This window comes from Lissotriton helveticus, chromosome 10 (genome assembly GCF_964261635.1).
Source record: "Lissotriton helveticus chromosome 10, aLisHel1.1, whole genome shotgun sequence".
NCBI lineage: Eukaryota > Metazoa > Chordata > Amphibia > Caudata > Salamandridae > Lissotriton > Lissotriton helveticus.
The window spans coordinates 6,689,927-6,818,796 of NC_136071.1; the positions used below are offsets into that span (position 1 = coordinate 6,689,927).

General features: G+C 51.3%; 1 protein-coding gene across 3 annotated transcripts; it reads right to left on the reverse strand.

The window, feature by feature from the left end:
- Positions 1–14,873: 14,873 nt before the first annotated feature.
- PLP2 (proteolipid protein 2) lies at positions 14,874–76,671 on the reverse strand. 3 transcript variants are annotated; one of them, XR_013602036.1, is made up of 6 exons: positions 76,335–76,492; positions 32,091–32,246; positions 25,780–25,878; positions 24,474–24,573; positions 17,341–18,297; positions 14,874–17,218 (listed from the first exon to the last, which is right to left on the reverse strand). XR_013602036.1 is itself a non-coding variant. In XM_078664523.1 (6 exons), exons 2-6 carry the CDS (start codon positions 76,434–76,436, stop codon positions 18,281–18,283), a joined length of 474 nt encoding a protein of 157 aa, XP_078520649.1. In that variant the 5' UTR covers positions 76,437–76,553; positions 76,585–76,671; the 3' UTR covers positions 14,874–18,280. The 3 variants fall into 3 exon arrangements, 1 of the variants encoding a protein (XP_078520649.1); XR_013602035.1 differs by having other exon boundaries at positions 14,874–17,258; XM_078664523.1 differs by adding an exon at positions 76,585–76,671 and having other exon boundaries at positions 14,874–18,297; positions 76,335–76,553.
- Between the last annotated feature and the right edge of the window lie 52,199 nt (positions 76,672–128,870).

The following is a 128,870-nucleotide window of genomic DNA, read 5'->3' on the forward strand; positions in this document are numbered from 1 at the left end:
AGAAAATTGTGTAACAGACACAATAATTCTGTTAAATCGCCTTGCAGAAGAAGGACATAAAGTGTCCCCAACAAAACTACAGTTTTGCAAACAAGAAGTAAAATATCTTGGTCACAGAATTGCAAAGGGAAAAAGACAAGTAACAATAGAGAGAATAAAAATGATTCAAGCAATGTTACCACCTAGAACACAAAGGCAGGTCAGAATGTTCTTGGGAATGGTTGGTTACTGTCGACAATGGATAAGTGGATTTTCAGTAATTGCAAAACCACTACAAAGACTGACAAAGTCAGATGTAAAAGATCCAATTATTCTCAATGATGCTGAGATGGATTCTTTTGAGAACTTGAAAAAGAGCTTATGTCAAGCTCCTGCTTTAGGTATGCCAAATTATGAGAAAGATTTCGAACTGTATTGTAGTGAGAGAGAAGGATGTGCATTATCTGTGTTAATTCAGAGACATGGAAGTTTAAAGAAACCTATTGCATACTTCTCTGCAGTTCTTGATCCAATTGCAAAAGCATTACCAGGTTGCTTGAAAGCAGTTGCAGCTACAAGTATCAGCCTCGAACAAAGTGAAGGGATCATTATGGGATTTCCTGTGAAAGTTTTTGTGCCTCATTCAGTAGAAATATTACTGACAAGAGGTAAGACTCAACATTTAACAAGTAGCAGATTGACAAAGTATGAGAAAATCATACTAGGAGCAGATAATGTTTCGATTTCAAGATGTTTAAATCTGAATCCTTCTACATTACTGCCTGATTCTGAAATTGTTGATGACATTGAAACAGAACACGAATGTTTAGATGTCATGGAATTCTGCACTAAACCAAGAAAAGACATCAAAGACAGACCTTTGTCTGAATCGGATTTTGTCTACTTTGTAGATGGCTCATGTTTAAGATCCGAAGGAGGTGTCTTAAAAGCTTCATATTCAGTTTGTACAGTCACAGACGTTGAAGAAGCATCATGTCTTGAAGGAGTTCGTTCAGCACAAGTGGCTGAATTGATTGCTTTAATTCGTGCATGTGAAATATCAAAGGATATAAGAGTTACCATCATTACTGATAGTCAGTATGGGTATGGAGTTGTGCATGATTATGGACAACTCTGGTCACAGAGAGGATACATGACATCAGCAGGATCACCAATTAAAAATGCAGTTTTCATTAGGAGATTAATTGAAGCAATACAATTGCCAAAAGAAATCGCCATTGTTAAGTGTGCAGCGCACACTAGAGGAATTGATTATATTTCCAAGGGAAATGCCTTCGCAGATGAAACAGCTAAATACTGCGCAAGGAAAAATTATTCTTACAATCGGGAGAGGAGTAAAGAAACTGATTCAAATTCATTAATGCTAACAACAGTTGTAGAAACATGGCATGAGATTAGAGATTTACAAAATGAAGCAGAAGATGAAGAAAAAGACTTATGGTTAAGATCAGATTGTAGACCACGTGAAGAAGATGGAGTGTGGGTTTACAAAGATGGCAGAGTAGTTTTACCAAATTGCTTGATTGCTGACATGGCCAGATTATATCATGGTCCAGCACATCTGGGAAGAGATTCTATGGTTAGACTTTTCAGAGAAACATGGTTCAATACTAAGTTTAGAACTATTGCAGAATCTTTTTGTCAAAGGTGTTTGTCATGCCAACAAATGAATCCAAACAGAAAATCAGTGGTGGGGACAGGAATAATTGGTCGAGAGGGTGGTCCCTTTACCAGGTTACAAATGGATTTCATTGAAATGCCCTTACACAATTGTTTGAAATATGTGCTTGTAATTGTTTGCTTATTTTCAAGATGGGTAGAGGCTTTCCCTACACGACATTGTGATTCAATTACAGTAGCAAAACTAATGCTCAGAGAAATCATCCCAAGGTACGGTTTTCCAGTCACTATTGAGAGTGATGGAGGAAGCCATTTTGATAACAAACTGATGAAGTTAATTTGCGAAGCTTTGAGCATTGAGCAGAAAATACACTGTGCATACAGACCAGAGGCATCAGGAGTGGTAGAACAAATTAATGGAACAATTAAAAACAGAATTGGAAAAATGTGTCTTGAAACAGGTGTAAAGTGGACTGATGCTCTTCCACTTGTTTTGATGTCATTAAGAAGTACACCAGATAAAAAGACAGGTTTGAGTCCTCATGAAATTTTAATGGGAAGAGTTATGAGGCAAGCTTTTGTACCTGTAGGTAAACTGTTGAGCATAAATGACAGTGCTATTTTGGATTACTGTAAAAGGTTATCTGATATGGTAACTTCTGTGTCTAATCAGGTGGGAACTGAAGCACAATCAGATGAAAAGGTTTTGACACATGATCTGAGACCTGGCGATTGGGTCAGAACGAAAGTACATCGGAGAAGGAATTGTCTAGCTCCTAGATGGCAGAAACCTAGGCAGATAATTTTGATCACTACTAATGCTGTAAAGTGCAGAGGATTGAAACGCTGGATTCATCCTAGTCATACTATTCCAGTACCAACTCCTGAGAGTTCTGATGTTGAAAGTGATACCACAGATGATTCTGATTCTGAAGCAGAAGGCGAAACAGAGGGTGAAATAATTCCAGATTCTGAAGATCGACAAGAAAGTCGACATCTGGAAACTGTGCCAGTGAATGGAAATTTGACAAGAAAAGACTTAGAAATCATTGAAATAGATTCTGAAGGTGAAGAGAATCTGTTAAAAGGAAAGATAACTGAGGATTCGGTTGTCTCTATTGAAGACAAAGAAGCAGAACAAAAAGAAGTTTCAGACCAGGAGAGTATCGAAAGGCAGAGAACAAACTCTGAAGTAAGGAACAGAAATCCGAAATCTGGGAAGTTGAGGGTAATCGAAGAAGAGGAGGAAGACGAATTACCGAGTACCAGTGATGGAAGACAAAGTGAAGTTCCTGAAGGAGTGAAATTGCCGAATAGAGAAGTACCTGAGTCAATTGAAATTTCAGACTACGAAACTGAAGAAAGTGACGTGGATGGTGAAAGTGGAAAGAAAAGGACTTGGAAGTCAGAATCAAATAATTCTGAACCAAAGAAGAAGTACGTGAGAAAAGCAGACTACTGGCCTGGTGGAAGATTGAGAGTCAGATTGATCAAGAAACCAAAAGAACAAGTTGAGGAAATCAGTAGTCAAAAGAGTCCTGGAAAAGAAGTTGGAGTTGGAAGAAAAATTGAAGTAATATCGAGAAAAGGGAAGAGAGTAGTAAGACCAAACCAAAAATACAAGTCTCCTGAGTGGACTTACTTAGTAATTCCACCTGTTATTGACATATATGATAGTAGTGAAGAAGAAAACGAAATCCAAGAAATTAGTGACAATGATTGAAATACAGATATATTAAATTGGCAAAAGGCTGAAGAAAATTTGTTAGTTGACATAAGGTCGAAGAAAAACTGTTTAGTTGAAGAAAACTTATGTATGACATAAGGTCGAAGAAATCTTGTTTAGGGTTTAAAAAAAAAAAAAAAAAAAAATATTTTAAAAGGGGGGTGTAAATATAAATTTAGAATGTAAAAATTTATTTTTATTTTTTTGAGGCTAAAATTAACCAAAAATGCCTTATGTTAAGGAGAGCACTTCAAAGTGTTCTGTTTTTAAAAGATGCTGTAAGATGACTCTGGTGTGTCTGCTCATTTTGATTCTGCTCTGGTTGGTTCTAGCTGTGATTATCCCTTTGGAGATGAATAGAGAATTACACAAAGTTAACATAACAAGCAAAGCTCTGGTTAGCCAAACTAAACATAGTGCGTCTGCAAAAGTTATTGATCATCAGCCTAAAATTCATCAAGATAAATCAATTGGTGATTTTTCAAGTAATACATTCACAAAGCTATTGAGTGAATATGTTAAGGTAATGGATGCAAAAGACTGCTACGTCTGCGTTAAGTTACCTGCTTCTGTTTCTGAGGGAGTAACATATAATATGCTTCCTCTCACTTATGCTGTAACATGTAGTGTGTTAACTAGTTTATTTTATCAAACTAGACGTTTAGAATATTACTATTCAAATTATGATGACATTTTTGCAAATATTAAGATTGATAATGCTTTAAATAAGCATAAGAAAGCAAAGCAAATGAGAGAATTTTTCCTTGTTACTAACGAACTTACTTATGAGTATGCTTATAAAAATAATTTAACTTGCAAATTAAGTGCTGAAGGAAAGAAATTTTTGAATATGGTTGAGGAGAGAAGAGCAATTTATAAGAGGAATGAATTAGTCAAGCAGACTAAGTCAAGTTTCTGGCAGAAAGAGGATGAGAAGTTAAATGGCAAAATGCTTGAAAATATTGCAATTCACATAGACAAACCAGTTAGTGGAAAGCTTTGCATTAGAAGAGATAATACACTTTTTGATAATTACTTTGTAGGTGCAAGTAACTGTGAAGATACTTATCAGATTTTGGGAGGTTGGGGATTCAAAGGTGGAAAAGATCCTATCTTTCCTGGGATTTATTTTGTTTGTGGTGACAAAGCTTATTACAACCTTCCAGACCACTGGTATGGAACTTGTTATGTGGGAATTGTTTTTCCTAAAGTGTTTCATGTTGACAGAGATTCAGAAGGATTGTTTAAAATTCATAATTATGTAAATAGAGTTAAAAGAGAAACTTTTACTGAAGTTCTGGGATATATTTTTCAAGCAGTAATACCTTTTGTTGGTATAACCTTAAATGCAGGGAGAATTAGAAAATTATCCACTATAGTTGATAGATTATCAACTGACACAGCTGATGGGTTTCAATTAGTAAATGTTGAAGTTATTGCAATTAGATCCATGGTAATTCAAGATCGCCTTGCTTTAGACATACTCCTAGCAAAAGAGGGAGGAGTCTGTGGCATTTTACATGTACAACATTGTTGCACATATATACCTGACGAAAGTAAGAATATTGAAATGTATATTAAGAATATTACACAAATGCATTCAGAGATAATTCCTTTAGAAGAAGATGATTTTACAGGGAAACTTTCAAAAAGGTTTCAAGCAATTAAAAACTGGTTTCATGATATCGGAAGTTCAATTCTTGGCAAGATTTTGGCACCTTTGATTATAATAGTATTCATTTTTATTTTGACCAAAATAGGTTGTTTGTTACATAAAAGAAAGAAACAGTTGAAAGAAAAGAAAAGAATCTATAAACTTAGAAAAGAAGAAGAAAGGGAGATCGAATTACAGGAGTTACATAGAGAGCGTTATGCTAATTCCAAAGATTATGCAGAAACAGACTTTTAGGTTTACTGATACAAATGAATTTGAATCGATTTCTTAGAAATTTAAATTATCAAAATTTTGAGTACTGGTGTGGTGATTTGTTAATCACCAGATGAGGGAGTTGATGGAGCGAGATAGAAAACAAAATTTTGTTTAAACTCGTGAAGTCACATTTCCATAACATGAATAATAATATTAATGATTTGTGATTTGTCGTGCTAATACAACTTAGATTAAACTTTACACATGGGGGGGACTAACATGTGTGCTCATAAACGTGCATAATTGTTGCATCTTTTTGTTCGTGCAAAATAATAAAATAATTTATTGTTTTCGTTTTTGTCATTACTAACTGCTGCAAACTTAAAAGAAGCATGTGCTTGTTTTGCTTTTCCTTGTCTGTGTGATGTCATTTCTACTATTCTAGGTGCATATAAGTCTCATGGATTATTGAAGACTGGTAGATATAAACGCTGCTTTATTTGTTTGCATTAGCTAGGTAACATTTGATTAATCGGGTGGGTTAATTAATTAGTAAATTTTGGGGTGGATACAGAATCTACATTATTTCTTACATTAATACTTTTCTTGTGTTTGTTTTATACTAGAAAGCATAAGTTGCCTGCTTTTGGGCCTAGTCTACTCGAGCTACAAAAAGCTGAATTTTACTTCTGCAAAAGTCATGAGACGCCCATTCTGAAATAAAATGTTCGTCAAAAGCTGCGTTCACAAAGCAAAAACTGACGTGCTATCATCATTCTGTCGGACATGGCCAAGGTCGAAAAAGAACATTTTGTCAGCCCTTAACTTGGCATCCGCGGAAGTCAATTGGAAGCAATGAGACATTTGTAGCAAACCTAGGAAGCTCCTGGTTGCATACAGAAAAGACAATGGTCCTTAAGAAAAGTGACCTAATGGAACTTTTGAAATGTGGGTGACATGTCACTTGTCACTCTCAGCCAATGGGACGTCGAAGATTTCTGAAAACTTTCCTTTGCGTAGTTTAGTTAGCGTAGAAAGGTATAAAAAGTCATGCCCCTAGGGATGGGCTGGCTGCTGCTTTCTGACTTTCCGATGAGGGTGAAGTGCTGTCGGACATTGCGTGGAGCACGTAAGAATCCTCAAAGAACTTTACTTTAATTTCTATCTATTTAGCTCAGTTAGGGACTTAGGTTTTAGAAATGCTAAACTTTAATTTTGATTCACTTGCTTAAATTGTATTTTTCTCACGTTTCTTTACTATCATGCTTGCTTCAATATTAATAAAATTCATTTATAAAACTATCAACTTATATACCATAATTTAGTAAATAAAATCTTACTTTTGACAAACAAGCTGGTCTTGGTTATTCAGGAGTGTAGGTTACTATTAGCTAGATCACGTCGCCAATGGTGGTCGTTTAAATGGTTAAGTTTTATTCTAATGACAATATTCTTTCCGCAGATGTATAAAATTGTATATAGTTTGTAGATAATGTGTATATAGATTTAATCTGACCACCTGATTCAGTAGGCCCAAAATATGTCAGGTTTATAAATGGGTCCATAATTTAGTATAGAATTTTGTTTATAGGTTATGAAGTTGGGTAGCGTTGTTTATGATATATTTTCTATAGGCCGCTGGATCAAGGTGCAGGTGCTCTCTCCTAACAACATGGCTGCCACAGGCCCCTGCTACTGCGGAGTGGCCACTGAATACACACACCAGTAGTTAGGAGCTGTCAGGGACATCCTGATACTGTATCTCTGCCGTCCCGCCTTTTTGTCCCATAGACCAACATGTGGAAGCTCCTGGAGCCTTCCAGCCCAGGGAGGAACTATGCTTTGCCACCTTTTCAGGAGGGTCACCTGACCTAGGGGTATAAGAGGAAAGGAGGGAAACCTGACTGTCAGTCGGGGCACCACTGGACCTGGGGGAACCTCTGCCGGAGTATAGGCGGTTGGGCCTAGGGTGGGGAACCTACACTACTGGGACTGAATGAGCTTAGGCCCTGCTGTACCCAAGTTAGCTGAGGGACTCTGCCAGCCTGCTGATCTTTCCCAGTGAGGGGGAAACCCAGGGGACCAACTCCGGTGTGCTGCAGGGAACCATACTGCCTTTTATGCCTGCCAACTCAACCCCCTTTTTCCCCCCAAGAACCTGTAACAGAGACCTGTCATCCATCCAGGCCTCCCCCCCCCCCCGAGAGGAGCTGTGCCCACCAAGCGCTGTATTAAAGTAGTGGACTGCCTGCTGTGAGCACTGCTGATGGGGATCACGAGGTAATAAGCACTGTGCCAACCAAGCGCTTAATTGGTAGAACTGTGCCCCTTAAGCGCTAGACTGCGATAACCTACTGCTCTCCTCCTAAGCGCCGTGGGCCCGATTCACAGAACTAACTTAAGACAAAATCCTAAACTTACTACCATTTTGGTATTCACAGAAGGCACTTACGCATTTTGGTATTCACGGAAGGCACTTACTCATTTTGGTATTCACAGAAGGCACTTACTCATTTCCGTATTCACAGAAGTTAGGAGTTCTAACTTTAGGACTCATAAATGCCTTCTGTGAATACAGAAAGTCTTAAAGTTAGGATTTTTCTCAGTTTAGGAGCAGGCATCAGAAGGCCCGGAACCACCCTGGACACCGGCGAGGGGGCTTCGAGCAGAGAGGGAGCCCCCCCCTACCTCTCCCGGCTGAGTTGGAAGAAGCGTAGAGGCCCGGGGGAGTGAGGAGGCGGCCAGCGCCTGCCAAGGCAGCGCCTGCTCGCAGCTGTTCACAGACCTTGTGTTCTTGCTCTTTAGTCCCTTGCCTGCCGAGCCCTGTGGAAAGGGTGAAGCTATTGTCAGGAGTGCGTGAGGCCGTTGAAACAGGGGCCGGGACTGCGAGACCCAGGGTTCCGCGCAGGATCACCGCAGCGCACCTGGAGTCTCTTCCCGCCCCTACTCCTCCTATAAAGCCACACCCCCCCACACTAAGCGGGACGCGTGCGGGACGCCGGACGAAGCCCGGACAAAGGGCGGACAGTCTAAGACAGTCCAAGACTGGCCACGACTGGACTGGACAAAGACCTCTGACAAACGCTAACTGCGAGGTATTTATACATGTTGAAGTCTTTAAGGCTTCATCATTGTTTGCTAACTGGGAAGGTATAGTAATTCCGGGATTGTAAGCGGGCCATTCGACTTGTACACATTTTGTATGTTGTCCATGGTTTAAGATTATGTCTAAGCAAAAGTCATTCAGCGCTCCTTCCAACACCATGGATAACTACTTAGTACAGGTAGTGGCAAAGATAAACAATGAACGAAGGTCCTCTTTGGGTCTTAGTGCTTCACCAATACTGACCCAGTTGGATTCCACAATGGGAGATCTGCTGGACGTGGATCCGACTAATGCTATTGTAACATCGTCCCAGACTAACATGTGTAGCCCTCTTGTAAATGTGTCAACAAACTCCAACATAGACAAAATAGCAGAGGATGACCTAGAGGATCAACATCAAGACTTAGTTTTTGTAGAGGAAGACTCTCCCCAACCAGCACCTGTTCCCGCTCCGAGAGTAGTAAAAGGGGCCACCAGGCCCCAAACTAAGCGAGGGGGGTTGCGTTCAAGTAAAAAAAAGCCAGCAACTCCCCCGAGTAAAAGTACCTCAGAAGATACAGGGGGCGATGAAAATGCTAGCATGGGGTGGGATGAGGCCAACATTAAAAAACGTATGGGCATGTTGGACTCAAAACTAAGTTGTATAATCAAACCACTACTAGCCAAGATTGATCATCTTACAAACAAAGTCAACAAATTGGAGTCTCTATTGGAAAGCACTAATGCCAATGTGGGGGACATACCAAACCAGGTGTTAGACAAGATTGAGCAAAATCAAATTATGGGAAAAATCACAGGGGAAGGAGGAGAGATAGTGACCCCGACGTATCCACTCTTACCACAAGTAGAAGCAGGTGCAAATAATGCTATAGCTGATGATCCTAGGGTAGAGCTTCCATTGATTACTGAACCAACTTGGGGTTTGGAAGGAGGTCCAGTGGAACTAATTGTGGAAGCCTCTCCGCTAATATTGGTTCTAGCTAATGTTCCAACCTTGAAAGAAGGCCAGACTGAATCTCCCCAATCTTTATTACACAAAGCATTGCTGTGGTTGAGTAACAATATGCACATTTCTCCCTGGGGTAAACAAAAGCTGTCAGAAGACCTGTCATCAGCAAGAAGAGTAAAGTGGATAGGAAGTAGTTCTAAAAAATTCGAGGGCGACTGTGTGATACTGAATTTCAAATCTCCTGAAGTCTTACCTGAAATACTACCTAACTTATTCCCTCCGCAACGCAGAACAGCAGAAATAATTCCTCTTACGCTGGATTTCTTTTACAGCAGAAGAGAACTGGTAGCAAAACCAACTGTGCTAAGGACCAAGTGGTCAGTAGTGGGCAGTAGAAAGACAAGGGGGGGCCAAACATGTGATTGGGGGCTAATCACGGAAAATAGATATTCTGCGCTGTCCAATTTAAACAAGTGCGATTGACTCATAGGGCCAACGTACAAGCCAGGAAACCCACAGGAGAGACTAACACACTTTTCTACCTTAAATACGACCTGTAAATTGACCAATATTCAGGAAGAAAGATGTAGGGAAGCTCTAGATCCTAATGTAAGGAGGATCGGAAATGTAAAACTGGATAGAAATAACATCCTTATGCAGGAAATGTCCGGTGGCCGGGTGTCTAAACATGAGTCATCTGCTCCTCCGGATACCCTTGCGGCAATCCCAGAAAGTAGTCTACCCCTAATATCAGAATATATAGTAAATGGCAGGGGCACGCGTCTGACAGGACTAAACCAGGATAAATCAATCCTGACTTTTATGTCATGGAACGTCGCAGGTGTAGCAAATAAAATGGCAACTCCAGAATGGTGCGAGTTCATTAACCCTTTTGACATCATTATGTTACAAGAAACGTGGTCATTGAATCCAATATTCCGACAGGGGTATATAACATTTTGCATCCCTGCAACAAAAAAACGAACTGGCCGACCTTCGGGAGGCCTATTAACATGGATACGTCAGTCATTGAACTGTACAATAAAAAAAAGATCTTTACCAACAAATGATATCTTAGGACTTGACATTAGATGGGATAATGGTCAGGAGCTTGCCCTCTTTAACATATACGCCAGGGGGGTTGGTCGTGGGAAATCTTCGGATGTGGTGTCTGCCTTAGAACGTGAACTAGAGCTGTTGCCTCTGAAGCCACACATCATAGTAGGCGGAGACATTAATTCCACCTTTGAGCCCTTGGGGGAGGAGGACAGGGAATTATATCAAGAGGAAGATAGCAAATGGGATATTCCCCAGCTTGAGGTGCCTACAATCAAAAGTTGGAGTACTGTAGCTATCCAAGTGAAAAGCCTATGCCTGGCAAGAGGTTTAAGAGCGGTAAATGGGCGTACACCCTCTGATCGAAATGGAAATAACACATTTGATAATGGCCGGGCAGCTAGTAGAATAGACTATTTCTTATTAGACATAAGGGAATGGAGTAAACTGATAGATATGGTCGTGGAGCCAAGACTGGAAAGCGATCACAATCCCTTGTGTATGACCCTCCACACACACCAGGGGAGCATGGTACAAAATAGCAGGGATAAAATGGTGACTAAGGATCTAGTATGCTCAAATAACCAGCGACACCTGAAATGGGGAAAATTCTTAGAAGATGCAGGGAAGCTGGACGAGCTGAAGAGATCGGTGGTTAGCGAAATAAATAGTATTAAACTCTACATTGGGAACCCGGATTTCCAGGCCTATATGGTAGAGGCCCACAAAAAATTCTTTGGTAAATTGCAGGGCTTTTTCTTAAAAACTGTAAATCGAAGTATGAGTAAAATACAACCACCAAAACAGAGCTGGTATGATAAGAGTTGTAGATTGGCAAGACAAAACTTGAGCAGCGAATTAAGAAATGGAAAGGCTGACGCAGTCAGGAAAGCGAGGGACCTATATAGATTAACCCAAAAGCAAGCTAAGAGACAATGGGACGAGGAACACTGGCGTGAGCTGAAGCATGCATGTGCAACTAGGGACTCTAAGTTGTTTTGGTCCACGGTAAAATGGGACAGGGGAGGGGCAGATCCTCAACCCCAAAATCACGTGGAAAAAGACAAATGGATCGAGTTTTTCGAGCCACAGTATGCCCGCAGCAAAACACAATTCACTGAGTCCCCCCCCCCCCAACTGTTTATTATACACAAAAAGTATTCAATGAAAATGATGTCAACATTGCTTTGGATTGTATAACTGGGGGAAGAGCACCTGGAATGGATGGTATCCCGGCAGATCTCTTTCTAACAGATAGGAAATCATGGTGTTTGTACTTTACATGGCTGGCGAATGCAGTGGCTATGGGAGGAGATGTCCCTCCCACCTGGAAAGGAGCTGAAATAATTCCCGTCTTTAAAAAAGGCGATAAATCCCTTCCTAAAAATTATAGACCGATCAGCTTGATAGACACAGCACAGAAGCTGATGGGCCGACTAGTCCAGAATAAACTTCAGTCATGGATTGAGGAAAACAACATTCTGTCGCCATACCAAGCGGGGTTTCGCCCACTGACTAGCTCAATAGACCAGGTATTCTACTTCATCGCTATCTACTGGAGAAACGTAACCTTGAAAAACGGCACTTTATATGTCGTATTCGTGGGCTTAAAATCAGCCTTTGACCTGGTGCCACGAGAAAAGCTGTGGAAAACTTTGGTTGAAGTAGGTTTAAGTCCGGAATTGCTCACCCTTCTGGTGCGTCTCCATGAAAATAATTACGCTAAAATTCGGTGGGGAGCACAAGGAGAAGTGACCGATTCATTTCCAGTAGAACGAGGGGTACGGCAAGGGTGCGTTCTGGCCCCTACATTATTTTCCATTTATATCAATGGCATTGTGGAATATCTGAAAAAATCGCCGAACGATGCCCCAATCTTAGCTGGCTCATATGTCCCCGTCCTCATGTTTGCGGATGATACGCTTATCCTTTCCCGTACACCGAGCGGCCTTCAAAAGGCTGTTAACTTATTTGGTGATTATTGTGATAGCCGGGGCCTTGAGCTGAACACAACCAAGACAAAATTTATGTGTTTGAACCGACAGTCTACATTTAAAGGTGTGATCAAGTACAAGGGTACCCCCCTTGAGGAAGTGAAAGATTTTTCCTATTTAGGAATAATTCTCCAAAACAACATGAAATGGAAATCGCACATTAATACCGCAATACTTAAGTTCAGCCAGCTATCAGGTGTGGTGGCCATGAAACACAAAGCCTCCTTGACAAAGCCTATAAACTGTGCTCTCGAAATTTACAATATGAAGGTCTTGAGCGCATGTTTGTATGGCTCTGAACTTTGGGGCTTATCAAACCTGGAGGACTTGGTTGTAGCGGAAAATAAATTTTTGCGAGGGTTAACAATGGTACCACAAAGCACACCCATAATTCCATTGAAGTTAGACCTGGATAGGAAAAGTATTGATGATATTGCCCGATTACGGCCATTGTTGTATTGGAGACGACTGATGGTGACCCCCGAGTTGGCTCATTACGCAGATGCATTGTTAGATGTTGTTAAGTCTGATCGGTTCCACTCTATTGTTTGGCTGAAAGATCTCCGGGGCCTACTGGTAAAACTAAATTTGGACCACCTTTGGGGCAACAGGGATGTGGGCTGCTTTCCGACAAAAGCAAAACTGAAAGAAATGTATTGGGGGATGGTGTATTCCACAATTAACTGTACTGGGAAAATAGCTAAACTTTCTACCCGGTTTCTGGATATTAAAATGGTACCAGTATGTGAAACCTATTGGGACATAATCAAAAGCCCACGAAACAGGAAGTTATACTTTCAATTCCGAGTAGGAACACTGCCGGTAAATGCTTTTAAGAAGCATTGGAGTCCACCGCGGGACGAGTACTGCTATTTTTGTAAAGACCAAACGGAGCATATCTCCCACCTGCTGTTCTGTTGCCCCTTATACGCCAATCCACGGCGGAAATGGCTACGCCCAGTTTGTCTAAATATTGGCACTCGGAGCGAATCGACTGCTCTCAGAATACTAGAATCAGACTGTTCGCCGCTCTTTGCAATTGCTGTAGCAAAATTTCTTGGTTGGGCCTGGACAATTCGCACCCGCACTTTGGTAACTAATGAGATAAACTGAAATTGTTTTATTTGATTTTTATGAAATAAGCAAGTAGTTTCAATTGTATAGTGTTTTTCGACTGTCAAATGTTTAATAACGTATTTTAATCTAACTTTTTAGAAGTAGTATTTATTTGTATAGTGGATAGGGAGGAAATGCTTTTATGACAAATGTCGAATAAAGCTTTGAAAATGGAAATGGATACTACAAACAGGACCGAGCCTGCCCCCAGCGTTAACCCGGTGAGTTGTGGGTTTGGGGGGCCCCCTTTCAAGTTCGACCTAGAGGTGTCCCCAGGGGCTCCTGGAGACCCGAGAAGCTTACTAATCAGGCCCTCACAAGGACGGCTGGGAGCTGGGGCCTAGATTGAGTCCAGAACTGCCCTAACCAGCCTGAGCACTGAACTGGTATTAGCCCTAGGCCACTAGGGACAAGTTGTTAATGTTATTCCTGTATTACCCACCTGCATAGGAAGTGTTTTAACGTTACATGCATCCTCCTAAAATGTTACCTTGATGACCATGCTGACAAGAAATGTTGTTGCCTATGATGTCCCTGAATAGCAGAAGCGTTACCTATTTGAATTGATGCCTAGAGATGTTGCATACGTTAACTTAATACGTAAGGAGAGTTACCTGCTTGAACTAAAAATGACATAAAGAGTCTTGGTTTCTAAAACAACCTGGTGTGGTCTCATTCTAGTGCGTGCGAGTTACTGTCTCAGTGCGAGTGTGTGCTGCACTACTGTTTTACACATTGCCTTCGGGTGCCTTCCTGCCCCGCGCCAAGCAACCGTGTCGGAATTGGTGACCCCAGTTCTAACACACTATATCCACAAACCACTGCATGAAACATTGAACGTTGCTTCAAAGGTTTGATTGTTCCCTCTCCTTTATTCCTTCTCTGAGAGTAGCCTAGTTTGAGCAGGATGCCTGTCCTGTCTCCCTCACTTATATTGGATGTCTGCAGACTGCCCTCCACAGATCACAGCCTCACCTTCCTTCTTGCATGCACCCTCACACCTGACGTCCTGGAGCCAGTACATGCCTCCCAATCACTGCCACTGGTGAGCCATCAAACACGACTCCTATTAATGGAATCTACCACAAAGAAACGAGTGAATGCGAGGGAGGCTTCCTTGAGCACACAAGACAAACCCAACATGGTCCACTGGATTAACCACTAACCTTGGGTTCAGGGGCCGCATGCTGCTCCCCATAAAGCTCCTCGTCGCCTTGTGAGGGGTAGTAAGCACTATACAAATGCTATTTCTAAGAAACACAAAAGCAGAATTATGAACTGCGTGTGAATCTATAATAGATTCACACTGCAAAATCTGCTCTCTGGTTTCCATATCTTGATGAACCCTGCCCCACTGCCAGTATTCCTTCTGCCCCAAGGACTGGTTCCCTCCATGCCCAGGCTCCACCCACTTACCAATATTAAGGGTAGACAAGTTTTGTTTAATACAGTATTTTATTAACAACCACAAGGAGTTTCCAACAGGATATAAAAGGTGACTTGTAAAAACAATTCCCTCCCACCAGCCATCAGCTCTCCAGTGAGCACCCAGGCACTCACTAGACAGGTGATGAAAGGAGGGGTTAAGGCCACGCCCACGTCTTGTGGGAGACACACATGTATCCAACCCTGCTAGCACCCATGATTTTATTGAGACATATAGGTTCTCTGTCACACATCCAGACACTCATTGCACACACTCTGGCCTTTCCTGTCACGCCGGGCACTACCGTCACTCTCACGCACTCTCATCCCATGCTTTCCTGTCACGCCTGTCACTGCCGTCACTCTCACGCACTCCATCCCATGCTTTCCTGTCACGCCTGTCACTGCCGTCACTCTCACTCACTCCATCCCATGCTTTCCTGTCACGCCTGGCACTGCCAGCACTCTCACGCACTCCCATTCCACACTTTCCTGTCACACTTAAGCACTTTGTGGCTGACTTGGATGCGCTCTGTCACACTCGGGCACTCTCTGAGACACTGGATCGCTGTTTGTCACACGCAGGCACTGCCAAGTCCAATGTGGCACTCTCCGTCACACGTCCTATCACACGTGTGCATGACAAGTCACTTAAACTCACTGGCACTCCTGGTATGGCATATCCCCCTCTGATAATACTTTGGCACTCCCTGGCACAAACTCATGCTCTTTCAACCAGCCGGACCCTCTCAGGCACACTCAGCTGCTCTCTCAACCAATTGGGTCCACCCAGGCACACTCAGCTGCTCTCTCAACCAATTGGGTCCTCCCTGGCACACTCAGCTGCTCTCTCAACCAATTGGGTCCTCCCTGGCACACTCAGCTGCTCTCTCAACCAATTGGGTCTTCCCTGGCACACTCACCTGCTCTCTCAAGCACTTGGGTCCTCCCTGGCACACTCGCCTGCTCTCTCAAGCACTTGGGTCCTCCCTGGCAGACTCGCATGCTCTCAACCATCTGGGCACTCCGTGGCACAAACTCATGCTCTTTCAACCACCCGGGTACACTCCGATGCTCTCAACCTCCCTCGCACACTCAAGTGATCTGTGACGCGATCTGGTACTCTCTGTAATTAGGGCACATACACAAATACACCTGATCACTCCCAACACACCCTGGAACTACAGGTCCCACTCCGGCACTCCGAATTTCCTTGACACACCCTCCCTCTCCATCACACAAGCAGGCACTAACTGGTACACACTTCAGCTTCACCTGTCAGACTTGGGCACTGCCCATCACTCTAAGATACTCATGCCCCGCTTTCCTGACACGTGTGCACGTTCTGACAGACCTTCGTATTCACTCTGTCACGCAGGAAGTTTTGACGTTCGTGGGTGCTCCATGACACACTCGGCAACTCCCTCGTGATCGGGCACTCTCTGATACATGCACTCACTCCCAGGCACTCGGCACTGCCTGTCACGCTCTGGCACTTGCGGATACAATGAGCTCCCTTTTATGACACACAAGTAAATAAGGCACCAAGTAGGCCCTGGACTCATGGCACAGAGGAGACCCTGAGACCGCTTTAGCACACCATGGAGCTCCAGGTACCCGGGGCAGGAACAAACATACTGGCGGGACCTCCATGCCACCTGACCCACAGGTGCAAGTCCAACGTAAACTTCTGCCAGGCCACCCGCTGCCTATTTGTGGATAATCGCACCCGAGTCCATGGATGTGCTCCACTTCGGGTCCTGGCGTGGCCTATGACTCGTTCCTGTATGTGGCCGGAGTGTAGCCTGGGTGCACAGTTCATGGCTGCACTTCACCAGACTGTGCTTGGCCAGTGATTGGTGGTCACACGCATGTGGATTCTGGCTGCGTACTTGGTGCACGCCGTTGGGTGATGGTCTGGCCATGGTGTGTGGTTTGCTCTGCCATGGTTGTTGTCTGGGTCCATTGGCTATAGCTGCACTACGCAGGACCGTTTGTATAGTTTTGACACTTTGCTATGCTTTGCCTGGATGTAGACTTGGCCAGAGTCCTTGGCTGTTTTCTGCTGGGTGTGGGTTGCCCCAGCGACAGGTGATTGCGCTCTGCCTGCTTTCGTCTGGCCCTCAGTCCATGGCTGCACGCTGTTGTGTGATGCTTGACCAGTGGTCTGAGGTATTCTGTGCCTGGATGTTGGCAGAACCACCGTCCTTGGCTGCTCTCCTGGTGTTGGTTGTCTACTGATCAGGGACTGTGCTTTACTGTGTTTTTTGGCGGGTCCATAGTCCATGGCTGCAGTCCATTAAGTGTTGGCTTGACCTGTGGTCTGTGATATGCTCTGCCTTGTGTGTTGCTTGACCTGTGGTCTGTGATATGCTCTGCCTTGTGTGTTGCTTGACCTGTGGTCTGTGATATGCTCTGCCTGGTCTGTTGGCTTGACCTGTGGTCTGTGATATGCTCTGCCTGGTCTGTTGGCTTGACCTGTGGTCTGTGATATGCTCTGCCTTGTGTGTTGCTTGACCTGTGGTCTGTGATATGCTCTGCCTGGTCTGTTGGCTTGACCTGTGGTCTGTGATATGCTCTGCCTTGTCTGTTGGCTTGTGCAGTCCTTGGCTGTACTCCATCGGGTTGTTGGTTTACCAGCGGTCAGTAGTATGTTGTGCTATAGTTGTGGCCGCAATGTCCATGGCTGCACACTGCCAGACTGTTGGATGCCCCCGTGATTGGTGGTTTTGCTCTGCCATGGATTTTGGCTGTGCCCGGAGTCTACGGCTACACTCCATTGGGTGCTGGCTTGACCAATGAGGTGGTATGCTTTGCCATGGTTGTTGTCTGGGGCCGTAGTCTATTGCTGCACTCTGTCAGAATGTTAGCTGTCCAGTGATTGGTGGTCTTGCTCAACCATGGTTTTTGAGTGTGTCCTGAGTCTACAGCTGCACTCCGTCAGCTGCTGGTTTGGCCTGTGATGTGTGGTAGGCTCTACTGTGGTTTTTGTCTAGGCCCTTGGCTGAACTCAACAATTTGTAGACTATCCCAACGATGAACCGTCTCGGTCTGCTGTGGTTTTGGCTGGTTCTCGATCCACGGCTGCTCTCTGGTTGGGTTCTGATTGAGTTCACGATCACACCTCACTTTTTGTTGGTGGTTGGCTGGAGATCGTACCTGTGCTCTGAACATTGAGCTGGCCAAGGCCACGGTGAGCAGAGTCGGGGACGGATTAGAGGAATGTGAGGGGACGGCGTGATGGGTGGGAGGACTCATGTTGAGGGGAAGGGTGGTGGGTCAGACTGGAGGAGTCCTTATATCCAGTGGATTCGCAGCGCTATTTACAATTTACAGAGGTTACAAAATGGCGGCACTGGTGGTGCAGTCACGTGCTCGGGTCTCTTGATCTCGCCCTCTGGTCCCTGTTCACTCCTTTTTAGACGTCCGGAGAGTCTGAAAGAAAGAGCAGAAGCTGTGTGAGCTCAGGTGGCAAGGAAGGGTGCTTGGGGTGAGCGCGCTGCATGGCGATGTGGTGCTTGTGGTGTGTGGGGGGGCACCTGCAGTGACAGGTGCAGCAGTGTGGGGGCAGGTGCAGGCATGGGTTCGAGGTCTCGGTCCTTGCCTACATGACCCCTTGCTTTCGTCTTGTTTTCACATCATGCGACTACTCGTCCCTAGAATGTGACGAGCAAAGTCCACATTCCTCGTGCCCATGTACCTGCCCGATGACCCCCTACTTCCTGTACATTTCTTCCCACTGCCCCAATCCCAGCCCACTCCTTTCTTGTCATTTCTCTTCACTCAGGCCTTCACTTCACCAATCTCCCATCTGCCCCCCCCCCCCACCAAATTTTATGAAACCTACAGATTTTTTTCTCACAGCATTTAAATGTAATTGAAACAAGGTAGAAAGAAAAAGGACTTCTTGGTCCTGTGTGTGCACGTTTATGTGCACACACGGGCCCTGTCTACAGGAAGAAGGCCTTTGAAGAGGAGACTGATCGTTTAGAAGAGCCGCAAACATTTAGCTCCTCTTTTTAAGGCCCGGTGTGCACGACACCACTAGGCCTGGTGTGTTAGCACGTCGTGAGCACGTCTCTCCAGGAGGCCAGCGAGCGGTCTCGTTGAACAGGCTCCACGTGTGCCCGGGACGGCACAGCACAGCAGGTTTAGAAGCAACAAAGTGGCAGCTTTGCTAGAGCTGCACCCAGCAACAAGCTACGTTAACTTCGACTTGAGATACAAGCTGGGCTTAATGTAACATACCTTGGATGACCCACGTGAATCGTGCCGTTCAGAAGTTAGCACAGCTGAGGGGTCAGCGTGTAACGCTGCACTCGCCAATTGGGTGGCCAAGTCTTTCCACAGTAAAATGGTAGTTATGTATGTTTTACTGCCAGTTCACGTGAAGTAGATGTTGTTTCTGTGTCATATGTTGCAAACTGCCTTTAACACCTTAGCTGCTGGGGCTATTCCCCTGCTGTGCTGGGGCGCACACAGCGCCCCCATGCTCATGACTAGCTCAGCTCGTCATGAGCCACGGTGCTCCGGTGCTCATGACGAGCTGAGCTCATCACGACCACGCACGTTTAATGGAACGCTCAGCACAGCATGCGAGCGTTCCACGGGCCATGACGAGCTCAGCTCGTCATGAGCACCGCAGCACCGTGGCTCATGACGAGCTCAGCTTTGCCATCGCTTTCATTGGCAAAGTCGGGAGGGCAGTGCACGACTGCTCCGCCAGTCTGCAGTGGTGGACCTCCAGGGTGGCACAATCACTGCTGCAAGCCCTGAGGTACACCTCTAACCTGCATGCTCTGGGTTCCAGGGTACCATTTACTGAGGACTTACATGTAAGTTAGCCATTTCCAATTGGCTACAGTGAATTCGACATACACTTTAGGGTCAGGGCACTGGCACAGATCCGGCTAGCAGGCCTCAGTGCAATCAGAGTCGAAAAACCAGCAGCAGCCGTCAAAAAAATTAGATGGTGAGCATAAAAAAAGAGGCATTTCCTTACAGTTGTTCTTTATATTCTCCTGATAAGTGCAAAGGGCTCCAAGTTCCCCTTTGGGGGCTTACATGTAGCTGATGTAACCATCTTTCATCACTAGTTTGTGGGGCCAAGTTAAGGAGGTCACCATTATGATATGTCACATTGGACAACCAGTAAGAAGAGCTGTCCTTCGAAATAGGAACTAACCTGGACGTTCCGCCACACTGTGTCTTACTTCTTATAACCAGTCTCTGTAAGATCCATCTCTACAGTAACAAACTATTCGGGCGGCGCTGTGAGGTTGCGAACACATGATTAGGCCTGGGTGGAGTTCTGCAATGGAGAACTCCAAGGAGTGACCCACAAAAACTCTGCCATGCACAGTTCTGCAAGCAGCAAAGTGCATTAGGTTGTGCCGTTTGCGCTGATTTTTAGTGCTGGGTGTTTGCCCCGCGCTGTAAAATCAGTGCAAACTGCACCATGCCCAGCGCAAGAGGGCGCTGCTTCTTTCTGTCACTTAAGTAGATTTTCTACTCGAGCGGCAGCTTTCTCAACGCAAGCAGTCACGATCATCAGCGACCCTCCACGTTGATAAATCTCACTGGGAGGTGGTCTAGCGTTGGGTTTTCTTTGCTTTCACTCACCAACTTAACGTTGGCGAGCGGGGAAAAATCTCCACTTCACAGAGCAGAGTTTTTCGGAAGCGCGAAATACTCCACAAACGGAGGTCAGCGCCCAGGCCTACACATGAACGAGCAGGCCCTCACTTCTGCTAATCCTTTCCTTCCACATAAGCTAGAGTCAGCTTGAGAAAGCCTTTCACATGTCATGCTTCATACGCTGAAGAGCAGACATGTGCGGTGCTCTCCCACAGCAGACAGAGACCTACAGCAGAGCATTAAAACACTCCAAGAACCCATTCGACGTGGGATGGTACTTGGCGCTGATGCAGCAGTTACCCCTTAATGTGCCACTACTCAAGAACTGTTTTACCCAATCAGATTATCAGAAAACCTGCTTAAAAGACTCGGTTACTGACTTAGCACAATTGGACCTTGAACCCACCGCCTCTGGATGCCTGGTAGCATAGTCCACAATCACTCAAAAGCATTGTTTATCGCTGCTGGTGGCAAGATTGAAGCAGCCCACTCTTTGGAGGGACAGCTCACCTCTGGCTAGACTTCACCTGACTTGCTCGTTAGTTGGCGACTGAAGTATGATTCACTTCTTGGTCTCTGGAGATTGTAATGCAAAGGATTCTCTAAACAGGGCTGATTGCCTTCAAGATGTGTCCTGTATTCGGTTCAGGGATGTCCTCGCTTAACGCTGGGAAGTGAGATGCCTCATCAGCAGGGCTTTCAGTTAAAACTGATTCTAACTGGTAAAACACCAGTGAAGGAAATATTTGCTTCTCAGTAGAAACCAGAAAACATAAACCTTTGCTGCACTTTTGCTGCTATGGTGTCCACTGGTCTCAAAGCAGGATACGTCATCTACCGCTAAGCACTTTTCAGTGATGGATACTCCTGTTAAGACCCACTCATGGTCAGACACTTAATATGTCCATATGCAAGTTCCCTGGACCTATTTCCACTCTTATGTAGGGCGCATAGCTCACCTCATATGACTTCGGCTCACTGTCCACTGCACATTGCCGTGTGGTGGCCAGCAGGTTTGCAACTGAACTATGAGCAGGCTTTCTCTGCGATAAAATGCCCCGCTATACTTTCATCGTCTTTCAGTGACAGCGCCACAGAGCTTTGCTTTCGGAAAGCTAAGCTATCAAGATTGTGGCAACAAAGATCACTGCGCGTACTGGTGTCTCTAGAATCTATGTCCTCCCGTAATGCTCTGAACTCAACACTCCTGTACTTAGGTTTATACTGAGATCAGAGAAGCATGCCTGTAAGAGCTGTGTCTCCTCATACAGAAGGTCAAGAACCATTTCACAAAGATCTTGAGTTACCATGCGCATCCCCGAAAGAGGTCGGTGTGCCAGCGTTGATGAAACAACGCGGTCTACAGCACATCCATGAACCTAGTCTGTTTGTTAGTGCATGAGCTGTAGATAGCGCGGCTCGAAAAACACAACGAGGCAGCGAGGAGTCCGTTCCCGCACATGTGCTGCAGACCATAGTTTTATCAGAAACAGCCTGGTCACGTTATGAGGCTGCATCCCAAAGTAGAACAAGTCCATGAGGCAGCCCCAGGACCACACATCTCAACTTCCATTCCTACAGCCTCCAAGTCCAGATGAAGCTTGGAGCGCGAGAAGGCCAGAGGTCTGCCAAGTCACCTGTCCAGGTCATGATGACCGTGTATAATGGAAACCTATTGAGATGGGCCTTCTTTTCCTCAAGATGGAAAGTGCACTAGAACAGCGAACATCTGCAGAGCACAAAGTTAGCATGCCTTTGGAAACCCTCACACTCGCTTGGCAGGAACACAGGTCCTGTGCTGCTTTCAAATAAACAAAGGTCTAAATGCATGGTGAAAACCAATGCTTAGAAGTCCGAGGACTTTTAAATAAATAGAAAATCCCCTTGGCATGGCCCAGCAATGCAAACTAAGCGCCACTCACTGTGTCAACTGCACAGGCAGATGTTGCCTGGCATCCCCAGGTCCTACCTCAGCTGCCTCATTGTACAGAGGCAGAGTGTGGTGCCCCAAGGACCCGGGACTGACAATAGGAATATAAATTCCTTCAGCAGACTTCTCACCCAAGACCTGGTGAGCAGGTCATATTCTAGGGCCAAATGTATGGGGGTAAAGCTCGGTTGTTTCTCGGTATCTCGAGTCAGTGCGACACCGACATAACACCGAGCGCCACACAATACAGATCTGATGTTCAGAGAAAAATCTTCATTCAGTCGCTCTAGGTTATTTGTTGCATAATTGAGTGGGGGGGGGGGGTGTTAAACGCCCCCATCCATCGCTGCCATAGAATCTGAACGAGATGCAAACTATCACTATATGCAGATCCTGGACACGCGGCAAGGGTGGGGCTCTGGAAAGGGGAGTTTGAGAGCTGGGAAATGAAACAGGCAGCAGGGATAAAGAAATAAGTTATTTGTTAGAGCAAATGTCAAGAAAGGGGCATATAGGGAATTCGCAGCAGGAAAGAAGGAAGGAAGAATCGACTCTGGGAGTCAACGAGGGAAGGGACGAAATAAGCCATATTGGTTTTAGACCCTCAAAAACACCACCCCATGATTTTTTACAGAGCAAAGAACAGTAAGCACCGATTTTTACATTTATTGAAAACACTGGAAAAACACCACTGGAATTCACAACAAATAGAAAAGTCTACTCTACGGGGAGTGGGCGGTAGGCAAGTGTCCCGGCCTATCCAATGCCACCTAGCCCCCTAGGTAGCCATGTTTAGAGCAGGGCTGTCCGCCCCTCAGGTTTTGAAGCGTATTGTCAGAAGGCAGGTTGTGTTGCAGATTTCTCTAGGCTGCGCCCTCCCCACACTGAGCCACAGCCAGGAACGTGAACACAGGGGAAGGGTGCCCCGCCTCACATTCCCAGGCAGTGCTGGTAGGTAGAAGGGAGGGTGCCCTTGCATCCCTCGAGGTGTACCCATGCCCCTCAAGAGAGAGGGCAGCACTCTCACAGGTACGGAAGTCCTCTGGGAGCAGCCGGTCCTCCACCTCAGGATGATACTGTGGAAATCTGCCTTACCAGGTGCTCCCAGAGTTCTTTGCGTGCCCTGAGGGCCTGCTGGAATACTCTGATCCCACATCCATCCCTAACCGCTTGCCATTACGGCCACATAAGTCCCCTGATGGTCTGGGTGCATGCAGGGGGAAGTCCTAACACTATCGTCACCTGTGAAGCGTGGCAGGAAAGCACAGGTGCTGGTGGAGGTCTGATGCTGGAGTCACTGCAGGCACATGGCGCGGAAGCGTGCTGACGGAGAGGTGCGGACGTGGTCAGTGGGGGGCCTAGAATGGGGAGGAGCCTGTGCTGATGGAGGTATGATGCTGAGGTCTCAAGAGGACCTATGGCGGTGGACCATGCTGGACAGGTCAACCACGGTCACTGGTGGCGCATCTACAATGTGTGATGATGCTGACAGACTGAGTGCAATGGTCCCCCATGGACCTATCCGAGGGCTGCACGTGCCGACCGCGGTGGTGCTGTTGCCATCAGTGTACAGACTGCGGAGAGGCATGTGCTGGTGGTGAAATTTTATTTTTATTTTATTTTCAAAGGTTTTATACAGCGCCACTGGACCCAGGAGTATCAGAGCGCTTTACAAGGATGGTGAACATAACGAGATAAAATTAACAATTAAGCGAATAAGAGTTACAGTATGATAATGCATTCAACAGGGCTAAGGGGGCAAAGAAACAGAGAGATAAAATTAAGTGGAAAATGAATATTAAAAGTTAGGAGAGAGAGGGGGGTGAGAAAATGAAGGGATTGAGAGGGGGTGAAGCACTTGTGTTCGGCAGCGGTGATCCTGTGTGTACATGTAGAAGGGGCGTGTGGTGGTCACCTGTGGACACACAGCGGGGGTGCTGGTCATCGTCACCGTGAGCACTGGTCCCCTGTACAGCTTCCGCGACGCGCTGATGGGTACCCCTTGCGCAGAAAATGCAGTGCCCAGCAGGGGCATTTCACCTACCTGAGGCCGACGTGGCCGCCGGCTGGTGCGCCCTCCTCAGGGTTTGGAAGATGGTGAAGGCGTCGTACCCGAAGAGTATCCCGGCCAAGAGTCCGAAGACCTGCAGAGAGGAAGACAGGTGAGCAAGGAGAGGGAAGGAGGGGTGCAAGGTATCTGCCGGAGGTCAGCGCACCCTAAACCTGTCCTCGTAGGGGGTCTCAGCAGGGATCCACAGTACAGCCATGTCACAGGGGCTCGCAGTATCACCAGGGTACAGGCCTTTCAAGGTCCCCTATTCGACCAGTCTGGACTGGTCTCAGGTCATTGCTCTATGGCCCTACACGTCATCTGGGGAGTCTGGGCAGGAGGGCATCTGTTCTAGGCAGGTGAACGGGGTGGTGCTCCCTCGCTAACCAGGGGTCTGCGGGGGGACTAAGGAGGCTATCTATGAGAGCCCTGGGTCACTTTTGCACCTCGTAAAGTGGTACATGCGTGACGCAGGCTCTGAATCAGATTCATGGAGCCGCGCAAAGCCACCCTGCGCGGCTCCGAGTGGCGTCATAAATCTTGAGTGCGGCGACGCACCACCAATCGCTGCGTTGCCTTACTCTGCGCCCAGGAGGCATTCCATAGGTGTTGCAGTGGGTTTTCTCAACCAACACCCATGGAATTCGATGATGCCCCATTTTTACAAAATCATGTCAACTTACGAATGCTCCAAACCCCTCTGCCTCCCGAAGTGAGGTGCAACAACCAGAAATCGGTTTATTTCTCCTCTTTTTTTTTGCCTCTTTCCAAATGTGCAGCAGACATTGAAAGAGGAGAACGCCTTTTAGGATTGTTTCTGAGCAGGAAGGCGCCCCTTCCGGCACAAAACCAACCCTGCCTGCATCATAGGCGCCCTTACACCAGGGTGCAAGGGCGCCAGCGTTGGCGCTAGTCTGCCGAAATGGCTCCAGTGCAATGAGAAGGACAGGAATGAACCGTATAGCGCCTCTGTTCTGTCTCCTGGTGAGGGGAGCATACTCATTGGGGGGGCCACGTGCCTGTCTCCTGGTGACGGGGAGCACACCCATTGAGGGGAGGGCTGTTCCTGTCTCATGGTGAGGGGGGAGCACACACATGGGGGCCCTGTTCCTGTCTCATGGTGAGGGGGGGAAACACATGGGGGCCCTGTTCCTGTCTCGGGGAAGGACAGACATGGGGGGGCGTGTTCCCGTCTCCTGGGGGGGGGGGGGAGCACACACAGGGTAATGGAGAGCCACAGCGGGTGTCGCCTGCCCCTGTCTCCCGGTGACTGCCCTCTGTGGGGGTAACAGATACTCACCCCCCCTGCGATGGCTGCTCCGTCTCCATGGCTGCCAATCATGGCGATCAGCGCGGTGATGAGGAAGCACAGTGCACCAATCACAGCTCGGATGAGATCCTGTGGAAGGAAGAGGAGGCGGGGTCACTGGGAGGGTGGGGGGGCAGATACTCACATAGCACAGTTTGGTAGGACCTCTCATACTCACGGTGAGAAACAAAACCTGCCCCCAGATACTCACAGTGCAAACCTGGCTTGTCCCCACCAATGAGCAGTGAAGACTTGGGCTTGTCCCCCGATACCCACAGTGTCTTTGCGTCAGCCAGAAACAGGCCACCTCGTCCGGAGGGGCAGTGCGAAAAGCGGACAGGGTGGCACCCAAAACACCTCTTTTCCAATGGGAAGCCAGCGTTTACCATCAACGCGGACTCTACCCAATGGAAAGGAGGGGCGGGGCTTACAGTACCCTTTTTAGAACGATATCTCTCGCAGAGGCGTGGCGGCAGCTTTGCTGCTCCGCCCACGCCTCTACGAGACCTAAAAATAATGGGGCGACCCGGTGTCCCTCAGAACCTGGGTATTAGTATCAAACAAAACAATTGGTTCTGTCGGGATGTTTACAATTGCTTAGAATACTGTTTCTAAATACAGAGAGCAATGACTTGTTTCACAATGTATAGAACAATAATTCATGAAAGAAAAGGAAAGCACACACCAAAATAAGATACAGAAGTATATTCAAAATGAGTATCAAATGCTGATGGCTGTCACAATTGCAAATTCAATTGCAGCAAGGAACAATAAGTGACTGTGGTGAAAAAAGTGAAATGTAGTGATTTAGTGATATAGACAGTGCACTATATACAAGACGAATATATGTGAGATAAAAAAGGGGGGGGATTTCGAAAAAGTTTTTTGTCCTGTTTATTTTTGCACACGTGCCGCAAGATCCAATAATGAGTTAAATCGTGATCATGAGGGCTGTGCGGACATATATGGCATGTCGACGTTTCGGCCCTGAGAGTAGCGCATCAGAGCGGGTCTTCTTCAGGACTATGGAAGGATGAGTGGACAGCCAATGTGCAGAAGTCTCAGTAGAGGAAATCAGAATGCGGGGATTAAACTGCACCGATCACTAATCCTTGTCAGTTTATCAGGAATAGCAAAAAAGTCTCCACCAGCCGATTAGAGACTCATCTGTATCTTCATTTGACTTCCACCAGCCGCTTTGAGTCTTGTGAAATTGCCTTTCGATTCAGGCTGCTTAGTATTTCCAAAGCGCGTGCGTCTGGCAGCTGCTGTTCCTTGCTGCAATTGAATTGGTAATTGTGACAGCTATTAGTATTTGATACTCATTTTGAATATACTAATGTATCTTATTTTGGTGTGTGTTTTCCTTTTCTTCATGAATTATTGTTCTAAATAAGTAATTGCTCTCTGTGCTTATAAATCGTATTCTAAGCAATTGTAAACACCCCGATAGGTCCACTGAGAGCAGCAGGCCAGTACCTTCATCGATTAGCTGTAGACCCAACGCCGGTCCCCTCACCACCCTAGGCCAGTCCGTTCACGCCCTCAGGCCTGCCCCCGCACCACCCTACGCAGGTCCCTTCACGCCCTCCGGCCTGTCCCCTCAACTCCCTAGGCCGGTCCCCTCCCCACCCTAGGCCGGTCCCTTCACACCCTCAGGCCTGTCCCCTGACCACCCTAGGCCGGTCCCTTCACGCCCTCAGACCTGTCCCCTCACCACCCTAGGCCGGTCCCCTCACCACCCTAGGCCAGTCCCTTCACGCCCTCAGACCTGTCCCCTCACCACCCTAGGCCGGTCCCTTCACGCCCTCAGACCTGTCCTCTCAGCACCCTAGGCCGGTCCCTTCACGCCCTCAGACCTGTCCCCTCACCACCCTAGGCCTGTCCCCTCACCACCCTAGGCCGGTCCCTTCACGCCCTCAGGCCTGTCCCCTCACCACCCTAGGCAGGTCCCCTCACCACCCTAGGCCAGTCCCTTCACACCCTCAGGCCTGTCCCCTCACCACCCTAGGTCGGTCCCTTCACGCCCTCCGGCCTGTCCCCTCACCACCCTAGGCCGGTCCCCTCACCACCCTAGGCCAGTCCCCTCACCACCCTAGGCCAGTCCCCTCACCACCCTAGGCCGGTCCCTTCACGCCCTCAGGCCTGTCCCCTCACCACTCTAGGCCGGTCCCTTCACTCCCTCAGGCCTGTCCCCTCACCACCCTAGGCCGGTCCCTTCACGCCCTCAGGCCTGTCCCCTCACCACCCTAGGCCGGTCCCATCACACCCTCAGGCCTGTCCCCTCACCACCCTAGGCCGGTCCCATCACACCCTCAGGCCTGTCCCCTCACCACCCTAGGCCGGTCCCTTCACGCCCTCAGACCTGTCCCCTCACCACCCTAGGCCGGTCCCCTCACCACCCTAGGCCAGTCCCTTCACACCCTCAGGCCTGTCCCCTCACCACCCTAGGCCGGTCCGGTCCCTTCACGCCCTCAGGCCTGTCCCCTCACCACCCTAGGCCAGTCCGGACACGCCCTCAGGCCTGTCCCTTCACACCCTCAGGCCTGTCCCCTCACCACCCTAGGCCGGTCCTCTCACCACCCCACGCCGGTCCCTTCACGCCCTCCGGCCTGTCCCTCCAACACCCTAAGCCAGTCCCTTCACTCCCTCAGGCCTGTCCCCTCACCCCCCTAGGCCGGTCCCCTCACCACCCTAGGCCTGTCCCCTCACCACCCTAGGCCGGTCCCTTCACCACCCTAGGCCGGTCCCACTCACAGCCTTGGAATGACACAAGTACCAGTTCTGTATAATTCCCCACCACACGATACCATAGCGTGCGAACCCAGTGGCACGCCACTACTGCATGTTGGTTGCACCTTGTCACCATTTGCAGTTTGTGACCACGGCATTACTGATTCTGTTTATGTTATTCTTGTACCATCAGCCCTGAAGAGTCGTGTTGACTCAACTGTACACGACGAAACACGTGTCGGCTTTGCATTACATTACTTGAATCTGGAGAGAATAAACCAACGTTTTGCTGCATTTTGAACACACCAAAGAATCTGCTTCTGTCTCCTTGAATACTTATCAGTCAATGTACTGCTTGTGATACTTTTTGTAGTAGCGAGAGCACAATTGTATATTTCTGTTTAGTCCCTTGACTTTTTTAGACGGTTAAGGGTGTTTTTCCGCCTGCTCTTCACGCACTACATTTCTACTTGTCAATCTATACTCTGTAACGTTTAACCGAGGTAGTGCGCCTGAGTGATCTGATTTTCTAAAAACCCCACTAGAGTGTTTCCCTCACCACCCTAGGCCGGTCCCCTCACCACCCTAGGCCGGTCCCTTCACCACCCTAGGCCGGTCCCCTCACCACCCTAGGCCTGTCCCCTCACCACCCTAGGCCGGTCCCTTCACCACCCTAGGCCGGTCCCCTCACCACCCTAGGCCTGTCCCCTCACCACCCTAGGCCGGTCCCCTCACCACCCTAGGCCGGTCCCCTCACCACCCTAGGCCTGTCCCTTCATGCCCTCAGGCCTTCCCCTGTGATGCTCACAGTTCATGTTCCCCAGGCCCTCTGGCCCCGCCCACAGATACTCACAGTGTAGGGCCCTCTAGGCCCGCCCACAGATACTCACAGTGTAGGGCCCTCTGGCCCCGCCCACAGATACTCAGTGTAGGGCCCTCTAGCCCCGCCCACAGATACTCACAGTGTAGGGCCCTCTAGCCCCGCCCACAGATACTCAGTGTAGGGCCCTCTAGCCCCGCCCACAGTGGAGAAGCGTGGCTCAGGTGGAGAAGTGTGGCTCAGTGGTTAGAGGCGGCAGACCCGGAAGCTGAGATCGGCCGTGGACCAGGGTTCGATTCCCCGCCTCGGCGGGTCTCGGGCTCAAAAATTCCAAGGACTCGACAATTCTCGCTCCGGTGCCTACTCGACTCACGGGGTCACACTCTGCGACTCTGGGCAATAGCTTGCTTAATCTCCACTACGGCCCCTCGCGGCGGGATGCCTGGCTTTCACCTTTGGGATACCCTGCCGGAGTATCTCACAGGGGAATACCAGGACGGGTTCCCTAAGCAAGCGCCTTGATGCCTTCGGGTGATACGTGCGCTATATAAGTCGCAATACATTTACATTTACAGATATTCACAGTGTAGGGCCCTCTGGCCCCGCCCACAGATACTCACAGTGTAGGGCCCTCTAGCCCCGCCCACAGATACTCACAGTGTAGGGCCCTCCAGGCCCCGCCCACAGATACTCACAGTGTAGGGCCCTCTGGCCCCGCCCACAGATCTTCACAGTGTAGGGCCCTCTGGCCCCGCCCACAGATACTCACAGTGTAGGGCCCTCTGGCCCCGCCCACAGATACTCACAGTGTAGAGCCCTCTGGCCCCGCCCACAGATACTCACAGTAGAGCCCTCTGGCCCCGCCCACAGATACTCACAGTGTAGAGCCCTCTGGCCCCGCCCACAGATACTCACAGTGTAGGGCCCTCTGGCCGCGCCCACAGATACTCAGTGTAGGGCCCTCTGGCCCCGCCCACAGATACTCACAGTGTAGGGCCCTCTAGCCCCGCCCACAGATACTCACAGTGTAGGGCCCTCTGGCCGCGCCCACAGATACTCAGTGTAGGGCCCTCTGGCCCCGCCCACAGATACTCACAGTGTAGGACCCCCAGGCCCCGCCCACATATACTCAGTGTAGGGCCCTCTGGCCCCGCCCACAGATACTCACAGTGTAGGACCCCCAGGCCCCGCCCACATATACTCAGTGTAGGGCCCTCTGGCCCCGCCCACAGATACTCAGTGTAGGGCCCTCTGGCCCCGCCCACAGATACTCAGTGTAGGGCCCTCTGGCCCCGCCCACAGATACTCAGTGTAGGGCCCTCTGGCCCCGCCCACAGATACTCACAGTGTAGGGCCCTCAGGCCCCGACCACAGATACTCACAGTGTAGAGCCCTCTGGCCCCGCCCACAGATACTCACAGTGTAGGGCCCTCTGGCCCCGCCCACAGATACTCACAGTGTAGGGCCCCTAGGCCCCGCCCACAGATACTCACAGTGTAGGGCCCTCTGGCCCCGCCCACAGATACTCACAGTGTAGGGCCCTCTGGCCCCGCCCACAGATACTCACAGTGTAGGGCCCTCTAGCCCCGCCCACAGATACTCACAGTGTAGGGCCCTCTGGCCCCGCCCACAGATACTCACAGTGTAGGACCCCCAGGCCCCGCCCACATATACTCACAGTGTAGGGCCCTCTGGTACCGCCCACAGATACTCACAGTGTAGAGCCCTCTGGCCCCGCCCACAGATACTCACAGTGTAGAGCCCTCTGGCCCCGCCCACAGATACTCACAGTGTAGAGCCCTCTGGCCCCGCCCACAGATACTCACAGTGTAGGGCCCTCTAGCCCCGCCCACAGATACTCACAGTGTAGGGCCCTCTGGCCCCGCCCACAGATACTCACAGTGTAGGGCCCCCAGGCCCCGCCCACAGATACTCACAGTGTAGGGCCCTCTGGCCCCGCCCACAGATACTCACAGTGTAGAGCCCTCTGGCCCCGCCCACAGATACTCACAGTGTAGGGCCCCCAGGCCCCACCCACAGATACTCACAGTGTAGGGCCCTCTGGCCCCGCCCACAGATACTCACAGTGAAGGGCCCTCTAGCCCCGCCCACAGATACTCAGTGTAGGGCCCTCTAGCCCCGCCCACAGATACTCACAGTGTAGGGCCCTCTGGTCCCGCCCACAGATACTCACAGTGTAGGGCCCTCTGGCCCCGCCCACAGATACTCACAGTGTAGGGCCCTCTGGCCCCGCCCACAGATACTCACAGTGTAGGGCCCTCTAGCTCCGCCCACAGATACTCACAGTGTAGGGCCCTCTGGCCCCGCCCACAGATACTCACAGTGTAGGGCCCCCAGGCCCCGCCCACAGATACTCACAGTGTAGGGCCCTCTGGCCCCGCCCACAGATACTCACAGTGTAGAGCCCTCTGGCCCCGCCCACAGATACTCACAGTGTAGGGCCCCCAGGCCCCACCCACAGATACTCACAGTGTAGGGCCCTCTGGCCCCGCCCACAGATACTCACAGTGTAGGGCCCCCAGGCCCCGCCCACAGATACTCACAGTGTAGGGCCCTCTGGCCCCGCCCACAGATACTCACAGTGTAGAGCCCTCTGGCCCCGCCCACAGATACTCACAGTGTAGGGCCCCCAGGCCCCACCCACAGATACTCACAGTGTAGGGCCCTCTGGCCCCGCCCACAGATACTCACAGTGTAGGGCCCCCAGGCCCCGCCCACAGATACTCACAGTGTAGGGCCAATGGATGAATGTGATGGTGCGGTCGAGGCGCATCATGAAGATGATGAAGAAGATGATGCAGAAGATCATCTCGACCACGGGCACGGTGGTGTACCCCGCGTACCTGGAGGCGCCGTAGCAGATCAGCACCACGATGCACAGCAGCTGAGGAGCACAAAAGCAGAGGGTCAGGCGCCGGGAGTGACTGAGGAGCACACAAGCAGAGGGTCAGGCGCTGGGAGTGACTGAGGAGCACACAAGCAGAGGGTCAGACGCCGGGAGTGACTGAGGAGCACACAAGCAGAGGGTCAGGCGCCGGGAGTGACTGAGGAACACACAAGCAGAGGGTCAGGCGCCGGGAGTGACTGAGGAGCACACAAGCAGAGGGTCAGGCGCTGGGAGTGACTGAGGAGCACACAAGCAGAGGGTCAGGCGCCGGGAGTGACTGAGGAGCACACAAGCAGAGGGTCAGGCGCCGGGAGTGACTGAGGAGCACACAAGCAGAGGGTCAGGCGCCGGGAGTGACTGAGGAGCACACAAGCAGAGGGTCAGGCGCTGGGAGTGACTGAGGAGCACACAAGCAGAGGGTCAGGCGCCTGGAGTGACTGAGGAGCACACAAGCAGAGGGTCAGGCGCCGGGAGTGACTGAGGAGCACACAAGCAGAGGGTCAGGCGCCGGGAGTGTCTGAGGAGCACACAAGCAGAGGGTCAGGCGCTGGGAGTGACTGAGGAGCACACAAGTAGAGGGTCAGGCGCCGGGAGTGACTGAGGAGCACACAAGCAGAGGGTCAGGCGCTGGGAGTGACTGAGGAGCACACAAGCAGAGGGTCAGACGCCGGGAGTGACTGAGGAGCAGAGGGTCAGGCGCCTGGAGTGACTGAGGAGCACACAAGCAGAGGGTCAGGCGCCGGGAGTGACTGAGGAGCACACAAGCAGAGGGTCAGGCGCCGGGAGCGACTGAGGAGCACACAAGTAGAGGGTCAGTCAGGCGTCGGGAGTGACCGAGGAGCACACAAGCAGAGGGTCAGGCGCTGGGAGTGACTGAGGAGCACACAAGCAGAGGGTCAGGCGCCGGGAGTGACTGAGGAGCACACAAGCAGAGGGTCAGGCGCCGGGAGTGACTGAGGAGCACACAAGCAGAGGGTCAGGCGCTGGGAGTGACTGAGGAGCACACAAGTAGAGGGTCAGGCGCCGGGAGTGACTGAGGAGCACACAAGCAGAGGGTCAGGCAGAGGGTCAGGCGCCGGGAGTGACTGAGGAGCACACAAGCAGAGGGTCAGGCGCCGGGAGTGACTGAGGAGCACACAAGCAGAGGGTCAGGCGCCGGGAGTGACTGAGGAGCACACAAGCAGAGGGTCAGGCGCCGGGAGTGACTGAGGAGCACACAAGCAGAGGGTCAGGCGCCTGGAGTGACTGAGGAGCACACAAGCAGAGGGTCAGGCGCCGGGAGTGACTGAGGAGCACACAAGCAGAGGGTCAGGCGCCGGGAGTGACTGAGGAACACACAAGCAGAGGGTCAGGCGCCGGGAGTGACTGAGGAGCACACAAGCAGAGGGTCAGGCGCTGGGAGTGACTGAGGAGCACACAAGCAGAGGGTCAGGCGCCGGGAGTGACTGAGGAGCACACAAGCAGAGGGTCAGGCGCCGGGAGCGACTGAGGCGCACACAAGCAGAGGGTCAGGCGCCGGGAGTGACTGAGGCGCACACAAGCAGAGGGTCAGGCGCCGGGAGTGGAGGGGTGAATGAAGAGCAGGGGGGGGGGGGGAATGAAGAGTGGAGGGGCGAGTGAGGGAGCGAAGGGGTGAAGGAAGGGGTGAGCTTGGAGTAGGGCCAGGGAGGGTGTAGGACGCTGGGTACTTGTTTCAAACCCCCCCCCCCCCACACATGTTTTGCCTGCTATTGATGCACCTTTGACTGACGTGCACTGGATTCCTGCCAACCTGGTCCCCAGTAGCAGTTTTCTTTCCCTAAAACTGTTCCACAATTGGCACAACTTTGGCCCCCCTGTAAGTCCCTAGTTGATGATTTCCCTGGTACCCAGGGCATTGGGACTGCAGAGGGTCCCCTAGGGCTGCAGCCCTGGTTGTGCCCCCCCGGGGACCCCTCACCAAGGCTAAGCCCTCTGCCAGTGCAGGCTGCGTGCCTTGGTGCAGAGAAAACCTTAGAGTCGGCATGGCACACAGCTCTGTGTGCCATGCCCACATACACTGCATGAGGTACAGGTAAGTCACCCCAACTGCACTATACCCCATGTGTGGACATATCTGCCTGAGCCAATACGACCCTGCATTATCTAAGTCCAGTCTTAGACATTGTAAGTGCACAGGGAAGCCATCACGAGCACATGGACTGGACACTTGTTATTACGAGTTCCCCAGCTCCATGACGGCTTCACTGCACCCCAAGGTGTTTGGTACCGAACACCTCATCTCAATAAACCCACACGGATGCCAGTGCTGGATCTATTAATCAATGCACACACAGGGCACCTTAGAGGTGCCCCCTGATAACCTACAGACTACCAGTGTGGTACCCCCTGGTCTCGGCCAGCCTGCCACCACTAGACATGTTTCTGGCCTCCAGGGGTGACCGCCTTCACTCTCAGAGGCCAGGAACAAAGCCTGCTCTGGGCGAAGGTGTCAACACCTCGTCCAAGCAGGAACTGCCATCCAGAGCGGGAAGCTTCAAAGGCCGTGCCACCTTTGAAACGCGGCACAGGCCACTCCTGCTAGTGGAAGATGCCAACCCCCCTGTCCTGACCCTACTTTTTGGGGGGAGGGACGGTGGGTAAATTTGGCTAGATTAGGAGGTGTGCCCACACCTAGCCAGCACCACCCCACTTTTTAGAATCCTCCATCTTGTGTTAGAGAGAATTAGCCTATCAGGGTCAGGGTTATGCCCACTTCGCACAGCAAGTGGTCTTATACAGGGTGTAATCACCCTAAAGGTAAGTAGACCATTGGCTACCACCTGGTACTCCCCTTGAAACCCCTAAATTGAGTATTTTGGGGGTACCCCGTGACTCAGCACTTCCGATTTGATGGCTCTAAAGACGAGGAGGACAAAGAGGAGCTGCTGAACCCGAGAACGGAGCGCCTGCCGCAGAGTTTTGGTGCAAACCCCTGCCTGCCGCTTCAAGACTCGACAGTCGGGGTGAACGGTCTCGTCCTGCTGCTGTGTGGCCTCTAAGGACCCCAGAGGACTACCAGCCGTCGCAAACTGCCCAAGACCTCCCTTGGAGTAGAGTTCCTACTCCCCTGCAGACCACAGGAACCGAAACCACAGGGTCCAGTTCAAAGACCTGGCACTCCCCAGCCCGACCGGTGCAGCAACCAATCAGGAAGAGGTACTCATGCTCTGGAAGGTCATATCTGTCAGCCTCTCGAGTGTGGACGCACCTGAACCGACCGGAGCTGTGTAGTACCAAACCCCGGCGTACCAGACGCCCTACAACCAAGACCTACGTCAAAGAGTCCAGTCGGGACTTTAGCTGTACCCGAGCCCAACAGCTTGTGCAGCCTGTCTTCAGCGGGCCCCCTACTCAGTAGCGCACCAGATACCAACTGCAGCAACTCCATGCTCCTGGAGAAAATCAGAACGCACCCACGAGCTGCTGGTAGAACCTTGGACCTTGGCTTCCTGCTACTCCATACCCAGACGGTGAAGCCCTGGACCTGTCTGTGCTGCGTGCTTTACCCCTCCCATGGGATTGCATGGTGCATAATTGAGCACAAATTTGAACTATTTGCCTATGTTTGAAATCTATAAGGAATACAGTCCTCACCTTTTGAACGTGATTCTTGGTCGAAAACAGATATAAAAAGCATTTACAATGCAATAGGTCTCGCAGCATTAAAGTTTGAGTTACTGGCATTGTAAATGGCAATGCTTTGCATTAATTCTTTTATTTTAATTTGCAATTGGTATATAAACATTGTTTGTGAATGGTTAGCTGTTGCTTATGCTAAGCAAAGTTGGCAGTAATATAGAGTGCTAGTCTTGCTCGTTATAAGCATGCTGATTTAAACCAGCCAGTAACATTCGACTAGGGCATAGAAGCTGACCGGATGTGGGGATGGGCAGGAAAAAAAGCAATGGGAAGCTGCTCATAGGTCCTGGTAAAGTTTGGTAGCCTCCTTCGAAAGGCGAAATGCCAGGCATGGGACATGTGCTCAGTCAGGCTTGCAACGCTTGATTGAGGGGCACTGGCAGATCTAGTGACCCAGTACTGGAAAACCAGGAATAGAGTGTCAGGGCTGGGATACATTCCCTGAGCTGTATCTGGTCTCAGTAATGGAACAACATTTGGTTCTGGATGGTGTTCGCGAGAAGCATTGGCAGGGCTGTTTGTAAGCTCCTGCACCGAAATAGCAGATTCTGCAGGTCAGGGGTGAGGTGCATTGAGGGGACTGTGGCAGCATCTCGGAAGGAGAAGCTGCAGGTTATGATTGTGATGCATTATTTAGCAGAGGTCAGTGTGGTTGACTCCATGATTGAATGGTTGCAGGCGAGTCTTGTTATGATCCATACCATACGTACCAGAGTGCTTTATAGCTTCTAACTCAAAGTGGAGGAAGCTTGCATCAACAAGGTTGCAGGCAATATCTAATGCTTGGACGCGCTAGCCGTTGAGGCCCGAACGCTTCGTACCGCTTCTGTGTGCCTCTTGCGATTACCGGGGAAGGAGCCTACCGACTCTCATGCATCCCGCGTGAGACGCGTACTCCGTAGGTCAGGCGAACCCAGGGTACGAGTCGTACCAGGCAGGTGCGGCTCGTATTGCGGTGCCCTTCCAATGTCCACGCTGCGTGGTGTACAGTCTCAACGTACCCAGGGCGAGGGCAGGCAGAGAGGCGGTGCGAGTCGTGATGGGGGTGAGACTCGCACCGCACACGATTCAGGGCTCAAGAGGCATTAAGGACGGTGCGAGCCATACGCTTAAATGCGACTGGCACCGTGACAGCGGACAGTACCTTTTGTAGTCTTGTGAGTTCGGGGCGAACCAGCAGGCATAGAGGGGACATCACGTGAACTGTTCACACGGCGCGCGTCGCAATCAGATTCTTTCGCCCATGCTGAAAACAGCAGAAGCTCCTGCGCGCAACGTAATCGTATGGGAAAATGCTGCGCGTGGCCAGCTCCTGTCACCCCTCGTTGTCGGCTGAGCCGACAGCTATAGTTCTCTGGCGGGAACGCGCTTCTAGGCGAGACCTAACTGCTCGCCCACGCTACCACAAGGAGAGCATTAGTTTTATCTACTTTTGCCTCTGTGTCCCAATAAGGGTTCCACTGGACTCTCTGCACAGTGTACTCCGTTTTACTGCTCTATATAGAGAGCGAGTGTCAATTCAATTAATTCTTTATTCGGATAAAAGAATATCCATAAAAGTACAGAATAAAATGCCAGCACGAATATACATTAAAAACAATCGTTACATACACAAGTAAATGGTTAAAGCAATAACCGCATGACTTAAAGCAGTAGGCACACAAAAACAAATACATAGTGCAAGAGTCAGCACGGCGAGTTCATCATAGGCTTATAATTTAGTTAAAGCCAATAACAAGAATGTTCCTAAAATAGAGCAATATAATATGATAACGATCCGATAGTATAACGAATAGCATCAAAGTGGTATAAAACCACACATTAGGTCAGAAATGATAACAGTGTAAATAATAAAATGTAGCAGCGTAATATAATACGGTGCAGACAATTTAACAGATAACATGGTGCAATAAAATATCAAATATCAAAGCATGCAGTCAGAACTATTTATACGGTGCTCATAGGAGGCGTGGGAGCGAACAGCCAGTCTTAGAAAGGTGCTAACGCGAAGGGTTACATTTTCCCCATTAACCCCATCGCCGCGCGGGGGGGGACAACGCACGCCGCGGTGATGATGACGAGCTCAGCTCGTCACGGCCACGCCCGCTCAATGGAACGCCTAGCACAGCGGGGAAATTATCGCCGCGTGGGCGTTCCGCGCAGGCCAGCTCAGCTCGTCACCAGCACACGGCCACCGTGCTGATGACGAGCTCAGCTCGTCATCAGCATGCAAGCTGTTAAGCTTGACAATATTCCTATAAGCCACCTTAAAATCAGTGATAGCCGAAGCCTTAAAAAAGGGAATCAGCAGCTGTTTGCTATATATCTGCTAGAAGTTGCCAAAGAATAAAAAGTGTAACGTGGATTGGCGACCACGATTTCCACAGGGGCGGGGCATTCGCTCGAGATTGGTGTTAAAGCCTAAGGGGAAGCACAGGAGGTATTTTAAAGCGCCAGCCCTAAGGCGGAAGAGCAAGCTTCGTTCCCAGCGGTTGGTCACTTCTAGGAGATAGCTCGCTGGAAGTTTTGTAGGGGGGCCATCGGCGTCCACCATAGGTATATACCGCGCGACTGAATATTTCATAATTTCTTGCTTACGTCTCAAGTCGCCAGTATATTCATACAAGGCCTCCTGGATCATCTTTTTGTTAATGCCGGCCATATTGCTTGGATTCGTAAAAATATGCGACAGATTACGGTAGTCAGGCTAGCCTTGACAGCCGCCAACCATGGTATATCACTGCCCTGATCACATTTAAGGATGTCTCTAGTAAACGTGGCTGCTGGATTTTGCCGTTCTTTTATCCAGAAAACGGCTGGGCGGGCCCTGATGTAGGGCCAGATGTAGGTAAATGTCATTTACCGATTCGGAAATACCGAATTTTACCGATTTGGTATTTACAAATCGGTAAATGCTATGTAGGTAATTTTAGGAATCAATGCCAATTACCGAATCGGTAAATACCAATTCGGTAAAATTACCGATTTTGCAAGGGGGACAGGGTGTCACTTTGATACCCTGTTGCACCCCTGATTCTGGCTTGTGTGCCGTGTGACACACATGCATGCCCTTAGGGCACACAGGTGTGCATGTACACAGGTATTCGTTATTTACTATGACATAGTATGTCATGGTAAATAACGAATTCTTAAGGGCCTGTGACACTGTTTCAAGTGCCACCTACATATAGATTTACCGATTCTGTAAAATGTAGGCCCCCTAACTCTCAATCACCAAATACCGGTCGGTAATGGCCGAAATCTGCCGTTACCGACCGGTATTTGGTGACCTACATCTGGCCCGTAGTCCTCTATAAAGGAAAATTTTAACTCGTGGTGGCAGACAAAGGAGGAGGAGCAGATCGGTGCCCCCAAAACTCTCCGACAGAATCTGTTTTCTTCTACCTGAATGCTGTTTCAATCCACGTGGCCCCAAACTCCAGCTCCAGATGTCGCGGTAGGTATACACCGAGTTTGATATATTTTCAATATGGATAGCACTACCTCAGTTCTTCTGGGTTGGGGGAGGCACAAGATCGAGTTGGCAGCTTTTAAAAATGTGCTCCGGCTATGTGCCAAATGAGCAGCCCAAGAGCCATTATCTCAAATACCAAGCCCCGATATGGATAAGTGCGGGTGTATGACAGTTTTTTGGAGCCTGAGTTGATTACGTTAATAGAGAGTTTTCGGGTCCGCAACTAATTTTAAATGATTTTTAAAAATTTGTGCGAAGGTCCAACATATTCATAAAATCTACAAAACCCCCAACTAAAATGCACAGTGCATTGGGTGTGCGGCCCAGTAGGACCACATCGTCCGCATAGAATAAGGCGGGTAGTTTGTTGCCATCGATCATCGGGATGTCCATAGTCAATCTGGACAGCTCATAATGCAACTCTTAAACCCTTTGCATGCTTATGACAAGCTCAGTCCGTCATGAGGCACAGTGGAGCTGAGCTCATCATAACTGCTGCGGTCGGCTCACGCGCGGCTTATTTCCCGCCTGTGCAGGAGTGGGCGGAGTCGTGATGAGCCCAGCTCGTCACGAGCACGGCGGCGCGTGGCCCCTCCCCCCCACACACCACAGGGGAATTAGCCCTGCGTGGAAGGGGTTAATGTATAGGGTAAAGAGCAGAGGGGCCCGCACGCATCCCTGCCTGACCCCTCTGCCAATAGAGCCAGTGCCCTAGAGAGGGGTTTGTACAGGGCACTGTAGAGGGTGGGGCTGGGGTGAGATCGGGGTAGGGGTCAGGACCCCCCCCCCACCCCCCCACTCCACCCCCTTTGCATTAGACCTACCAACAGCCATGCCCGAATATGGAACAAATTCCAGTCCCTGACCGCCAGGGGGTGATGCCCAACTCCGTTCACCTGCCCTGCGGTTACCCATAGCAAGCATGTGGAAGGTACAACAAACAATGAAACAAGCACTGGCAATGCCAAGCGGCCTCGCTTCCCTTGACTGCCAAGCAGCGCCACCTGGCATTGCCTGGCTTAGTTTATAGAAGTCTTGGCGTCGAATTCCTTCTTCCGCTGCAAGATGCTTTCCAATTCGGCTTCGAGGCGCCTTTTCTTTTTCTCCATCTTGGCTGCGTGTTCCGCGTCGGATGGTTCGGCCGCTCTTTTTGGGAGTTGGCTCAGCGCCGAGCTGATCCTCGGCGTCGAAGGCTTCGTCGCCGAACTGGATTTCGTGTCTCTGGTCGGCGTCGGCATCGAAGGTGCTTTAGGGTCCTTCTCCCTCGGCGTCGAACGATCCTTTTCGGGAACGTTTTTCGACAACTTTTGCTGTTCCACAGCCCTCGGCACCGGGGACTCCTTCTCAGAGGATCCGCTAGGCCTGGATACAGTAGCGGGCGCCGAAGTTTTTGGCGCCGGCGCTTTCGAGGCCTTGCCTTCGTTCTTTCGAGACTCAGAGTCTCTCGGGTGTTTAGGGGTCGTAGAGTCTCCTACCTTATCAGAAGTCTTGGAATTATCGGTCTCTACGACCATGTAGCTGTCGTCTTCGGCGGCGGCGTTGTCCTCTTCCTCGGAAGACATCCCCAGATCGTAAAGGGATGGAGTTGGGGCTTTGCCCTGCAGGTTGGCGTGCGCTACCCTCTGACTCGCTCTCACACGAAGGGTCTTCGGGGTGAAGACGGAGCAGGCGTTGCAGTCCTTGCCCCGTGGTCGACCGGTAGGCAAAGGTTGCAAACCGGGTGCTGGTCCTTCTGAGCGTACTTGTGGTGGCAGTTACGGCAGAACTTGAAGGGCGTGTTGTCCATCTTGAGCGCTCAGGGGGCCCCCTGGTCCTGCGTTCGTCGACGGGCGTCAAAGTTCTCGAAGTTTTCTCCTTCTTCGGCCCTTGGTTGATGAAGTCTCTTGAAGACTTCTGAGTTGTTTTCCTATCAATTTCTGTATTGTTCTTCTACTTTCTCCAAAAATGTCTGGAGCCCAAACGGGAACGATCCAGACCCGACCGCGGAAAAAAGAATCTGAAGATGGCGCCCAAGAGTGGGAGCTTCCGCAGGAAGCATGCCGACGTCACCGGAAATACACCCAGAGAGGTGTGACGCCGACGCCCACCTGGGCTACAAAAAAAAAAAAAAAAAAAAGACTACGATTCCGGACCCAACCACAAGACCGTGGAATAATGCACAGCATAGTGAATCCAGAAAGATTCACGCTGCAAAACCTTAGCTCCACAGTCCAGTCACATGCTCCAGAACACAAGAGCGCCCCCTGCAGGAAGCCCCTGAACAGAACCTGCGTCAGGCAACCCCAGGCATAGGGCGGCCAGAGCTGAGCACACAGTGCAACCCAGCGCATAGAAACCCGCTCAGGGCGCTTGACCATCACCTGGGTGAGGTGGAAAGGTCACCCCCAGCTCCCCAAAGGAAAATGCACCCCCTCCAGCCCCCCCCCCCCGACCAGCGTGTTAGATCTCATGGTTATCATTATTCCCAGCTGTTTTCATGTATATATGTGCTCTGTTGTATGTGTTCACATTGTACATTGCATGGCATTCCCTTTGTACCTGTTTGTGTGGGATTCTACACTCCACCTGTTGGCTTCAGTTGAGCAGATGGGAAGCTGTGCTGCCAATAAATCATCTTTACTTCTATTTGGACTATATTGAATTCTTACAACCCATGATCGGCAAACACACAGTGACCTAAAGACACACCTGCACAGTAAATCCACCTCCTGGGCTTGTGCTGGACACCTCTGGGTCTAAAGCAGGGGTCTTCAACCTGAGGGCCGGGCCCCCTAGCAGGGCCTCAAGTGATAGGGAGTGGGGGGCAGGCCTGGACAAAAGAGGCATTATGCTGGTAGCAGTGCTTTCTTTTAAGTTGGATCATTATTATTATTGGTGGGGAGGAATGATAATGCGCCATCACTAACATATTTTGTTATTTATATCCCAGCTGGGAGTGTGTGTCAAAAGGGAAGGGACTGCAAATGTTCTTCCTACCGGTTTGTGTCCCCGTCACCCTCCCCCTCCTCTTTCCATGCTGTGTCTCTCACCCTCCCCATCTCTTTCCCTCCCTCACTCTCTGTCTACTTCCCCTGCTCCTACCCCCTCCCCTGATTCTCTCCCCCCGCCTTCTTTTCCCCTTACGTATTTGTGCTTATCGTTTATCTCGACCTCACAAGTAACTATGTTGCCATGCTCTAAGAACTGTGTAACCTTTGTAACGATGTAACCTGTAAGTGTGATCTGATGCTCATGTAAAGCGCTCTGATACCTCCGGGTCTAGCCAGCGCTAGATAAAACTTTTAAAATAAATAAAATAAATAAACCCCCGTTTCTGATGTTTACACTGCGGACACCTTACACGTTAGTAAGGCCTGCCTGACCTTAATAGTGCGTTTGGTAATCGTGTATTTGAATGCACTTTTAAAACGGTAGCAGAACTTACCTGTAATCTGTAAGTCCAGAAATATTTTAACATTTCCAATCGAATTGAATAATTAAACAAGTTTGAAGACCTGAAGTAAGCAAGTCTCGGAGCCCCACAGCTCTTAGAAGCCACTGCAGACCCAGCACCCTGAGCAGGGCCCTACTCTGGGGCCCCTAACACAGGGCAGCGCAGTCAGCAGGGGATGTGGCCACCACTGGGGAGCAGATGCCATCTCGCTTTCTAGGAGTTTTTTTTTTCTCGTTCTGGGTGTCGTCGAACACCATTTGGGGCCAAGTACGTCCCTTGTGTCACGTCAGATGGCACCCTGCAGGTTGTTGTGCATAGTAGCCATCTTCAGATTATTTTTTTCCGCCGTTGGGTCTGGAAGCAAAAGGGGATGCTCTGAAGATTTGAAGAAAATCCTTGAAAGAAACGTAGCTTTTTAGTCAAAATCTCAACATCAGAAATCGACCTCGCGACTGGAGAACACAACTTGCCTCCGGGGACAACATCTCCAATACCGAACACCTCCACTACGCGGCTACGCACATGGTTTGACAAATGGCAAGGTAGGGGCCATGGAGTATACCTCTTTCAAATTCTGCCCCGAGAGCCACCACAAATTTGCACAACATAATCCACACGACATGTGCAACTTCTGCCTGCCCAAGGACAAGGACTGCGCAGTATTCCTGCCGAAGACCCTCAGGACACGCCTAAAGTAGAGAGAGGCCCACTACACTACAATGTCCCAGGCACCGAAGAAACCTTCCTTGAAGGACATAGGTCTCTCCAGCGATGAGGAGGAGGACCAGGGAGTTCCAGCAGAATCGATGCACGAAGGATCAGATGCCGAAATTGTAGAGGGAGACGCAGAAAAAATCTGCGCCAACAAAAAGGTGGCGAAGGACACAGAAAAAAAGATGGACAAGGTAAGACACCCACATCCGTCGGAACCGAAGGGCCACGATAATAAGCCACAGCCTAAAGTAGTCCCGACGCCAAACAAAAAAGCAATCGAAGTCTAGCCGCGATCCACGGAACCCCACAGAATCCTACCAAAGCACATAGACGAGGGACGATCGCTCAAGGCAGCGAAACTGAGGGTCAAACACGAACCCCAGGAAGGAGTTACGCCGCCCTCGAAGGCAGAGTCTAGTACTCCCAAGAAGAGAAAATCTCCATCTCCGACACCGAGGAAGCCCTTGAGATCAAAAAGAAAGAGAAACGCCTCGAAGCCAAAATGGTGGCACTCCTCCAGAGGAAAAAGAGTTTGAGGCATCGCTCAAGGGATTCCCCATGATTCCCCTTGTCGACACCAACAATGTCAACGCCTAAGGGACAGAGGACGACGAAGGGGAAGATAAAGAGATCCTCGCGTCACCTCCAACCCCTGAACCACGTGATGACGACCTCAAGGAGTACATCGATGCACCAGAGGAAGAAGAATCCTCTGAAACCTTTGAGGATCAATGGAATGACCTTGACACAGAAAGCTCAGAGGAGGATCAATGGAACGACCTTGACGCAGAAAGCCCAGAGGAGGAGATATGCTGTTATCCTTCAAAGGCTTCCCCGCCGGATGACATAGCCTTCTACAACGGCCTACTAAAGAGAGCAGCTGGCGCTTTCAGGGTCGCCCTCGAAGAGGAGAAGGGGGAAACGTGTTTCGTCTATAAACATTAGCGCCCGCCAACAAGAGCACAAGGAGCCTTTCAATGCTACCGAGCATCCTGGATCAACGCAAGAAGCCTTCAAAGCGCCCGCATCAGCCAAAGGGGTGACACGAAGGGTCGAGAAGAAGTACAAACCCTACTCCAAGGACCCTAAATATATCCAAGGAAATACAGTACCTGAGTCCATTATTGTCACCACAGCAAATGACCTAACAGAGAAGGAAAACAAGCGAACGGATAGGGTGGGCAGAAAATTTGAGAAAGAGGTAGCGACGCAATGGCGCATCGCAAACTGAAATGCCCTGCTAAACAGGTGTGGCCACCAGCAATGGGATGACATCGAGGAGCTCTTGAACAAGCTCCCCGCAGAGGACAAGAAAAGGGCTAAATCTATTGACCAAGAAGGCAAAAACATAGTGTTGTAAACGTATCTAGGAACCTATTTAAATATTCCCGATTTATGCCCTGATGTGGTTATAACAAAACATGTCCTTATAAAGGCATAAGAATCATGTCCATATTTAGGCATAGCCAATGCAGTCCAAATACGGCAAGCAGACAAATGTGCACGGGCACCACACTAGGGTGACATGCCTGAGCAGGAATATCCGGCTTTAAGCAGGAGGTTCAAACCGCCATCATTAACAGACCGTTTACAGGGTACACCCTGTTCGGAGAGGAAGTAGATGAATCCCTCCAGCAAATTAAAAAGGACAACGAGACTGCAAGAGCCATGGGAGCCCTGCACCAGAAAGGTGGCTTCAGAAGAGGAGGGTTTAACAGAAGAAAACCCAAAAGAATAGAGGCCTTGGTTCAAGGACAGCAAATGTCTCACCAACAACAGGGCCAGGAAATGGTCAACAAACAAATCAACAGGCCGGCTACCAGAACTGGCAACGACAGCCAAAGCAGCCCTTTCGAGGGAGAGGCAGAGGCAGAGGCAGAGGCCAGCCCTCCAGACGAAGAGGGAATGGATCAAATGGACTCGTGCCCAAGAAAAGACCCACACACGACACCAGTGGGAGGCAGAATATCACAGCATCTACAACAGTGGCGACAAATCACCACAGACAGTAGGATATTGAATTTGGTCAAATATGGGTATTGCGTAGAACTGACAAAGACACCACCAGTAACCCCCGCACCCCCCGATAAAAAAGCTTCTCAAATCAGAGCTGACGCAGTTAAATTCAGCAATCAAGGAGCTTCTTCAAAAACAAGCAATAGAAATTGTGCCTAAGCAAGACCTTTTCAAAGGAACCTACTCACCATAGTTCCAAGTCCCCAGACACGACATTTCACTAAGGCCATTCCTGAACCCAAGGTTTACGGACAAATTCATTTTGACGCAACATTTCAAAATGGCTACACTCCAAGAAATAATCCCCCAAATTCAAAAGGGGTAACAGTAGACCTCGAGGACGCCTATTTACACATTCCCATGAACAAAAGCCACAGAAAGTATCTCTGGTTCCTACAAGCAGGAACACACGACCAGTTCAAAGTACTCCCTTTCGGAATCAAACCAGCACCATTTGTCTACACCAAGGGGCACATGAATTCTGCAAATCGTCCACTTTGCAAACAGTATTTAGGTAATTGGGATGCATCAACCTAAAACCCATTCGTAATATAGGTAATCGTTAATTTTGCGATTACCTAAATTGCAATTCCCTAGTTGGGACGCATCAAGGCCTTTCCTAAATGTGATTTCGCATTTCGGAAATGCTAATTACCATCAACTGCAAGTTGATGGTAAATTGCAAAAACTTTGAAAAATGCACAAAAGTGCATTTTTCGTAAGTGCCATGTGGCACACACATGTGCCCTTAGGGCATATGCGTGCGCCACATGAACATACAGGACAAATTTGGGGGTGCATCAGGGTGGCCTTTAAGGCCCCCTAGCACCCCTTTAAATTGCATTCACAAATATTTGCGAGTTCCTATTTGGTATTTGCAAATTGCGAATGGCTTCCCATTCATTCCTATGGGCCTCCAGGCCCATAGGAATGAATGGGAAGGTATTCCTTAATTGTGAATCGCGATTTGCAATTAAGGAACGTGTAGGAATCACAAAAAGTTTTGCAAAACTACATGCATAGGCAATTGTGATTCCTTAATTGTAATTCCTTAATAATCGCTATTAAGGAATCGCAATTGCCTAGCTTGATGCATGTGCATGTTAATGCCTAGCCGCAGTCGAGGGTCGTCTGCAGAAAGACGGAATACGCGTCTACCCTTATCTAGACGACCGGCTTATAAAAGCAGACGGGGGGCAAATCAGAGGGACCCCTTCTACACCAACGGAATAGGGTTCTGTGTTTGACTCAGAAAACGTTTGTTTTTCCTTTGGTAGACCGTATATGACTAACTATCCTTCACATCCATCAATCGCACACACCTTACTTCATACAGAAAAGCGCAAAGTGGTGAATACTGTCTTTGGAAATATAGCGCGCCACTACCGGACGCACTTATGGAGTTATGCAAATAGATTTATTTTAAACATATTTTTAAAAAATCATCAATTCATTACAAATAAAACCCAATCTCAGAGAGAATCAGATCACATATATTACATACAAGTACAAAGGAGCGCCCTACAGGCACATAAAGGGAAAAAGAAAATAAAAAGAATGACAGAAAGAGAGTACAAACAAGACAATACACTTTGTCATCAATGAAACCTATCCATGACGGGATTAAGTTAAGGATGGAACTCGATGAATTTTAGATATTTCATCTGTTGTTCCAACCAAAGTCACGGATTAGGGGTCAATGGCGTCGACGCGTTTCGATCGTATCATCCTAGTTTAAACCATCTTTATCAAGACTGTAATAATAACTCTCAACCTGTATGTGTAAAAGTAACCAATATTATCCACCTTCTGGGCTGGCCCGTCCAGTATTGCTAATAATCCTTGAGTAAATCCAGGGAAATCTCCTGGGGATTGTTGTGGGTTCACCTCAATTGAGATAAACCAATAGGGATAATCAATCTGCTAACGGTTTCCTTCAATTAGAGACAGAGTATGTAAGTTGTCGCTCTCAAAGTTTAAAAATATATCACTCTGCTCTAACGATACTGCCCGTCCTCAATCGTAAACCTTTGGCGCTTGTACGCGTCTTTCCAGTACCACCAATATATGTGAGATACAAAACAGAAAGGTCTCACCCATGTTCAGACAGCAATCCACACACGCCAAACACTAGGGTTCACAAGAAATCACAAGAAACCCTCCATACGGCCAGAAAAGGAAACAAGCATTGAAAATGCAATAGGTCTCGCATTAGGAAAGTTTTTTATTTTTATTTATGTGTTGGTTTTGAAAATAGCAAAATTAATACCTTTGTCAGGTGGATGTGGTGGTGGATGTGGTGGTGAATGCGATGGTGGTGGATGCGATGGTGGTGGATGTGGTGGTGGATGCGATGGTGGTGGATGTGGCGGTGGATGTGATGGTGGATGTGATGGTGGATGCGGTGGATGTCATGGATGTGATGGTGGATGCGGCGGTGGATGTGGCGGTGGATGTCATGGTGGATGTGATGGTGGATGTGGTGGTGGTGGATGTGGTGGTGGTGGATGTGGTGGTGGTGGATGTGGTGGTGGTGGATGTGGTGGTGGTGGATGTGGTGGTGGTGGATGTGGTGGTGGATGTAGTGGTGGTGGATGTAGTGGTGGTGGATGTAGTGGTGGTGGATGTGGTGGTGGTGGATGTGGCGGTGGATGTGGTGGTGGTGGATGTGGTGGTGGTGGATGTAGTGGTGGTGGATGTAGTGGTGGTGGATGTGGTGGTGGATGTGGTGGTGAATGCGATGGTGGTGGATGCGATGGTGGTGGATGTGATGGTGGATGTGATGGTGGATGTCATGGTGGATGTGATGGTGGATGCGGTGGATGTGGCGGTGGATGTCATGGTGGATGTGATGGTGGATGCAGTGGATGTGGTGGTGGTGGATGCGGTGGTGGATGTAGTGGTGGTGGATGCGGTGGTGGATGTAGTGGTGCTGGATGTGGTGGTGGTGGATGTGGTGGTGGTGGATGTGGTGGTGGTGGATGTGGCGGTGGATGTGGTGGTGGTGGATGTGGTGGTGGTGGATGTAGTGGTGGTGGATGTAGTGGTGGTGGATGTGGTGGTGGTGGATGTGGTGGTGGTGGATGTGGTGGTGGTGGATGTGGTGGTGGATGTGGTGGTGGTGGATGTGGTGGTGGTGGATGTGGTGGTGGTGGATGTGGTGGTGGTGGATGTGGTGGTGGTGGATGTGGCGGTGGATGCGGTTATAAAGCCTGTGATTGGTAGAACTTAGAAACGGCAAAACTATGATAGCAAGCATATGTTTAATTAAGCGCATGTGGACAGTGAATTGCATTGCATGAAATCCTTTTCTTAGTGTGGCATGTCAGATTTAGTCCAATCCCTAGTGCAAAATCAACATGAATCACTTTTCGTTCCAAAAACACATGTAGGAGCAAAAATCTAACTTAGGTGAACAGTCTCTAATGCAGCAAAGTAACCAAGTGTGTGGCATTTCTTATAGGTGTAAAATCACTCTGCATAGAGTGAAAATTTAGTTTGATGATGAATGAGTTGTGAAAAATGTGTATTCGTATGACATCCCCAGCACATAGAGGTGCAAAAATTACATTTAGTTGCAAAATCACACTTTGTGAAACATCGATAGAAGTGTGAACACACTGCGATGAGCTAAAATAAAATTAGTGTTATAAAGCAAAGCAAGCAGATATCGTTATTATCAACATCGGATTAAAAAAAAAAAAAAAAAAAAAAAGAAGAAGAAAAGGAGACACGGCCGGCCAGCCGTGAAACTGAAAGCACGGCCGGCCGTGAAAAAGCCTTTGATGCAGCAGGGGGTAATTAGGGGAGGAGAATGGCTGGGCTGAGGCAGAGCGCCAAGCCTTTGATGCAGCAGGGGGCGGAGCGGGAAGAGCTGCTGGCGGCACTAAGCTGACGATTTGATGCTGTGCACGCGCATTTTAACTAATTGCGCTTGCGCATTGAGTTAAAAGTGCACATGCACTTCATCAAATCGCCAGTGAATCGCCACTGTAGGTAAGCTTTGTTTAAGCCCCCATAGTCTCGCTCTGCTCAATGCGCATGTGCATTGACAGGCGAGACCTAAAAACATCCTTAGGTGGAAGACTCAACTCAAAACTCGCCGAAGCTTACCCTACGCAAGAGGATACAGGTCATCAAAGAAGAAAGCTCGCTCTACCGGAAGGGTCAGTCTCGGACGGTGAGGAGAGTCATGAAACCTACGGGCATGAGGGCGTCATGCACCCCACTCATCCCCCCCTACATTTGGGCCCCTTCCAGGAACGGCTCACCACAACTGGTCACAAGCCACAGGGAGTTGAGAGGATCTAGTGGTTGTTACGCACAAGCTGCAAGCGGAGATACTATGGTGGGCGTCCAACAACATAACACAGGGCAGACCCTTCAGGAACGCAACTCCTTCTGTGACGACCACTACAGACGCGTCCCTCAACGGATGTGAGCCCACTTCCAACAACGGAAGATAGGAGGCCGTGGAACGCCCTCGACTCCGTAAAACACATCAATTACCTGGAGATGGAAACAGCCCTCCTGGCATTGAAAGCGGTCCAGAAACACATCCGCAAGAGGACGGTCTTGATTCAACCAGACAACACCACCACAATGTTCTACCTCAACAAACAGGGAGGGGCGCAGTCATTTCCACTAAGACAACAGATCTGCCACTAGGCAGTACCTCAAGATATCAGCCTGCAAACAGTACACCTACCGGGAGTGGACAACACAACCGCAGATCCGCTGAGCAGGCAGAACAACTGTTCCCTCGAGTGGGAACTGAAGCACAAGACAACACAACGCATCCTCAAACTCTGGGGGACCCCAGAGATAGACCTGTTTGTGACAATACAGGGCAAGAAATGCCGGTTCTTTGCCTCCAAGTTTCATCACCACCGGTCAAAGGGGAGTGCCCGGTCACTATTTTGATCAGGGACATTGGCATACGCTCTCCCACCGATACCCCTGCTCCAAAGAGTGTTGGAACAACCAAGACAACCAGGGACAAACCTAAGTCTCATTGCTCGACAACGGGTCAGACAAACATGGCGCTCAAGTCTGTTAGAACTGTCCAAAGGTCAAATAATCCGACTCTAAGCAGACAAGGACCTACTAACAATCATGGGCGTGTGCAGGGGGGGCAAGGAGGGGCGCTTGCCCTCCACTGGAGCGTCCCTCCTTGCCCCCCCGGCGGACGCCCATGCTTAGTGTCTGTCAGTCACTGCCTTAGTTTGCTGCTCATCTTTTTATTCACTCTCAGGTGTGCATGGAGGGAGATTTATATATTTATTGTGTTCTGCCATGTGGTGCTTGCATCAGGAATTGCCTTTTGTTAAAGGTGTAAGTTGTACTTCCAGGTTTCGGCGGCAGTCGTCTGTCCGTCCTTTGTTGTTTTCATGACACTGCTGGTTTCTCCGGTGGCTGCTGTTTGTTTGTGATGGGTCAGGTTCTTGGCTCTAGTGAAAGGCGCCCTTCGGCTGCTTTGTTGTGCTAAGAAGTGTTTCTTCATTTTACACCACCAGGCTCCCCGCGGAGCGTCTGCCTCTTGCTCTGGTGTTGTTCTTGTCCTCAGGCTGCTCCCCGTCCCTTCTCACCTCTCTGAGAGCCAGTGCCCCCTTTGACCCTCTACCTGCCGCCCACCCCCTCCCCCACCTCTTCTCCAGGTTCACACCTCGGTGCTTTCACACTTAACGTCACCTCCGGCTCACATTTTCAGAGAGGGCCCCGGGCTCCTTATCACCGACATGAGGAGGAGGAAGAGAGAGGGGCGACAGAGGAAGACTTGGTGGGATCGGGAAGACGGATACGGTGGGGGGTGAGAGTGAACGAAGAAGGGGGGAGATAAAGAGAGAGAAGCAGTGGGGAAAGACCGAGAAGTAGGGAAGAAGGAAGATGAGAGAGCAAGTGGAGGGGGAGTGGGGGGTCTGGGTGAGGGAGAGCAGCTTCAGAGAAGGGAGACCTGTGTCCTAAGTCCACCAGTTAAGACAGCAGGTCCAAAGGAGAAATAACCAGGCCAGACAGAGTAGGTCCAGGCAGTGTGCACGGAGGCAGGCTCGGTGGGTCCGGAAGAGGGACAGGGCAGGCAGAACAGCTCCAGAGAAGGGCGAGCGGAACCGGACCAGGGCGAGCCGAGCCGGACCAGGGCGAGCAGAACCAGGCCAGGGCGAGCAGAACAGGACCAGGGCGAGCAGAACAGGACCAGGGCGAGCAGAACAGGGCCAGGGCGAGCCGAGCCGGACCAGGGCGAGCAGAACCAGGCCAGGGCGAGCAGAACAGGACCAGGGCGAGCAGAACAGGGCCAGGGCGAGCAGAACAGGGCCAGGGCGAGCAGACCCGGACCAGGGCGAGCAGATCCTCCTGAGCAGGGAGACGGCACGATACACAATCAGAATGTAGTGTCCAGCTTTTGTGGTGCCAGGGGGTAACTTTAAGGTTCAGGGTGGGTGTGTGTTTTAGGGTGCTCGGGAGTCATTTTAAGGTTCAGGGTGGGTTAGGGATTGGGGTGCCAGGGGGATAATTTAAGGGTTCAAGGTGGGTATGGGTTTTGTGGTCCCAGGTGGGTAATTTTAGGGTTCAGGGTGGGTATGGATTTTGGGGTGCCAGAGGGACAATTTTAGGGGTCAGGGTGGGTATGGGGTTTAGGGTGCCAGGGGAGTTCATTTTAGGGTTCAGGGTGAATATGGGTCTTGGGGTGCCAGGGGGACAATTTTAGGGGTCAGGGCGGGTATGGGTTATGGGTGCCAGGGGGTAATTTTAGGGTTTAGGGTGGGTATGAGTTTGGGGGGGGGGGGTAATTTTAGGGTTAAGGGTGGATATGGGTTTTGGGGTGCCAGGGGCATAATTTTAGGGTTCAGGGTGGGTATGGGTTTTGGGGTTCTAGGGGGTAATTTTAGGGTTCAGGGCGGGTATGGATTTTGGGGTCCCACAAAACAAAGAGATGGCTGTGGCACAACAACCCTATGGTGTATGAGATCATATGCGGCCTGCTTCCTGCCCCCCATGGCTCCTCCTGCGCCCCACCTGGCACACATCATGTCGGAGGATGGTGATGACGTTAACATTTTGCCCCCCCTGGAAAAATGTCTGCAGACGCCCATGCGAACAATGCAACAGCGCCAAATCTTCCACCTGGAGCCAGCGACGCTGCACCTAGCGGCCTGGCACCGGAACAGCAGCTTCACAAACTCCACATGTTAAAAGTGCTGCAGCCCAGCAGCGGAGAGGCCTCCCCCTCCTTTCACCGGGCCTCTCTGCCTGTGCATTCATGTTCACTCAATGAGCCGTTGTGTCAAGAGGGGGCAGGCCCAGACACACCCGGGAACTTTCCATCTCCTTGAAAGGCCTGAAGTCTGAGCTCTGCTGCTCCCGGGGCACGCACAGCAGCACACATCTGTACAGCACACTGTACAGCACACATCTGCACATCTGCACAGCACACATCTGTACAGCACGCACAGCACACATCTGTGCAGTACACTGTGTCTGCCTCCTCACACACATCTGTGCGGCACGCACAGCACACATCTGTACAGCACACATCTGTACAGTACACTGTCTGCCTGCTCCCGGGGCACGCACAGCAGCACACATCTGTACAGTACACTGTGTACAGCACACATCTGTACAGTACACTGTGTACAGCACACATCTGTACAGTACACTGTACAGCACACATCTGTACAGTACACTGTGCCTGCCTCCTCGCACACATCTGTACGGTACGCACAACACACATCTGTACTGTACAATACTGTGTACAGCACGTCTGTACAGTACACTGTGCACAGCACACATCTGTACAGTACACTGCACAGCACATCTGTACAGTACATTGTCTGCCTGCTCCCGGGGCACGCACAGCAGCACACATCTGTACAGCACACATCTGTACAGTACACTGTGTCTGCCTGCTCCTGGGGCACGCACAGCAGCACACATCTGTACAGTACACATCTGTACAGTACACTGTACAGCACACATCTGCACAGCACACGTGTACAGCACACACCTGTACAGTACACTGTGTACAGCACACATATGTACAGTACACTGTGCCTGCCTCCTCGCACACATCTGTACGGTACGCACAACACACATCTGTACTGTACAATACTGTGTACAGCACGTCTGTACAGTACACTGTGCACAGCACACATCTGTACAGTACACTGCACAGCACATCTGTACAGTACATTGTCTGCCTGCTCCCGGGGCACGCACAGCAGCACACATCTGTACAGTACACTGTGTCTGCCTGCTCCTGGGGCACGCACAGCAGCACACATCTGTACAGTACACATCTGTACAGTACACTGTACAGCACACATCTGCACAGCACACATGTGTACAGCACACACCTGTACAGTACACTGTGTAGCACACATATGTACAGTACACTGTGTACAGTACACATCTGTACAATACACTGCGACTGCCTCCTCGCACACATCTGTACAATACACTGCGACTGCCTCCTCGCACACATCTGTACAATACACTGCGACTGCCTCCTCGCACACATCTGTGTGCTGTACAGATGTGTGCTGAGCAGAGAGCAGTCCCTGCTGAGAGCAGCAGTCACGGTGTAAAACCGCCGCAGGCAGAATAAAAGCGGCGCACCTTTATTATCACAAGGAGTGCGCAGGCGCAGGCCTGTTCTCTGCCGAGGGTCACACGGCGTGCGCTTCACTCTGGGGATCCGTTCATACAGGGCGCTGCTGCGGTCCTTCTATGCAAGACAAACACATTCATTGCCACCTTATGTAGCGGTTTAGATTTAAGAAATATTCATTGTGTGTAATGTTGCGCTTTATGTTGTTTTTTTGGGGGGGCGGGGGGGGGGCACCTCGCTCCGTGTCAGGAACTCCGTGTCCTGGCCAGGCTTTCCCAGTAAAAGTCCGTGTTTGTCGGCAAGCCCGGACTACAAGGCCCACAATGCATTGGGTTATATCATGAAGGCCTGGAACTGGAACAAGCGGCCTGAGGCCACAGAGTGAGGCAGCAATCCTCCCTACGTCTCAAACCAGCCGTCTCACATTCAAGACACCTCTCAAGACGGACCTCCTCCTACGAAGACGTAGGAATGCCAACGACCCCTCATTATGTTTCAAGAAATTACTCTCGACTTACAAGACCTTCAGGTAGACTTACAACGCCTCAGAAGCATCACCTTCAAGCTGAGGAACAATCATGGTGCAACATGACTCCTGGGAAGAACAGGCAGAGCAATGCGCAATCCACTACCCCCGCCTCCCCCTAGGATCTCTACAATCCCAGAGACCCCCACCTGAGATGGAGAACCAGACCCTGCCTCCATGACCCCACCCGGCCCTTTAGACAGACATTCACTCCCTCCTCCCCCTCCTCTCATAATTCCACATCCTCTGGCAGCACAGACATTCTGGAACAAACCCAAACCATTCCTGCGAACCCACAAGGAAACCTGGGACCAGCTCCAGAGCTGTTAATAACTCCAACCTCATGCGAGTTACCGTCACCCAGACTACCTCAGCGTCACCCAGACTACCTCCGCGTCACCCAGACTACCTCCGCGTCACCCAGACTACCTCCGCGTCACCCAGACTACCTCCGCGTCACCCAGAATACCTCAGCGTCACCCAGAATACCTCAGCGTCACCCAGAATACCTCAGCGTCACCCAGAATACCTCAGCGTCACCCAGACTACCGCAGCGTCACCCAGACTACCGCAGCGTCACCCAGACTACCGCAGCGGACACCCAGAATACCTCGGCGTCACCCAGAATACCTCGGCGTCACCCAGACTACCTCGGCGTCACCCAGACTACCTCGGCGTCACCCAGACTACCTCGGCGTCACCCAGACTACCTCGGCGTCACCCAGACTACCTCGGCGTCACCCAGACTACCTCGGCGTCACCCAGACTACCTCAGCGGACACCATATCTCACCTGAAATGCACGCTACTCAACTGCAGATCAGCCGTACGGCACGCAGCGGATATCGCTGACCTTACCCTTACACATGAACTCGACCACTTAATTCTGACTGAAACTTGGCTAAATGATTCCTCCGCACCTATCCTTGGCTTACAGTTCCTCACGATCATGACATCATAAGATCAGATCGACCCCACAGGCCAGGTGGAGGTATCGCCTGCATACATCGCAGCGGTCTCTCAGTGAAACATCCACAAGCCGCTGCTCTGTCCTCATGCAAATACCTATGCATTGATGTCGCTAGCGACAACAGGACGTTATGCAAACTGCATGCGCTCTACCATCCGCCAGGAGATAACGTCACATTCTTAGAACAAATTATGGAAATCACCTCAACCAACGCTGGACAACATGGCAGCCACACCTTCCTGGGAGATTTCACCCTCCACTGGAATGACAGAATGACTCTGCAGTGAGCAGCCTTAAAACCTCCTTAGATGACCTCAAACTGGTCCAGGTTTGTGACAGTCCTACACACAATAAGGGTGCGACCTTAGATCTAATCATAGCTAAGGTCGATGCCATTCTACTCTAACCTATAGTCCCCGGTGATCGGACCGACCACCACTTCATCACGTCATCATCACTGACCTGGTGGAAACCAGCAAGGCTCAACTCAAGAAACCTAAACACTGGAAAAGGAGCTCAAGAAATATTAACTCGAAAGATCCGACAGCCATCAGCAACAACCTCTTGCCCCCGCCTGTTGAGACGTTGGACGTCCATGAGCCCACTGACCATACAACAATACCATGACGTACTTTAATGGTGGCCGCACCCCTTTCTTTAGACGAGCCGCGTCTAAAGAAAGCGGTACAAATGGGGGTGGTGATGGACGGAGCATCTGAATCAATCAAACACTCACACCCAGTCAACAGATCTGGGTTTAATCCATCACCGTTCTTTAGCCCACTCTGCCACCCCAGTTCAGACATGGCTATATGCAAATCAGTCTGACCCTGTGCCTCATGGGAACAGTCCAGCCCGAACTGCCAAGCCATGCCTTCCCTGGACCGGAAACAAGCTTCCGAGGACCGGTTTCTGGCATTCCAGCCGTCTTCAGCCCAGCTTGCTTGAATCCAGTGGCAAAGTGAGCAAGGGACTCACGTCTGAGCATACCCTGCCACACTTATGGCGGCCAAAAGCGGTACAAAAGGGGTGGTGATGGACGGAGCATCTGATCCAATCAAACACTCACACCCAGTCAACAGATCTGGGTTTAATCCATCACCGTCCTTTAGCCCACTCCACCACCCCAGTTCAGACATGGCCATATGCAAATCAGTCTGACCCTGTGCCTCATGGGAACAGTAAAGCCCGAACTGCCAAGCCATGCCTTCCCTGGACCGGAAACAAGGTTCCGAGGACCGGTTTCTGGCATTCCAGCCGTCTTCGGCCCGGCTTGCTTGAATCCAGTGGCAAAGTGAACGTCTAAAGAAAGTGGCATGTCTGCCTTTAAAGTGAAAGCGCGGCATGGCACACTTTTACAACAACAACAAAAACATTTGTTCCTCATCAAGTTGACAAACTAATTTTTTCAATGTACAAGCACCCCATTCCGTGCTTCCACTTTAATAGCGGCCGCGTACCTTTCTTTAGACGAGCCGTGACTAAAGAAAGGGGCGCAGCACCCATTAAAGTGAAAGCGCGCAATGGGCCGCTTGTAAAAAATATATATATATATATATATATATATATATATATATATATATATATATATATATATATATATATATATATATATATATATATATTTGTTTATGGAGGTAAATTCGGTGAGCCATGTTTAAAGAAAGGGGCACCGCTGCCATTAAAGTGAAAGTGCATCATGGTGCACTGTAAAAACAAAAAAGTTAATAAATAGAAGGAAAAAAACATGCGGCTGCATTCGGCGCCACAAGTAAACCAGAGGCCCGGCAGCAACTAGATCAGCTGAGGCGTGCCGTGCGATGAAAGAAAAAAAGGAAAGCAGTGCGAGAGACCGAGTTCTGCCTCCAACAGCAGGCAGGAGAAAATAATTTAACAAAATTGTTCTCAGAGGCTGTAATTAAAGCCTTCCAAGTAATAGCACATGTAACATGGGGGAGTCCTCATGGGAGGTTACAAGATGAGAAGAGGCGGTACTAAGGAGGGACTACTAAGACTATTGACCAATGAAAAGCCACCATTTACAAAGGACAGGGACAGGAGCCAATTAAAAAAAAAAGATGGGCGGAAAGTGGGTGGAGCTTCAAGTCCATAGCTGAATACAGCATGTCTCGAAGAGACAGCGCAAGCTGTACCTAGGCGAGACCTAAAAATTGAAACTGAACTGAGGACAGCAATGTAGCACCTTCCGGACTCTCCAGATCTCAACCTCCCCACACCTCGTATCACTGAGCTCGCACCCCTTTCTGGGCATTACCCCAAAAATAACGCTTTGTGGTAAAGTCTGGACAGGTTACTCCTATTTTGAAGAAACCGATGGCAGAACAGGCGGACCCCAACAACTTCAGACTAATCAGTAACATCCCGACCCCGGAGAAGCACTTGGAGAAGTGTGTGCCCTCTCAGCTAGCCATAGAACAATTCCAACTATTAGACCAGTTCCAACCTGGCTTCCGACGGGGTTGTAGCACTGAAGCGGCTCGCAGGCACATTGGAGACGATGGCTAGAAGTGATGGATCTAAATGAATCCCACCTGCTAGTCCACCTTGACCTATCGTCCGCTTTTGACACGGTTAAACACGGCAGCCTCCTAGAATTACTGGAAAGTTGGATGGGGCTCTCTGGGTCTGTCCTGAATTGGTTCACCTCTTACCTCCAGAACAGAACAAAATAATTCAAGGTTAATCAGTCCCTTTCCAATTATCCACCCGTCACACTAGCGGGCCCTCGGGGTTCGATGCGCTCTCCGACACATCACCTGCATCAAACGTATGCCAACGACACCAAACCCTACTTGAAACTATCTTCCTCTGAAGATATCTGGTTTCTAAACCCAACTCTTCAAAAACTCAAAACTGGTTGACGCACAACCACGTCTAACTAAATGCTCAAAAAATGGAATTCCTCCTAATCGCCCCATCCCATCAGTCCTCTGATGTCAGAGAATGGATGAAGCAGCGAACAAGGACCTAGTAATGGCCGACAACACACTGGAATAAATATAATGTCTTTTCTCTTCAAGGTGTCCCCTTTGCAAGCTGCATCCGTTAATCATTTACCTATGAATGGCAAATATAGAGCGCGTGTTTGTTTAATGTCCCTGTTCCTCGCACCGTGATAACCGAACCTATATGAACATATGCACAGTAGTTAGTATGTGCTCCATTTGGTTCTAAAATAATCATTGCTGAGTTGTGGACACGGTTTCATTACAATGGATAATTGCATTAATTTCTCATGAATTATTATTGAACAAAGAGCACAGATACGCAGAATGAAAATAAGCGAAAGAGCGTCAGGCCGCTTTCTGCTAATTGTTTATTCTAAAATATTCAACAGGGGTCAGATAATGTTATAAAAGTTTGGTAGAGTGTAGGACGGCCAGAGTGTGACTTCTTGCCAGGAGTCGGAGACGAGACAGGGCTCGGAGAGTCGTTTCACCCTACCCCCGTTGAGGGCTAGCGGGGGCTCTTTCAGCCTTCACTTGCCGGGGGCTATCAGCCTTCCTCCCAGCCTGAATGAGAACCGCAGATAATGCGATTTTATTGAACGGTAACTTCATTGTTGGAAGCAGGTATGAGTGTGAACCATCTTTGGAGCTCGAGTAAGTCTTTTCATTTGTGGCAGAGTTTAGCTGAGTGAGCCAAAGATACAAGGGGGGAGTTATTATAACGCTAAAAAGTCAAAATGATGGAATTCTTACTTATGTTCACACTACTAGTCATCATTGCAGCTACTAGTCTATTTATTTTTATTATAGTTTATACTCATATTGTGTGCACTAGGATATGATTCTAAAATAAAGCTTTAAACTAGGTCTATTGTTTCCTAGTGTTCTTGAGTGTGCATTTCTATCACTGCTCGGTGGGTTGTGCAGTTGTTTCAACCCCATGGTATTTCTGTCTTGTGTTGGCACATTGACAAAGTCCTTACTGCCAGGAGGTCTAGAAATCCTGCCCTCTCAGGCCGTGTTCAAGAGGATCATGGTTTTCACATCCTGTTGCGGGGCACTTTCTTCTAGACCTTTGAGTAAATTCTGATGACAGGCTCAAGAAACCAACTATTACAGTTGGCAGCGACTTCGATGTAATAGTGGATACCTACTTCAGCCGAGGCAGGTGCTTTGTTTCTGCTGTGGGTTTGTCGGGTGGTTATTCCCCATTTTGATTTCAGTTTTAAGTTTCATGTTTTCTGTCGGTTTATTGATAATGCCCACAGACACTGGAATTACGCGGTTCTGCAGCGCATTTTGCATAATTATGGATTTTCCTCATTTGTCACATAAACCATAATTTGTAGATTTTAACAAAAAAATCCTTTCTAGCTCAAAAGGATCAAACGTTACAAAAAATGTGGCAACGCGTTGCTGAGCAGCGGAAGGCGCTTCTCACACGTTGACTGTTCACCCTTCAGTTGCGTATTGCTGTATTTGGGAGTTTAAATTGTGCTAATAAAGTGAAATCTTTAACCAGACAGTGTTAACCTGCAAAAATGACGAACGTATACTGTCACAAATTGTGCTGCATTATGCCTCATAATTTGCATTTCCTTGCAATATAAATTATTCAGCCCTGCCACTTAATTTGGTGGCAGGGCTGAATAATTGACCGCACAGATCCAGTAACCCGGATAATGGCACAAGCTGCACTTTTTAGACACGGAACATTTCAGGGTACCAGTCACACAATACGCACCCACTTTCCTCTCACTGAGTCTCAATCTCATCTCTTTTCATGTGCCAGACCCCTCTGAAGAGACCCCTCCACCTATGAGGACATAGTAATGACACTGCCCATCCTCCTAAGAAGACATAATAATTAACCCTGGGCGTAGTTCGCGTAGTCACGCTACGTGCACTTTTAACTATGTCGCGCTACGCGTAGCCACGCGAACTGTGTAGTGCGGTAGGAAAATGCTGTTCACAATGATTGCACAGTGCCGGATGCTTGTCCACACTGTGCAATCATTGCGACGGCACCATGCACAGTGCAAGCGGTCGTTTTCTGCCACTCGAGTAGATTTGTACTCGAGCGGCAGCTTTCTCAATGCGGACTGGTAGTTTCTCATCGCGCGCGGTAGCAACCACTCGCAATGAGAAACCTGACCTCCCCGCGTTGTGAAACTCGCCAGGAGGTTTATTTTCCACACTCGCGATCGGCAACTTGATGTTGCCGATCGCGAACGAGGAAAAAGTCACACCGGGGATGTTGATTTCGCTCGCTCATGGTCGCCAACTTGACGTTGAGTAACGCGAGCAAGCATAAATGCCAGCTATGCTACGCTACGCGTTTTTGCACTGTGCTACGCGCAATTTGCGTAGCACGCTGTTGCGTTGCGATGCAAACTCTGCGAGAGTAGCCCAGGCCTAATAGTAATGACAAACCCCCACCACTCCTCCTACGAGGACACAGTAATAAGACCCGCTTCCTCCTACGAAGATGTAGTAATGACACCCCTTTCTCCCTACGAGGACATTGTAATGACATAGAAAACTGACAGTGAATCTGTTCGGCTTAATTGGTTGCAAAGATTGTATTTTAAGTATCTTAAGGGGTTAAGGCATCTGTAGCAGAGAACTGTGTGTTCTCAGTAAATCTCGGTGAATAATGATTGTAAGATAACTCTGGAGGTTAGTGCACTTGCTGGAAAGATCAGTGTTGGCCTCAGTTTTGCACAGAGGATTAATGTGTCTCATGCAAAGCACATCCTGGAACATGCAAATGACAGATTTCATGTTATGCAGATAGCTAAGTGGGTTACTGCTTTGAACACAGAGAACCTTGTGTTACTTGCAGTTGTATTATAGCTCAGTGAGCTATGGAAGGTGATGTGTGACTTCTACACCTTGTAACCCCCGCTGTTTTATGTAACACATCCTGTACATTCATTTACAAACGTATATGATTATTGTATATGTAATATGTACGTGTGATGTAAAGCGCCCCGACACCCTGCATTGGGATGAGTAGGGCTACACACGAACACATAGTGGTACTTAAATTATTTCAAGGCCTCCTCGGGGGCTTTAAGCTCTGTATAAATGCAGTTTGCTTTGTGTAAATACCGGGAAAGACCAACACATCTGACTTCTTACAAGGCAGGCAAATCTCCTAAACAGGGACAGAACAAAGTGCAAAGCTGCCTCTCCTAAGTGTGTGTGAAGTGCAAACAAGGTGCAGCCTTTGTTTCCCCTCTGCTGGTGCGAGCCTTTGTTTCCCCTCTGCTGGTGTGAGCCTTTGTTTCCCCTCTGCTTGTGTGAGCCTTTGTTTCCCCTCTGCTGGTGTGAGCCTTTGTTTCCCCTCTGCTGGTGTGAGCCTCTGTTTCCCCTCTGATGGTGTGAGCCTTTGTTTCCCCTCTGCTGGTGTGAGCCTTTGTTTCCCCTCTGCTGGTGCGAGCCTTTGTTTCCCCTCTGCTGGTGCGAGCCTTTGTTTCCCCTCTGCTGGTGCAGCCTTTGTTTCCCCTCTGCTGGTGTGAGCCTTTGTTTCCCCTCTGCTGGTGTGAGCCTTTGTTTCCCCTCTGCTGGTGTGAGCCTCTGTTTCCCCTCTGATGGTGTGAGCCTTTGTTTCCCCTCTGCTGGTGTGAGCCTTTGTTTCCCCTCTGCTGGTGCGAGCCTTTGTTTCCCCTCTGCTGGTGTGAGCCTTTGTTTCCCCTCTGCTTGTGTGAGCCTTTGTTTCCCCTCTGCTGGTGTGAGCCTTTGTTTCCCCTCTGCTGGTGTGAGCCTCTGTTTCCCCTCTGATGGTGTGAGCCTTTGTTTCCCCTCTGCTGGTGTGAGCCTTTGTTTCCCCTCTGCTGGTGTGAGCCTTTGTTTCCCCTCTGCTGGTGCAGCCTTTGTTTCCCCTCTGCTGGTGTGAGCCTTTGTTTCCCCTCTGCTGGTGTGAGCCTTTGTTTCCCCTCTGCTGGTGCAGCCTTTGTTTCCCCTCTGCTGGTGTGAGCCTTTGTTTCCCCTCTGCTGGTGTGAGCCTCTGTTTCCCCTCTGATGGTGTGAGCCTTTGTTTCCCCTCTGCTGGTGCAGCCTTTGTTTCCCCTCTGCTGGTGTGAGCCTTTGTTTCCCCTCTGCTGGTGTGAGCCTTTGTTTCCCCTCTGCTGGTGCAGCCTTTGTTTCCCCTCTGCTGGTGTGAGCCTTTGTTTCCCCTCTGCTGGTGTGAGCCTCTGTTTCCCCTCTGATGGTGTGAGCCTTTGTTTCCCCTCTGCTGGTGCAGCCTTTGTTTCCCCTCTGCTGGTGTGAGCCTTTGTTTCCCCTCTGCTGGTGTGAGCCTTTGTTTCCCCTCTGCTGGTGCAGCCTTTGTTTCCCCTCTGCTGGTGTGAGGCCCTGACTGCTGCAGCCAGGAGACTCCAACAGAAGGAGGCCTGAGGACCCTCAGACTGGCCTTGTGAAGGAGGGATTCACGGCAGGGGCTGCAGGTCTGGGGAGCTCTGGCAGAGGGTGGGGGTCCCAGTGCAGCCTGTGGGAGAGCCGAGGGGCTTTGACAGAGCCGTGGGGGCTCAGAGGCGCCGTCCACAGCCATGCAGGAGGCTGTGAAACCCAAAGACAAAACACACACTCCTGTCTCCAGCAGCAGCACGGAAAAATATATTCACATGGATGTATATATAGAAGGAGGGGGTGGGAGCAGAAATGAATCACTGGATGGAGGGAGGAGAGAAGGAGGACTTCAGGCTGAGGGGGAAGAGGCCAGAGAGGCCAGGCTCTGCAGCCAGTGTCAGGGGAGGGGCCAGAGAGGCCAGGCTCAGCAGCCAGTGTCAGGGGAGGGGCCAGAGAGGCCAGGCTCAGCAGCCAGTGTCAGGGGAGGGGCCAGAGAGGCCAGGCTCTGCAGCCAGTGTCAGGAGAGGCCAGAGAGGCCAGGCTCAGCAGCCAGTGTCAGGGGAGAGAGGCCCAGGGAGGCCAGGCTCTGCAGCCAGTGTCAGGGGAGAGAGGCCAGGCTCAGCAGCCAGTGTCAGGGGAGAGAGGCCAGGCTCAGCAGCCAGTGTCAGGGGAGAGAGGCCAGAGAGGCCAGGCTCAGCAGCCAGTGTCAGGGGGAAGAGGCCAGAGAGGCCAGGCTCAGCAGCCAGTGTCAGGGGAGAGGCCAGAGAGGCCAGGCTCTGCAGCCAGTGTCAGGGGAGAGGCCAGAGAGGCCAGGCTCTGCAGCCAGTGTCAGGGGAGAGGCCAGAGAGGCCAGGCTCTACAGCCAGTGTCAGGGGAGAGGCCAGGCTCTGCAGCCAGTGTCAGGGGAGAGGCCAGAGAGGCCAGGCTCTGCAGCCAGTGTCAGGGGAGAGGCCAGAGAGGCCAGGCTCTGCAGCCAGTGTCAGGGGAGAGAGGCCAGAGAGGCCAGGCTCTGCAGCCAGTGTCAGTGGAGAGACCAGAGAGGCTAGGCTCTGCAGCCAGTGTCAGTGGAGAGACCAGAGAGGCTAGGCTCTGCAGCCAGTGTCAGGGGAGAGAGGCCAGGCTCTGCAGCCAGTGTCAGGAGAGAGGCCAGGCTCAGCAGCCAGTGTCAGGGGAGAGAGGCCAGGCTCTGCAGCCAGGGTCAGAGGAGAGGCCAGAGAGGCCAGGCTCAGCAGCCAGTGTCAGGGGAGAGAGGCCAGGCTCTGCAGCCAGTGTCAGGGGAGAGGCCAGAGAGGCCAGGCTCAGCAGCCAGTGTCAGGGGAGAGAGGCCAGGCTCAGCAGCCAGTGTCAGGGGAGAGAGGCCAGGCTCTGCAGCCAGTGTCAGAGGAGAGAGGCCAGGCTCTGCAGCCAGTGTCAGAGGAGAGAGGCCAGGCTCTGCAGCCAGTGTCAGAGGAGAGACCAGAGAGGCTAGGCTCTGCAGCCAGTGTCAAAAGAGAGGCCAGAGAGGCCAGACTCTGCAGCCAGGGTCAGTGGAGAGGCCAGGCTCTGCAGCCAGTGTCAAAAGAGAGGCCAGAGAGGCGAGGCTCTGCAGCCAGTGTCAGGAGAGAGGCCAGGCTCTGCAGCCAGTGTCAAAAGAGAGGCCAGAGAGGCGAGGCTCTGCAGCCAGTGTCCGAGGAGAGGCCAGGCTCTGCAGCCAGTGTCAGAGGAGAGGCCCAGAGAGGCCAGGCTCTGCAGCCAGTGTCAAAAGAGAGGCCAGAGAGGCCAGGCTCTGCAGCCAGTGTCAGGGGAGAGGCCAGAGAGGCCAGGCTCTGCAGCCAGTGTCAGGGGAGAGAGGCCAGAGAGGCCAGGCTCTGCAGCCAGTGTCAGAGGAGAGGCCAGAGAGGCCAGGCTCGGCAGCCAGTGTCAGAGGAGAGAGGCCAGAGAGGCCAGGCTCTGCAGCCAGTGTCAGGAGAGAGGCCAGGCTCTACAGCCAGTGTCAGAGGAGAGGCCAGAGAGGCCAGGCTCTGCAGCCAGTGTCAGGGGAGAGAGGCCAGGCTCTGCAGCCAGTGTCAGGAGGGAGGCCAGGCTCTGCAGCCAGTGTCAGGAGGGAGGCCAGAGAGGCCAGGCTCTGCAGCCAGTGTCAGGAGGGAGGCCAGGCTCTGCAGCCAGTGTCAGAGGAGAGAGGCCAGAGAGGCCAGGCTCTGCAGCCAGTGTCAGGGGAGAGGCCAGAGAGGCCAGGCTCTGCAGCCAGTGTCAGGGGAGAGAGGCCAGGCTCTGCAGCCAGTGTCAGGAGAGAAGCCAGGCTCTGCAGCCAGTGTCAGAGGAGAGAGGCCAGAGAGGCCAGGCTCTGCAGCCAGTGTCAGGGGAGAGGCCAGAGAGGCCAGGCTCTGCAGCCAGTGTCAGGAGAGAGGCCAGGCTCTGCAGCCAGTGTCAGAGGAGAGAGGCCAGGCTCTGCAGCCAGTGTCAGAGGAGAGAGGCCAGGCTCTGCAGCCAGTGTCAGGAGAGAGGCCAGGCTCTGCAGCCAGTGTCAGGAGAGAGGCCAGAGAGGCCAGGCTCTGCAGCCAGTGTCAGGAGAGAGGCCAGGCTCTGCAGCCAGTGTCAGAGGAGAGGCCAGAGAGGCCAGGCTCAGCAGCCAGTGTCAGGGGAGAGAGGCCAGGCTCTGCAGCCAGTGTCAGGGGAAGAGGCCAGAGAGGCCAGGCTCAGCAGCCAGTGTCGTCAGGGGAGAGAGGCCCTGCAGCCAGTGTCAGAGGAGAGAGGCCAGAGAGGCCAGACTCTGCAGCCAGTGTCAAAAGAGAGGCCAGAGAGGCGAGGCTCTGCAGCCAGTGTCAGAGGAGAGGCCAGGCTCTGCAGCCAGTGTCAGAGGAGAGGCCCAGAGAGGCCAGGCTCTGCAGCCAGTGTCAAAAGAGAGGCCAGGCTCTGCAGCCAGTGTCAGGGGAGAGGCCAGGCTCTACAGCCAGTGTCAGAGGAGAGGCCAGGCTCTGCAACCAGTGTCAGAGGAGAGGCCAGAGAGGCCAGGCTCTGCAGCCAGTGTCAGGGGAGAGAGGCCAGAGAGGCCAGGCTCTGCAGCCAGTGTCAGAGGAGAGGCCAGAGAGGCCAGGCTCAGCAGCCAGTGTCAGAGGAGAGAGGCCAGAGAGGCCAGGCTCTGCAGCCAGTGTCAGGAGAGAGGCCAGGCTCTACAGCCAGTGTCAGAGGAGAGGCCAGAGAGGCCAGGCTCTGCAGCCAGTGTCAGGGGAGAGAGGCCAGGCTCTGCAGCCAGTGTCAGGGGAGAGAGGCCAGAGAGTCCAGGCTCCGCAGCCAGTGTCACAGGAGAGAAGCCAGGCTCTGCAGCCAGTGTCAGAGGAGAGAGGCCAGAGAGGCCAGGCTCTGCAGCCAGTGTCAGGGGAGAGGCCAGAGAGGCCGGGCTCTGCAGCCAGTGTCAGGGGAGAGGCCAGAGAGGCCAGGTTCTGCAGCCAGTGTCAGAGGAGAGAGGCCAGGCTCTGCAGCCTGTGTCAGAGGAGAGAGGCCAGGCTCTGCAGCCAGTGTCAGAGGAGAGAGGCCAGGCTCTGCAGCCAGTGTCAGAGGAGAGAGGCCAGGCTCTGCAGCCAGTGTCAGGAGAGAGGCCAGGGAGGCCAGGCTCTGCAGCCAGTGTCAGGAGAGAGGCCAGGGAGGCCAGGCTCTGCGGCCAGTGGCACAGGAGAGAGGCCAGGGAGGCCAGGCTCTGCAGCCAGTGTCACAGGAGAGAGGCCAGAGAGGCCAGGCTCTGCAGCCAGTGTCACAGGAGAGGCCAGAGAGACCAGGCTCTGCAGCCAGTGTCAGGGGAGAGGGGCCAGGCTCTGCAGCCAGTGTCAGGGGAGAGGCCAGAGAGGCCAGGCTCTGCAGCCAGTGTCACAGGAGAGGCCAGGCTCTGCAGTCAGTGTCACAGGAGAGAGGCCAGAGAGACCAGGCTCTGCAGCCAGTGTCAGGGGAGAGGCCAGAGAGGCCAGGCTCTGCAGCCAGTGTCAGGGGAGAGAGGCCAGGCTCTACAGCCAGTGTCAGGGGAGAGGGGCCAGGCTCTGCAGCCAGTGTCAGGGGAGAGGCCAGAGAGGCCAGGCTCTGCAGCCAGTGTCAGGGGAGAGCCAGAGAGACCAGGCTCTGCAGCCAGTGTCAGGGGAGAGGCCAGAGAGGCCAGGCTCTGCAGCCAGTGTCAGGGGAGAGAGGTCAGAGAGGCCAGGCTCAACAGCCAGTGTCAGAGGAGAGAGGCCAGGCTCTGCAGCCAGTGTCAGGGGAGAGGCCAGAGAGGCCAGGCTCTACAGTCAGTGTCAGGAGAGAGGCCAGAGAGGCCCGGCTCTGCAGCCAGTGTCAGGAGAGAGAGGCCAGGCTCTACAGCCAGTGTCAGGGGAGAGGCGGGAGAGGCCAGAGAGGCCAGGCTCTGCAGCCAGTGTCAGGGGAGAGGCCAGGCTCTGCAGCCAGTGTCACAGGAGAGAGGGCAGGCTCTGCAGCCAGTGTCAGGAGAGAAGCCAGAGAGGCCAGGCTCTGCAGCCAGTGTCAGGGGAGAGGCCAGAGAGGCCAGGCTCTGCAGCCAGTGTCACAGGAGAGAGGGCAGGCTCTGCAGCCAGTGTCAGGAGAGAAGCCAGAGAGGCCAGGCTCAGCAGCCAGTGTCAGAGGAGAGAGGCCAGGGAGGCCAGGCTCTGCAGCCAGTGTCAGGGGAGAGGCCAGAGAGGCCAGGCTCTGCAGCCAGTGTCAGGGGAGAGGCCAGGCTCTGCAGCCAGTGTCAGGGGAGAGGCCAGAGAGGCCAGGCTCTGCAGCCAGTGTCACAGGAGAGAGGCCAGGCTCTGCAGCCAGTGTCAGGGGAGAGGCCAGGGAGGCCAGGCTCTGCAGCCAGTGTCAGGGGAGAGGCCAGGGAGGCCAGGCTCTACAGCCAGTGTCAGGGGAGAGGCCAGATAGGCCAGGCTCTGCAGCCAGTGTCACAGGAGAGAGGCCAGGCTCTGCAGCCAGTGTCAGGGGAGAGGCCAGAGAGGCCAGGCTCTGCAGCCAGTGTCACAGGAGAGAGGGCAGGCTCTGCAGCCAGTGTCAGGAGAGAAGCCAGAGAGGCCAGGCTCTGCAGCCAGTGTCAGGGGAGAGGCCAGGCTCTGCAGCCAGTGTCACAGGAGAGAGGGCAGGCTCTGCAGCCAGTGTCAGGAGAGAAGCCAGAGAGGCCAGGCTCAGCAGCCAGTGTCAGAGGAGAGAGGCCAGAGAGGCCAGGCTCTGCAGCCAGTGTCAGGGGAGAGGCCAGAGAGGCCAGGCTCTGCAGCCAGTGTCAGGGGAGAGGCCAGGCTCTGCAGCCAGTGTCAGGGGAGAGGCCAGAGAGGCCAGGCTCTGCAGCCAGTGTCACAGGAGAGGCCAGGCTCTGCAGCCAGTGTCAGGGGAGAGGCCAGAGAGGCCAGGCTCTGCAGCCAGTGTCAGGAGAGAGGCCAGGGAGGCCAGGCTCTGCAGCCAGTGTCAGGAGAGAGGCCAGGGAGGCCAGGCTCTGCAGCCAGTGTCAGGGGGGAGAGGCCAGGCTCTGCAGCCAGTGTCACAGGAGAGGCCAGAGAGGCCAGGCTCTGCAGCCAGTGTCAGGAGAGAGGCCAGAGAGACCAGGCTCTGCAGCCAGTGTCAGGAGAGAGGCCAGAGAGACCAGGCTCTGCAGCCAGTGTCAGGAGAGAGGCCAGGGAGGCCAGGCTCTGCAGCCAGTGTCAGGAGAGAGGCCAGAGAGGCCAGGCTCTGCAGCCAGTGTCAGGGGGGGAGAGGCCAGGCTCTGCAGCCAGTGTCAGGGGAGAGGCGAGGCTCTGCAGCCAGTGTCAGGGGAGAGGCCAGAGAGGCCAGGCTCTGCAGCCAGTGTCAGGGAAGAGGCCAGAGAGGCCAGGCTCTGCAGCCAGTGTCACAGGAGAGAGGCCAGGCTCTGCAGCCAGTGTCAGGGGAGAGGCGAGGCTCTGCAGCCAGTGTCAGGGGAGAGGCCAGAGAGGCCAGGCTCTGCAGCCAGTGTCAGGGAAGAGGCCAGGCTCTGCAGCCAGTGTCAGAGGAGAGGCCAGGCTCTGCAGCCAGTGTCACAGGAGAGAGGCCAGGCTCTGCAGCCAGTGTCAGGGGAGAGGCGAGGCTCTGCAGCCAGTGTCAGGGGAGAGGCCAGAGAGGCCAGGCTCTGCAGCCAGTGTCAGGGAAGAGGCCAGAGAGGCCAGGCTCTGCAGCCAGTGTCAGGGGAGAGGCCAGGCTCTGCAGCTAGTGTCACAGGAGAGAGGCCAGGCTCTGCAGCCAGTGTCAGGGGAGAGGCCAGGGAGGCCAGGCTCTACAGCCAGTGTCAGGGGAGAGGCCAGAGAGGCCAGGCTCTGCAGCCAGTGTCACAGGAGAGGCCAGAGAGGCCAGGCTCTGCAGCCAGTGTCAGGGGAGAGGCCAGAGAGGCCAGGCTCTGCAGCCAGTGTCAGGAGAGAGGCCAGGGAGGCCAGGCTCTGCAGCCAGTGTCAGGGGGGAGAGGCCAGGCTCTGCAGCCAGTGTCACAGGAGAGGCCAGAGAGGCCAGGCTCTGCAGCCAGTGTCAGGGGAGAGGCCAGAGAGGCCCGGCTCTGCAGCCAGTGTCAGGAGAGAGAGGCCAGGCTCTGCAGCCAGTGTCAGGGGAGAGGCCAGAGAGACCAGGCTCTGCAGCCAGTGTCAGGGGAGAGGCGAGGCGAGGCTCTGCAGCCAGTGTCAGGGGAGAGGCCAGAGAGGCCAGGCTCTGCAGCCAGTGTCAGGGAAGAGGCCAGAGAGGCCAGGCTCTGCAGCCAGTGTCACAGGAGAGAGGTCAGGCTCTGCAGCCAGTGTCAGGGGAGAGGCGAGGCTCTGCAGCCAGTGTCAGGGGAGAGGTCAGAGAGGCCAGGCTCTGCAGCCAGTGTCAGGGAAGAGGCCAGAGAGGCCAGGCTCTGCAGCCAGTGTCAGGGAAGAGGCCAGAGAGGCCAGGCTCTGCAGCCAGTGTCAGGGGAGAGGCCAGGCTCTGCAGCCAGTGTCACAGGAGAGAGGCCAGGCTCTGCAGCCAGTGTCACAGGAGAGAGGCCAGAGAGGCCAGGCTCTGCAGCCAGTGTCAGGGAAGAGGCCAGAGAGGCCAGGCTCTGCAGCCAGTGTCAGGGGAGAGGCCAGAGAGGCCAGGCACACTTAGGGCCACCACAGGCACAGAGAGTGGCTCCTGCGAGACATGGGGAGGTGTCGAGACCCACTAATGGCACCGCTGGCACAGAGAAAGACCCCGTGAAACACTTAGCAGCACCACTGTTGGGGCACTGCTGGCACAGAGAGAGGCACCAGAGACTCCGAACAGTCCCCTTGGCGCATGAAGCAACACCTAGGGGTCACTGGAAGAAACTGCTTGAATTGTTCTGCGTCCCTCGTACCCTACGGTACTCCTGGCCACAAGACCACAAACCCACCTCTGCCCGAGGGCATGTGAGCCCTCTCCCCAACCAGCGCTTTCTTTGCCGCTCCTGGCACATTCAGAGGCGAGTCTGGCACATACTGCACTGCGAGGGTGGGCGGTGAGCTCCGCTCCGCTGGCGGAGTTCACGGAGTTTTGTCCATTCCGCGCTCCGCTTGGAGCACGGAGTTCAGCAAAACTCCGCACAGCGGAGAGGAGTTCACCGTTTACAGCGGTGCACAGGCATGACAGGAGAGAGACGGGTTGGCTGATGTGTGGCGGTCGCAATGGAGGCGCTGGCTCCGCCTCCGGGTTGTAATTGGTTGTTGGCCTCCTTCGCCCTGTGCCTCACTCCTCCTCGCCCGCGCCGGACGAGGAAGGACGGGAGGAGGAACCATCCCGGCTATATACTCGGGGCGGGTTCTATTCAGTTTTTCTGTTTTCTTTTCTGAGGCAGGAGGATTTCTCAGTTAATTAGTTGTATTGGGGTTTTGTAAACAGGTTAGCCTGGAACAAGCCCGGAACAGCTTTTTTTATGATTTGGATGCATATATTGGTCACTGCCCTCCCTCTCTCACTTACCTTCACACTCGCACATTGCGGCATCTTTCCCTTCCTCCCCTCTGGGGCACCTTGTTCATAATTGTATTCAACAAATGTGATGTTTGAACAGGAGAATCTAATGTTCAAATATGAAATAAAATGTTGAATCTGCACATTATCATTTATACTTGAATTAACAGGTGTTGTTGATGTGTATGTTTCACATTTTTGAGTTTGTGTCACTGGGACCATTTTTTCTGGTACAGTACTTCCCCCAGGTCCTAGTGACGTGTCTGGGATCACCCCTTTGTTTTGTAACTCGATACGCAACGCAGCGCCTGTTTCATATTCAGCAGCACCTGGTACAGTCTGCAGCGCCTCCAGTGTATTAAACAGCATGCTGGTACACTGCGCAGCGCCCCAATACACCGCGCAGCACCCATGCGTATTCAGCAGTGTCCCGGCACACTTTGCAGAGCCCCAGCACACTCTGTGGGGCCCCGGCACACTCCGCAGAGAGCCCCCCGGCACACTCCGCACAGAGCCCCCGGCACACTCTGCACAGAGCCCCCGGCACACTCCGCACAGAGCCCCCGGCACACTCCGCACAGAGCCCCCCGGCACACTCCGCGCAGAGAGCCCCCCGGCACACTCTGCGCAGAGAGCCCCCCGGCACACTCTGCGCAGAGAGCCCCCCGGCACACTCTGCACAGAGCCCCCGGCACACTCTGCACAGAGCCCCCGGCACACTCTGTGGGGCCCCGGCACACTCTGCAGAGAGCCCCCGGCACACTCTGCACAGAGCCCCCGGCACACTCTGCAGAGAGCCCCCGGCACACTCTGCAGAGAGCCCCCGGCCCGGCACACTCCGCACAGAGCCCCCGGCCCGGCACACTCCGCACAGAGCCCCCGGCCCGGCACACTCCGCACAGAGCCCCCGGCCCGGCACACTCCGCACAGAGCCCCCGGCACACTCCGCAGAGCCCCCAGCACACTCTGCACAGAGCCCCCGGCACACTCTGCACAGAGCCCCCGGCACACTCCGCACAGAGCCCCCGGCACACTCTGCAGAGAGCCCCCGGCACACTCTGCACAGAGCCCCCGGCACACTCTGCACAGAGCCCCCGGCACACTCTGCACAGAGCCCCCGGCACACTCTGCACAGAGCCCCCGGCACACTCTGCACAGAGCCCCCGGCACACTCTGCACAGAGCCCCCGGCACACTCTGCACAGAGCCCCCGGCACACTCTGTGGGGCCCCGGCACACTCTGTGGGGCCCCGGCACACTCTGTGGGGCCCCGGCACACTCTGCAGAGAGCCCCCGGCACACTCTGCACAGAGCCCCCGGCACACTCTGCACAGAGCCCCCGGCACACTCTGCAGAGAGCCCCCGGCACACTCTGCAGAGAGCCCCCGGCCCGGCACACTCCGCAGAGAGCCCCCGGCCCGGCACACTCCGCACAGAGCCCCCGGCCCGGCACACTCCGCACAGAGCCCCCGGCCCGGCACACTCCGCACAGAGCCCCCGGCACACTCCGCAGAGCCCCCAGCACACTCTGCACAGAGCCCCCGGCACACTCTGCACAGAGCCCCCGGCACACTCCGCACAGAGCCCCCGGCACACTCCGCACAGAGCCCCCGGCACACTCTGCAGAGAGCCCCCGGCACACTCTGCAGAGAGCCCCCGGCACACTCTGCAGAGAGCCCCCGGCACACTCCGCAGAGCCCCCGGCACACTCTGCACAGAGCCCCCGGCACACTCTGCACAGAGCCCCCGGCACACTCCGCACAGAGCCCCCGGCACACTCCGCACAGAGCCCCCGGCACACTCCGCACAGAGCCCCCGGCACACTCTGCAGAGAGCCCCGGCACACTCTGCAGAGAGCCCCCGGCACACTCTGCAGAGAGCCCCCGGCACACTCCGCACAGAGCCCCCGGCACACTCCGCACAGAGCCCCCGGCACACTCCGCACAGAGCCCCCGGCACACTCCGCACAGAGCCCCCGGCACACTCCGCACAGAGCCCCCGGCACACTCCGCACAGAGCCCCCGGCACACTCCGCACAGAGCCCCCGGCACACTCCGCACAGAGCCCCCAGCACACTCCGCAGAGAGCCCCCGGCACACTCCGCAGAGAGCCCCCGGCACACTCTGCACAGAGCCCCCGGCACACTCTGCAGAGAGCCCCCGGCACACTCCGCACAGAGCCCCCGGCACACTCCGCACAGAGCCCCCGGCACACTCCGCACAGAGCCCCCGGCACACTCCGCACAGAGCCCCCGGCACACTCCGCACAGAGCCCCCGGCACACTCTGCACAGAGCCCCCGGCACACTCCGCGCAGAGCCCCCGGCACACTCCGCGCAGAGCCCCCGGCACACTCCGCACAGAGCCACCCGGCACACTCTGCACAGAGCCCCCGGCACACTCCGCACAGAGCCCCCGGCACACTCTGCACAGAGCCCCCGGCCCGGCACACTCCGCACAGAGCCCCCGGCACACTCTGCACAGAGCCCCCGGCACACTCTGCACAGAGCCCCCGGCACACTCTGCACAGAGCCCCCGGCCCGGCACACTCCGCACAGAGCCCCCGGCACACTCTGCACAGAGCCCCCGGCACACTCCGCACAGAGCCCCCGGCACACTCTGCACAGAGCCCCCGGCACACTCTGCACAGAGCCCCCGGCACACTCTGCACAGAGCCCCCGGCCCGGCACACTCCGCACAGAGCCCCCGGCACACTCCGCGCAGAGCCCCCGGCACACTCCGCGCAGAGCCCCCGGCACACTCCGCGCAGAGCCCCGGGCAGTGGTCAGAGGCTTCAAAAGAGGGTCTCGGCTTCAGGGGACCCCTGCCGGACAGAGGCGGCTGTGAGACATTTACGGGGGCAGCCACCCCCTCCTGCACACCCGAGGCCATAGACCGGGCCTGAACTGCAGGAAGTGAAAGGTATTCTTTTAGAGTCTTCTGCAGCCAGAAACATTTTCCTGTAAGTGCAGTGATTTGGTTTTGAAAAGAGTTTCTCATCAAACCAGAGGCCCAGATTCTTGACCTTAGGCTTGGAAGGGGAGTGGACCCAGGGGCAGGGCCCTGAGCAGGAGAACAGATGTTATGATGTTTGCCTAGAATCCACATGGGACCTCTACAGGACAGAGAGGAGGCATTGGGGAGGGGGGGGGGGGGGTGAGCCGAGTGTCATCCGCATAGGAGATGATGGTAAACCCAGGAGGCCGGGCCACTGAGCAGTAGAACAGATGTTACCCTGTTTGCCTAGTATCCACATGGCGACCTCTACAAGCCTAGATTGGAGGCTGTAGGCGAGGAGTTCTGCGGGCGAGAGGTGGTGAGCCGAGTGTCATCCGTGATGACACATGGTGATCTCAGCCTGCTTTCTGGCCCTGAGAATTAACCCCTTCGCTACGGTGGGAGTTTCACCCCAGCGCTAGCGGGGAGGGGGGCCGCACGGCGCTCCCATGCTTATGACAGAACCGCTCCGTCACGAGCCTCGGGCGCGCTGTGCTTGTGACGGAGCGGTTCCGTCACGGCCCGCCCGCTCAATGGAACGTCCAGCGCAGGCGCGAAATCAGCGCCGTGCAGGCGGACGAAATCAGCGCCGTGCAGGCGCGAAATCAGCGCCGTGCAGGCGCGAAATCAGCGCCGTGCAGGCGCGAAATCAGCGCCGTGCAGGCGCGCCGAGTGGGCTGTGACAGAACCGCTCCGTCACCAGCACAGCGCGACTGAGGCTGGTGACGGAACCGCTCCGGAGGGGTTAAAAGGAAATTAGATTCTTCCTGTCTGAAAGCCGCCTCAAGACAGTGGTAACGGCCCTCATAATGTCGCGCTTGGACTATGGTAACGGCCGATATCTTAATGCTCAAAAGCAGTTTATCAATCAGCTCCAACTAGCCCAAAACGCCGCAGCCAGATTGCTGCAAGGAACCCCCGAAATGTGTCTCCGTAAAAGAAGCGCTGAGGCAACTGCACCGGCTGCCGGTTAAACAAAGAGTACGATTTAAGGCACTGTGTACCGTCTTCAAGGCCATTAATGGAGCAGGACCCGAGTTCCTTAAGCGTAAATTCCAACGGTATGTCCCCGGAAGAATGTTACGCTCCACAGGAGGTAAACAAGTTCAAGTCCCCGCATTTAAAAGTCAATTGGGGAGGCCGGAGTTTCATCCCGTGTGCTTCCAGGGCATCATCCCGTGAACGCCCCGGATCTCCTCTCCTTTAGAAAGCGGCTGAAGACATGGCCATTCTCCCAGTCGTACACATCCTTTAGCTCCCTAGCAACCAGTGCTTAGCGCCAGGACTAGGCCTCGGCGGTACATTTCGTTCCACTCGCAGAATGTGTGAAATGTAGGTAATTTTGCGTTCCGCAGAGAACACGGAATTGCCAAAAATTCCACGGCTTCGCGGAATGTTTTGCTTGTTCGCGCTTTCAAAATGCGTGTTCGCGTGATATTTCTCCCCGAGCGCGCAAACAGCATTCGCGAACAGGAAAAAAGCACCACAAACGGGCGGAACAAGCAGTTCCGCGTGTTCGCTGAACGTTTGCGTGCTTGTAGAGAATTTTTACCGTTTCGCGGAGCTTTGCGTAGCGCGACTATGCAAATTACGCCCACCCCTAGCCAGGACACCCTAGGGTAACCGTGCGCTCTATAAGTGCATTTAACATAACATAACATGCGCGTAGGAGATGATGGTAAACCCAGGGGCCGGGCCGCGAGCAGTAGAAAGGATGTTACGTCGTTTGCCTGGTATCCACATGGGACCTCTACAGGCCTAGGGAGGAGGCCATGGGGGGGGGTCATGTGGGCGAGAGGTGGTCAGCCGAGTGTCATCCGCATAGGAGGCGATGGTGAACCCGCAGCGTTGGGGCCTACGCCGGGGACGCATGTAAACATTAAAGAGGGCGGGGCTCAAGGAAGAGGCGGGGGCACCCCCTGTTGCATAGGGCGGGGGGGGGGGGGGGTCTCCTGTTAATGTTTTAAGTCCAGTCACTCTGAGCCAGAGGGGGCTCAGAAAGGCTGCGTCGTGTTTAAAATACCACTTCCAGATTCAGAGGGCAGAGGCGGGCTCTCAAACTGGCAGCGCCTTCCCTCCAGCCCGGGTCTCTATCAGCTGCCCCCCTGCCCCCGTCAGACTCTCGCCTGAAACCTCCCCCCCCCCTGCTCTCAGACTCCAGGGGGTCTGCCCCAAACCTGCAAGGCCCGCAGGTGGCACCTCCTGGACCGGGCAAGGCGCCCCTCTATGCAACTAGGGTCGAATTACACTCTATGTACCCTCTTGCACCCCTAACTGGGGGTGACTTACACTCTACGTACCCCCCTCCACCCCTCAGCTGGGGCACGTGCATTCATTGCACCCACGTCCTGCCCTGAATTGGGGGTCTCTTGCCCTCCCCGTGCCCCCCTGTCTTGCCACGCACGTGCCCTGCGCCCCCTGGGCACTGGGGGGGGGGGGGGGGGGCAGTGTGCCCACTGCCCACGGGGCACTCACCGTCTCCATGGCCAGGATCATGCCCTTGGTGCTTCTCAGGTAGGAGGTGAAGGCCTCCAGGCCCTGGGGCGCGCCCCCGCCGCGCTCTCCCGTGTCCGCCATCCTGTGGGGGCACCGAGGTCTGCCGAGGATCACAGGAGGGTCCGGAGGTGGCGAGTGGCACCCGAGGGTCCGCCGAGGATCACACGGGGGTCTGCGGGGGGAGCGGGGATCACAGGGGGGTCCTGGGAGGGCAGCAGGGATCAGCGCAGGGTCCGGGAGTGCCGAGGATCACACGGCGGTGCAGGGTGGCACACAGGGGGTTCAGGGGCACCCCGTCTCCAGAGCTGCGGCTGGCACAGAGCAGGAGCTGGATGGGCGCGGCGGGAGGGAGTGAAGAGTGAGTGCGTGGGGGAGGGAGGGGCGTGCACAGGGGGGGGGGGGGCAGCTGCCTGACAGGAGCAGGTTTGAACCGGGCCCGGGGCGGGCCCTCCTCTGGGCAGGGCGCCACAACCCACAGCGGGCACACCCTCGCCGCAGTGCAGCCTGGGAAGGGGAAAGTGGCGGGCTGGCACGGGCTCCAGAGCAGACCTGCAACCCCCGGGGGGGGGGCTGGCACTGGGTGAGACACGCTGTCCTCGGAGGCGCAGGCGCATTAACCCACTCAGCATCTTTAGGACTGTCTGGAGATCACCCCGCGGGTTATTTGAACATCTCTGCAGCAGGAGCGGCGGAGCACAATCCGCTGAGCTATCTCACCACCCCCCAAACCAGTGATCTGTGGGTTTTATGTGCAGAGGCAGCGGGGGGCGCGGTAACACCACAGACTGTCTATGTCACCAGATCATGCGAGGCACTGAGCATCTCTGCAGGAGGCGCTTGAACCCACCGCGCTGGCCTTCAAGGACGCGCACACAGTACTCTGCAGGGTACAGAGAGATCTCCGCAGCAGGGGCATGAACCGCTGAGCTATCTCACTCGCACTCAATGGCTGCAGAATTCAAACAGAGGCAGAGAGAGATCAGAGCAGCAGGTGCGTGAACACCACGAACTATCTCCAGGACTGAAGCCTGTGCGTGGCCATATCCGGAGGGTTATTTTAAACTTCCCGCAGCAGGGAGGACTGGGGCTTCTCTTCTATTTTTTCACAGTGATTCACCAGGGTCCCCCTCCCCCTGGGCCCCTTGAGAACTCTTCAGTCCAGGGATCTCCCTTTGCATTCTGGGTCTTGTAGTCCTGGTTTTATAAAGGGAGAAACAGGACTACAGACCCCAGAATGCAAAGGGGCACCCTGGCCCGGAGCCCCCGTGCACCTGGGACACGTGACGTCCGTGCCGCCTGCTGACGTAGGCAGACCCGTTCCACGTGCATGCTGGGATTTGTAGTTTTCCAAGTCCCATTATGAACATAGGACTGAAAATCCTAGAGCGCAAAAAAAACAAGCTTTGACAAAATCAATAGGTCTGGCGCGGCCTGCCCACCTCTTGGCTTTTCAATGCTTGTGTTGCTTTGACAGGTTTTTATCTCAAAATAAATACATTTTGAAGGAGCATCTGCTGCGCTCCTCGATGTAAAAACACAAGAGCCAAAACCAAAACTCCCAAAAAGGACGAGTTGAGTGGAGGCGCTCTGTGGGGTGGGGGGGGGGGGGGGGGGGGGGGGTGCTCCTGTAAGGCCCAATGCGGCGACTGAAGGAAGATCGGGGCGCGGGGTGTGCCCCCCCCCCCAGCATTAGAAAGCAGCCCCCCTGCAGTGCTCAGCAGCACTCCCTGCCCTCTGCACGTGCATGCAGGCCCCCCGAGCCCCCCTGCAGTGCCCAGCAGCACAGCCCCCCTGCAGTGCCCAGCAGCACAGCCCCCCTGCAGTGCCCAGCAGCACAGCCCCCCTGCAGTGCCCAGCAGCACAGCCCCCCTGCAGTGCCCAGCAGCACAGCCCCCCTGCAGTGCCCAGCAGCACAGCCCCCCTGCAGACATGCATGCGGGGGGGGGGGGGGGCGCCTTTGGTGTCAGTTTGAGTTGTATCGGATGCACCCTGTTGCACTGCGCCCCCCCCCCCCTCCTCCAGCGTCCATGGGGCCCCACCAGGGCCCTGCTGACGGCCGACGCCTGTGCTGTGCAGGGGGCCGCAGGGTGTAGTATATTTCATAAGAATAAAATGATGAAGTCAATGTAAGTTGGGAGTACAGTTTATTCGCCTCATCCACAACCAGCTTCAGGTCCCAACTGACCTGGAATATTCAGTACATTCTTATTCCTAGAACATTACCAGTGTTCCTATTCTAACCCAGTGACATAAGCCCCACATAAGAGAGATGTAAGCCAACATAACACATCTCCCTTCTTTACAATAAGCAATAACATAAATAATGAACCTAGAAGAGATATAAGAAAGTTAGTAACTTAGAAGAAGAATTGAACATTATTTACACATAATCCTTCATGTACATTGGAGCACTGCGTAACCTTTGACTCCTCACACGAGTGTTGAGAGAAGAGTCAACGCTTGGGCGAGAAGGATTTCTTATACTAAAGAGATTAGATTTGATATCAGAGTCAGACTGAGTAATGTTTTTTGATTTAACAACTACCACACGACTCTTATTCCAAATCCTCCCGTCTTGTGTCTTGATGGCATTCCCAAAAACTTTAATGACAGGCCTAACATTGGTATATTTTGACCAAGGCCTTCTCCCTACAGGTGCCTTTATTCTTATAAGGTCACCTACCTTTATCTCCTGAAATTTAACACACTTAACTTTGTCAAAATATGTTTTCCTACAAGCCTGTTTTTCCAATTCTCTCTCTCTCCAAGCACCAACATGATTGTCCACAAACCCTTTCTTTAAGTTCATCCAACCCGGACACCACATCGTGTTTGGAACTCTACCTCTGAATAACTCAAAGGGAGATTTTCCAGTGGTTGAGTGAGGAGAGCAACGATACGCATCTATTCTTTCCCTTAATGTATCTTTCCAACTTAAACCACTAGCTCTTGCAAGTTGTATGCTTTCTTTCAATGTGCGATTGACCCTCTCAACAGCACCATTCGTTTCAGGGTGATATAAAGATGCTTTTTTGTGTACTATTCCACATTTTTTAAGATAATCCTCAAAGAAACTAGAACAGAATTGTGGACCGTTATCTGATAATAAGCTATTCGGGAAACTCTCCCTCACAAATATTTCAGATAAAAACTTGATGACAGAGGTTGAAGTAATCTCACTAACAGCACAAACCTCAATCCATCGTGAATATAAATCAATTAAAACTATCAGATAGGGAGTGTCAGCAACTCCAGGAAGAGGCCCTAAGATATCAATGGCTATTTCATCCCAAGGGTGATTGGGTAACTCTCTACACACCATCGGCATTTGCCTGACTTTTAGGATCTTGTCACTTGCACAGCATTCAACACATTCTCTAACCATGCGTTCTATTTCTAAGTCCATTCCTGGCCACCAAAACTGGGTACGAACCATCTCTTTGGTCTTTACTATTCCCAAATGTCCAGCATGTGCATGTGCCAATAACTTTTTCCTTAAAGAGAAAGGAGGTACAAGCCTCAACCCACGAGTTAGCATGTCATCAGAAATTGATAGCTCCTGAGAAACTAAGGACCAAGGTTTGTCCAGACTTTTGTTGTCTTTTAATAACGACATTATCTTAACTAACTCCTCATCTTTTGACAATTCTTCTTTCCACTCTTCTTTACCTACTACACCCTCTGTAACCTCACAAACATTGAGATAATCATCTTCATCAACATAATCATCTTCACACCCTATATCATCACTTTTTACTAATCTAGAAAAACAATCAGCTGCCTTGTTAGATACGCCAGGTAAATATTGTACCTCAAAGTCAAATTCCTGTAGGGATATGATCCATCTTCTAATCCGAGAGGAGATAGAATCCAACCCCTTCTTACAAAAAACTTCCTTTAATGGTTTATGATCGGATTTGACAACAAACTTAGTTCCCCAAACTAAATTTTTGAACTTTTTTAGAGCCCAATATATCGCTAATGACTCTTTTTCAATTACCGAGTAGTTTAATTCAGGACCACGAAGACACCTGGATGCACATGCAATTAAAGAGTCATGGTCATGTTTATTTTGCACTAACACTGCTCCTAAGCCTTTATCACTTGCATCAGTGAATATAAAAGTTGGTAAGCCAGGAACAAATGCTTGTAGACACGGAGCTTTCTTCAATTCCTCTTTTATACTCTCGAATTCCTTTTTACAGTCTTCTGACCAGACAAAAGTGACACTTTTCCCAGTGAGTCTCCTCATATTCTTTGTCTTGTCCGCAAAATGTATGATAAATTTCCCATAAAATTCTACCATCCCAAGAAAGGATAACAACTCTTCCCTATTAACAGGTTCAGCAACTTTACCAATGGAAGCAACTAGATCAGATTTTGGAAACACCCCTTGGCTCTTGATACAATGACCCAGGTAGTTTACTTCCTCTAAGCCAAATTTACACTTTTCCCTTTTAAGAGTCAAACCAGAATCAGTCAATCTTCTCAAAACATGACACACACGTTCATTGTGTTCTTGTAAGTCTGACCCATATATTAGAAGATCGTCCTGGTAACATTTTACCCCTTGAAGACCTTTCAGTATATGTGTCATGATACGCTGAAACACCGAAGCAGCCGATATCAAACCAAAGGGCATTCTTCGGAATTTAAACGTACCCATTGGAGTGACAAAAGCAGTCAGGTCTTGACAAGAACTATCTAGCTCAACCTGGTGGTAGGCAGATGCAAGATCTAATGTGGTAAAGTACTTTGCTCCCTCTAATGTACCTACAATTTCATCTATGTTGGGTAACGGAAATCTGTCTACCACAACCTCTTTGTTTAATGCTCTTAGATCAATGCATAAACGAATCTCTCCAGTTGGCTTTTTCGCTACTACAATTGGAGCTAACCATTCTGTGGCTTCTACGGGTTCTATTACTTTATTTGTAATCAATTTCTCTATTTCTTCTTGTACCTTTACTTGTTCTGCAAGTGGTATCCTTCTAACTTTTGCCACTGTGGGAATTGCATTTTTCTTAAGCTTAATACAGTGTTTATATCCAATCAAACATCCTAACTTATCTTTAAACACAGAGGGAAACTTTTCTGCAAACATATCAGACAGGTTTTCTACCTCATGAATTCTCACCTGAGGTGTGGCATTCGGATCAAGTGTAACTCCTAAATCACGTTGATCCCTCCAACTAATTAGAGCATCCCCAAAATTAGTAACATAAATTTTGCCTGGAATAATTCTGCATCCCAATTCCATGCTGGCCATAAAATAACCTAAAATCTTAATAGGTTTACTGCCATATCCTAAGGGTAATATATCACTCTTAAACAATTTTACATTTTTCCCAAAAGTTTTGTGTAACAACCCTTCATCTATCATGGTGATTTGAGAACATGAATCAAATTTAAATTCTATCATGGCGTCATCTACCTTAACCAGGTGTGTGGGATGTTCTAACAACCCACTACTAATCTGAAACGTAACTGTCTTTACTTGTGGTTGTGTCCACTTTTTGTACATATTGTCTCTTTTATTACCTTTTGTCTTACAACATTTCGAAAAGTGACCCCTCCTCCCACACTCATTGCAAATAGATTTCAGTGCAGGACAATTTGAAGAATTTGCTAAATGACCGGGGTTGCCACATCTGAAACAAACAAATCTGTTTGACATATTAAAGCTCGGATTAAATCTATTTATCCCCGTATCATTTCTTTCATTGTCTTCCTTTCTCTCTTTTTGAACTTGACAAACAACTTCCTCTACTTTGGGCTCAGATTTCTTCTCAGGTTCCACCATCTTCTCTTTTTCACTTTTCAGTTCATCTACACATTTAGTCATGTGTTCCACTTGTTTCGCTATTACTAGTACTTCCTCTAAGGGTGGTTCATCTTTTAGCCATAACTCTTTTCGAATGCTATCATGAGCACATTTTAAAACAAATTGATCTCTTATTCTTTCCTCTAATGTTTGTCCAAATTTACACGAAGAAGCCAGTTTTCTTAGAGCAGATACATAGTCTTCGACAGACTCATCTCTCTTCTGTCCTCTTAGCCCAAAATGATATCTCTCCATTATTGTGCTCAATCTTGGGAGATAATGTCGATCTAACTGTTCTATGGCTATATCATACTCATTTAGGTTCCTTTGTTCTGCCGCTGTGAGCTCTGGTAAATGTTCCAATACATCTTGTCCTTCTCCTCCCAAACAGTGTAATAATAAAGAATGTTTTCTCTCTGCACTTAAGTTCGTGCCGCAAACTCTCGCATAATTTGCGAAAATTTTCTTCCATTTCTGCCATTTCACACTTGGTTCTCCTGGGCTTATCAAAAAAAATGCTGGCTGGGTCACGTTCTGCATGTTTATTATCTTTGTTATTTTAGTCTTCTTCTTTTTTTTTTTTTTTTTTTTTTATAATATTCACACTGTGTCAACCTTTCTTTTTTTTTTTTTTTTTTTTGAAAACTTTAGCTTCAGAAAGAATTATTTCATATTATGAGCTCAATTCTCCTTTGGTTTTGTTTACAAAGATCCTTTCTAGAATATTCACTCTCCTTATATTCCTTTTTTTACTTGTGACCCCAAACAATGGGCTCTCTGAGTCTCAATGGAATGCGCTTTATTTCTGCTGCGCAGCGAGTCTTGGAACGCAGTGGAACTCCTTGTTTTCACCACGTGACGTACACAAAGCCTCTAATGACACGCGCTGTTATGCGTGAGCGTCTTCCAATGATACGCGCTGTTAGGCGCGAGCGTCCTCCAATGACACGCGCTGTTTAGTGCGAGCTCCTTTCCATGACGCGCGCTGTTTACTGATGACTCGCGAGCAGTGCGAGTGCATTTACTGGCTCTCTGCCTAACGCGCCGCGATGTCCATATATTTTCACTTGAAACCCCTTCCTTAATTTAAATAGCCTCCCGCCGTACTCCTCACCGCTCTACAGAGTTTCCTTCCTTCATGTGGAGTCGAGGACATCAGCCGCTGGGAAGACTTCGCTTCCTTCCTTTTGAAGCGCAGCCGCTGGGGAGGCAGAAAGAGTTGAGGATAGCTGTGTGTTGAGGCTTCTTGAGGTAGGATCGTCGCCAAATAAATGTAGTATATTTCATAAGAATAAAATGATGAAGTCAATGTAAGTTGGGAGTACAGTTTATTCGCCTCATCCACAACCAGCTTCAGGTCCCAACTGACCTGGAATATTCAGTACATTCTTATTCCTAGAACATTACCAGTGTTCCTATTCTAACCCAGTGACATAAGCCCCACATAAGAGAGATGTAAGCCAACATAACACAGGGCGCTGCTCGAGAGCCCCCCCCTGCGGACCCCCCCCTCCCTGAGCTCAGGTCCCAGGACCTCTCTTGCAAGGAGGGGGGGGGGGCGAGCACACGAAGGAGACACAGCATGTCTGGGGCGGGGGGCTGAGCAGGTGCTGACCTTTGACCCCTCCTCTGCCAGGATAATGAACACTGGACCAGGCCACCTTCAGAGAGCATGGACTAGGGGGGGGGGGGCTGAGAAACAGCCTCAGCCCTGGGGGGGGGGGGAGAAATACGATGAAAGCAGCGGCGTCCGCAGCCAACAGAATGTGGGGCTTTGGCTCAGTGTGGATTTCTGGCCAATGCAGCTTCCCAGGGCTTCAAGATCATCACAATCATACTATTGACGTGGCTGGATGTACATATATATATATATATATATATATATATATATATATATGTATATTACCGACATCATATTTCCGCTTTGAGTCCGCTCTGCTCTCTACCATTCCTATGTGACTCTTAGAGTATATCCATGTGTATCCCTTCCCTATGTATATAGTGATAACTCTAATCACTGGTATATGCAGTAGACCTGTGTACTCTCTACCATTCCTCTGTGACTCTTAGAGTATATCCATGTGTATCCCCTCCCTAAGTAGATAGAGATATCTCTAGTATATGCCTAGAGTTTATCCATTTGCATCTCCTCCTTGTGTGACTTTATCTCTTGTACATTTGCAATTTTTTCTGTTTGTACCTTTTTAAAACGCATGTAATCCTAAATCCGTATGTTTTCAACTGGTTCTTATGTAAATCAAAAATTTTGCAAATTTGTTCTTCCGATTGTAACCTTCATGCCTTATGGTTGTAACTGGGTCCTAGGTAAAGCGCTCTGACACCTTCGGGTAAAGTTCGCGCTATATAAAATTGCATAAATAAATAAATAAATAATAAATAAATAAATATTGGGAGGTGCTATATCAGGTATTCTTTCAGACTCAGCGCCTCCAATGCTCAGTTATTCCTCTTTTCTCCAAGTTCTTCAAACCCAAAGACCTTCTTATACTCTAGAAACTTGCAATGCTTGAGCTGAGTTTCCACACCAGCCTCCTGTGGTGTCCTGCTGGACACGTTCTAGTTGTTTCCCTCTGTAACCCCACACTTTACACCCACCCACCACTGGTGTCACGAGTCACGCGAGCCCGTCAATAAAGAGGGCGGAGCGCACGTGCTCGGGGCCCATTCACTCGCCCACTATCCTGGTGTCCGTGTCTCCATGCATTAGTCTAACGAGGGCCCAGGGCCCGACACGACACCTCCCTCCAGGGGCGGCTCTAGGCTCATGGCGGCCCTGGGCAGGGAGCGTAGGTCGGGGGGCCCCGGAAGAGGGGGTCTGGGCGGGGCGGAGCGCGCAGGCCAGTCAAGAGGGGAGGGGGTCAGGGTGTTTAGAAGTGGAACAGAGCCAGAGGCCGACAAATCTCTGCCAGGGGCCGCCACGCAAATATGTATCCATCCTCAGAGGATTAATATATTAAGGATATATATTGGTGTGAGCGCCCCTGGGGTTTGGCGGCCCCTGGGGTTTGGCGGCCCTGTGCAGGTGCACAGCTTGCACATGCCTAAGGTCGGCCCTGCTCCCTCGTCCTCGAATCATTAATCAAATGATTCAGCGTGGTCCCTGGCCGAACTTTGCGTGCAGATACACACCTTCTATATTAAGATATCTGGGTTCAAGTGCAGCATTGGGCCATGGACATTTAAGCGCTTTACACGACAGTCAGAACATCTGCATTAAAGCGGGCTTTTTTAAAGAACCGCTGGTGAAGGGAGTTGACCAGGATCACAGGATGAAGCGCCGATGCCGGGATTTGAACCTGGTTCTCCAGTCCCACTGTCAGCATCTCTGGCCACATCCTTGTTCTCGTTGCGATGCCCATTAGAACCTAACACTGCAGGAGCACCCGGCCGCAGGAATACACTGCCCGTTGCCTGCCGGAGCGGCACATAAACATGCTCCATCGGAAAGTTTTAATTTCAGTAGTTTTTGCGCTGCACGTACCCGTACTTCAGGGCCTGAGCCTTGCTGCTTCTGGGAGCACTGGGACTCTCCTTGCCCAAAATCAAGTTCTGGGACTCGGGGGAGAAAACTGAGAAGTGCTGGCACTCAGCACCGGTGAGTACCGACCAATTTATAGCTCTGGACACTAATGCTGTTTTTTCTCATAGGTGAGCACGTATCAGGCGGGTGCGCCATGACACCGGTCTGTATCACGGTAAGCCGTCTTGTTGGACCAGGAGGGGCACCCACAGGGCTATCCTTATAGTGGTGGAAGGGTACAGCCTTCGCCAGGTGTTAAACAGCACAAGTGCGGTGCTGGCAGCTGTAGGAAGGTGGAATCTGACTGCATGGTTGACCCCACTTTTTTCCTGGTGTTTTGATGTTTTTTTACTTAGTTTGTCTGGGATCCAGCTAGTCAAGGTCCCAGCCTATCTGCTTTCTCTACTAAATTGATTCCCTGTACTTTAGGTACACTCCAGATTGGATTCTGGGGCACCCTTATAAGTCCCTAGTATATGTTATACCATGTACCCAGGGCATAGGTACCCCAGAGGCCTCCCAGGGGCTGCAGCATGTATTATGCCACCGCTGGGAAGCCTTCCAAACTGACACAACAGGTCTGCTACAGCGGCCTGTGTAAGGTGGTGTATGCACCCCTTTTTTAGATATAGGTTCCCTATATCTATTCTAAATCACTGCACATATAAACCTATCAGTCATCCCCATGGCAGACCTTATCAATCCTGAAGGCAGGGTGCTGGGTTTTGTGTGTGAGGGTGTCCCTGCACGAGCAGGGCCCCTCTGCAGCCTTCGGAATCTATTCTCCAGGGTTGTATGTGATGCAGCCAGACCATATACTCTTAAGTGCATTATAAACTCGCGGTAAATGGTAACTTTAAAACGGCTGCACAGAAACATGTCGTGTTTGGTGTCAAACACGTTTGAATCATACCCCCCACCAGTCCTGGCAGCGGGGGTATGATTCCACCCTTCTAGAGGGAGTAACATGACTATATCGGTACACCCGGTACCAGCTAAACAGAACCCTGGCATCACAAGATGGATGCTGCCAGCCACAGACACACGTCTGGCCTCCTGCTGCTGGATGAAACTCCGTCAGGGGAAGGTCTAACTATAGGTTTCCTGTCACAGGGAGGTGTCACCACCTCCCAGACAGACTTTAGTGTATTGGGGCTGGGTGGGGGCACTCCAAGAGTGCTTTGAAGTCTGCACTGGGGGCACATTTGGTGTCCCTGTGCATAGTCCAGTTCAAACCGGTTACAGGGGCACTCAGCCCCTGCTCTGGTGCGAAAATGAACAAAGGAAATGGGGGTAGCCACCCCCTTGTCCTGACCCTCCCATAGGTGGGTCCCCAGAGTTTGTCCCACCCCTTCCTTGGGTATAAAGTAGAACCCCTGACTACAGGACATTAGATTTACCTGGACAAAACTCTGATACATAATCCCGGAACTTCGACAATCTACAAGGCGCTAGATGACTGAAGAATCTCCCTTGGAGTAAAGGAGTTACTCTCCTGCTAAGCAGGCACCAAAGACGCATCTGACCGGTTTGCATCTCCAAAGCTCCTGAGGACTCCGAAGACTTTAGCAACACAGGAGGTGGGTTTCCAAGCGTCCCCGAGGCTGACCCGTTTTCTCAGAAAACCTGAGACCCGTAGTCCTCGTGGGGACCGTGCAACCCGAACCACTGGACACGTGCACATTTGCAGCTGCCCATTGTAGGAAGGTAGATCCCTGACTATGGTTGCCCCCAACCTTTTGCCTGGTGTTTTGCTGGTTTTCTGACTTAGTTGACCTGGGGCCCTGCTATTCAGGACCTCAGGACCACTGCTCTCTCTGTAAAATGGATTCCATGTACCTTAGGTACATATCTAAATTGGATACTGAGCCACCTTATCAGTCCCTGTACAGTGTACCTTAGGTACCCAGGGCATAGGTGTACCGAGGGCCTACCATGGGCTGAAGCATGTATTATGCCACCCCTGGCTGGCCATCCAAAACTGACACAACTGGCTGCTTGACAGCTGTGGCAAGGTGGTGTAATCACCCTTTGCTTTAGATATAGTATACCTATATCTAAACCTAAAATGGGCACACAGATCTCCTATCAGTCACTCCTATGGCAGGCCTTAACAATCCTGGAGGCAGAGTGCTTGGAATCGTGTGAGATGGTGCTCTGGCATGAGCTGAGCCTGTCTGCGGCCTTTGGGATCAATCCCTTAGTCGTTTCCATGATAGCGTCAGACCATATACTCTTAAGTGCCTTATAATCCTCGCGGTTATGGTAACTTTGGTCTGACATTATCTAAACATGTCGTGTAAGGTGTCATACGCTTTGGAATACTACCCCCTCGCCAGTTCTAGCGACGGGGGTAGCATTCCACCCCTCTAGAGGGAGAAGACATGTTGGTAGCTGTAACCCCGGTTAAAGTTGAACACAGCCTCAGCTCCACAAAATGGATGCTGCCACCGAGACACAAGTCTGCCCTCCTGCTGCTGGGAGTCCTTCCAGCGAGGGAGGCCTGGACAAAGGGTTTCCTGTCAGGGGCGGTGCCAGCACCATCCCAGACAGGGTTTTGTGTATCCCAGGTAGGCAGGGCTGAGAGGAAGGTGACTGCAAGTGGCACCCCGGTGCTCACTGTGCATATGCCGGCTCAAACCAGTTCCAGGGGCACACCAGCCCCGGAGCTGGGGGGGAGACCGGACAAAGGAAAGGGGTGTAACCACCCCCCCTCCTGGTCCCACCGATGGGCAGGACCTAGTCGCGTGCCAGCCCCTTTTTTTAGAATAAAGATAGGAGCAGGCCCCCTTCCCAAATTGGATAATTCTGAATCTTGAAACTACTTTCCACGAAAGGAACTCTTGACTTTTCTGAAGACTCTCCCTTGTGGCTAAGGAGTAGCCACCCTGCACCAGCAGGCACCACCTAAGCGCTTGCGGGTTGCTGCACGTCTCTCCTCAGGATCAAGACTGCCCAGCTCGACGAGACCCGGATTCCCGCCATCTCTGACCTCTACCTGCCTCTACAGCTCAGCTGAGATTCGTGGGTGTGACGAGACCCGAGGGACCGGCCATCTTCAGAACCTGCACGACGCTTATCCAGCACGACCGCCGAGGGATCCTCGAGTGAGTGCTTTGGGGGTTGAGAAGCCCTAACCCTGAGCAGCTCCAGCACCGAAGTCCAGCCTCCCAGCATCCACGAGATCTGGGTGGGGCCTTTCTGCTCTTTGCTGCTCACCGCGTTGTCCGGCTACTTGCCTGCTGGCTTGTGGCCCTCCTGACGACGAACCACGACGACACCACCGCTGGTCTGGTTGCTCCAGACTGGCCCTTGCTCCCCTTCAACAGAGGAGCACCCCGGACCCTCCTGGTCCACTCCAGACGCCATCTTGACTCCACCGCGTGGGCTTGCCTTTGCCAAGGCTTGTTGCTCCAATCCTGGTTTCAGCAGCGCCAACAGCAGACACCACCGTGGGACAGCTCGCCCCTCCATCCTGGTCGCCGACAACGCCTCCTGGTCCGAGAGACTGCAGAGCCCAGCAGCGCCCACTCACCTGGTCGAGGTGACTTCATCCGATGCCATCCTGGTGCCCACCTAATCACTGGCTAGTGATCAAGAACTGAGTCCCCTCTGCTTTCAGGTCATCTTCAACTCCGATCCAGGCTTGGATCCCATCGAACTTCATCACTGGACGCCTGCCAGCAACTTCTTCTTTCAGGCTCCATAGACTGTAACGAGGATTCCCGACGTCTTTTGAACCCTATGCAGCCGCAGCCCCTGGGCTAGGTAACTCGAGCATTTCGGTGCTCCAACGTAGGTTCACTATCTAAGTGTCCAGATCCTTTTTCGTTTTCAGCCTACCTAGTCGGATTCGTCCGATCACACTAACTTTACGAAATCTAGCATCCATAGTCTTCTTCCCGCATCCCGCGTGAGAGTGCACACTCTGCACCCGATCTCCCTAGGCCTCTTGCTTGTAATCTGAAGGTTCAGTAGTCTAGTCCTAGCGATCCCAAAGCCTCTGAGAATAGTTACTTACCTGCTAGTATTTCGCATTCCACTTTTGTAGTATATGGTTTTTCGTGCCCCTCGGGCATTTGTGTAAATTGTGCAACTTGAAGTATTTTCTTAAGAGTTTTGTTATGTGCTTAGCTCCCTGACTCATAAAGAGTTCAGGGTAGTACTGTTATAAATAAATATACTTTTATTTTCATAACAACTTGTGTGGTGTCCTTTCACTTGGTGTTCAAGGGGTAAATGTGATGGTAAAACAGCTGGCTTAACATGCCCTCTAGAGTTTAGCCTAAAGACTGCACGTGTCCATGCTACTAGGATAGCTGGTCTATCAGGTTGACTTACAACCAATCATCAATAAGGGTTGTTTGGTATGATACAAAGTGCTCCCTAGAATAGTGAACACTATATATCAGGCCAACTTCTCACACCCATGTTTCCTGGCATTCCCCCAGGCTGTGCTTTGGGCTACTTGTAGTCCAGACCCCGAGCAGTGATTCCATCAGAGATTACCGGCCTACACTCTCTGAGTATTCCGTGGGCTGCTTCCAAGTGTTTCCTCTCGAGTCTCGAGGTCCCTTCGTGAGATCTTGACCGCCGAATTAAGAGCACACACAACTTATGTAGGAGAGTAGGGTCTGCAATCCTATGATCACCCCAGATTTTTGCTTTTTGCTTCACTGGTTTACGACTTTCCCTGGCTGTGGGCCTGCTAATCAGACCCACAGCCTAGCTGTTCTCTCTATCCAAATTGTACCCAGGTGCTGAATTGGCACTGGGCCCTCTCTTGTGTCCCTGTAACCAGGGCAGAGGTGCACCCAGAAGTCTCCCAGGGGCTGCAGCATGTATTATGCCACCCCTGGACTGACTAACTAAATCAGACACAACTGGCTGCTGGACAGCTGGGGCAAGGTGGTGTACTCACCCTTTGCTTTAGATATAGTATTCCTATATCTAACCCTAAAATGGACACATATATTCCTATCAGTCACTCCAAAGGCAGGCCTTGACAATCCTGAAGGCAGAGTGCGTGGAATAAGGTGAAATGGTGCTCTGGCATGAGCCGAGACCGTTTGCAGCTTGCGGAACCAAGTCCTAATAGCTGTTCCATGATAAAGCTATACCATATACTCTTAAGTGCATTATGTACCTCGCGGTCATATGCTAACTTTGGTATAGCATTATCAAAACATGTCGAGTAAGGTGTCATACGAATTGGAATACTAACCCCTCGCCAATTCTGGCGACGGGGTTAGCATTCCACCCTTCTAGAGGGACAAGACATGTTGGTAACCTGTAACCCCGGTTAAAGTCAGACATAGCCTCAGCTCCACAAGATGGATGCTGCCACCGAGACACAAGTCTGCCCTCCTGTTGCTGGGAGTCCTCCCAGCGCAGGAGGCCATGACAAAGGGTTTCCTGTCAGGGGCGGTGCCAGCACCGTCCCAGACAGGATTTTGTGTATTCTAGGTAGGCAGGGCTTTAGAGGAAGGTGACTGCAAGTGGCACCCCGGTGCTCACTGTGCATATGCCGGCTAGAACCAGTTCCAGGGGCACACCAGCCCCTGAGCTGGGGAAAGCCCGGCATGGGAGAGGGGTGTAACAACCCCCCTTCCTAGTCCCACCCATAGGGCAGGACTTAGTCGCGTGCCAGCCCCCTTTTTGCAGGATAAAGGTAGGAGCAGGCCCCCTTCCAAATCAGATCATCTTTGAATCCTGAACCGACTTTCCACGAAAGGAACTCAAGACTCTTCTCAAGATTTCTCCCTTGTGACTAAGGAGTAGTCACCCTGCAGCAGCAGGCACCATCCAAGCATCGCGGTCTGCTGTAAGTCTCTCCTCCGGATCAAGACTGCCCAGCTCAACGAGAACCGGCTTCCCTGGCACCTCTGACCTCTCCCCGCCTCTTCAGCCCAGCTGAGACCCGTGGGTGTGACGAGACCTCGAGGGACCGGCCATCTTCAAGACTGCACGACGCTTGCCCAGCACGACCACCGAGTGACCCTCGACTGAGTGCTTTGGGGTAAGAGAAGCCCCGACCCTGAGCAGCTCCAGCACCGAAGTTCAGCCCCCTTGCATCCACGAGATCTGCGTGGGGCCCTTCTGCTCTTTTCTGCTCACCGCGTTGTCCAGGTCACTTGCCCGTTGGCTAGTGGCCCTCTGACGATGAACTTCGACGACAAACACCGCTGGTCTGGTTGCTCCAGGCTGGCCCTTGCTCCCCTCCAACAGAGGAGCACCCCGGACCCTCCTGGTCCACTCCAGACGCCATTTTAAGTCCACCGCGTGGGCTTGCATTTGCCAAGACTTGTTGCCCCAATCCTGGGTCCAGCGACGTCGACAGCAGATATCTTCGTGGGACAGCTCGCACCTCCATCCTGGTCGCCGACAACGCCTCCTGGTCCGAGAGACTGCAGAGCCCAGCAGCGCCCACTCACCTGGTCGAGGTGACTTCGTCCGGTGCCACTCTGGTGCCCACCTAAATCACTGGCTAGTGATTCAGAACTTGGTCCCCTCTGCTTACAGGTCTTCCTCTTCCCCGATCCAGGCTTGGATCCCCACGAACTTCTTCACTGGTCGCCTGCCAGCAACTTCTTCCTTCAGGCTCCTGGTTCATCAACGAAGAAACCCGACGACATTTGAACCCTATGCAGTCGCAGCCCCTGGGCTAGGTAAACCGAGTACTCCGGTGCTCCAGCGTAGACCAACTCTTTAAGTGTCTAGATCCACTTTCGTTTTTGACCTACCTAGTCGGGTTCGCCCGAAAACACTAACTTTGCTTTTACTAGCCTCCATAGACTTTTTCCCGCCTTACGCGTGAGAGTTCCCACTCTGCACACGACGTCCCTAGGCCTCCTGCTTGTAATCTAAAGGTTCAGTAGTCCAGTCCTAGCGATCCTAAAGCCTATGAGAATAGTTACTTACCTGCTAGTAATTCGCATTCCACTTGTATAGTATATGGTTTTTCGTGCCCCTCGGGCATTTGTGTAAATTGTGCGACTTGAAGTATTTTCTTAAGAGTTTTGTTATGTGCTTAGCTCCCTGTCTCATAAAGAGCCAGGGTAGTCTTGTTATAAATAAATATACTTTATTTTCATAACACTTGTGTGGTGTCCTTTCACTGGGTGTTCAAGGGGTAATGTGATGGTAAAACAGCTGGCTTAACACGCCCTCTAGAGTCTTAGCCTTAGACTGCTCGTATCCATGCTACTAGGATAGCTGGTCTATAAGGTTGACTTACAACCAATCATCAATAAGGGTTGTTTGGACTGATACATAGTGATCACTAGAATAGTGAGCACTGCATATCAGGCCAACTTCTCACAACTTATACGTCCCATAAATGATTTAAATCGTAAGTCCTATACCATTAAAGCGTCTTTTATTCTTCGTTCCATAGTACATGAAGGAAGTTTTTATTCATCGTTTGATAAAGATTAAAACAGCCAACACGTTTCATTCCCTTATTATATTGAAACTTCTTCAGGGCTGTAAACCATATAAGTGTATAATATTTACATTAAAGAATATTACAGATTTCATTTACGATATATATATATCACAGTACATTACAAACCAATACATAAAACATACAAGCAGTGCAGTCGGATTACTGGTTTCGACTCTGTAAATAGGATACCCCATTCCTATGATTATTTTATGGTGTTAACCGGATTGCCAGCAGAAACAGGCTACCGTGTTTGTTTTTCACAAAGCGTATACATAATGTATGTCTAATATTGCAATTGGTCCCCACAGGGTATTTACAAGGGATGTCTCCAAATACCAGTATATATCAAATTGGCATCATGACTACATTTTACACCATCATGTTTTAGTGCACTGTGACTAATGTGGTCGAGTAACTAAAATAGATACAAAGAGTAATTAAAAAAAAAAGAAGAGGTTAATGATTAACACAGGTAATTGGTATTATTTGGATTGGTCGCCACTGCTTATATATATATTTCTGTATTGCTTATTAATGTATTGTGATATAATATATAGAAAACATGAATGAAATCTGTCACGTCCATTGATGTAAATATTGTACATTACAGCCCTGAAGAAGTCACATTGAAATGAGGGAACGAAACGCGTTGGCTGTTTTTATTTTTATAGAATGAAGAATAAAAGACTGTTATCTAATGTGGGATGAAGAACACAAAACTCTTAAATGGACTGTAGGATTTTTTATTTGAATTATTTGCAGAACCCATCAATTGTGCACACTCCTAGTGAATCCATGAGTGTCGTGCATGGTGAGGCCGGTACCTGTTGGAGCGGGGTGTGTTTACAGACGCGCCTTTGGCTGTAAAAGGACTGCCTAGGGGAGGGCTCTAGGTTGTGGCCACAGATGCTCGTGTGCACTGCTTGCACGAGGCTCGGATAGTGAAGGCGGGGGGAGGGGGGCAGGTAGCACTAGTGGTAACAGGTTCCTTGCACCAACCAATACCCACTGTGCAGATATGTTTGCCCACCAGCCCGTTATTGGCTGGAAGGAATGAACCCACAGCTCAGGGCTGGAACTGTTAGCGGGGCGCTGCCCTAGCGCTGTACGGGCCCAATCGGGCTTCCGTCCGCAGCACGCATGCGTCTCACTGGCTCTCGACAAGGGAAGGTGGGCAAAAGGAAAAAGGCCCTGGAGGGAAAACAACAAAGTCTGTGGAGGGACCAAGGGCAGAGAGAAAACTCAACAAGTTGTCATTTTAAATACCTAGAGTTTTTTGTTGGACACAAATAATGTGTGGCCAACAGACCTACAAAACTAAAATAACAACTGAAATGAAAGGAAAAGGTAAAGCTTACATTTAAAAGAACAAAGGAAGAGACAAGTCCGTCAGGTTAAAAAGTCAACTAATCAAACCAACCAAAAATAACAGCAGTGAGGCAACTACCTTCCTCCCTGGAAGAAAAAAAGCTGCAGTGACGCGACCGATGCAGCCGCGTCATTTTTAAGTGTGGTCTGCATGATGATGAATGCGTGTATCATCACATAAGTGCGCCCCTCGAAAATAACAAGAGTGATACGGATCAGTAAACCAGTAAACTAATGGACAAGGAGAGCCATCGAATAAGAAGCAAGCAAATGAGAGTGACAAGGAAACCAACCAATAGTAAGCAATGGGCGGGCTTTAAATCCACTCTAAATTCCAATAGGTCTTTGGAAACTGGATACCTTGTAATGGGTGGTGGGATGGACCTAAAAGGTGAGCATGAGATATCTGAAGGGTGGTTCACGATCTCTTTAAGATCCAGGACCGCCATCTTACGACAGTCACCAGGTGTCAACAAGAAGACGGCGGTTGTTCAGTGAAAGACGCGCTCTTGGCTACAGAGAGAAGATGGCGCAAAGGCCTAACACAGCGGTGATTTTGAAAGAAGGGGACCCCTGCTGAAAACAATATGTCTCGCTAGCTGTAGGGTAAAGAATACAATGGGGTAAAGAAAAATGATAGATACAAGAACTGCGTTATATCATCATGTCAAAAACAACAACAGCAGGCCTAATCCTGTGCGGGCTTTGCTTGTTAGATTAACATAAACATAGCACTCGATACAATTTGTTCTGATACAAAAATATATTTTATTTTTATTCTTTAAGTTATTTCTTATTTTTCTTTTTTTGCTATTTAGATATTTTCATGATTCATTTAGTTCATAATTTCAATTCACAACCTCATATGTACATGACATATGCACAGAATATATGCATCACATCACAAGCAATACAAAACAGTGCTGTACAAAACTCAAATATAAAACTAGGAGAGGAAGTTGCTATATTAACAAATCTTTTCAGTGTCTGGCGGTCGATTAACACACTAGGAGAGGAAGTTCTTAGATTAACAAAATCTTTTCAGTGGCTGGCGGTCGGATAACACACTACGTGCGTTTCGGCGTTTTGAGCCTTCTTCAGGGGAACCGTCTCAGTGTTTTTTCTACAATAAAGTGCACAAAAAATACAATAAAAACACATGTAACAACACTAAAGGCCTGAAAATTATTTGTCGATACAGCGGTGAACAATCCATGGAGCCCGCCCAGGCCGAGGTCTCAGCAAGTAACCGGCTCACCTTCAGCAATGCGTAACCAAGCAGAAGTAACGCCCTTGAAGGACTACGTTAACCTAGTTTCTATTTATTTGTAAGTCTCTTCAAGCTCAGCATAATTTCCAAGATTCCATGGGTAAATCGTGAAAAACATGAATTCTCTGCGATTGTCCCAGTGCCGGTGTAAATCTAAGGTTTACCTCCTAATCTCGGGCAGCAGCTGCCTAATCCCGCTCCCCACTCACCCACACAGGTTCCAATTTTCAGATTTGACTAACAAATGCAATGGGAGGGATCATATTACCAGATCAGGTGTAACCAAAGCACCTCTGCTGGCAGGAGGCCTTCCAGGCGCTACAATGGATCCAGCACCCCACCTGTATCTACCCGTGTGGGATGAACAAGGCACACAAGATCACACATGTCCTCGTCTCTCCCTCTTTAAATGTGTTCTTGTGGAGTTTAAACATATTATGATGGATCATAAAAAATTCAAATACAAAACTGTTTAAGCCTAATGTGTTAATTATCTTTTTTTGTGACCAAATTCATCAATGATTTACATTTGTATCGATTTTTTTTTTAAATATTGTCAATTATGGATTCACATTTTTCCTATTTTCGTTGATGTTTTATGCAAGATACTGCTTCTCTGTACAGACTACTAAAATAAAGGACACGATGTAGAGAGTGCGAGATATCCCCAGAGAAAGATAGAGGCAGTAAGTAGATAACGCTACCTCTGTTTTGGAGGTAGTGTGGGCGCAGTTAGGAGTATCAGACGACCGTGTTAAGCATTTGCTGTACTCACAGAGGCAATAAATGAGACACACATTCAAGAATAAATATGAGACCAATTTGTATAAAAAAATTACACAAACTTTATGTAAGTTTTGAGGTTGCAAGACTTCAAAATAGTGAAAAAATACTTTGTGCAATTTAAATTTTTCAATGAAAGTAGTGTAAGCGAAAGAAGCAATTTCTTTAGCATTGTAGCGCAAGGCGGTCAATACCAGCAAACTTTTACCATCATGGTCAGTGAGGTTACCAATGGATGCAATGGAGTTCGGGATACCGCAAACACGGGTCAGAGGTCGAAGCAATGGAGTCCAATGGAGTTCTATGGAGTCAGGGCACCGCCAACACAGGGACCATCGCGATCGCTGGAAAGAGAGTGCTGAAATAGATAGCGGAGGACCGCCAACACAGTTACCAATGTGGTTGATGGAACCAGGACTCCGCCGTAGAACTTCGGGTGACCATGGTCACTCTGGGCTCAAGGGGTGATCTCTTCCGTAAGGAAGAAGGTCTTTGAGGGCCCAGGACTCCGGTTCAGTAGGAAGTAGAGGGCAACCTGGTTTGGGGGTACCTGGGGTCATCAGGGCGGGTTTCGGTCTTCACCTGCGGCAGTTGGGTCACAGGTGTGATGCAGGGCAGTCCGACGCGGTCTTGCCCAAGTTGCAACAGTCACATAGCCGACTCCACAAGGAATCAGGTGCAGGCTCACGGGAGTGGGGCTGTTTCCAGCATCAGTCACTATACTGAAAGGAGCTTTCTCCCTGGCGGGTGCATTGTGGGAGTTGGTCCCTGGTGTAGAGGCCAACAAGCCTTGGCTGCTGCACCTGAAGAGTTGGTGGTGAGTCGCATCGACACGGACCGTGCTGGTCCTCACCATTTGTCGATCTATACCGGTGGTGTGCCGGGGACTAGTGCTTCTAGCCCAAAGGGGGGTTCTTGGCGATTTGTAGAAGGCTAGAGGTCTCCGGGGTTTCTTGGAAGCCTTGCAGTTTTCCAGGAAGGCAGCAGGTTACAATTGTCGAGATCCTCAGCAGTATCAGGGTTTGACGCTAATTTCTTCTGCAGGGGGACTCAGTTCTTCAACCGCGGCGTTCTCCCTCCATCATCTTCTTGTGGTCCGTCGAATCTGAAGTCAGGTTCTCGGGGGGCCGTCTAAATACTGAATTTAGGGGCGATTTTAGGGGAGTACAGGTAGTAGTCAATGGGCTGCTTACCTGCAGGGCGTCTACATCATCTTTTCTGGCCCACGTGGGGGTTGGGCACCCCCTGACTCCTAATAGGCTCCTATACCCATCATTAAAATGGCGGATAGTGAAAGTGGGGTTTACCTCGCCTGCCCCACCTGAGGGGTGGTCCAGGGTGAAGGTAGGCCCACCTCCTATTTTATCTAATTTTCCGGTCAGTCCTCCTGCCAAAGGTGAGGCAGGACTGAGGGGGGTTCGCCATCTGCTTCTAACAGCAGAGGCTGGGGGCCGGGCTCAAAGGCGGCATGGCCTTTGAGGTTACTGCTTCTGCCAAGGCTGATCCTGCACGGGGGAAGGTGTGACCACCTCCACCCACAGCAGGCTTTGTCTCTGGATCCGGAGAGCTCTGGCTCTCCACCCAGGGGTACAGACACATGTCTGGTGATGGCAGGCTAGATAAAACCAGACAGGGGCCACACCAGTGGCTGGTAAGGTTTTGGGTTACCCTCTAAAAGGGTCTTCTGTGGGAATTGATTAATAACCCACAACTGGTATCAGCAAGGATTTATTAAGACAAGATTTTTGGTACCAAACATCTTAGAAATCAGTGACGCCATTGTGAGAAGTTGGCCTGATGTGCAGTGCTCACTATTCTAGTGATCACTATGTATCAGTCCAAACAACCCTTATTGATGATTGGTTGTAAGTCAACCTTATAGACCAGCTATCCTAGTAGCATGGATACGAGCAGTCTAAGGCTAAGACTCTAGAGGGCGTGTTAAGCCAGCTGTTTTACCATCACATTACCCCTTGAACACCAAGTGAAAGGACACCACACAAGTTGTTATGAAAATAAACAGATATTTATTTATAACAAGACTACCCTGAACTCTTTATGAGTCAGGGAGCTAAGCACACAACAAAACTCTTACGAAAATACTTTAAGTCGCACAATTTACACAAATGCCCGAGGGGCACGAAAAACCATATACACAGTAAGTGGAATGCGAAGTTACTAGCAGGTAAGTAATACTTTTCTAGACTGTAGAAACGCTAGGCCTACAATACTAAACCCTTAGATTAGAAGCAGGAGGCCTAGGGACGACGTGTGCAGAGTGGGAACTCTCACGCGTAAGGCGGGAACAAGTCTATGGATACTAGCAATTGCAAAGTTACTGTTCTCGGGCGAACCCGACTAGGTGGGTCGAAAACAAGAGTGGATCCGAACACTTAGGGTGTTGGACTACGCTGGAGCACCGGAGTACTCGGTTTACCTAGCCCAGGGGCTGCGGCTGCATAGGGTTCAAGTTGCGTCGGAAACCCTCGTTGAAGATCCAGGAGCCTGAAGAAAGAAGTTGCTGGCAGGCGGCCAGTGAAGAAGTTCGTGGTGATCCAAGCCTGGATCAGGGAAGAAGAAACCTGTAAGCAGAGGGGACCAAGTTCTGAATCACTAGCCAATGATTTAGGTGGGCACCAGGATGGCACCGGACGAAGTCACCTCAGCCAGGTGAGTGGGCGCTGCTGGGCTCTGCAGTCTCTCGGACCAGGAGGCGTTGTCGGCGACCAGGATGGAGGTGCGAGCTGTCCCACGAAGGTACTTGCTGTCGACATCGCTGGACCTAGGATTGGGGCAACAAGTCTTGGCAAATGCAAGGCCCACGCGGTGGACCTAAAATGGCGTCTTGACTGGACCAGGAGGGTCCAGGGTGCTTCTCTGAAGGAGGGAGCAAGGGCCAGTCTGGAGCAACCAGACCAGCGGTGTTTGTCGTCGTGGAGCGTCGTGAGGGGGCCACTAGCTAACGGGCAAGTGACCTGGACAACGCGGTGAGCAGCAAAGAGCAGAAGGGCCCCACGCAGATCTCGTGGATGCAGGGGGGCTGAACTTCGGTGCTGGAGCTGCTCAGGGTTGGGGTTTCTCTTACCCCAAAGCACTCAGTCGAGGGTCACTCGGTGGTCGTGCTGGACAAGCGTCGTGCAGTTCTGAAGATGGCCGGTCCCTCGAGGTCTCGTCGCACCCACGGATCACAGCTGGGCTGATGATGTAGGTTGAGGTCAGAGGTGCCAGGGAAGCCGGTTCTCGTCGTGCTGGAGCAGTCTTGATCCGGAGGAGAGACTGGCAACAAACCGCGATGCTTGGTTGGTGCCTGCTGCTGCAGGGTGACTACTCCTTAGTCACAAGGGAGAAATCTTGAGAAGAAGTCGAGAGTTCCTTTCGTGGAAAGTAGTTTCAGGATTCAAAGATTGATCTAATTTGGAAGGGGGCCAGTTCCTACCTTTATCCTGCAAAAAGGGGCTGGCACGCGACTAAGTCCTGCCCTATGGGTGGGACTAGGAGGGGTGTGGTTACACCCCTTTCCTTTGGCGGGCTTTCCCCAGATCAGGGGCTGGAGTGCCCCTGGAACTGGTTCCAGCCGGCCTATGCACAGTGAGCACCGGGGTGCCACTTGCAGTCACCTTCCTCTAAAGCCCTGCCTACCTGGGATACACAAAATCCTGTCTGGGACGGTGCTAGCACCGCCCCTGGCAGGAAACCCTTTGTCCTTGCCTCCTGTGCTGGGAGGACTCCCAGCAACAGGAGGGCAGACTTGTGTCTCGGTGGCAGCATCCATTTTGTGGAGCTAAGGCTCTGTCTGACTTTAACCGGGGTTACAGGTTACATACATGTCGTGTCCCTCTAGAAGGGTGGAATGCTAACCCCGTCGCCAGAATTGGCGAGGGGTTAGTATTCCAATTCGTATGACACCTTACTCGACATGTTTTGATAAAGCGATACCAGAGTTGGCATATAACCGCGAGGATTATAATGCACTTAAGAGTATATGGTATGCGATATCATGGAAACGGCTAAGGGATAGATCCCGAAAGCCGCAGACAGGCTCAGCTCATGCCAGAGCACCATCTCACACGATTCCAAGCACTCTGCCTTCAGGATTGTCAAGGCCTGCCATAGGAGTGACTGATAGGAGATCTGTGTGTCCATTTTAGGGTTAGATATAGGTATACTATATCTAAAGCAAAGGGTGAGTACACCACCTTGCCCCAGCTGTCGTGCAGCCAGTTGTGTCAGATTTGGATGGCCAGCCAGGGGTGGCATAATACATGCTGCAGCCCCTGGTAGGCCCTGGGTACACCTATGCCCTGGGTACCTAAGGTACACTGTACAGGGGCTGATAAGGTGACTCAGTATCCAATGGGATATGTACCTAAGGTACATGGAATCCATTTTAGAGAGAGAGCAGTAGGCCTGGGGCCCTGAATAGCAGGGCCCCAGGTCAACTAAGTCAGAAAACCAGCAAAACACCAGGCAAAAAGTTGGGGGCAACCATAGTCAGGGATCCACCTTCCTACAGCCATCATGGAGCTCGGAAACTCGGGTTGATGAGTATCCCGCCCGTGTACACGTTAGGGCTTCCCTGATCACTCACAGCACCCAGAATGGGCTGAACATTGTAGGGGCGTATCTGCTCATGCCGATATGCCCACACATAGGATATAGTGCCCCCTGCCTTACGGCCCAAGGCCTGCCTTACCTGTATCTTATGCACACTGGTTTGTCCTGAACCTGGACACACAGCCTTTGACAGCCGTAGCGCTGGGTCCTGGTGAGGGGCCCATAGGGGTCCTTCGGATGCCCTCCGGCCCTGGGTACCAGAGGTGCTATTTACAGAAGTTGTGCTGATCGTGGTATACTTTTAGGGAAAGGAGATCTGGCCCTCAGAACCTCGTTAGCAGGGACTCGGTGCACTTACTGTTCGAAATTACATCAGACATCAGACAAAAAGTGGGGGCTAATCAAGTGAAAAGAGGCATTGTCGTACGTTTTATGTATCTTTGGTGAAGTTGTCAACATTCTAAAACATGTCTAAACATTCAAAGGGGCAGGAAGAAGACTGGTTGGCGTCCCAGCACCAGTTCACCCAGATGCATTATGGTAGATGTAGTACATGAACACATTCACTGCTATGTACTCGCAGGTTGAAGCATGTTTGTGTAGGAGAGTAGGGTCTGCTTCCTATGGTCACCCCCACTTTTTGCTGTGATTCTCTGGTTTTTCGACTTTAGTGCGGCTGTGGCCCTGCAAATCAGCCCACAGCCCAGCTGTTCTCTTTCTAAATTGATACCATGTACTTTAGTACATTGCAGATTGGTTACTGGGTCACCCTTGTGAGCCCCTGTCTAGTGTACTATAGGTACCCAGGGCATAGGTGCATCCAAGGCCTACCAGGGGCTGCAGCATGTATTATGCCGCCCCTGGCTGGCCCACCAAACTGACTCCACAGGTCTGTTCACACAGACTGGGTAAGGTGGTGTAATCACTCCCTACTTAGAAATAGTATATCTATATCTACTTATATATAGACACATATACACCTATAAGTCACTCCGATGGCAGGCCTTAACAATCCTGGAGGTAGAGTGCTTGGTTTTATGTGAGATGGTGCTCTAGCATGAGCTGAGCCCCTCTGCAGCTTTCGGAACCATCTCCTTATAACTGTTCTATGATATAGCCATACCATATACTCTTAAATGCATTATAATCCTCGTGGTTAATGCTAACTTTGGTTTGGCTTTATCAAAACATGTTGTGTAAGGTGTCAAACACTTTGGAATACTACCCCCTCGCCAGTTCTGGCGGCAGGGGTAGCATTCCACCCTTCTAGAGTGATAAGACATGTAGTTACTGGTAAACTCGGTTAAGGTTAAACAGAGCCTCAGCATCACAAAATGGATGCTGCTGCCACAGACACGAGTCTGACCTCCTGCTGCTGGGTGAAACTCCGGCAGGGGAGGCCTGGACAATAGGTTTCCTATCGAGGGAGGTGCTCGCACCTCCCCAGACAGCCTGTAGTGTATTGGGGCAGGGTGGGTTGAATGGAAAGATGCTTTTCTAGACACTGCCTGGGGCACACAAGGTGCTCCATGCATAGCCCGGTTCAAACCAGTTGCTGAGGCACTCAGCCCCAGCTCTGGCGTTAAACTGGACAAAGGGAAAGGGGTGTAACCACCCTCTTCCCAGGTCCACCCATAGGAGGGACCTTACAGGTAGTCCAGCCCCTTAACTTAGTATACGTATAGGAGCTGTGTCCCTAGGACTTTAGATTACCCTGGATGAAACTTTGAAACACAAATCCTGGACCTTCGACGTTCCATTTCGACTGGAAGATGGAAGACATCTCCCTTGTGGTCAAGGAGTGACCACCCTGTGCAAACAAGCACCTTCAGCAACTTTGCCGGTCTGAATTGTCGAGGCTCCCGCCGGAACTCAAAGTCTCTGCGACACAGGACATGGACTTCCAGACATCTCTGACACTGCTCGACGATCCCAGCAAAGCTGAGACCCGTGGCGGATATGAGAGACATGGGACCATCTCCCGAGGTATCTCGCAGTTGTGCATTGGGGCACGAGAAGCCCCAGACCCGAGCACCGTTTGCACCGAAGCTCAGCCCTCCACACTCCACGAGTGCTGCGTGGGGCCTGCTCTTGCATTTCAACTCGATGCGTCTTCCCGGTTCCTAGTCTGTTGGCTAGTGAGACCCCGGAAGACTTTCCTTTGAACTTAAACTGATTTCCTGGTTGCTCAAGGCTTGCTCCAGCTTCCCTTCAAAGGAGAAGCGCCACAGACCTCGCTGGTCTGCACCGAAGCCAGTCTTCATCTCTTGCGTCGGTTGTATTTGCATAGGCTTGTTGGGTCCAATCCAGATACCGACACAGCAGTCAACTAGATCCTATGTGGGACAGCTCGAATCCAGCACCTGGTCATCGTCGACACCTCCTGGACGATGTCGCTGCAGAGACAAGCTTCACTTCTTCACCTGATATCACCCGACATCGCCTGGTTCCTTCCTGGTTCCTTCCTGGTCACTGGCTAGTGACCCCAGACTCTGTCTCTTCTGCTTTCAGGTTCTTCAGATCTTCGATCCACCCTTGGATCCACCCGGACAATTTTCCTCTGGTCGCCTGCAGCACTTCTTTGCAGATCTCTATTGAAATCGACAACGAAACCCGACATCAAAAGACACCTATGCACCCGGCTTCCGTGGGTGAGGTAACACTGGTACTCCTGTAGTGCCGTGGTGCTTGGCCTTCCAAGGGTCCTAGTCTACAGGGGTTTCATCGTAGTTCACCTCCTTGTAGCCTTAATCTTTAAAATTGTAACTTGTTCGTTTTCCATAGAAAGTCAATGGTAACTCGTGGCTGTGTATAGACACTGCACACGTCTCCCGTGGGCCTCCTACTTCCTAACCCTTTGGTTGTTTAGAGTAGCCCCAGCGATTCCACAGGCCACAGGCCTGGTTTCTAACTCTGACGTGGTTCTTATACCACTATTTTAGTATATGGTTTGTGAGGCCCCTAGGGAAAAACCTATATTGTGCAACTTATCGTATGCTAATGAAGTAACTTGTATTGTACTTTTACCTCTGACCTCATAAAGAGTCTAGAGGGGTTGTGTTTAGAATAGATACATATATATTCGATATATACCTTGTGTGGTGTGCTTTCATTTGTATTCAAGGGATTATAATTGGTGAAACAACTTGCTTAATGCGCTCTAGTCTCAGCCTGATGACTGCTGGTCCATGCTACCACTAGGATAGCTTTCTATAAGGTTGACTTTACAACCACCATCAATAAGGGTCGATTAGACTGGTGCAAGGTGCCCACTAGAACTAGTGGACATCATATGCCAGGCTAAGTTCTCACAGTTTGCCTCTTGTTGGCACAGCCAATGATTGTATCTCTGCACACGTGTTTCTGGATGAACAGAGAGTAAAGGATTGGCTTCCAGTGGACTCTATGCACAAATACCGAGCCATGCTATTGGCTGGAATTTCACCTCCTTCAAGTACATCTTCTCCTTGCAGACTTCCTGGCTGAAGCCTTAGTTCCTGCGACCTGAGGACAGGCGAAGGGAGGTCACACCTGCCTGCACGATGCGCTAGACTGCACCTATCTCAGGAGCTGACCTGAAACTAGGAAGTACGTTCTCCTTGAGGACGGGTCAGCATCTGTCAGGGGGAGCAACCTGACCCCAGGAAGGAAGACCTGAGGGTGGGCCAGCTCATCCCAGGACTGAACGCCACCCCAGGAAGGAAGGCCTCACTTGGGACGGGTTTGCACATCCCAGGAGGGGTGAACCTGGCCCTAGAACCTGTGGTTGGCCCCAAGACCACCGAGGAGCCAGGACGTCCAACAGCCTAGCAGGTAGCTGGGGGGGTGCCGAGAACCCCCAGAGATGGTGAGCTTGTCTGTGAGATAAGCGGGGTGCCGAGAACCCCCAGAGATGGTGAGCTTGTCTGTGAGATAAGCGGGGTGCAGTGTACCACCAGAGACGGTGAGCTTGTCTGCGAGATAAGCTGGGGTGCCGAGAACTACCAGAGACGGTGAGCTTGTCTGCGAGATAAGCGACAGCGCCAAGAACTACCAGAGATGGTGAGCTTGTCTGCGAGATAAGCGACAGCGCCAAGAACTACCAGAGATGGTGAGCTTGTCTGCGAGATAAGCTGGGGTGCCGAGAACCCCCAGAGATGGTGAGCTTGTCTGTGAGATAAGCGGGGTGCTGAGAACCACCAGAGATGGTGAGCTTGTCTGCGAGATAAGCGACAGCGCCAAGAACTACCAGAGATGGTGAGCTTGTCTGCGAGATAAGCGGGGGTGCTGAGAACCACCAGAGATGGGGAGCTTGTCCATGAGATAAGCAGGGTGCTGAGAACCACCAGAGATGGCGAGCTTGTCCATGAGATAAGCGAGGGTGCTGAGAACCACCAGAGAAAGGGAGCTTGTCTGCTTGATAAGCAAGGATGCTGAGAACCACCAGAGAAAGGGAGCTTGTCTGCGAGATAAGCAAGGATGCTGAGAACCACCAGAGATGGTGAGTTTGTCTGCGAGATAAGCGGGGGTGCTGAGAACCACCAGAGATGGTGAGCTTGTCTGCGAGATAAGCGGGGGTGCTGAGAACCACCAGAGATGGGGAGCTTGTCTGCGAGATAAGCGGGGGTGCTGAGAACCCCCAGAGATGGGGAGCTTGTCTGCGAGATAAGCGGTGGTGCCAAGAACCACCAGAGATGGTGAGCTTGTCTGCGAGATAAGCGACAGCGCCAAGAACTACCAGAGATGGTGAGCTTGTCTGCGAGATAAGCGACAGCGCCAAGAACTACCAGAGATGGTGAGCTTGTCTGCGAGATAAGCGACAGCGCCAAGAACTACCAGAGATCATGAGCTTGTCTACGAGATAAGCGACAGCGCCAAGAACTACCAGAGATCATGAGCTTGTCTACGAGATAAGCGGGGGTGCTGAGAACCACCAGAGATGGTGAGCTTGTCTGCGAGATAAGCGGGGGTGCTGAGAACCACCAGAGATGGTGAGCTTGTCTGCGAGATAAGCGACAGCGCCAAGAACTACCAGAGATGGTGAGCTTGTCTGCGAGATAAGCGGGGGTGCTGAGAACCACCAGAGATGGTGAGCTTGTCTGCGAGATAAGCGACAGCGCCAAGAACTACCAGAGATCATGAGCTTGTCTGTGAGATAAGCGGGGGTGCCAAGAACCACTAGAGATGGTGAGCTTGTCTGCGAGATAAGCGGGGGTGCTGAGAACCACCAGAGATGGTGAGCTTGTCTGCGAGATAAGCGACAGCGCCAAGAACTACCAGAGATGGTGAGCTTGTCTGCGAGATAAGCGGGGGTGCTGAGAACCACCAGAGATGGGGAGCTTGTCCATGAGATAAGCAGGGTGCTGAGAACCACCAGAGATGGCGAGCTTGTCCATGAGATAAGCGAGGGTGCTGAGAACCACCAGAGATGGTGAGCTTGTCTGTGAGATAAGCGGGGGTGCTGAGAACCACCAGAGATGGTGAGCTTGTCTGTGAGATAAGCGGGGGTGCTGAGAACCACCAGAGATGGTGAGCTTGTCTGTGAGATAAGCGGGGGTGCCAAGAACCACTAGAGATGGTGAGCTTGTCTGCGAGATAAGCGGGGGTGCTGTGAACCACCAGAGATGGGGAGCTTGTCCGCAAGATAAGCGGGGTGCTGAGAACCACCAGAGATGGTGAGCTTGTCTGCAAGATAAGCGGGGTGCTGAGAACCACCAGAGATGGTGAGCTTGTCTGCAAGATAAGCGGGGTGCTGAGAACCACCAGAGATGGGGAGCTTGTCTGTGAGATAAGCGGGGGTGCGGAGAACCACCAGAGATTGTGAGCTTGTCTGCAAGATAAGCGGGGTGCTGAGAACCACCAGAGATGGTGAGCTTGTCTGCGAGATAAGCGGGGTGCTGAGAACCACCAGAGATGGTGAGCTTGTCCGCTTGTAAGCGGGGTGCTGAGAACCACCAGAGATGGTGAGCTTGTCTGCGAGATAAGCGAGGGTGCTTAGAACCACCAGAGATGGTGAGTTTGTCTGCGAGATAAGCGGGGTGCTGAGAACCACCAGAGATGGGGAGCTTGTCCGCAAGATAAGCGGGGTGCTGAGAACCACCAGAGATGGTGAGCTTGTCTGCGAGATAAGCGACAGCGCCAAGAACTACCAGAGATGGTGAGCTTGTCTGCGAGATAAGCGGGGGTGCTGAGAACCACCAGAGATGGGGAGCTTGTCCATGAGATAAGCAGGGTGCTGAGAACCACCAGAGATGGCGAGCTTGTCCATGAGATAAGCGAGGGTGCTGAGAACCACCAGAGAAAGGGAGCTTGTCTGCTTGATAAGCAAGGATGCTGAGAACCACCAGAGATGGTGAGCTTGTCTGCGAGATAAGCGGGGGTGCTGAGAACCACCAGAGATGGTGAGCTTGTCTGCAAGATAAGCGGGGTGCTGAGAACCACCAGAGATGGTGAGCTTGTCTGCGAGATAAGCGGGGGTGCTGAGAACCACCAGAGATGGTGAGCTTGTCTGCGAGATAAGCGGGGTGCTGAGAACCACCAGAGATGGTGAGCTTGTCTGCAAGATAAGCGGGGTGCTGAGAACCACCAGAGATGGTGAGCTTGTCTGCGAGATAAGCGGGGGTGCTGAGAACCACCAGAGATGGTGAGCTTGTCTGTGAGATAAGCAGGGGTGCCAAGAACCACTAGAGATGGTGAGCTTGTCTGCGAGATAAGCGGGGGTGCTGAGAACCACCAGAGATGGTGAGCTTGTCTGCAAGATAAGCGGGGTGCTGAGAACCACCAGAGATGGTGAGCTTGTCTGCGAGATAAGCGGGGGTGCTGTGAACCACCAGAGATGGGGAGCTTGTCCGCAAGATAAGCGGGGGTGCTGAGAACCACCAGAGATGGTGAGCTTGTCTGCAAGATAAGCGGGGTGCTGAGAACCACCAGAGATGGTGAGCTTGTCTGCAAGATAAGCGAGGGTGCTTAGAACCACCAGAGATGGGGAGCTTGTCTGTGAGATAAGCGGGGGTGCGGAGAACCACCAGAGATTGTGAGCTTGTCTGCAAGATAAGCGGGGTGCTGAGAACCACCAGAGATGGTGAGCTTGTCTGCGAGATAAGCGGGGTGCTGAGAACCACCAGAGATGGTGAGCTTGTCCGCTTGTAAGCGGGGTGCTGAGAACCACCAGAGATGGTGAGCTTGTCTGCGAGATAAGCGAGGGTGCTTAGAACCACCAGAGATGGTGAGCTTGTCCGCAAGATAAGCGGGGTGCTGAGAACCACCAGAGATGGTGAGCTTGTCTGCGAGATAAGCGGGGGTGCTGTGAACCACCAGAGATGGGGAGCTTGTCCGCAAGATAAGCGGGGTGCTGAGAACCACCAGAGATGGTGAGCTTGTCTGTAAGATAAGCAGGGGTGCTGGTCATGGTGGCTTTGTAATGATGCAGCCGGTTTTGAAGACGTGCGGCCATCAAGGGGAGCCATTAGAGTTCCATCAGGGTCGGGTGATGCTATCATGTGTCCTCCGGCCCTAGATGAGACTTGTAGGATTTCTCTAAGGGGTGCCAGTGTGGAGTCTCAAATACCATAGAGCCGGGCGTTGCCACTGTCCAGATGTCAGAGCACGGGGCTTCAACAGCAGTTCTGAAGTCACTTTCTGGAAGAAACAGTTTAGCTTTCTTAAGACGGCTGACCGGGTGCCAGGCTGTCTTTGTGTTTTTTTAGCCGTGTGTTCCGTGAGGTTGGTGTCCAGGGTGAATCCAGGTGACTTGGCATTTGGTGAAAGTTGGGGTTTGAAGGTGTCAAGGCTCATGTTACTGAGCCAGGTTTGTTCTGTTTCTTGTTTGTTGTTGGTAAATAGCAGGAACTCTGCCTTGGTTGGGTTGAGCTTCAGGAAGGCGCTGGGGACCCGGGTCTGGATGACGTGCAGACGGTGTTTGACGCAATCGATGTCGGCAGCAGCGGAGACTTTCAAGCGGAGTCGTGCATCATTGGCACATCGCTGAATCTTTTGTTACAAATCTTTTTACTGTCATTTCAGTAAAGACAAATGCAAGCATCAAACTGTGCACTGGTGGTTTCTCCGAGACCCTCGCCGCTGCGGAGTCAAACCGCGTGGGTGACTCGATGCTGGTCTCTGTGAGTCGAGCACCACGGGGCGCTATGTAGAGGTTGAAGATGACAGGAGACAGAATGGAACCGGGGGACCCCCGTGATAGGGACCTTCTGTCACCGGGAGGGGCCCATGTGGACGAGGTGCTGTTGGTTTGAAAGGTAGGAGGAGGGTGCTCTGCCCAAGACCAGGACCCACACCAGATACTGCCCAGTAACCACAGACTATCCCTAGGACCCACACCAGATACTGCCCAGTAACCACAGACTATCCCTAGGACCCACACTGGATACTGCCCAGTAACCACAGACTATCCCTAGGACCCACACCAGATACTGCTCAGTAACCACAGACTATCCCTAGGACCCACACCAGATACTGCCCAGTAACCACAGACTATCCCTAGGACCCACACCAGATACTGCCCAGTAACCACAGACTATCCCTAGGACCCACACCAGATACTGCCCAGTAACCACGGACTATCCCTAGGACCCACACCAGATACTGCCCAGTAACCACAGACTATCCCTAGGACCCACACCAGATACTGCCCAGTAACCACAGACTATCCCTAGGACCCACACCAGATACTGCCCAGTAACCACAGACTATCCCTAGGACCCACACCAGATACTGCCCAGTAACCACAGACTATCCCTAGGACCCACACCAGATACTGCCCAGTAACCACAGACTATCCCTAGGACCCACACCGGATACTGCCCAGTAACCACGGACTATCCCTAGGACCCACACCAGATACTGCCCAGTAACCACAGACTATCCCTAGGACCCACACCAGATACTGCCCAGTAACCACAGACTATCCCTAGGACCCACACCAGATACTGCCCAGTAACCACAGACTATCCCTAGGATCCACATCAGATACTGGCCAGTAACCACAGACTATCCCTAGGACCCACACCAGATACTGCCCAGTAACCACGGACTATCCCTGGGACCCACACCAGATACTGCCCAGTAACCACAGACTATCCCTAGGACCCACACCAGATACTGCCCAGTAACCACGGACTATCCCTAGGACCCACACCAGATACTGCCCAGTAACCACAGACTATCCCTAGGACCCACACTGGATACTGTCCAGTAACCAGAGACTATCCCTAGGACCCACACCAGATACTGCCCAGTAACCACGGACTATCCCTAGGACCCACACAGATACTGCCCAGTAACCACAGACTATCCCTAGGACCCACACCAGATACTGCCCAGTAACCACAGACTATCCCTAGGACCCACACCAGATACTGCCCAGTAACCACAGACTATCCCTAGGACCCACACTGGATACTGCCCAGTAACCACGGACTATCCCTAGGACCCACACCAGATACTGCCCAGTAACCACAGACTATCCCTAGGACCCACACCAGATACTGCCCAGTAACCACAGACTATCCCTAGGACCCACACCAGATACTGCCCAGTAACCACAGACTATCCCTAGGACCCACACCAGATACTGCCCAGTAACCACAGACTATCCCTAGGACCCACACTGGATACTGCCCAGTAACCACGGACTATCCCTAGGACCCACACCAGATACTGCCCAGTAACCACAGACTATCCCTAGGACCCACACCAGATACTGCCCAGTAACCACAGACTATCCCTAGGACCCACACCAGATACTGCCCAGTAACCACAGACTATCCCTAGGACCCACACCAGATACTGCCCAGTAACCACGGACTATCCCTAGGACCCACACCAGATACTGCCCAGTAACCACAGACTATCCCTAGGACCCACACCAGATACTGCCCAGTAACCACAGACTATCCCTAGGACCCACACTGGATACTGCCCAGTAACCACGGACTATCCCTAGGACCCACACCAGATACTGCCCAGTAACCACAGACTATCCCTAGGACCCACACCAGATACTGCCCAGTAACCACGGACTATCCCTAGGACCCACACCAGATACTGCCCAGTACCCACTGACTGCTCCAGGACTTTCAATCTCTCAGAGTAGTATTCCAAACCATAGGATATTTTTGTCCACCCTAATCGGGACCCAGCAGTATGAAAATCAGTCTTGACCCTGCTCCCTATGGCAACAGTCCAGACCGAACTGCCAGGCCAAGTTCTCCGTGAACCGAAATGCTGGCAACCCAAGACGGGTTTCACCCTGGTTTGGGCTTATCAGTCGGGTGTAGCTTCGTTCCAGTGACACATTGAGCAAGGGACCCACGTCTCGGCCTACCCATGGCCACTTAAGGGGGTTACATCAAACACACCACAGGTGATGGGAGGACACTTGCAATAAGTCTAACCGCTGGCAATCGCTCAGATACTGCCCGGTAACCAATGACAGACCTGGGACCCAGGAAAACCCTCTCATCTTCCCTTCCTTTTGGGGCCAGAGACTGTCCTTTTATTTTACACCTACAACTAAAAAACAACAGCACAGAACAACCCATCAAGTGTTCAAGGCTGAAGTAAACCTATGAACTTGTAGATGAAGTAAGAACATGTTGCCTAAATCACCTGCGGCCAAAACAAGTTTTAAGAGGTTTGCAGAGTTTGCCGGCAGAACATGTACAAAAATAACCTCTAAAACAGTTAAATTAGGTGGAGGATGTTGTACAACTAGGTGTAAAGGCGCACTTGAGGGAGCACACCCTGGCTCGTGCGTGGAATGACGCTGACGCCCTTCGGGCACACCTCTGCGCGATCGCAGATGGTAGGAGTAAGGTGTGCCCGCTTGTATAACTGGCACAGTAGTAGAAAATGTTTAACTTTCTCCATGTTTATAGAGTAGTAAAAGGAGGAGGGGGCACTCCTTGACTTAAGAGCTCCAGTTGGGGAAGTCCATGTGATAGGTCAAAGTCACCCAAAGGGAGCCCTTTCTCAAAGTACATAGGTCACAGCAGGTGAGGGGACAGGGTTGGGTGGTGTGACTGGAGCAGATGAGAATGCTATGTTCATAAGCACAGGGCTGTCAGCCTCTCCTCCACCAACGAGCTATAGCGGCTTGAAGGAAGCTGCCCGCGCAGCCGTGAATGAAGCTCCTATGTCCAGCATGGACCGTCCATGAAGAGCCGCCATCTTGTGCAGCACACGGGGTACAAATGGGTCCAGCCGGCACCTAACTCACACACTACGTACACACCAGACATGGGGACAGGAAGGGTCTTCAGTCGTGGGGACTTATCTGACGTGTGAGTACGGCGGGTCAGTGCACTCTCTCGGCCACGCGACGGGTAAAAGGCGTGTGCCCCTGGACTTTAATCCTGCTACCACCACTGCCAGTCACCTCATAGCCCGGGCTGAGGGGCAGTAGCCACCAACACTCAGAAGGACACATGGGAGCTCCCTTGTCACAACAACACAACTCTGACGATGAACTGCAGGATGGGGGTCGTCGCGTGGACTCGCATGATTGTCAAGCTCGCGGGAGGAAAACCAAAAGCCGGACCCAGAAAAAAGGAGACGACAGACAGTGACACAGCTTTACCAAGACATGTAAATGTAATTTGCACTTGTATAGCGCCTATCACCCAGGGGTCTCTAAGCGCTGTACACATACCGCTGTGGAACTCTTCCTGGCTTTCCCTGTGAGGTGTCCACTCCTGGGCACCCCCAAGGTGGAGGCCAGGCATCCCAGCGCTGTTGGGGCCGTTGTGGAGATTAAGCAAGCTATTGCCCAGAGTTACAGAGTGGGACCCATGATTACACTAGGCACCGAGGCGAGAATTATCGAGTCCGCGGACATTGAGCCCAAGACCTGCCGAGGCGGGAATTGAACCCTGGTCCCGGGCCAGACCTCTGCATCGGGGTCTGCCGCTCTAACCATTGAACCACACTTCTCCACATGGAGAGGGCTTCTCACCAAAGGTGGCCTGTCCGCTCCAAGGGGCATTCCCACTCCTGAAGGAGTGCTCTGTTGGCCTCCGCGTGGGCCACCGCCAAGCAGAGATGGAATCATCGCCCATGGCCCGTGTTTTGTGTGTTCTGGGTGTGTGTTCAGTAATGGTTGCAGTGGCGTTAGTGACAGGATTATTTGCTGCTCTGCACCCGGCACTTCCCTTGTTCAGCACTTTGGGCCAGATTCACAGAATGAACTTAAGACTCAATCCTAAACTTACTACTATTTTGGTATTCACAGAAGGCACTTGCTACGTTTGGCATTCACAGAATAAACATACTACTTTTGGTATTTACAGAAGTTAGGATTTTGTCTTAAGTTTGTCTTAAGACAAACTTAAGACACACTTAAGACAGACTTAAGACAGACTTAAGACAAAATCCTAACTTAAGTCTGTCTTAAGTCTGTCTTAAGTTTGTCTTAAGACAGACTTAAGACAAAATCCTAACTTCTGTGAATACCAAAAGTAGTAAGTTCATTCTGTGAATACCAAAAGTAGTAAGTGCATTCTGTGAATACCAAAATAGTAGTACATTTAGGATTGAGTCTTAAGTTCATTCTGTGAATCGGGCCCTTTGTTCACTTCCCATCCAACCAACACCAGTTTGTTCACATGGGCACCTCCAGGTCCCACCTGTCGCTGACAGAGTCCGGGGGCGTCCTTCGTCCCCCGTCATCTTCAATGTTCATATGGAACCCTCTGGGGATCAAGCCACCAGTCTCTCATCTGGGCCTGTTTCATCCGAGCTCTCACCTCCTGCTGCTTCTCTCCTCATCTCCAAAATGGCAGCCGCCTGCCTGAGGCTTTGCAGTTGCCTTTTACAGCCCAGAGCAGCTAGTCCAGGTTTTCTTTCTCCTTTCCCTCCCCATCAAAGCTGTTCCTCCCTTGGTTTCTGCCTGATTTTCTCCCTCCATTATGTTTCCTGTCCTGTGGTGTTTGAGGTCATTTTCTTTTCCTGTGTTTTTTTTGCTGCGTAAGGGCTTCAGTCTCGTTTACGATGTGTCGCAACAAAGCAGTCTTCGTTCACTAGATTCCTCGCCCCCTCCATTTGCTGATCCTGACTCCTCGCTCCTGAAGGATCCCACTATTGGATTCCAGATTCCCGGTTTGATTCCGGATTCCTGGATTGATTCCGGATTCCTCAAACAATCAATCATAACATTTGTAAAGCGCACTACTCACCCGTGAGGGTCTCAAGGCGCTGGGGTGGGGAATGCTGCTACTACTCGAATAGCCAGGTCTTGAGAAGCCTCTTGAAGGTCAGCAGGTCCTGGGTCTGCTGTAGGAGGATGGGGAGGGTTTCCAGGTTTTGGCGGGGAGATGGGAGAACGATCTGCCGCTGGTGGTCACTCTTCAGATGCGGGGGACGGTGGCGAGGGCGACGTTGGGGGAGTGAAGCTGGCGGTTCAGGATGTAGAAGGTGAGACGCCTGTTGAGGTAGGCTGGTCCGGTGTTGTGGAGTACTTTATGTGCGTGGGTGAGGAGCTTGAAGGTGATCCTCTTGTCGACAGGAAGCCAGTGCAGGTCTCTCAGGTGGGGTGTGATGTGGCTGCAGCGAAGGATGTCGAGGATCAAGTGTGCGGAGGCGTTCTGTATGCGTTGTAGTTGTTTCAGGCGTTTGGCCGAGGCTCCTGCGTAGAGGGCATTACCGTAGTCCAGCCTGCTGCTGACGAGGGCCTGGGTGACCATTCTTCTTGTTTCAGTGGAGATCCACCTGTAGATCTTGCGGAGCATGCGGAGGGTGTTGAAGCAGGAGGAGGAGACGGCATTGACTTGCTTGGTCATGGATAGTGTCGAGTCGAGGATGAACCCTAGGTTGTGTGTGTGGTCGGTGGGTGTTGGTGCTGTTCCCAGTGCGGTCGGCCACCAGGAGTCGTACCACGCCGAGGGGGATGGAGCCGAGGATGAGGATTTCCGTCTTGTCTGAGTTCAGCTTCAGACAGCTGTTCTTCATCCACTCAGCGACGGCTTTCATTCCTTCATGCAGGTTGGTTTTGGTGGTGAGGTGGTCATTTGGTGAGGGAGAAGATCAGCTGGGTGTCGTCGGCATAGGAGATGATGTTGAGGTTGTGCAGTCGGGCGACATGAGCGAGTGGTGCCATGTAGATGTTGAACAATGTCGGGCTGAGAGATGATCCTTGGGGTACACCGCAGATGATCTCGGTGGCATTGGATGGAAAAGGGGGAGGCGGACATTCTGGGTTGTGCCTTAGAAGAAGGAGGTGGTCCAGTCCAGTGCTTTGTCTCGGATCCCTGTATTGTGGAGGCGTGTGTGTAGGGTGCGGTGGCAGACAGTGTCGAAGGCGGCTGACAGGTCCAGGAAGATGAGGGCCGCAGTTTCGCCGTTGTCCAGTAGGAAGCTTATGTCATCGGTGGCAGCGACGAGGGCTGTTTCGGTGCTGTGGTTGCTGCAGAACCTGGACTGGGACAGATCCAGGATGCTGTTTTTCTCGAGGTAGCGGGTCAGTTGTCTGTTGACGGTCTGCTCGATGACCTTCGTCGGGAACGGGAGCATATTTCAGTGTGTGGTGACATTGTGATTTCCGGAAACAGTCACCTGTTGTAAGATATTAGAATATTATTTGGGGTGAGTGACTACCCACCTGAAGGAATAATCACAACCCTTCTCAGGGTGAATCCTCAAAGTCACTAAAAGTCACTAAATTAACCTGATTTCAACCCCCTGGTAGCTGTAGTACAGAGCAATGTGTAACATGTGTATGCAGTACCAATACAGTAATTAAGTCAAAATGCAAAACAATAAAAATCCCTAAAGCAAATGAGAAAAATAGAGTGAAATGTTAAAAAAAACAATGGCACCAAAATGGAAAAAATCCAATGAGGGTAGCCAAAGATATGGATTTTTTAAAGTTTTAAATAGAAATAGCGCCATAAAGACAAAGCACCAAGGATAGTCAATGAAAACAGTAGACTAGCACCTAGGTTCAATTTGAGACTGACTGCAATAGAGCACGGATAGAATACACCAACCAGGTTTGTCCTGGTCAAAGATTTTATATTCTGATTTTAGGCCAGATTTAAATGTTGACGATATGTATGTTCCGTCGCAAGGGCGAGTATACATACCCCCAACATGAAGGTTCACCCACCCTATTTAAATGGGGGTGGAACTTTGGTTTGGCTACGGCAGTGACTACTGTGTCATCGACATAGTCAAACTTCTCCGATTGCCCGATGGAGTAAGGGCCTATAGCCATTTTTAGGATGGGCACCATCAATGCAGCACCTCCAATGAACCACTTTTGATGCAACATTTTTGATGCAGCACCTTCGATACAGCACCTTCGATGTAGCTCCTTTGATGCACCACATTTGATGCACCACCTTCAATGCGACACCTTTGATGCACCACCTTCAATGCGACACCTTTGATGCACCACCTTCAATGCGACACCTTTGATGTACCACCTTCAATGCGACACCTTTGATGTACCACCTTCAATGCGACACCTTTGATGTACCACCTTCAATGCGACACCTTTGATGCACCACCTTCAATGTGACACCTTTGATGCACCACCTTCAATGCGACACCTTTGATGTACCACCTTCAATGCGACACCTTTGATGCACCACCTTCAATGCGACACCTTTGATATACCACCTTCAATGCGACACCTTTGATGTACCACCTTCAATGCGACACCTTTGATGTACCACCTTCAATGCGACACCTTTGATGTACCACCTTCGATGCAGCACTTTCTATGCAGCACCTTCAATGCGACACCTTTGATGTACCACCTTCAATGCGACACCTTTGATGTACCACCTTCAATGCGACACCTTTGATGTACCACCTTCGATGCAGCACTTTCTATGCAGCACCTTCAATGCGACACCTTTGATGTACCACCTTCAATGCGACACCTTTGATGTACCACCTTCAATGCGACACCTTTGATGCACCACCTTCAATGCGACACCTTTGATGTACCACCTTCAATGCGACACCTTTGATGCACCACCTTCAATGCGACACCTTTGATGTACCACCTTCAATGCGACACCTTTGATGCACCACCTTCAATGCGACACCTTTGATGTACCACCTTCAATGCGACACCTTTGATGTACCACCTTCAATGGGACACCTTTGATGTACCACCTTCGATGCGACACCTTTGATGTACCACCTTCAATGCGACACCTTTGATGTACCACCTTCAATGCGACACCTTTGATGTACCACCTTCAATGCGACACCTTTGATGCACCACCTTCAATGCGACACCTTTGATGCACCACCTTCAATGCGACACCTTTGATGCACCACCTTCAATGCGACACCTTTGATGCACCACCTTCAATGCGACACCTTTGATGTACCACCTTCAATGCGACACCTTTGATGTACCACCTTCAATGCGACACCTTTGATGTACCACCTTCAATGCGACACCTTTGATGTACCACCTTCGATGCGACACCTTTGATGTACCACCTTCAATGCGACACCTTTGATGTACCACCTTCAATGCGACACCTTTGATGTACCACCTTCAATGCGACACCTTTGATGCACCACCTTCAATGCGACACCTTTGATGTACCACCTTCAATGCGACACCTTTGATGTACCACCTTCAATGCGACACCTTTGATGTACCACCTTCGATGCAGCACTTTCTATGCAGCACCTTCTATGCAGCACCTTCGATGCACCTCCTTCGATGCAGCACCTTCGAGGCACCACCTTTGATGTACCACCCTCGAGGCACCACCCTCGATGCACCACCTTCGATGCACCACCCTCGATGCACCACCTTCGATGCAGTATCTTTGGGAAAATGTAATGAGGCAGTCGGATTGACAGGAGAGTTAGTGCAAGAACATTTAAAGCGAGTTGGCCTAACGGCTAGGGCGCTCGAACTCCGACCTGGGGATCTGGGTTCGAGTCTCGGTAACGACGCCAAAAACCCCCTGTGATTCTGGGCAAATCACTTAATCTCCCCGTGCCTAAAATGAATGCGTGTCCTCATGTAACGTAACTGGTGCTATGTAAAGCGCTCTGATACCTGATTCAGTTCGGGTCTAGTTCGAGCTATATAAAACTCTGCAAAAAAAAGAAAAAAAAAACAGTGGATAGGCCCCTTGACAGAGTATTACTAGTTTCTTGTAAGTCACACAGGCTCTGTTAAGTTACTGGGGTGAGACCTGTTCTGTAAATTACAATGCACTATATATTGAACTCCAGATGGGATATTTCTGAAAAACCAAAATGGGGGATTCTTATAACAAGTGTTCCAATCATGTACCAATTCTCCGGTTCCCTCAGAGTTCCAGAAACTGTGTGTGCTCAACACCCAAATGATGTAGGACAGGTGATTCACCATCCAGTGGTACAGCTCAAACTAAGGTCGGGTTCCACCCTTCCCAAAGTAATACAAGAAAGAGCAGATGTGTGAAACAGAGAGTGGTCCTCACAGAAGCAGGCTCTGCCAAAGACTTGCTCAGCCCTCACAGTGCAAGTTCAGCCCTCACAGAGGGAGGCTCAGCCCTCACAGGACAGTGTCGGCCTTCAGAGAGGCTGGCTCAGCCCTCACAGAGACAGGCTCAGCCCTCAAAGAGGCAGACTCAGCCCTCACAGAGCCAGTCTCAGCCCTCACAGAGACAGTCTCAGCCCTCTGAGAGGCAGACTCAGCCCTCACAGAGGCAGTCTCAACCCACACAGGGCAGGCTTAGCCCCTACATAGACAGGTCCAGCACTCACAGGCCAGGCTCAACCATCACAGAGGCAGTCTCAGCCCTCACAGAGGCAGGCTCAGCCCTCACTGAGACAGGCTGAGCCCTCACTGAGACAGGCCGAGCCCTCACAGACAGGCTCAGCCCTCACAGAGGCAGTCTCAGCCCTCACAGAGGCAGGCTCAACCCACACAGGGCAGGCTTAGCCCCTACATAGACAGGCCCAGCACTCACAGGCCAGGCTTAGCCCTCACAGGCCAGGCTCAGCCCTCACAGAGGTAGGCTCAGCCCTCACAGAGGTAGGCTCAGCCCTCACAGAGGTAGGCTCAGCCCTCACAGAGACAATCCAAGCCCTCGAAGAAACATTCAAAGCCCTTGTTGGGAAGTGCCCCTTTTGACATGGTTTTACCCCACTTTTTCCCTAATATCTGGTGACATGTTGAATGAGAGTGTGTTGTATTCCTGCTAACCTGGTCCCTAGTCCCTGTGTTCTTTCCCTAAAACTGTTCCACAATTGACACAACTTCAGCCCCCCTGTAAATCCCTAGTGGATGATACCCCTGGTACCTAGGGCACGGGGACAGAAAAGGGGCTGCAAGACAAATTGTGCCACCCCAGAGACCCCTCACCAAGACCATTCACACTGCCAGTGCAGGCTGTGGGTCTTGGTGCAGAAAAAACCGAAGAGTTGATATGGTACAGATCTCTTTGTGCCATGCCCACATACACTGCATGAGTTATAGGTAAGTCACCCCTACGGCAGGCCTTACAGACCCAAGGCAGCGTGCACTATACCCATGTCAGGGCACATCTGCAAGAGTGAATATGTCTCAGTGACAGCTAAGTTCACCCTTCGATATTACCAGTGCACAGGGAAGCCATAACAAGCACGTGGGCTGGACACCTGTCACTACGAGTCCCCAGCTCCATGACGGCTTCACTGAACCCCAAGGTGCTTGGTACCAAACACCTCGTCTTAATAAACCCACACTGATGCCAGAGCTAGATTGAATAATCTATGTACACAGAGGGCACTTTAGAGGTGCCACCTGAAAACCTACTGACTACCAGTGGGGTTACCCTCTGGTCTCGGCCACCACTAGACATGGTTCTGGCCTCCTGGGGTGACCGCCTTCGGTCTCAGATGCCAGGAACAAAGCCTCCTCTGGGCGGAGGTGTCCACACCTCGTCCAAGCGAGAACTCCCTTCTTGGGTGGGAACCTTCAACGGTCCTGCCGCCTTTGAAACGTGACATAGGCCTCTCCAGCTAGTGGAAGAAGCCACCCCCCCTGTCCTGTCTTATCTTTTCTGCAGGAAGACAGGCAGGAAAATTAGTTAAGGAAGTGTGCCCACACCCAGACAGCACCACCCCTAAGGTGGGGCAGCTGAGGTGGACCCCACTTTTTAGAATCCTCCATCTTGTGTTGGAGAGAATTGGTCATACAGAGGGTGCCGTCACCCTAAAGGTAGGTAGCCCATTGGCTACTGCCTGGTACTCCCCATTATACCCCTAAATTGAGTATTTTGGTGGCACCCTTCGACCCAGCACTTCCGATTCGATGGACCTAAAGACGAGGCGGACAAAGAGGAGCTGCTGAACCCGAGAACGGAGCGCCTGCCGCAGAGTTTTGGTGCAAACCCCTGCCTGCCGCTTCAAGACTCGACAGTCGAGGTGAACTGTCTCGTCCTGCTGCTGTGTGGCCTCTAAGGACCCCAGAGGGCTTCCAGCCTTCGCAAACTGCCCAAGACCTCCCCTGGAGACCACAGGCACGAAACTGCAAGAGTCAGATCCACAGACTTGCAGCTCCCCGGCCCAACAGGCGCAGCTACCAATCAGGAAGAGGTACTCGAGCTCTGCAAGGTCAGATTTGTCAACCTCCTCCTTGAGGTTCTGTGAATTATGAACCTGTGGGTTCCATTTTGTGTATGGCAGCCATTTTGTGGTTGCCCTCACATAGGCCGATGATTGTGGCTGAACTAGTCTTTTAAGTACATGTACACCTTAGCTCGTGTTCATGCTGACTCCTGTTTGACCTGAGTGAACTGACCCTGTTGCCTGAAACTGACCTTGTTAAACCAGTTCCTGCCCTTTAGCTGATCAAGATTGAGGATCAGAGCACAAGACATCATAAAGTTTTCCTGCACACCAACATGCCTTATCCTACTTCTATCTGTTTCTGTTTCTTCTTTTATGGTCTATTTACGATATGGGTTGTGGTCCTTTTTATTATGGGTTTGTCCGGCTTGTGTAAAGAAGAATGTTGGGTTTGTTCAATGATTGATTATGTGCCGGACAACTGTAAAATGGGTTTGTCGTTTGGCAGACCTTGCATGTCCATGTTAGGCATTTTTTGCATGTTTGCAAAAGCAAGGACTGCCCCTTACTTTTATGCTGAGTTTTGTAACCCTGAGCATATATAAGGCCTCTGTTCTCTGTATTCCTCAGACTGCCTCATTCAGTTGTTATGGCTTCTGTGTGACGAGGCCTCACCTATTAAATTTAATAAAGATGTCTTTTCATATTTTCAGCTTCTGTGCCAAGTTCTTTTTTCTATTAGTAAGTATTCCCTGAGAATAAAGAATACATTTCTTCATCCTCCGCCCCCCCGTCCACCCTGAGTGTGGCGACACTAGGATCAACCAGAGCCGTACAGTACCAACCCCAGAGGTACAAGACGCCCTGCACCCAATACTGACATCAAAGAGTCCAATCCAGATTCCAACTGTACCCGAACCCGGCAGCCGCCGAGGGACATCAAGACCCCTGAGACCCACTTCAAGAGTGCCCAGAAGTCCTGACTCTGCCCCTGCCAGATGATAGCCCCTGACCACCAGGAGCACCTTTACGCACCAGGGCGGGCCAACCTGCCTGCTCTGCACCCAGCCCATGCAGTCTGGGTAACGATGAACCAGCTGTGCTCCCTTGTCCCTAAGGAACTTCAACCCCAGAGACAGGCTGAGCCCTCACAGAGACAGCAAAAGTTGATCTAAATAAATAAACCTAAGTGATGGCGTCTTTGGGTCCAGCCTGACTTGACACCCATAAATTCACAGAGTGTGAGGCCCTGTATGGCTCCCACGAGGAGGCACATTCTTGTTGAAAGGCCCAGAGGGGCCCGTGTTGTCCCCAGTTTTGTTTTTAGAGCCTAGGTGGCTCCAACGCGAGCCCCGTGTGGCTCCAACAGGGGCAATATTGTTCTAAGAGCCCCAGCAAGGTCCCAGAGGGCACAGTTGTGCCAGGGCCCATTTGTTCTATTCCTAGCTGCACCGCACCAGCGCGGGCAGCTGCAATGTTTCTACCTATCTATTCAAAGGGCACATTGAGTGCCCGGGCCTTTCCCTCATTTACAGCTGCGCAGCAAGTAGTGCCAGCTGCACCGTTTAGGTCATTTAACCCTTGGGGGCAGTTCTGATTAAGTTAGGAGTGAGGCGCACTCCTTTGCCCCATCCCGTCACAGCTGCGCAGCACCTAGTGCCAGCTGCGCACCCTGGACTTTCGCTGCATTGGCAGCAGCCCTGACATTCTGGATACAGGGCATTTGAGCCCCTCTGAGATGGCCAGTTGGCCAGGGAGAATGGGAGGTTTGCTGGGCGTCGGGCCCTAATGTGATTATGTGGTGCTAGGAAATGTATTTCATGTTGTATGATTTACGCACCCTGCGCTGATTACCTCTAAAGGTAGTTTTTATGATTATGAGGTTGTCTTGCATATTATGGTTTATGCTAGTGAGTTTGTGTTCCACCCTGTGCTTCATGCCCCTAATGTTAGTGATTCTCAGGTGGTTAGGGTCCAATGTTAGACTGTTGAGATTATGGGCGTACAATGCGTTTGGCGCCTAATGTGGTTTATGTTACAGGCTGATGCTAAGTACAGTGATCCCCAGTGTTTAATGGTTGTACGTTTATGATCTGTTTTACTTTTACTAAGTTCGCTTTGTGATGGTTCTGACAGTGGCCCAGTTGGCATTGTCATATGTAAACAATTCCCTTGTAAATATTATCTAGTGCCAGGTGGCTTCATGTATACCTAGATGAAGGACCCATCAAATACCAGCGGAATCATAGAGACTCCCAAGCAGTGAAACTTTCTCGACCTCTGGAATCTGTGCCCCCATCTTCTCCTGCTCTGAAGTAACAACCTGTTCCTAATCGCCTCACTTCCCGGACGGCACATTAGTTCAGATATCTTCACCCGACGTCTGGAATATGTGCCCCCTTTATGTCCTTTCATTTCACCTCACCACCGCTTCCCTAGTGACACCCCTCTCTTATCCCCACCACCCTCCTCCTCCTCGCTTTCCCAACATGGCCACCACTCGAGTTAAGGTTGGAACTAATTGCTACAAAATCATTTATTCTCCTGAGCAGACTAAAGCTTCAGCAAAACGATTCAAGCACAACACTATTGAACGTTTCCCAGATTCCCTTTTTGTTGATCAATTTTACGATGGTTGTCTTGGGCGGCTCAAAAACAATTTTTTTTTTTTCACTTACAAAATCAACTCTTGGTCCACCAGCATATATAACTCCCTTAACGTCACCTCCTCCTCCTCCTCTATCCCTCATGGGAAACAGCAAAAAAATTCCCCCACTGCGTGTTTCAACGGCTCCCTCACCATCTCAATCTACAACAACGGTACTGTCGTGATCCAAGGCAAAGACGCCTGTCTCTCGCTCTTTGACCACCTCTTCCCCTCCCTACTCCCCTCCCCGCGACCGGGTTATCCCCTGACTCCTCATCTAGCTCCACCCATTACTCCCTTTCTCCGCCCCTGACCCCCCTACAATCCAATAGGCTGCACCCTCGGGAGGCACAGGTCGGCCCTCTTCCCTCCCCCTCCCCTGTGCCCTCCTCCACCATTCCTCCCCCCTCACAGTATGCCCCCTTCATCACTTCAGCCCTAGCTAATCTGCTCCTCGTCCAAACTGCACCGTCCCGGTACTCCAATCTCACCTCCCCCTATCCCTACCTGCCACCCCCTTTTTAGTCCACCGCTCCTCCAACCTTCTCCCCTAGTTAACTTTCCTTACGTTCCCCTTATTCCCTCCTCTTCTCTTCTTCTCTACCCACTCCTCCCCTCGCTATATACCCCGATTTCTCCACAAACCCATTGCATCTCTCTCGTTCCCCCACTCCTCCAGCAATGCTGTGCTACCCCCTTTCCCCCCTAGGTAACACTTTTCATTTCCTTCCCTCGGGCCCAGCAGAAGTACTTCCTTTCTTCAAATTCCCTTTCTCCCAACCCCCCTTACTCTGCCAGATGCCCGTTCCCTCATAGCCTCCTCACCTAGCTGACAGGACCTCTCCAACCACCTCCCCTCTTTTCCTCCGAAACCTCCTTCATTCCTATGTCTCCACACACTCCTCCCCTCTCCCTCTGCCCCACCGCCTCGCTCCTCACCTACCTCCCCCTAATTATGTCCTTAATTCCTATCCTTCTTGCAACGCCAACAAAGACAACTCTTCTTTTGACCTCAGATGCACCAATTCCCACTCTCAACCACCACCTTTCCCCACCTATGAACCCTATACCCCAACTCCCCTCCCGTCCCCCACCTCTTCCTGCTTTCCACCGCCAATTGCACCCCCTCCTCTTTCCATCGAGCCACCCAACATTCCGTGCTCTACCCTACTCTCTCTGGAAAATAAGCTCGGCTCTCTTATCACCTCCATCTCCCAGCTTGTAGCTTCCATTTCACTTTTAAGCTCCAAGATTTTCACTTTTCCATACACCTCAATTCCTTTGGCAAACACTCACCTTCCCACGAGATGCACCTCGCCCCCTCACCCCATCATAGCCAAGCATAACCTGTCGTCTGCAAACATCGCAAACTCACACAAGCCTTTGAACGCCACCCTTTTTTCACTTTCATATCAAAGTAACCCTACTATCTACACTATTCCAACCATCTCCTCTGTCAGAACCACGCATCCACCTAAACCCTCCCGAGCACCCTCGTATAAGAACAATATCCCTATCACCCTTCTTAGCCCAAGTGCCCCCGACACCAAAACAGTCTCGACAGAGCTGCGCTGTCTGCTCCATAACTGCAGATCTGCAATAAAACACAAACTTGAAATCTCCGATACCATCACCCTTCACAATATTGACATGCTCTTCCTCACAGAGACCTGGTTCAAAGATACCTCTCATTCCATGTTTGATCTCCTATTACCCACAGGCTATTCTATTTTTAGGAATGACAGACCTATCAAAGTTGGGGGAGGTGTTGCAGTCATCTTTAGAAACTCCCTTCAACTTAAGGCTTTTCCTAACAGCTCCTTCCGCACTTTTGAATGTCTGTCTCTTGAGCTTCAATTGCACCACCGCTCACCCCTCAGATTCCATGTCATTTACCGCCCGCCTGGTAGTGGCCCTTCATTTATGGAAGAACTCACTGACTTCATCAGCGACCAATATTCGCGAAGTGACAATCAGACCTTCGTGGGTGACTTCATTCTCCACTGGGGCTCACCGCAAGACTCTCTGCGAATTTGCTGGCCACCTTCCTCTCTGATAACGATCTCATCCAACACTGCACAGAATCAACACACTCTAAGGGATCAATCCTGGACCTTGTTATTTCTAAAGCAGGCATGCTTTCTATCGATACCCCTATTCACGTAGACTCGTCTGACCACCTCCTCATCCCATTCTCTATTCACCTAGCACACTCTATAACTCTTAGCCAACCTAAGAGGGCTACCTCCTGGTTCTGTGACACTAAAAATGTTGATGTCGGTCCCCTCTGTGAATCAGCTTTGTTATCACTTCCAAGGCTTGATCCGAACCTAGATGTTGACGAACTCACCTCCCAATGCCTCACAGTCCTTGCAGCCGAAATCAATAACGTCGCTCCACTCAAAAGCAAATAGAAAAGGCTCATTCCCTCAGCACCCTGGTTCAACAAATACCTCTATGAAGAAAGGAAGCACCTAAGACTCCGGGAGAAACAATGGAGGCAAGCACCCTCCACCGATAATTTGGCCACGCTTCGCTCAGCAAGATCCAAGTACCACAAGCACATCTTCCTTGGGAAAGCATCGCACTTCAGAACCCTCCTTGACTCAGCTAAAAATAGACCCAAAAAACTATTTGATCTCATCAAGAATACCAACTGCTCTTCCCCCAACCTCCAAGTTGGAGGCTTCTACAAAGAAAGCAGTGGAATTCGCTTTATTCTTTGACGAAAAAGTGAAATCACTTGTGGATCAGGTCATTCATCCTACCCCTCCAGAGGAGCGCAAATCCTCAGCCATTTGGAAGAACTTTTACCCCATCTCTGAAGATGCCCTCCTCAAATGCGTCCTCAAAACAAAGCCCTCCAACCATTCTCTTGACCCCATCCCCAGTGCCATTGCCATTGCCTTCTATACCCATTCTCTTTCCCATTGGACCACTCTGGTCAACCTCTCTCTCTGGCAAGGCTCCCTTCCTGTTCCCTTCAAAACTGGGCAGGTCACCCCTCTGCTTAAAAAGCCCACTGCTGATGCGAATGACCTCAACAACTTCCACCCCATCACTAACCTTCCCTTTCTGGCGAAGATCACAGAAAGATGTGTAGCGAAACAACTCTCTCGTCATATCAAGGACAATGATCTTCTTGACAATTTTCAGTCCGGCTTCATCCAAAACTGCAGCACTGAAACTGCCCTGCTGCAAGTGGTTGATGACGCGCAGAGGATACTCGATTCGGGGGGTCCTGTCTTCTAATTCTCCTTGACCTTTCTGCAGCCTTTGACACTGTCAATCCCAACACCCTCCTCAACACCCTTCAACAGAGAATGGGCATGGAGGGCACTGTGCTTAAATGGTTTGCTTCTTTCCTTTCTGATCGATCCCAAATGATCAAAATAGCGGACAGTCTTTCACCTCCTTCGGCGGTGGGTCAAGGTGTTCCCCAAGGCTCTATTCTTGCACCCACATTGTTCAATCTCTATATGGAACCTCTGGGAAATCTCTTAAGTAAATCCGGGATCCACTATCATCTCTATGCGGACGACACTCAACTCTACCTCAAGGTCGCCTCCACTCACGATCTCTCTGTCCTAAGCTCTACCCTCGACTCCATTCATAACTGGATGTCAACACATCAACTGATCCTGAATCCCTCCAAAACTGAATTCCTCCTCCTCACTCTCTCCTCCCCCGGTTCAATCATGGATGGATCAGATGAATCTACTTAACAATAAACCCATCATTGTCGACAGCGCAAAATCCCTTGGAGTTATTCTGGACAAAAAACTCAATCTAACTCCCCACATCAATTCTATTGCAAAATCTGCTCGCTACCAACTGCGCCTTCTTTGGGGAATCCGTCGCTTCTTCCCGGAGCAGGACCTTATAACCCTGGTGCAATCGCTGGTCCTCTCCAGACTGGACTACTGCAATTCTCTTCTTACTGGCCTCCCCAAATCCCACCTGTCCCCCCTTAAGTCTGTTTTCCATTTAGCAGCTCGCTTCATTTATGGGGCCTAAAGAAGCGATCACATCACACCGATGTTATCCACCCTCCGCTGGCTTCCCTTCGAGGCTAGAGCTATCTACATGACCGCTTGTATCACCCATAAAGCCTTGCACTCCTCCTCTCCTCGCTACCTGGCGAATAAACTGAAACTCTCTGGAGGCTCTAGACCCTCACGCAATGCGGAAAATCTACTGCTTGAACCTCCCACTTTCAAGAAGGAAAGATCGATGGCCCAATCCTTTTCAGGCAACGCAGTGAGAATCTGGAACTCTTTTCCGCCTCAGCTCCGGACCACCACCTCCTCCCAGGCCTTCAAAACTGACCTCAAAGCTCCGGACCACCACCTCCTCCCAGGCCTTCAAAACTGACCTCAAAGCTCCGGACCACCACCTCCTCCCCAGGCCTTCAAAACTGACCTCAAAGCTCCGGACCACCACCTCCTCCCAGGCCTTCAAAACTGACCTCAAAGCTCCGGACCACCACCTCCTCCCCAGGCGTTCAAAACTGACCTCAAAGCTCCGGACCACCACCTCCTCCCAGGCCTTCAAAACTGACCTCAAAGCTCCGGACCACCACCTCCTCCCCAGGCCTTCAAAACTGACCTCAAAGCTCCGGACCTCCACCTCCTCCCAGGCCTTCAAAACTGACCTCAAAGCTCCGGACCACCGCCTCCTCCCAGGCCTTCAAAACGGACCTCAAAGCTCCGGACCACCACCTCCTCCCAGGCCTTCAAAACTGACCTCAAAGCTCCGGACCACCACCTCCTCCCCAGGCCTTCAAAACTGACCTCAAAGCTCCGGACCACCACCTGCTCCCAGGCCTTCAAAACTGACCTCCGCTCCGGACCACCACCTCCCTCCAGGCCTTCAAAACTGACCTCAAAGCTCCGTACCACTGCCCCCTCCCAGGCCTTCAAAACTAACCTCAAAGCCCTGGACCACCGCCTCCTCCCCAGGCCTTCAAAACTGACCTCAAAGCTCCGGACCACCGCCTCCTCCCAGGCCTTCAAAACGGACCTCAAAGCTCCAGACCACCACCTCCTCCCAGGCCTTCAAAACTGACCTCAAAGCTCCGGACCACCGCCTCCTCCCAGGCCTTCAAAACGGACCTCAAAGCTCCGGACCACCACCTCCTCCCAGGCCTTCAAAACTGACCTCAAAGCTCCGGACCACCACCTCCTCCCCAGGCCTTCAAAACTGACCTCAAAGCTCCGGACCACCACCTCCTCCCCAGGCCTTCAAAACTGACCTCAAAGCTCCGGACCACCACCTCCTCCCAGGCCTTCAAAACTGACCTCAAAGCTTCGGACCACCGCCTCCTCCCAGGCCTTCAAAACTGACCTCAAAGCTCCGGACCACCACCTCCCCCCAGGCCTTCAAAACTGACCTCAAAGCTCCGGACCACCACCTCCCCCCAGGCCTTCAAAACTGACCTCCGCTCCGGACCACCACCTCCCCCCAGGCCTTCAAAACTGACCTCAAAGCTCTGGACCACCGCCCCCTCCCAGGCCTTCAAAACTAACCTCAAAGCCCTGGACCACCGCCTCCTCCCAGGCCTTCAAAACTG

What these genes read in the sequence shown, in the direction of transcription:
- PLP2 (XM_078664523.1), bottom strand. Translation starts at nt 76,436, where the DNA reads ATGGCGGACACGGGAGAGCGCGGCGGGGGCGCGCCCCAGGGCCTGGAG. An exon ending in TGATCCTGGCCATGGAGACG is followed by an intron (nt 32,247 to 76,334) that starts GTGAGTGCCCCG and finishes TGTGCTCCTCAG; the next exon opens with CTGCTGTGCATCGTGGTGCT. An exon ending in TCATCCATTGGCCCTACACT is followed by an intron (nt 25,879 to 32,090) that starts GTGAGTATCTGT and finishes TTCCTTCCACAG; the next exon opens with GATCTCATCCGAGCTGTGAT.